This window comes from Desmodus rotundus, chromosome 8, assembly GCF_022682495.2.
Source record: "Desmodus rotundus isolate HL8 chromosome 8, HLdesRot8A.1, whole genome shotgun sequence".
Taxonomy (NCBI): Eukaryota; Metazoa; Chordata; class Mammalia; order Chiroptera; family Phyllostomidae; genus Desmodus; species Desmodus rotundus.
In genome coordinates, this window is record NC_071394.1 from 84,783,159 (window position 1) to 84,903,649 (window position 120,491).

At 50.5% G+C, this 120,491-nt stretch overlaps 2 protein-coding genes and 1 long non-coding RNA gene across 14 annotated transcripts; 2 read left to right on the forward strand and 1 right to left on the reverse strand.

Moving 5' to 3' along the window:
- The first annotated feature begins 5,413 nt into the window (after positions 1 to 5,413).
- On the forward strand, positions 5,414 to 42,261 carry FAM3D (FAM3 metabolism regulating signaling molecule D). 5 transcript variants are annotated; one of them, XM_045192281.3, is made up of 11 exons: positions 5,414 to 5,735; positions 6,556 to 6,771; positions 19,640 to 19,690; positions 21,465 to 21,572; positions 24,801 to 24,824; positions 28,380 to 28,497; positions 29,891 to 29,949; positions 31,675 to 31,725; positions 37,861 to 37,945; positions 39,014 to 39,140; positions 41,873 to 42,261. In XM_045192281.3, the coding sequence occupies exons 3-11, from the start codon at positions 19,678 to 19,680 to the stop codon at positions 41,960 to 41,962; spliced, it is 675 nt and encodes a 224-aa protein (XP_045048216.1). In that variant the 5' UTR covers positions 5,414 to 5,735; positions 6,556 to 6,771; positions 19,640 to 19,677; the 3' UTR covers positions 41,963 to 42,261. The 5 variants fall into 5 exon arrangements, with proteins under 5 accessions (XP_045048216.1, XP_045048217.1, XP_024412364.1 ...); XM_045192282.3 differs by lacking the exon at positions 6,556 to 6,771 and having other exon boundaries at positions 5,417 to 5,735; positions 24,804 to 24,824; XM_024556596.4 differs by lacking the exon at positions 6,556 to 6,771 and having other exon boundaries at positions 5,421 to 5,735.
- A 6,614-nt stretch (positions 42,262 to 48,875) lies between these two features.
- On the forward strand, positions 48,876 to 107,269 carry FAM107A (family with sequence similarity 107 member A). 8 transcript variants are annotated; one of them, XM_045192196.3, is made up of 5 exons: positions 48,876 to 49,485; positions 84,908 to 84,971; positions 102,343 to 102,517; positions 104,035 to 104,191; positions 104,686 to 107,269. In XM_045192196.3, exons 1-5 carry the CDS (start codon positions 49,462 to 49,464, stop codon positions 104,791 to 104,793), a joined length of 528 nt encoding a protein of 175 aa, XP_045048131.2. In that variant the 5' UTR covers positions 48,876 to 49,461; the 3' UTR covers positions 104,794 to 107,269. The 8 variants fall into 8 exon arrangements, with proteins under 8 accessions (XP_045048131.2, XP_024412342.1, XP_053785518.1 ...); XM_024556574.4 differs by lacking the exon at positions 84,908 to 84,971; XM_053929543.1 differs by lacking the exons at positions 48,876 to 49,485; positions 84,908 to 84,971 and adding an exon at positions 86,754 to 86,955.
- On the reverse strand, positions 57,657 to 59,135 carry LOC123479371 (uncharacterized). Its single transcript, XR_006654976.2, has 3 exons — positions 58,988 to 59,135; positions 58,284 to 58,397; positions 57,657 to 57,824 (listed from the first exon to the last, which is right to left on the reverse strand). It is a non-coding gene; the product is annotated as an uncharacterized lncRNA (long non-coding RNA).
- Positions 107,270 to 120,491: the final 13,222 nt, after the last annotated feature.

The following is a 120,491-nucleotide window of genomic DNA, read 5'->3' on the forward strand; positions in this document are numbered from 1 at the left end:
CTGCATAGGTTCTGGCCCAGTTTCTTCTCAAAGATTAAAACTAGAAAAATTGATGTGATAGACATTTATTTCATTAGTAAACCAACTCTTTTGTCCTTGGGCAGCCAGAAGGTCAGATACAGCCCATACAAACACACACATCTATGAACCCCTGGGCACACACACTCAGTACATGCCGTGGGATCCATGCTTAAACACGTACACATACACACACACCAACGCTGCTCTGCCATTTTGTCTCAGACATGCCAGGAGCGGGGAGGTGTGGTCTGGTCCTCTGGGTTTTTCCCTCTGAGTGAAGAATTCTAATTCAGAAACTACCCCAGCTCTGGGGAAATAATCTTTAGATTAGTTTGTCTACTGGCCAGGAACATGCTCAATTTTTTAAAAGCACCTTATTTCAAGAAATGCAGAGGACTCCTAGGTATCCTGAAGCCCCAGGGAAGTACTGCTGAGGGATTCCAGAGCTCTCCTTGCTGACGGCAGCTCTGAGTTGTGCGCACGCGTGTCCCTCTGCAGCTTCCTGCTTGTCATCATAGGAAAATCACTTAGCTTCTCTGTGCCTCAGCTTCCTCATTTGTAGGTAATAATTGTACTTCCCTTGGAGGGTTGTTGTTATGATGATGAATTCAAATTATGCATGTGCCTTGTTTACCAGAGCACCAGGCAAATACTAAATGCTCCATAAATGCTGCCTCTGCTATTATTCCAGGTCCTGCAGCCACCTAATCTCTCAACTATTTAGAAACACACACACAGCAAAATATGGGTACATATAAAGCGGCTCAAGGATTAGGAAAGGAGACTGAAAATGAGTGATCAGTAAGGTAGTTTTAAAAATCTAAGAGAAGATTTTATATTGGAAACAAGGGCAGATGTAGAATATATAAAATTTACCTATGTGCACTTTTTTGCCCAAATTTTTGAGGAAAAATAGTGTATGCATTATACATGGGTAGTACTAATTCTGTAGCTACATGAATGTTTTTAATTCTTTTATTTATGCTTATGCATTAAAAGTGTAACTTTAGAAAGCATAACAATATCCATATGCAAAATAATACCCTAGAACACAACAATCGGTTTTGTTTCTAAATATAAATAAACATTGAATTAAAAAGTTAAAACAAAAATTTTTTCCTAAAAGTCTGGGCCAAAAACATAGGTGCGCATTATACACAGTAAAATACGGTATTTGATCTCTATTACTGATTGAATCATGACTCCCCAAATTTCCTGTTGAGAAGCTAACCCTCAGTACCTCAGAATGTGACTTTACTTGAGAATAGGTTGTTATAGAAGTAATTAGTTAAGACAAGGTCGTATGAGTGGTGCCCCTACATAAAGAAAAAATACAGATGCAGTTCATCATGGGAACATGAGAAGAGATCAGAGTGATGTTATCTAAAACCCAAGGAACACCAACAATTGTCAGTAAGCATCAGAATCTGGGAGAGGCATGGAACAGATTTTCACTTACAAGCTTCAAAGGAACCAGCCTGCTGATTGCTTTGATATTAGGCTTCCAGCCTCCAAAAATGTGAGACAATAAATGTCTGTTGTTTAAGCCAAAAAAAAAGGAAAAGGAAATAAACATGCACACACACCCCGAAGAGGTGGTACCTGAAGAGGCAATGCTCAAAATCTGGCCTTCCGTCTGGACGGCTCTTTTCCCATGGTTTTGAAAGCACTTAGTATCCATTTATCACTTTTGCCTCGTAAAACCTTGTGGTGTAGGAAGGCTGGCATTATTGGCTCTATTTTTTTTTAAGGGAGGAAATAAAGGCACACAGAGATCACAAGATGTGCCTGCAAAAATTCACTGCAGCACTTTACACACACGCGCACACACGTGGGAATGGCCAGCAGCTCAGGAGGGTACATGAAGATGGAGCTTTGTATACGATCGTGTACAGTCATTAAAACATCACGCCTCCCACTTTTCCAGGATGTGGGGGTTGTGTCAGCTATGATGACACGTGAACAGAGAAGGGTGCAAGCTGGCTGCTCAGGAAGACTTCTGCTATACAACCCAAGAGAGAAATAGGCCAAAATATCAACCTCGTTCCCAATGGGAGGTTATGTTTGCCTGATTTGTTTTCCTTTATGCTGTCCAGTGTTTTCCAAAATTTTCACGATGGGACTGTATTGTTTTTATAATTAAATAAGAGAAATAAGCTACTGAGTCACAGCTACTCCCCTGAGTGCTTACAGCTCCTGGCGGCAGAGCCATGCCCTGAGTCTGTCAGCAATAGAAGGGAGGTGACCATTCCTGCCACCTCCTGGCCACTGGGCTAGCCTTTGGCCCCAACAATCCCCAAGGAAATGAATCAACTATCCAATACCAATAATTGCACTTTCAAAACATCCCACTAAACTAGACTTGATACTGACCCCCACTCTGTCAGTGCTATTGTCTCAGAGAGAGGAGAAAGCACACTGGCCCCTTTCAAAATCAGAGTCAAAAGCATAGTCAGAGTTTATTGAGCATCTACTGTGGTGCCCATATTCTCCACCTGCAGAGCGGGCTGGTGGTGGGGGATCTACTGGTACACACAGGATTCAGAACCCGTGCAGAGACCCAGCTGGTTCCCCTCTAAGTGAATACTGGGGAGAATGTCCACTCAGATGCCTGCTCAGGTCGTGTGCTTTGGTGAGGGCTTTGCCGTGGGAAGGAAAACTAAGGGATGATTTCACAGTGGTAATTAGCTTCTCTGAGACTGAAGCTCTGCCATGGGCCTTCCCTTCCTCCCAAAGCTGTTATAAGGATGCCTGAGACCCAGAGGGTCACACAGCTGCTCAGGGTAAAGTGGGGATCACAGCTCCTGGCTCTCAGACCAGTGCTGTCTGTATTGACCAATGCAGAAGTGAGCCGGCACTCATTCATTCATTCATTTATTCAGCAATCCATAACTGAGCATTTGCTGATTAAGTACCAGCCACTATTCTAGGGACCAGCACCAGCGAGGTCTCTGCCCTCAGAAGACCTACTTTCCAGTAGAGCAAGACAGGTGACAAATGAGCCAGTATTCAGGAAATGTCATTTCAGGCTGTTGAAAGTGCTGTAAAGAAAATAAAATAGGGTTGCATTCGTCATTAGCAGAATAATGGCCCTCAAAGATGCCCAAGTCCTAAAACACAGAGCCTGTGACTATGTAATATTAATTACACTGCCAAAGGGAATTAAAGTTGCAGGTGGAATTAAGTTTGCTAATATGCTCACTTTAAGCCAAGAAGAGTGTCTTGGAGCATCCAGGGGGCTCAATGTGTACACAGGGTCCTCAAGACCTGTGAAGAGTTGGAAGATGTCAGGACGGAAGGTCAGAAAGGTACAAGTCTGCTAGCTTTGAAGATGGAGGAGGGGCCATAAGCCAAAGAATGTGGAAGGCCTCGGGAAGCTGAAAACGGCAAGAAAACATTCTCCCTCAAGCCTCCAGAAGGAATGCAGTCCGGCCAACACCTGGGTCTCCTGTGAGACCTGTGTCAGACCTCTGCCCTACAGAACTGTAGGATGACACGCTTGCATTGTTTAAAGCCACTATCTGTTACAGCACAAACAGGAAACTAGCAGAGCCCCAAAACCCCCTCCTCAGAGAGGCTTCCCTGACTGCCTGCTGAATCAAGGGTGTCCAACATTTTGGCATCTCTGGGCCACACTGGAAGAAGAGTTGTCTTGGGCCACACATTAAATACATTGCGACATGTAATCACAAAAAAAAATGTCGTGTTTTAAGTAAATTTACGATTTTGTGTTGGGCCGCATTCATAGTTATCCTGAGCCGCTTGTGGCCTGCGTGCTGCAGGTTGGACACCCCTGCGTGACGGAAGTTCTGCTATCTGCTGCCACAGGTTTCTTCACAGAACTTATCGGGATATTAATTCAACGGTTCATTGTTATTGACTGTAAACAGTTAGAGTGTGTCATATCTAAATGATAAGAAGCACCACTCCTGAGCAGAACTGTCCAGGCTGGCAAGAGGAGAGGAAGAAGGGGAGAGGAGGTGGGGAGGGGAAGGAATGGGAGGAGAGGAGAGGCAGGAGCAGGCACAAAACCAGGGCTAAAACCAGTCAGGATAAAGGAAAGCATGGCCTGTCCCCAGAGGGCATGCACCTAGGGGCTTACTTTCCCACTCCAGGGATCAGCTGGGCAGACAGAACACAGGCTCGGAGGCATGTCAGTCCCCAGCAGGCTCATCCTCCCACTAGTTCCTGAATACTCAGCTTTTACTTCGTTTCTTTTCTTTTTTTTTTTTTTTTTTAATCCTTATCCAAGGATATTTTCATTGCTTTTAGAGGGAGAGGGAGAGGGGAAGAGGGGGAGGGAGAGACAGAGACATTAATCAGTTGCCTCCTGTACGTGCCGAGGATGGAACCTACAACCTAGGTTTGTGTGCTGACTGAGGATCGAACCCACCACCTATCGGTTTACAGGATGACGCTGCAACCAACTGAGCCACCAGCCAGGGCTCATCTTTATTTTCTGAGCAGCTATTTGACCTCATGTTCCTGAATATTCATTTCAAGCAGGCTGCACAGCATTTCTGGAAGCAGTCAGGGTAGAAATCACCAAGTGTAGAAGCATCCCCTGCCTTCAAACAAGTGAGAACGGCCCACAGGAGCCCATGAGGAACTTGGTGCCTCCTGGGAAAGAACTCATCCTAAAGAGAGAAAGGCCTCAGGAATAGGAACCATGAGTTGCAAGTGACAAGCCTGGAATGTTGGGGGGATGGTCAGCAGTGAGGGACACTGGGCCCCTTTAAATGCACCTGGAGTCCTAGGGAAAGAGAGGCACAAAACACTGCACTCACTGTTGCACTGACAGCCTACCACCCGTCGTCCCTTCTCTGTTCTTCCTCCCTCTCTCTCCAGCTGTAAATTCTAACTCCATGTGCCCCAAACCAAACGCAGACTCTTTTTCCCAGACCACTTTCTCTCCCTATTTTCCTCACTCCTGATCAAGGGTGCCCCCTTCCCTTATCCAGGCTCACTATCTGCAGTTGCCTTTCACCCCTCCTTTGCTGCCCCATTCCAACCCCCAGTCTGGGTCTCCGCCCCCAGGCTCACCTCCTCCCTACTTCCTCGGTCAGCCAGCGTCCTGACCTAGGGCCTCAGAGCAGGTGAAGGCACCTTCACTAACTCACTCTACCCCCCACTTTATCCCCAGGGCCTGGGGAGGTTGTCAGCATGGGACTCATTTGTTTGGGGAGCAGTGTTTTTCTGTTTTGATTTGTGTTCTCAGGCAGCGACTGTGGTCTATCATTCCTGACTGAGTTGCTCAAATTCCCATCCGAACTTCCTCTGCCAAGGCCAGGAGAACTCTGAGGAAGAGACACTCACAGCCTGTGCCCAAGCCAGGGCTCCAGGGGCAACTCAGCCACATAAGACTTTAGACTCATTTCCTGCCAATGAGACCTCAGAGTAACTTCCTCCTTCCTGGTGAGAATGTTTAACAGGGCAGGGAGAGTTTATGCCAGGTCTGTCTGTAGAAGGGCAGAGCCCGGGCAGGGCCAGGAGGACTTGGCCACCCGAGGTGAATCATGAGACACTTCGTCCTCCCTCCAGGCCCGCTGCATCTATAGGACTGCTGGGGAGGCCCCAGCCCCTCTGAGACCAGAAGGCCAGACTCTCCTAACAGGGTGGTGGTGGTCGGCTGGCTCAGGGATCCAAGACAACAGCTGGACCCTCTTGTCTTCTCCAGTGACGGAAGCAGGGAAGTAGGAGCCTTGATCCCTCAGGTATGTTTCTACCAGAATTCAAAGGGCAATACCTCTGGGTCTGCATTATTGAGAGAAAGGAAAATGAGAGTGGGGTGAATGGAAAATAAGGAGTGAAAGAGCCTGAGAGAGAAAGATGAAAGGAGAGGAAGAAAGAAACCACATAATGAAAGAGATTTCTGAGACAGGGCTATGAAAGGCAGCTTTTATCCAAAGAGCCAAATCTGATCAGTTAATGGTGGACTCTGATGAGGATTCTGAAGTGGGGTTCAGGCTCAGTGAAAAAGTAGCCATGATTGATTAATTATGTCTGCCATGAGCACAAGAATGAGATGGCGTATGCAAGCCAGGGATCTGATAGCCCACGTGGCAGCCTTTTTTCTTAACCACAGAGACCTCTTCATTCATTTGTTCATCTATTCATTCAAAAAACACATTGGACCATCAACCATGAGCCACACAAATATTTGAAGAATGAATGAAAAAAGAAGGAATGTTGTTCTTTGGCTCCAACTCTCATTTTTCTTAGAAAATAATGTTCTAAAAAGTTACAACAAAGGTTCATGGTCTTGAAAGGTTTTCTAGCTATGCAATGTCAGACTAACCCCTTCCTTTAATTAACACTAAATTTTCACATCTGTAAAATGGGAGTGATCATCTGGATACCCCCTATTAATCCCTGTAGTTCTCACTATCTAGCATCTATAATAATATCACTAAAACACATACAATAGCACCTACTTAGTGCCAGACTCTGTGCTAAGTACTCTCTGTATAAGTACACATTTAATCTTCCTATCATCTCTATGAGAAAGGCACAATTATCACTCCCATGTTGCAGGTGGGAAACCAAGGCATAGAGAGATTAAACCACTTGCCTGGGCAGTGTGGCTGAGTATTTGTACTCCCCACCACCATGCAGCACTGTCTCTGTGATGCAGCTGATTCTAAGTCCATGGCTAGAAGAGAGCTGGTGCAGCAGTACATTTCCAGGTGATTTCTTCAAGGAGCATTTGAACCTGCATGTCAGATAAAAAGAAGTCAATGACTAAGAGAGGTTAGTAAAGCAGAAACGGTCCTAGCCAGAAAGTAAGAGAACGACTTGCACAGATAGTCATTTCAAACAGTTTTGACATGTGCCATAAAGGAGATAGCCCAGGAATCAGGAGACTTCTCTGAGATTAAATTTGCAGAGGAATGCTAGCAGGGGTAGGAGGGCAGGGTGGGTAAGCATTTGGTGCACAGCAGAATCTAAGAGAAGGGGGAGAGGGAGGAGGGGCAAGAGGGACAGTTCTGTACAAAGAGGGCAGGAGCCGGTAGTGGGAGGTGAGATAGCAAGGTGGTCACTCCCAGGCCAAGCACAGCTGTGGGGAGGAGGTGGGCTTTGCCCAGTGTTTGCTCCAGTCTGTCCATCTGTCTGTCTGCTCTAGTACATCTGCCATCCCCCCCAGTCAGTCTGTCCACTGACCACCTAAAGCCAGGCCAGGCCAGCCAATAAGAGACTGGCTGGTCTCATTCAAAGAGGAGCAGCTGCCCCTTGGATTCTGTCTTGTGGTCATCCTTTACACATCTTTTTCTGAGCCCACCTCCATGTTTACACACAGGCCCAGCAACTCTGATCCAATAGGAATTTGGCAGCCTACTGAGCCAAGGGGCCCTTCCTGCGGTGGGGGACACTTGAAGCCATGGTTTGCCAACATGTTGGGCGGGGCAGCTCCTCCTCGGATAAGACCAACCCCTGACTAATGTTGGCAAGCCTAGCACAGCTCCCATTGGGCAGTGGCCAGCCTGTTTGAGGGGTGGCAGCCTGGCCTAGCCTGGAGTCTCACAGGACAGGCCCCCAGTCATTTGGCCTAGGACACAAGGCCATCCCTGGAGCCAGAAATGGGGCCAGCCCTACCCAACTGCATGATGGTATGAGGGCAATCATTAGAAGGGAGAATGGATGCTAGACAGATGACCAAAGCTATAGACGTCCACCTCACCCTGGCTCCAAGCATCCTATCTCACTTAACTTGTTGCTAAAGCAATGGATGGAAACACTGCTAAAGTCATTCTACTCGTGTGAGTCACTTTCTTTTTTTTTTTAATAGATTTATTGATTATGCTATTACAGTTGTCCCGTTTCTCCCCATTCACTCCACTCCATCCTGCTCACCCCCTCCCTCCCACATTCCCCCCCCTATAGTTCATGACCATGGGTCATACTTATAAGTTCTTTGGCTTCTCTATTTCCTATACTATTCTTACCCTCCCCCTGTCTATTTTCTACCTACCATTTATACTACTTATTCTCCGTACCTTTACCCCCTCCCACTCCCCTGTTGATAAACCTCCATGTGATCTCCATTTCTGTGGTTCTGTTCCTGTTCTAGTTGTTTGCTTAGTTTGCTTTTGTTTTTGTTTTAGGTGTGGTTGTTAATAACTATGAGTTTGCTGTCATTTTTACTGTTCATATTTTTTAATCTTCTTTTTTCTTAGGTAAATCCCTTTAACATTTCCTAGAATAAGGGTTTGGTGATGATGAACTCCTTGAACTTGAGCTTACCTGGGAAGCACTTTATCTGCCCTTCCATTCTAAATGATAGCTTTGCTGGATACAGTAATCTTGGATGTAGGTCCTTGCCTTTCATGACTTGGAATACTTCTTTCTAGCCCCCTCTTGCCTGTAAGGTCTCTTTGGAGAAATCAGCTGACAGTCTTATGGGAACTCCTTTGTAGGTAACTGTCTCCTTTTCTCTTGCTGCTTCTAAGATTCTCTCCTGCTTAATCTTGGCTAATGTAATTATGATGTGCCTTGGTGTGCTCCTCCTTGGGTCCAGATTCTTTGGGACTCTCTGAGCTTCCTGGACTTCCTGGAAGTCTATTTCCTTTGCCAGATTAGGGAAGTTCTCCTTCATTATTTGTTCAAGTAAGTTTTCAATTTTTTGTTCTTCCTCTTCTCCTTCTGGTGCCCCTATAATTCAGATGTTGGAATGTTTCAAGATGTTCTGGAGGTTCCTAAGCCTCTCCTCATTTTTTTGAATTCTTGTTTCTTCATTCTTTTCTGGTTGGATGTTTCTTTCTTCCTTCTGGTCCACACTGTTGATCTGAGTCCCAGTTTCCTTCGCATCACTATTGGTTCCCTGTACATTTTCCTTTGTTTTTCTTAGCATAGCCTTCATTTCTTCATCTAATTTGCGACCAAATTTAACCAATTCTGTGAGCATCCTGATTACCAGTGTTTTGAACTGTGCATCTGATAGGATGGCTATCTCTTCATTGCTTAGTTGTATTTTTTCTGGAGCTTTGATCTGTTCTTTCGTTTGGGCCATTTTTTTTTCTTTTTGTCTTGGCACACCTGTTACATAAAGGGGCAGACAGAGTCTTAGGTGTTCACTGGGGCAGGGTAATGCTGGTTGCTGCGCTGTGACGCTGTACGTGGAGGACGGGCTGAGAGGGAGCAATGGCGCTTGCTCCACTCTCTGCCAGTTTTCAGTCACTCCCTCCACTACCCACAATTAAATTGGGCCCCTCTGGTGCTGATTCCCGAGTGGGTGGGCTTGTGCATGCTCTAGGCCCCTGTGGGTCTCTCCAACAGGAATCATAATAATGATTCTAATAAATATTATTATTGTTAGCCTGCCCACTTTCGATCTTGTGTCCTTTCATTTAACCTTCCTAACAATCTTGTGAGGTAGATTCTTTTATTAACTGCATTTTAGCCATGAGGAAATTGGGGCTTGGAGAGATCAAGTGACTTGCCTAGTTAGAAAGTGACTCACATGAGGCTTCCTGCCAAGATGGAGGCGGGAGCCTGTGATGCTGGGAGTTTCTCCTGCTGCCGCCTCAACCCCCACAGGTGTTTTCAATCAGAGGTTTGAGGCTTAATTTCCCCACGCTGGAGCCCTGGGTTGCACGGTCTGTTTCACTCCCCCACTGTTCCTCCCAGTTTATCTATGCGTGAATGTGGGGCTGCAGAGTCTGCCAACCACCACCTTGTGGGGTCTGCTAGCTGAAGCCTGGCCTGCCCCATTCCACAATCCACCACCTCTCTGGATCCACCAGCCGCTGCCTTGCCACGAGTCCTCTCCGCCCTGGCTGCCTGTCTCCGTCCCTCCTACCGGTCTGGATGAATGTTTCTTTTTATCTCCTTGGTTGTCGGACTTCCATACAGTTCAATTTTCTGTCAGTTCTGGTTGTTTTTTGTCTTCAAATTGTTGTTGCCCTTCTTGTGGTTATGCAAGGAGGCACAGTGTGTCTACGCCTCCAACTTGGCCGGAAGCCTCATGTGAGTCACTTTCTACCTAGGCAAGTCACTTGATCTCTCCAAGCCCCAATTTCCTCATGGCTGAAATGCAGTTAATAAAAGAATCTACCTCACAAGGTTGTTAGGAAGGTTAAATGGAAGGACACAGGGTCCAAAGTGGGCAGGCTAACAATAATAATATTTATTAGAATCATTATTATGATTACTAGTAAGGTTCTTTCTCCTTCAGAGATCTCTGGATCCCACACCTCTCCAGAGAAGATTTATCTCCCAATGCCTTCCCAAGAGCCAGCTGACTTCATTGTGAAGGCCGCCACCTTGGTTAATCAAAGAGGCTAAGCCCCAGCTGCCTCTGTCAGAAAGGAATAGAATTACCCACTGGGTTGGAGATGAACTCCCTCATGCTTGACCTGCTAAAGTAATTCAGACTGGCCGACAGCAGGCCTGCCACGGTCAGGGGTGAACCCAGATGCCCCAGGCAGCCTCTCCCCGATCCAATTAGTCCCCTCTGGTGACCCATAGCCAGGTTCTCAACAAAGAGGTACAAATTGGCCTTTCGGGCTCATGTACCCAAAGATGCCCAGCAGCCTCAGATTATCCCACCTCCCTTGATGCTTGATGGGCTGCATGTTTGGCCTCATGGCCTCCCCCTTTCTCCTGCTGCTCTCTCACATCCTGGACGAGCTCACTGCCCCTCTGAGCACACTTTTCTCTCATCCCGGAGGGATTGCTGCCTCCTTGGGAGGGAGGGTGGAAGGAACATCTCCAAAGGAGAAAACAGGGGCCTGTTTGCTTAACAACTGTCAGGAGCACTTCCTGTGTCCCATCTTCCTTGGGTGCATTCTCTCATTAAATCTTCACCAAATGAAAGATTCTGATGGCCGTGCACAGACAAGGAAACTGAGGCTGAGAGAAGATTATGTCCACAGATCCATGGCAGAACCCAGACGGGGCTCCAAACCCCCACTCTTAACTGCTGCGTCACACAGACTTACAATTCCCAAGCGAGATGAGGCCTCTGCAGGCCTGAAGGTGCAAACACAGCCAGAGCTGCCCTTTACGGGGGGCCTCCTGGGTGCCAGGCACTGAGCAAAGCACCTTCCGGTGATAATCTAGTCAGGTTAACTGGGAGGAAAGTCCCCCCGAAAACCCACATGAGGACAGAGGGCCAGCAGCTGAGGCCGGCAAAACAAGCAGCGGGCTGGTGGACCCCCTCTGTGAGGAGGGCACTGCTGGCAGGGAGGGAGGAGGGACAGAATGTTAGGGACTCTCCCTAACCCCACATGGCATTCCCTCGACACCATCATGGCCTCCCACACCCAAGCAGGCTGAAGCCCAGCAAAGGGAACAGCTGGGCTCAAGTCCACCCTGCACTAACAAGGGCCACACCCAGAGCTAGGGTCCATAAACTATGGGCCACAGCCAAACCGGGCCACCACCTGTTTTGACAAAATGTTACTAGAACACAGCCACATTCATTCATTTGTGTACTGTCCACAGCTGCTTTCCTGCTACAATGGCACAGTCGAGTAGTCGCGACTGAGAGCATACTGCCCAAAAAGGCCAAAATACCTCCCCTCTGGTCCTTTATAAAAAACCGTTGAGCCCTGGTCTACAGACATGGAACAGAGTGGCTAAGAATGTGGGCCCCTGCCCTGGCCAGGTGGCTCAGTTGCTTGGAGTGTCATCCTGTACACCAAAAGTTTGTGGGTTCAATTCCCAGTTGGGACACATACCTAGGTTGCAGGTTCAATCCCCCAGTCAGGGTGCGTATGGGAGGCAACCAATCAATATTTCTCTCTCTTTCCCTTCCTCTCTCTCTAAAATCAGTAACATATCGTCAGGTGAGTGCCTGGGTTTGTCTCCGAGATCTTTCTTCCTCTGACTCCTACTACCTGTGAGACCTGACTTTTCTGTGTTTCTCCAAATCCTCACTGAGCTGTTGTAGGATTTAGTTAAAATAAGGCAGGGTCTCATGGCAGTGCCTGCCTGAGGTCTTATTCTGGGAAACATTTCAGGAACGTGAGGGTAAGAGCTCTGAGAACCCTGCTCCCCTTCCTGTCCTCCTTCATCTCCTGCTGTGCGGCCCTGCACGGCCAATAATTCTACCACTGGCTGGAGCTGGGGAAAACCATTAAAACCAATAAATAAAATTAAAACAGGGCATAATGGAAATAAGGGGCTTATTTCCTTCTGAAATAAATGTCACTAGGACAAATTGTTGGAACCACCAGCCTTATTGTTTATAGATTTATTCACTGTTTATCTCCCTCTGTATTGGTGACATGGTCAATAATTGCCTATAAATACCAGGACTTTACAAGGACCACTTAGAGAATGAAGGCACCCTCTGGTTACCTTGATTACCGCACAGAGGCCTGGGACGTGATGGTTAGAAACTCATGGCAAGAGAAAATTGGGCCTGGGCAGGGCTGTGCACATCCCCGGTTCCTGCCGGACTCAGCAACCACTCACTCGGCTGTGTGTGCACGTGTCTGTCATTTTCAGTCTCTTAGGGTCTCTTGTTCTTTTTTTTTCTGTTCCTGGCTCTCTACCTCAGGCTTAGTTCGTTCTTACTGAGTTGGTCTCCCTCAGGCCCTGGAGCTCCCTCTGTAGTTTGCATCCCCGACAAGACTTTCCATCCCCCACACGATTCCTCCCTTGCAATGACTCCCTGCCCATGCCTTGTGGAGCTAAAGGAAGCCAATGGAAAAACAGTTCCCCCTCCCCCACCTTTGGTGACAACACTTAAACCAGAGAATTTCCAGGGATGATGAGCACAATGACCCAAGGTTGAATTTCCAGAGAAGACTAGTTAGAGTCTGAAGTCTGAGCAGGGCCTCTGGACAGAGTTCGGCTTTAGAAAAACTGTGGGCCATGAGGTAAAAAAGAAATAGCCATTTAGATGGAGGGGGGCAGCTCTTATTTTGTCTCTTTTCCTTCCCTTATTTTCTTTTCCAAGCAGAAAGCCATTCAGATCCCTCTAACACTCACTGCACACCTACTATGTGCCGTGGTGCTAGCACAAGGGACAGGGGTGAAGGAGGCACTGAGAGCTGCTGCCTGCAGGGGAAGCCAGCCCTAAAATGAGGGCTGACCATGAAGCATGCCTACGCTCCTACACACAAGGATTCTCAGAGTGCCAGGAAAAGGCCAGGAGCCAGGGCTCAAGGAAAGCTTCTTGGAGGAAGTTCTGCCTCCTCCAAGCTGAGCTGAGCTTCCATTGCTGGCCCTCTTTAATTCTTCCTGTGCCTCTCACTATCCTCAGAACGAAACCCAGGGCCATTCCCCACCATCCTTAAGACCCTAGTAGTTCACTTTGGTCTCCACCATCAGAGCAGCACATTCCACCTCTCCTCGGAGCCCCCACACACTCTGTTTCCTCTTCCTGAAACACCTTCCAGGAGAACTTCATCAGCCTAGATGTCACTTCCTCCAGGAAGTCTTTTCAGACAGCCCCCCAGGCTAGGAGGTGCCCTGAAGGAACCCCCAGCAGAGCACCTATCCCACGCCACCACAGCCATTTGCGGACTTGTCCTTTCCCCTCTTCACTACGTGTTTCTAGTAGGAAAGAACCTGGTTGGTTCTCTGCTCTGTCCCCACCCCCCAGCATAGTGATTGCTTAGAGGAGATTCTCAGGAAATACTGTAGGATGAATAATTAAGTTGGGTTTTTTTTAAGATTTTATTTATTTATTTTTAGAGAGCGGAAGGGAGGGAAAAAGAGGGAGAGAAACATCTATGTGTAGTTGCCTCCTGTGCGCCTCCTACTGGGAACCTGGCCCACAACCCAGGCATGTGCCCTGACTGGGAATCAAACAGACAACCTTTTGGTTCACCAGCTGGCACTCAATCCAGAGCTACACCAGCTAAGGCTAAGTTGGATTTTTTAAAAAGATGTCACAGAGATCCCCAAATAACTCCTGACCAAACAGACTCAAAGGGCTCAGACCTGCTCAGTAGTGACTTTGTGAGGTCTCAGGCTCGTCTGCAAGAAGAGGGAGGTATCAGCCATATCTGCTGGGTTTCCTCTGGTTCAGGAAGGCCGACACTGTGGAGGAGACCAATCCCAACTCAACTGGTACTGCACCCACACAGAGAAGGCCCACTCCCGGGATGACAAACCTCTGCCTGCTTCACTGGGCCTGGCATGGGTGGGGTCGCAGGGTGATGGCACAGATGCTCATATCTGCCATCCCTGCCCCAAATGTTCAGTTGCTAAGTGAAGGAAAGCTCAAGCCCTCCATGCTATTTAATCATCATCCTTGAGGTCGGGATAGTTTCTTGGTGTAGGATCATCCTTTGAGCTCCAGTTAAAAGACCTACTTTTTCAAGAGTCAATCATGCCTTCCTTCTGGGCACACAGACCTCCCTCGAGCCCACTCCCTTCCTCAGTGGGACATGGTGAGTGAGGGTGAGCCTAGGGCCTGCTGGCTGCCCTGGCTGGTGTTTCCACACCCTGCGGTCTACACAGGATGGTGTGAACCCCAGCTCTGCTAGCACAGATGGGAGACCCGGCCATGTAACTTCCCCAGGTCAGGCCTCAGCCTCCTCCTCTAAGAAGTGAAGGCAATAGTGTATCCAACTCATGGGGATTTGATGAGATATATATGTCAGATTCTCAGCCTGATTCCAGGTGCACAGTAAGCCCTCCATAAATGGCAGCTATTTTTATTATTTTATTATCATTTATTATTTTTATTATCAGTTAAGCAAGTCTTGCTCAAGAGCTCATCAAGAAAAGTATGGTCCCTCTGTCCTGACAGAGGTGCAGGGAGGTTCCCAGGATCTGGGGTACAGGCAAGAAAAAAAGTCAGAAAAAAAGGCCCCCGGGAAGACATGGAGGGGTGGGGTGACAGGCTACGGCCCTGGGGCAGAAGTAATGGGGATAGTGAGGCGGCTTCTTGGCTGGGCCACAGAGGGGAGGAAGAGACCCTGCCAGGCCAGGCTAGTTCTCCAGGAGACCCTTGGTCTGAAGTGGGGAGAAGGGTGGTGTCTATGGGAAGATGGGGTCATGGACTGGGAAGCCCAAGGGGTGCAAAGGGATCGATTTTATGTTGTTTTAAGCTGGTTTCCTCAGAGGTAAACCCTAAGAAAAAGATACAAGGAAGTGACACCAGATGGCACTGGCAGGGGACAAGGGAAGTATGACAGGGAAGGGCAGGACACTATAAACAGGGTGATAGTCACCAGGTGACTGTGGGCAACTAAGGCTGGTTCCACTGCGCGACTCTGGGTGAGAGAGCAGACCACGCCTCAGATCTGCCCCTCTGTGCTAGCCTGCTAGGGCTTTCTAACCAGGTGCCGCAGACTGGATGGCCTGAAGCACAGAAACGTATTGTCTCACGGTTCTGGAGGCCAGAAGCCTGAGAGCAAGGTGTCCCAGAGCCCTGCTCCCTCTGAAGGTGCTGGGGAAGGAGGCTCTGGGTCCCATGGCCGGTGGCAGTAACTCCACTCTCCCCACGGTGTCTCCCATGTGTGTGTCTCTGCATCCAAACTTCCTCTTTCTCCAAGCTTCATATGTGGCCTCAAGTTCACACCTTCTTAGAAATAACCTGGTAAGCAGATAGCAGGTTGAACCTGTCGTTAATGCCCATGTCAGGAAAAGTGTAGAGCCTGCTCACAGAGCTCATCTCACCTGTGACTCAGGGCTGGTTCTGAAGCGACCATTGGCTGAACCTAGATCCTCACGATGAGCTAGGAAACAGCTTCAGAGTTTTGTCTTTCCCACGGCAAAGGCATGCTGGGTAAGGACCTAGGACAAGGAAGGGAGTCCAAGTGGAAAGAAGAGCATGTCCCAAGCTTGGGAGGGGCAGAGCCTCCCTCTGGCAGTGCTGGGTAGCTACAGCGACTGTGAAGTAGGGGCAGCACAGGATGAGGTTGGCAAGGTCACCCTCATGTCAGAATCAAATCTCGCAAGGCCTTATAAGCACATGAAATACTTTGGTCTTATCCTGAGAGCAATAGGAACCATAGACCACATTTAAGCAGGGAAATACTTATTTTTCCATCAAGGTGCTCTTCTGCCCTCCTAGCCTGGAGAAAGAGTAACCCTTTCCTCATCCATGTTGATTCTGGGATAGGCTGAAAGCCCCTATGTACAGAGGGCTCCAGGAAACAGTGAGAAGCTGATGTTCCAGCTCCTATAGGGTCATTAAGAAGCAATCAGGCAGAGAGATACCGTGACAGCATTTGGGTTCCACAGAAAGAACAAACATCCGCATGGGAACCCTGCCATGGAGGTGCACTAGCAGGAAGCAGCAGGTAATGCTGGCTGCCAACGGGGCAGGGAGACAGGATGGGTGCCAGCAGGCCAGCAAACCCCACCTAGACAAGTGGCCTCCTTGCCCCACGCCCCATTCAGGACAGGTAAACAGCATCACCCTCATTTTACAGAAGAGAAAGCCAAGGCCCAGAGAGGGGTGCCCCAAAACACACAGCTAGTAAGAGGCAAACTCAGGGTGGTCTGATGGCAATGTCCATCCTCTTTCTCAGCATCACAGGCCTCTTACTGCCTAATTCCCTCAGGACCAATACCACATGTGCTGCCCCCGCTGCTCAGCCCTTGCTTCTGCATTTTCTGGTGGGACTTGTCTGCAATCACAGGTGATGTGTTGTAATGGCTGAGAACGGTTCTCCAGCAGCCCCAGACTTACAGATGTCTAGCTTAGCATCATCAGGAGAAAAGAGCCTGTCTCCCCAGTTTCTGTAAATCCATCCAAGGAAAAACTCTGATTGGCCTTGCGTGGGTCATATGCTCCTTCCTGAACCAATCACAAGGAAATCACAATGCTTTGATTGGCCAGCCCCTTTCGACAGGGTGGGGGTACTAAGATTGAATTTCCCCCAATCCAGAAGCACAGGTAAGTGTTTAACCTCAATGTGAAGGGTCAGGGAAGCCTTCCCAGAGGAAGTGTCTTCTACACGGAGACCTGAAGGATGAGTAGGAGTGTCCCAAACAAACTGGCAGAAGAGCACTCTTCAGACAGAAGGGCCTAGCACTGCAGAGGCCCAGGATGCTCAAAGAATGTCTCACTCACGGCAGTATCTCCCAAGCTTAGTGCACAGCCTACCTTCCCACGAGTGCTCAGAGAATGCTTCGGGAATGCAATCCATAATTGCTGTGTGGCCTTAGACAAGTCACTTGCCCTCTCTGAACTTCCGCTTCCTCCTCTAGCTGGTGGCTGGCTTAATCATCTTAACCTTCCAGGACTATGCAAGAATCTAATTAATTCAGTCCCAAATACTCAAGTATTTCTCAGTGCTCAACTAACAGCAGGCCTGCAGGAGACAAGGCCTACCTGCATGGGACTAAAAAGGGCTTATGCATTTGGCCAGATTTGAGAAGGGGTCCAGGGAGGGGCAGGGTAAGGGGAGAGGTTCAAGGACAGTGAGGGCAGACAATGGGCTCTCTAGTCAGGGAGACTCCCCCACTCCCCAACCCCCAACCCCATCCCCTAGGTTACACCCTCCCACCCCATCTACCTGTGATCACCCACTACCCTGAAGCCACCATATCTGTACCTGAGCCCATCGAGCAGCCGTGCAGGGAGGGCATCAGGACATCCCTCCCTGTGCCCTTGCCCCAGAACTTCCTAACCTGAATAACAGGTTGTGACAATCTCAGCAAGAACAAGGAGGAAAGAAACTTTTGTGTTTGGGTGGCTGCAGAGGGAATTCTTGCCCCACCCTGTCTGGATACTTGTTCCAAGTACCTTTGTCCCTCCCTCCCCACACCCAGGAGGCCAGTCCTGGGCTCCAGCTCCAGAGCACCCATGGGCTGGCAGGATGACCCACCTGGGGACACAGGAGAGCAGAGAGCCCTGCAAGTGCTAAGTGGGTTGTCGGGGACTCAGCCAGGAGGGACATCGGGCTGGGAGAGCCCTCACCACCCTTGTGCCTCCCCTGCCTCCGCTCTGAAATCGGAGTCCCTGCTTGGCATGGGCATGACAGCAAGAGGCTAGCCTCCTGCCCAGGTATGTGCCCCACCTTCGATCTCTTCTCTCTCTCTAACATCAGCACCCCCCCACTCTCTCTGAATCTGGGTGTATACAATTCATATTTTTTCTTTATCTCTGTTGTCCTCCTTGTCCCAGTCTCTCGCTGTCTTGTTCTTTCTCTCCTTCTGTCTCTGTGTCTCTGCCATCTCCTGTTCCCTCTTGTCCTTGTCTTTGTCTCCCCAGTCTCTGTCTCTATGAATATCCACGTCTGTTCATTCATCTGTCTAACCCCTCCTCCCTTCTGTCTGACCCTGTTCCTGTCCTTCCACCCTGACCACCCCCAGCTATCCTACATCCTCCACATATGGAGCGCCCCACAGAAGGTCCTTCCAGCCTCATCCAGGGGCCTGGGCTCCTGGACTGTAGGTCAGGCCCAAGAACATTCAAGAGTGTAATATACTTTTATATCTGGAAGGAAAAAAAGTTGGTCATTTGAATTTCAGGAATTTGTACAAAATCTCTGTGAGTGGGCCAGGTGATAGCTACTCAGCTTTCTCACCTAGAAGGCCCTAGAGGAGTAGGGCCAGGCCAGGTGGGAGGATTTCTATAATTCTCAAGTGGAGATGTGGATTTGCATTTGCTGTTGCTGTCATTTCAATCACAGACCCAGCCCAACTGCCTGACTACCAGGTCCCCTAACTCATATCTGGATCCTTGGCGGTTGGGATTTGGACACCATGTCTGTTGAAATAGATTCTTAAGATAAAGAAGATTCTGGGGTGGGGAGGGGACAGGAAGAGTGGTGGGAGCAAGTCACTGCCATCAGAGACCTGTCAGAGGCCCATCAGAGACGCTCCAGCTGGCTTTGGAGGGTCCAAGACCTGGGACAGTTACCTCCAGACCCCACTCAACTCCCCTGCATCTCTAGAGTCCTGCTGGGGGATTTCAAAGCTGCCAAATCACTGGTAACTGCCCAGCCTCTGGGGGTTGGCACAGGGGAGAGGTGGGCCCAAGGATGACCCTACCTTTGCCCAGGACTCAACCAGGGAGGAAACTGATTTCAACTCTCCTCTGAGACAAAAAGCACAGGCAGAAGGAACCTGTGGGGATTGGGCAGCCAGAGACACGCCTCCAAATTCTGACTCTGACCTTGCAAGCTGAATAACCCTGAGCTTAACCATAGTGAGTCTTAGCTTACTCCCCGCTAGAATGCAGGGTTGTAAGGGTTAAAGCAGATAATGCATATGCAGCACCCAGCACAAACTCACCTGTAATACGCAGATCCTGATCGCTCTTCATTTTGCTACATCAGCAAAGATCTCTTGAGTTCTGCTCCATGATGGTTTCCATTCGGTTGGCTATCTCAGTATCTCTTGGCTGACTGAGTGGCTGAACGGGCAGATGAACAAATTGGATGGATGGGTGAATGGGTAGATGGGTGGATGGATGAATAAATCAATTCTCCAAGAGACAGTGACTGCAAACTGCACCTGCCTCTACGTCTTAATGTCTAGACATGAAAAACACATGTTGAATATAAAACCCCAGGGGCAAAAGTGAAGGAGAGGTGAAGGCAGAGAGGGAAGAAGAAAACTGCTCCCCTCCTCATGTGGCAGATGGTGAGGAGCCGAACTGAAGGGGTGGTGACCTCAGTTAGAGGTACCTGTCCCTAATCTTCAGTCTATTCACTTTCAGACCCAGATACTGGTTTCCAATTCAATGTTCTTCTCTCCACAGGCTAATACTGACCCCAAGCTGCTCCTCACCTGGACAGGATGAGAGTGTCAGGTAGGGCCAGGGCTGAGGATTATAAGGCCCATGGTTGAGGTTCGAAACTGGTTTTGGAATCATTTTCCTGTCAGCAGAGTCTGCCTGTCCTGGACTCAGAGGTCATTTGGCTGTGTCTTCCTCAAATGGTCAGGCCAGAATTCCAGGAGGAAATCAGTCTAGGGCAAGCCTGGAGGAGTGGAAGAGGTGACTTTCTGCCTCTAGGCTGAAGGGCTGGAAAACCTTTGGCACAGTGAACTCACTCGGCTGGGATCTTGGGGATTCCTTATCTTGGAAACACCTGACCCTGTGGAAATTAGGGGCAAAATAGTTGCTTCAAGGAAGGCTCTTGTAGAATCCTTGTACTATAGGGCTGGACATGAGGAGAAGCCTTTGCCTTCTAGTCTACACCTCCATGCTATACCTCCTTTGTACAGATAGAGAGACTGAGGCACCAAACAGGAAATGAACAGAGTTCATTGACTGACATTCCCAAACAGCTGTGAGGGAGTTAAGAGCACAAATTTCAAAGCAGCTTGCTGCCCTGAGTTCAAATCCCGCCTCTATCACTAGCCAAGTAACCATCTCTCTGAGCTTTAGCTTCCTCATCTATAAAGTGGAGCTAATCAGTAAGCTCCAGCACAGAGGGATGAACTGAGATAGTGTATATAAGAGCTGTTGGCACAGTGCCTGGTACAAAATGAGTGCTGTGTGATGTGGTCCCCAAGAGAAATTCTGGATGCCTATGCCACATGCTGTCCTAGAAGATGAGGGACCCCCACACACCCGAGTTCCAACCCACAGGATCCAGGGGTCTTTCTCGCCCATCCCAAGTAGCTTGAGGCCACAGAGCTGAATTCAGGGCTGAGGAGGGTGATGCCGGAGCGAGGTCAGGCGAGGGGCGGGAACTTGCCTGATGGTTGGATTGGATTCAGGAGGCAGCTGGAGCCACCAGAGTCCTTAGGCTGGCGGGCGGTGTATTGGAGCCCCTCCTCGCCCTCGTGGAAGAGTGAGGAACGTCCCGGGGAGTTCAGGGTGGTCCATCCCATGTGGGGTTGCTCCCTAATGGCAGCTGGGGGGCAGGGGCAGGCAGCAATCTGTCTGTGAGGCAGGGGAGGCCACCACCACAAGGCCAGCATGTATTCCTGTCGAGAACTTTGTGTGGTTATCTGTGGTGGTTCTCAGGGGGTGTCAATGGAAAATGTGGGGACCCACCCTACTCCCCAAGCCACCTGGGTGGCTGCCTACTGGTGACAATGATCACATTTCTCCCTGTAAGCCAAGGGCTCAGTGGCAAGGGTGTTACAATGTCCATCCCCTCTGCCTGGACTGAGGGAGTCCAACTCAGAGAGGCCAAGCTCCTGTCAGAGATCACACAGCAGTGGATGGCTGCCCTGAGCACTGGACACAGCCTTCCTGTCTTCTGTGGCTCACCTGCAGGGCAGTCTACAGCAAAGCCTGCCTCCTACCCCCTGCCTCAGGTTCCCAGGCCTCACCCCTAGAGATTCTCTCTCAGGGGACTCCAGGACAGTGCATTTCTAACTTTTTCTCCTGCTGGTGCCTCTTGGGAGAATGTGGCCGCATCATTTTACAGCATGCTCTCACCATTCTGTCATCACATGGGTCACACTGGCCTCACCTCATGGGCCCATGCACTGGTCCACAGTGTGCAGTGTGGGTGTGGTATGGACCTACAACATGGGGATCTGGCAAGGACCCGCATGTAGTCACACTACATGGCCTTGCGATGTGGCCTGGTGCTGTGGTCTCATGGCAGCGTCTCCTTGCTCTGCAGCACTGCTTCGCCTCCTGGCCCTCATTTTCGTGCTGATCACCTCGTGGGTTGTTGTCCGCAGCTATATCAGCTTCAGCCAGAAAACCATCCGTCTGCCCCGCTGGCTGGGTGAGTGCCACTCACTTCTGGGGACCGGGCCTGTGGACCAGGGCTAAGAGCCAAGGGCCCATTCTTCCCTCCATCTCCGGTGACCCCAGAGACATTGGCAGTGTGTGGGCTTGCTTTTGGGACCCCATCCATGGGGGGGTGGGAGGTGAGAGAGGACACCAGGCTGTCAAAACCCCAGAGCCCAAGGGGACAGAGAAGTGTCCCAAGGCCCTGGCCAAAACATATGCCTACATCAAGGGCTACTCTGGAAATGTGCCTCAAGAAGGAAGGACAGGAGGATGGAAGAAGGGAGGGAGAAGGGAAGGGAGAAAACTGTCTGTGCGTTAAGTCGCTTCCACCTGCACTTGCTGTTCCCTCTGCTGGGGACCTTCTTCACACTGACCTCCCTATTGCCAGCTCTGTCAGCCTTCAGTTGTCTACTCAAGTGTCACCGCCTCAGAGATGTCTTCCCTGGCCACCCCAGCTAAGGCTGCATCCCCTCCTCCTCCTACTTTAGCTTCCCTCATGTCAGCCCATTTCCTTTGGAGCATCATCATCAATGATGTTTACTTATTGGTTTACTGGGTCGTTTTCTATCTCCACCCTCTGGAATGTCAATTTCCTGAAGGCAAGGATTTTATCTTGTGTATGGCCATCTCTCTAGCACTCAGTGCAGAGCAGATCCTCAATAAACATTTGATAAGTGAAAGAAAAATGGATGATGGATGATGGAGGGATGACTAAATGATGAATGAATGGGTGAACAGATGGATGGGTGATGGATGGCAGCTGCTTTACATGCATAGTCCCATGTAATCTGTACAAATGCCCCATGGGGTGGTCCAGGGTGTGGTGTGTAACGGACTCACGTATAACCTCATGTTGTGGCTGTATGCGTGGTCTGAGAAAGAGAAGCTCAGGGATAGAAAGAAACTTACCCAAATTCCCCTTGTAGATGTCAGAATAGGAATGGGAACCCAGATCCAAATCCTATCAAAGAAAGAAGGGAAAGGAAAGGGATTTCTATCTCTGAATTTGTCCTCCTCAAAGACCAAGAACCACCTCCAGTGACACAGGCAAACGTAACAACCTGTGGTGACCAGGTCAGCTCAGAGCCTCACAGCAGTGAAAAGCCAGTCACCCTGTTTCAAACACAAACTCCCCACAGTGGAGTCTCACACACCCCTGACCTCACCCACTTGTCAACCAGGGCTCATACCCAGGGCAGGGTGATTTCATAGATGCGTGATGGCCACCATGGCCCCAGGCCCGGAGCATGGCTTTTGTGGACTAGAGATCAACTGGGCTGTGCCAATGGCCTTGAAGGAGATGGGCCAAGGTCGGTGATGGAGGCTTAGGGCAGGAGTGGAGATTGGGGTGCCCTCCAAAGGAGAGGGCCCCAGGTAGAGGTGGGAGAGGGGACAGTGTTTGAAAGGAGACCCCACAAGTTGTTTCCCTCTCAGAACTCAACTACCTGGGGTTTGACAAATCAGCACCTCCAACCAAAATCATTGAGCACCTACTCTGTGTTAGGTTCCAGACCCTGAAATAAGGAACACATGGCCCCAGCTGCTGGGGAAACAAACAGACTTAATTACAGAATATACAAAAACAAGTATGCATTAACATGATCCAGAGTCTTGAGAAATGCTAAGAGTGGCAGGAAGTGTTCCCAGTGGGAAACGTGACCGTCAAACCCCACTAGTGTCCAGGCACCACTTCAGAAGTTCCTAGCACAGACGCCCGCCTTGTAGTTAATACATTAATATAGAAGCACATACATTACTGTGGCACAAATTTATTTTTAATATTTTTATTACATATTGATATATAGTTGGTTTCCTTTCTAAACCAATCTGTTTTATTTTATGATATAATAACTTGCAGTCTGTTACTGCGGGAAGTACAAAGTGTCTCAAGAGATCAGGAATAAGTTTATTCACAGGATTCCCCAAGGGGAAATCCAGGATTCACAGGATTTATTCACAGGGGTCCGTAGCACGGGAATCAGAGATTGAGAACTCCTGATTTACCTGACCAATTCGGCAGGGTTCTTTCAGCTGGGGGTGATAAACCCAATTCTAACTGGTTTAAACTCAGTGGGGTGCCTTGTGCCCTGTAACTGGGAAGTCCGTGGATATGGGGCTCTGGGTGTGGATGGATCTAGTGGCCCCCACAAAGCCTCCAGAGTCGCTATGTCCCCGGGCTCTGCTTGTTGCTGCCTAACCTCATTCCACGGGCATCTTTCTCTCTAAGCAGGTGTGTGGCGACCGCCCCTCCAGATGCTCATCTTCCAGCGGGGCTGAAAGAGGCACCTCTCCCTCCCCCAGAGCTACTTTTCACCCCAGGAGAGGGCTGTCTCCACAGCAATGTATGTAGTATTAGGACTGGTCCTCCTGGGTCCCAGCCTACTCCTGGAGCCTTGGAGACAGGGGGTAGGGACCCTCCAGGATGAACAGCCCCCTGATGACCAAATGGAAAGTGTTTCACTGTAGGGGTCCCCCCAAAAAGGAGGGTTCTTGCCCTCAGAATTTCTGTGGCCACTGGGGGCCCTCTCCTCCAGGACTCGCTGTGTGGTAGGAGACCTAACACAGAACCACAGAAACAACCAGGATACAGTGTGAGTAAGATGTCAGGGGGCGACCACGGCCCTAAGGCCCAGTGCAGACACTCGGTGCTGGGGGACATCAGGAAGGTGACACTAACGTGGCTGATCAACCCTGAGGCCAGGGCACCCGCTGGATCCTGACAGCTTGGCCCTCCCTGGGCCTTCTGCACAGCCTGTGTAGCGGGCGTGACGGCCTCCACTGTCCAGGCAGGAGAACTCGTGCCCGGGCCCACAGCCAGGAGTAGGGCTCAGCCTCCAGGGGGTCTCACCACAGAGCCCTGCTTCTTTTTAACCATGACAGAGTCCTGTGTATCTGTGTGTTCATGTGTGCATGAGTGTGCACATGTGCATGCGTGTACACACATATCTGTGTGTGTGCATGAGCCTGTGTGCATGTGTGTGTGTGCATGTGTGTGTGTGCGTGTGTGTGTGTGAAGGGGTGTCAGTGGCAAGTGAGGAAGGACTCCCAGATGAGATGGGACTTTTAGCTCATTTCAACACCTGTCATGGGAGGGGGCTCTGCTCAGCCCAACCAACATCACTCACAATTCCCTTCTTCCCAGCCCCCATGCCTGGCCCCATCCTGCAGGAAGGGCCCAAAGCACTTTCTCTCTAACGAGATTCTTCTGTCTTCTCTCTAGCAGGATCCGTCGCCAAGGAGAGCCGTAAGTATCTCCCCAACACCCCCTGTGCCTTAGAGTGAAATAACTCAGGGTCTCTAGTCCCAGCCCTGCAGGTTCCAGAAAAGTCTCCTTTTCCAGAATCTGCCTGGCGCTCTTGTCCCATAGTCCAATGTGCCTTCCTAAGCCCCTGAGCCCTGTGGCAGAGAAGGCCCCTTCTCAGCCATTCAGACTGATAGGAACAGCTCAACTGTCCTCCTTCCCCAGTCCCCCCACCCTCTCTGACTCCCCCCACCTGGGCTGGGAGCCCTGAAGATGGAGGCTGTGCTTATTACCATCATTGCAATGACCCCAAGCTTGACTCAGGGTTCCTGCCTGCTTCAGAGTACCACACCAGCACCATGTCAACCACCCCCTCTGGGCAAACAGAAGGGGGTGCTGATTGTCTGTGGGGGTAGAAGTGCCAATTAAGCCAAGGGAGATGAGGCAAAGTGTTCTAGGCTCCAGGAGGGTGACCCCCTGCCAATGGGATGGGGTCAGGAAGGTAACAGGAAGGAGGTGACTCCTCAGCTGTGCCTTGTGGAGGCAGGAATGACCTGTGCAAAGGCCCAGAGGCAGGAATGCTGGGGCTGCATGGAGACCTTGGCTGCAGAGTCAGGGACGTGAGGAACGGAGAGTGGGGAGGGCACTGGGAGGGCAGAAATGTGGACACCTCGAATGCTGGACACTGCAGACATCTGAACAGCAAGGACCCCAGATCCCCAGGTGGGGGGAGGTGGAAGAGAGAGACAGGTATGACGCTGAAAATGGTAACGATGATTGAGTACCCAGTGGGTTCCAGACAATGTATCTGGAATTTTACAGACATCTCATGAAATCCTAACCACAGTCCTAGGTAGGTGGTGTCATTATCCCCATTTCATAATGAGGAAACTGAGGCTCAGAGAGGTGAACTCGCTTGGCCAAAGCAACGGAGCTGCAAGTGGTGGAGTGGAAGCCAACCTCCCCACCTAGTCCAAAGCCCACTCTCTCAACACCTCCTTACAAGAGGCAACACCACCAGGTCCCCTTCTGTCACCCCAACATGGTGATGACTAAGGAGGAATGCAGTTCCAGGAATGGGATTTACCTGATTGAGAGGCCTGGGAGGCCCAGTGCACTATGGGATTACAGAGAGCAAAGACTGTAAGACTGTACACAAGCCATACACCTTACGCCCCGACCCCACCTCCCTGAAGCCTCCTCAGTCATCTTCTGAAGTACAGAGAGTCTTGGCATCTTGGTGCTGAACACTCAGATGTCATCTGCTGGGAAGATGGCAAATGTGGCACACCTGCTGCCTCCCACCTTGCCCACTCCCACGGCAGACATCACCAATCAATCCCAGCTCTCTTTCCCTCCAAACCCACTGGATCTAATAGTAGATCCATTGCTGTTAAGAGGGAAACCTATTTGACAATTCTGGTCTAAATCAACTTCCTCATTTTACTGTTGGCAAAGGTAATGGGAGAGATTTCTGGCAAGTCACACAGCAGATTTCTGAAGAGCAACCCAAGCTTCCTGACGCACCCCCTCCAGCGCCCAGTGTCATGTCCTGAGCCGCAGCACCAGGGGCTCCCACAGAGGTCAGGCATCTGGAGGGGCGGCCCCTAAGCCCAAACCCAAAGAGCAAATCCCCTGCCTCCCAGTGACTGGGCCCCTGAGCATCATGTCCTTCATCTCTCAGCTTGACTGTGAAGGCTGGATGGTCAGAAAATCAATTCTGGAAAAGCCTGCTTAAGCCGACCTGTTGACATCGGGTTTACCAGACTTAACTGCAGTTGATCAGGGTCTGGGCAAACTCTCAGGTGGTTCCTGAGGCCTGAAACAACCCCACCAGCATAGGTGAGACCCTGTGGTCTCAAGAGTAATCACCCTCTCTGTGAGGGGGCAGGCGGTCAGAGGTGGGGCTGCAAGGCTCATAAAAGGACCCCCTCCGGAGCCTGATCCTCAGCCGGCCCCACGGGCAGGGGCTGGGCCCCTTTGTGGAGGGTCCTGGCCCCGTCTCCAGCCTTCTCTCTTCTGAGTTAGCACCCACTCTCTCCTGTCAGCCCCCCAGGGGTGTCTCCACTCCCAGCCCTCACTCTGGGGATCAGGTCCCGGTTGAGCTCTGGTTATGACCATCAGGTGGGTGTGCTGAAACTCAGGGTGAGGGGACAAACAGCCTAGGACAGGCATTCTGCTCAGGTCACCCAGTCTGCAAACTCAGCCAAGGGGACCAAAACCCAGCTGAGGGCAGCAGGGTGCCCTGGTGTGGGCTGCATTCACTCCTAGGAAGGGGCTCCTTTTCCTACTCAGAGGCGCCATGGGCTTGCCAAGCCTGGCACCAGTGGGCTGTGCCCACAGAGGGACGCTTTTTCCTGACTCACATAGAGACTTTCCATAAACTGGCAAAGGCGCTGGAGATGCTCCTCATCCTGACCACAGCATCCCTCCTGGCCTCAGGCCCAGCCCCGCCCAAAAACTCTGTGTGGTCATTCAATGAACACTTACTGAGTGCCTACTCTGTGCCAGGCACAGGAGCTATTGAAACGATTTCACAAGATAATAAATAGAAAGCACTTATCCCCATGCCTAGCACACAGCAAGCCCTGGGCGTGGGCCAGCTTCTCCAAGGAAGCCTATGGGTTTGCTCCCAGCTCACACGGGCACAGCTCAGCCAGACACCCGGCACAGGGGCCAGAGGGGAGAGAGGCTGCCCAGCCACTGCTCTCCCTTTGCAGGTGAATTTTCTCTAATTCCATGTTTACCAGTCCTCCCTAGTATTACCTTCACAACTGTCAAGTGGTGTTAAAAACACCCATTAGTATAAATTAGAACCTGACAGGCTGAGGGCGCAAGCTGACATCCCAGTTTGCAAAGAGCCTGCTGAGGGCTGAGTGGCTCAGCAGCTGTGTTTGGGGATCCCACCTACACGGGGCGCCTTTCACCAGCCTCCTGGGTCGGCCCTGTGAGAGCCACATAGTGAGGACACAGGTCTTAACACAGGGAACCCACATAGCCCTCCGTGGGTTCCAAGCACCATGCTAAACACTGAGAGGGAGGGCCAGCACTGCCTACCTGTTCCCTGTTGTCTCCCGGGGTCCAGCCCCTGGTAGGGGCTCAAGACATGAGTGGTGACTGGATGATGACAAGTCAATAGTAACCTCTGCTCACTTATTCCTCACAAGATCCCAGTGGGGGGCAGCCACCGCAGTTATCCCACCTCACAGACAAGGAGGTTGAGGTGCAAGGAGGTTGAAGACTCACCCAAGGGAACCCACTGGCAAGAGACCCTCCTACCCACCATGCAAGGGCCCCCAGGAGGTTGTTGGCAGGGGCCTCTCTGGAGGAGGGGAGCTCAAAAGGCTGCTGTGGCCCCAGAGACATGTTCTCAAGAGAATCTACCTCTTCCTCACGGTGACCCTGTTATCACCATCACTCGTTACTGCACCTGCACTTACCAGGGGCCTGCGCGGAGTCGGGCACTGTGCTGGGGCTGCAACGGGAAGCCCCAAAACGTATTCTGGGGTGGTCCGACATACCGCTGCTGCCACCAAGGCGGGTCTGTTCCCTCCCCAGGGGTCGTGAGGACCAAGTGTGACCTCAGCAAGCCCTGCCCAAACAACTTCTTTGCGTTTAAAATCCTCAGCGGGGCCGCCAACGTCGTGGGCCCCTCCATGTGCTTCGAAGACCACGTGTAAGTACCGGAGGGACTCCTGTGTTCCGCGTCTTTGGTTTCAGCCATTCATTCATTCATTAGCTAACTCAGAAGCTTCAGGAGCAGGCGCTAGACCAGCCCAGACGTTCCACATGCTTCCTTTAACTCTGGGTGGTTAAGTCACAAATAACAATAACCCCAACAGCTTCCATGTCTGCCAACACCTGGCTAACTGCCTACAGCATCATCTTATTCAATCCCCCAACACTCCCAGAGTGCGGCTATAATTATTCCCTTTGTAAAGATGAGGAGATTGAGGCTCAGGCAGGGTCACCCAGCTAACTGGTAGTAGAGCCAGGAGTTGAACTCAGGCCTGTATGGCAGCCAAGCTGCTGGGCTTCTTTTGAAGGCAGATGCCTATGCAAAGGGTTCAAGATCAAGATCTCGGCATCAAAGTCTGAACCCAGGAGGTGCCAGGACTTGCGAATGCAAGAGAAAGGGGGTAAAAGCCATAGGATAGCAAGTTCATCCTACCGAAGCAGCCAGAGATGGGAGTTTTAGTCAGGATTCTGAACCTAACTCCAACTCACTTAGGCAACGCAAGGAACTTAGTGGTTCACATACCTAAAAGGCCAGAGCAGGCGGCTTCGGGACCAGCTGCATCCAGGGGTTCAAGCCATGTCATCAGGGCTCCCTCTCACACCGTCCTCAGCTCTGCTCTCCTCTGTCATTACATTGTTTTCTTTACTGAAAATAGGCTTCGTCATGTGGGAAGGAGGGAGGCCACAGCAGGCTGACACCTTAGCCCAAGCTAGCACCCCACGGGAAAGAGAGCTTTCCCATCTGCATTGCCCCTGTAAAAGTCCCCAGACAGGGTCTCATTGGCTGGCTTGGGTCGAATGGCTGTGCCTGGGCTCAGTCACTGTGGCCAGAGGCACAGGATGCTCTGCTGTCCAAGCCTGGGGGAGAAGTCAGTCCTGAGAACCACATGGCCCGAGACGGAGAAAACAGTTTTCCCAAGGAACACCAGGAGACAGAGTAAGAATACTGGGCAGACAGGGACACAGTCAGGCTCCACGTGAGGAATCACAGACACCACCGAGGAGAGCAGCAACATTCTGGGGTCTGCCTTCCTCAAGGCCTGGGGAGGTGGGCTGGCCCTGCCTCCACCCCCTCAGAGCCCCAGGCAGGGATCTTTCCTCTTCTCAGAGCAGACTGGTCTGGCCCAAACAAGCCATGAATGACTCCTTGGAGAATCCAGCCCACCGACCATTTCCAGGAGAAAACAGATGGCCCAAATCATTGTGTGTGCTTCCCAACACCTCTGCATCGTGCCATGTGGGCTCTCTCGGAGTTCCAGAGCTGCGGAAGCAGAGGGTTGGCTCCACACTCGGGACTCACGGTCGTATTTTGTTTTTCTTTCCTTCTTCAGGATCATGAGCCCTGTGAAAGACAACGTGGGCAGGGGCCTGAACATCGCCCTGGTGAATGGTGAGTTGCTGATCCACCCCCCAGGCAGCCCCCACTGTGGTGGTGTGCATCTAGTCTCCCAGCACGGACTCCGCACCTTCCATTGCCCTGCCTGGGTCAGCAGTAGTGTCAGGACGGGGGCCTGGCTGGCCTGTGGGAACAGAAGGATGAAGGACCAGGTCACACCGCAGTCCAGCCAAGCCCCTGCCTGTGTGCCTGTACCAGAAGGACATGCTTCTCCTTGGGGTTTATACCAACACCCATGAGACCACAGGGACAGCATGAGGTCACAAAGCTGACTGCACATCTTCATCCATTTTTTCAACCAGTTTTGATGACAGCCTGCAGCTGGACTGGCTGCGACCTGCTATTTTTCTCTTTCCCCAAGTGCGCCCCTGACGGGGAAGCCCTCTGGGACAGTCTCTGATGAGATGCGCTCAGACTGGGGCCTCCTTCTTCAGCCCTCACAAAGCCCAAAGACAAAACAGCCACTAACAATACTAAAAGCTAACATTTTTTGACCATTTACTATGAGCTAGCTATTTCGTTGAATCCCACCATCACACTAGAATGGACCACGCTCAGAAACCCCACCGCATTCCAGGTAAGCAATGAAGCTCAGAGAGGTTAGGCAACTTGCCCACAGTTACACAGCCAACAGACTCACACAGATTTTAACCCGGATCTGGTTGGCTCCAGATCTTAATCATGCCACTGAACTACCTCCCTAGACTAGAAAAGTCTCCAAGGATGTATGCAGCGCCTACTGTATGCCAGCTGTGGGGAAGTCTGAGGAATCACTCAACAAAAGGATTGGTAAAGATTGGTGGCTTTTAACCTTTTAGAGGGCAGAAATTACTTTGAGAAACTATTCAAACTACATCTCCTTCTCTTAATTCCAGAAAAATCCACAAATACACATCTCAGTTTAACAGGTTCATATCCCCCCTTCCAAAATCCCCAGGTGATATGTCCCAGGGATTTGGGAATTAGTGACTGGAAGGACCCGGGAGGGGGATGCAATGTGAGCTTCCACCCCCATCCCCACCCCCCCATGCTCTTCAGGATTCCACAAACCACAGGAGAGGGAGGGAACCTTGGTGAGATGTAGAACTGCCATCCCCTCTGCAACACTGCCATCTAGTGGCATAAAGTGAGAACTGCAATTTTCCTCCAGAACACCTGGTTCCTTGTAGCTATCGGACCATTTGCAAAACCCACAAAGCTCAATTGAGATTACTGAACTAGGGGCATTGAGTACAGTTCAACCCACTGAAAATCTCTTTCCCTCCAGGAGTTACAGGACTCAAATTGTAGATTTACTACTTTGGTGGGAATAATGATGACAATTGTAGTTATTTTCATTATTATTTTGCTGCTAAATTGTGTCTTGTATGCTATTTTAAATACACCTTATTCAGTTCCCACAGCCCATTGTTCAGATGCAAAAATCAAGGTTAAAAATGATGAGTTGCCTATTGGGAACTGCTAAGGCAGCACATAGACCCAGACCAGTCGAATTCAATTCAATTCCAGGGACCCTCCTCCACCGTGTCCTTCTGCCTCTCAGATCAGCCCAGTAGTTATTGGGCGCCTGCTTAATCCTGCATGCTTTCTACGGGACCTGATATTACTCCATTATCATTCTACTTCTAGACCTCAGACTACAGAGTACTCATTTTCCACAAAATGACAGGCAGAATGACCCATTAAAGCAAATAATTGTTCTGTTTTCGCATCCCTTAGGATCCACGGGAACAGTGCTGAGACAGAGCTTTTTCGACATGTACTCTGGAGGTAGGCACCTCTGTTGGCCATGAGGACGTGTGCGGGCTGAGCTTCCTGTAGCATGGGGGCTATCGGGGTGCCAGAGGGCTTGGCTCTTGCTTCCACAGAAGACCACCAGAAAGAGGCATGGTGGGGGTTCACACAGTCCTGCTGCCTTTGAAACCCCTTTCTACTGGCTATTGGACTCTCCCGGAACAGATCCTGAGACAAGGATTCAAGTGCCATGTTTTATTTGGGAGGAGGTGATCTCAGGAAATATCAGTGGAGAAGTGAGACAGGGAGAGGAAAGCAGCTAGTACAGTGTGTTATCAAGTAGTTGAACACTGCAGGCAATGGGAACTCAGGAGCCAGCATAGAATACATGCCTCAGAAGTATACCGGAGGGACAAGGGCGCTGGGGACTCCCACCCGTAATTCTGTGGCACGTCCCACACTTGGCCTGTCCCAGGGTGCAAAAGTGGATGTGGAGGCCAAAGAAGATCTTCAGGCAAAGAAATGCTGGTGCTGGCAGTTGGAGGCCAGGCATGTGTGCCCCTGAGGTGCTAAGGACAAGTGTAAATGGCGCGGTTTGCTCTGCTAGATAAAGGGTGTTTTCAGGCCACAGGGGCATCCGAGGCCCAGAAAGAACAGCTGTGAGGCTCCAAGCTCTCTCTTTCTGCAGCTGTCTTTTCTTCCCTCTGCACAGACCTGCTTTCCGAGCTTCCCTGTGTATAGATTACCCCTCAGGAAGTCACAGTCCTCCCTGCCCTGAGCAAAGCCAAACACCAGGGCACTGACCTATCTGGGCTGGAAGTCCAAACATATAAGTTCCCTCCAGCAGCTGAGGTTGGGGCAGGACTCTGTCCCAAAACTCTGACATCTCCCAAACTGGTGGAATCAGCCCTGGGCCTCAGCAAGGAATCAAAAGTGGCAGGGTGGCCCTTTGCAGCCGGGCTAAAGTCTGGGCTTTGCAAGGACTGGTTTCCATGGGAAAAATGAATTCAGCTCAGCCCACTTCTTGGAGCCCAGCCCGACTCAGTTTCCCTCCATGTTCCTGCGATCACCGGGCCAGCTCTGGGCTCAGGCATCCCAGGGCACTGGGCATGTGACCATTCACCCCAGCTCCTCACACAGTGGAAGGGGCTCTGCTTTCACCAATCAGCTGACTTCCTTCTCCCCTGAATCCCCATCTTTGCCTCCACCTCCAAGGAAAACCTACCTTACTGCACCCACCTAAACACATGAGCTCAAGAGGGGAGAAAGCCACCAGGCAGCAAGCACAGAGCAGGAAGTCTCTGGGATTTGCGAACGGGGGAGGGGCTGAAAGTGGGAATGGGAGCCTGCTGCCCGGAAGTCACAGCTGGGGCCTGTGTGGAAGGTGCTGTACAGCAGCACCTTTCCAGACTGGCAGCTGGGACCCTGCCTGGGCCCAGAGCTTCATAGCACCCCACAATGGCCATCCTCCAGCTGCACCCCATTTGGAGCCTTCCCTAGGGCCCACGCAGATGTCTTCAGACCTGTTCCCCCAACTGCAAGCACACCCCCAGGACCTAAGGGGTGGCTGTTGCTGTGAAGGGAAGGGTGGCATGGATGGAGCTTACATAGGAAGACTGGGTGTCCACACACAGGCACTCAAGGCTCCTTCTGGTACAGGATGGAGCTGGAGACAGGCATGAGAAGAGACTGGGGCAGGCGATGGGCTGAGGGCCAGAGGTCTTCATTTGTTCTCTGTGGAGCACCTGAAGGTGTTCTGGGTGCCCTGGGGCCATTTTTATGGAAAAGGCCCCGTCTCTGGAGTCAGAGACTTCAGGCTGCATGACCTGAGGCAGGTGACACCTCTTGAACCTCAGTTTCATTACCTATAAAATAGAAGTAACTATGATGTCCACTTCATAAGGTTGATGTGAGGATTCAATCACCTGCAATAATTAGTGTACAGGACCAGCCTGGCTGGTGGAGGGGCCTGGGGAAGTTCATTCAGTCTTTTCCCTTGCATTCCCTCCTCCCTTACTCTGTCCGCCTGATTCAGAAGCAAGGAGGTCATCTGTCAGAATGAAAAGGGAAAAAACAATTTAAAAGATTAAACTAAGTTTTATAATGCCTTATTATGAACACGGATGTAACCATGGCTGGTGGGGAATGAGGAACCAAATCGTGGTGAGAACAAGTCAGCCCTTCCCACAGGAGACAGAAGTCAGACAGTGGCTTCTTTGGTGAGAACAGAAGGCACACTTCCTTTTCTCCAACATCCACTGTCCACCCCAGACAACAGCCAGATCTCGATACCGGCTGATGAACGCATGGTACTTTCAGAACTCATTCTCTTATCTCAGGAGTTCAAGGGCCATTTCACTAACAGAGCCACTGTGGATGTTGACTGGAGACTCTGTGTGACTGAACTGGTTGGCCGCCGGTCCTGCTCAGGGGCCTTGACTCTTCCTCTGGGTCCTTGACATCCCCACAGAATACTAAGCATCAGGGGGCTTTGTGGGTGAGTGGCCTATGGGTAGCCACTCACACAGGCCCTGAACTTAAAGGAAATGTATACTGGGTTGGATGTTCTGCCATCACAGTCCTGAAACTCTTAATAACTTTTTTAACAAAAGACCCCACTTTCTCATTTTGCACTGGATCCCTAAAACTATGTTGCCCATCCTGCTAATAATTGTACATAATTCCACTATAGTGTACTGACTATATGACGAGAGTCATTGTCACATTTGATCTTTACAAAAATGCTATGAGCGAAGCAATTAATCCTCCTCAGTTTGCAGATGTAGCCCCTGTTTTACTCACTAGGCCAGTGTTGCCCACACGTCAACCGTTCAAGAGTTCCCTGCACAAGTTATACTGTGTCCAGAGAACCGTCTGCATTATTAGTATTTTCCTTTAAATCAGCTCACTTTTTTAACCTAAATAAGTATATCTTTAAAGGGAATTACATCATCACCCTATACTTAGCCATTACTGCTTTTTTGGTCATAAAAAATAAGCTCAACAGAAAAAAATCAGTGTCCTAGAAGGGAGAGGGGAGCTGATGTCCCTCCCCCTCACAACTAGGCCTGCTCTCTGTCAGATGCAGACTTTTTGCAGTGCAGATGGTGTTAAAGATGCAATAGAGCTTTAAACTCCGTGATGTAAGTTGGAGAGTTGTAGGAGCCTAATATTCTCTCTCAGTGACCCCAGTTGCCTACAGCCCAGTGGGCATGCCCTCCAAAGGAATCCAAAAAGACATATGCACCCTTATGTTCATTGCATCGTTGTTCACAGTAGCCAAGATATAGAAGCAACCTAGGTGTCCATCACTAGATGAACAGCTAAAGCAGATGTGGTATATATATGTGGTGGAATATTACACAGCTATAAAAAAGAATAAAATCTTTTTTCTTTTATTTAAGTATATTTTACTTATTATGCTATTACAGTTGTCCCATTTTTTTTCTTCCTTTTATCCCCCTCCACCCTGCATCCCCCTCCCACCAGCATTCCCCCCTTTAGTTCATGTCCATGGGTCGTACATATAAGTTCTTTGGCTTCTCCATCTCCTATACTATTCTTAACCTTCCCCTGTCTATTTTGTGCTTACCAATTATGCTTCTTATTCCCTGTACCTTTTCCTCCATTCTCCCTCCTCCCCCTCCCCACTGATAACCCTCCATGTGATCTCTATTTCTGTGATTCTGTTCCTGTTCTACTTGTTTGCTTAGTTTGTTTTTGTTTCTGTTTTTGGTTGGGGGGGCGGTTAGGCTCAATTGTTGATAGTTGTCAGTTTGTTGTCATTTTACTATTCATAGTTTCTATCTTCTTCTTTTTCTTAGATAAGTCCCTTTAACATTTCATAAATAAGGGCTTGGTGATGGTGAACTCCTTGAACTTGAGCTTACCTGGGAAGCACTTTATCTGCCCTTCCATTCTAAATGATAGCTTTGCTGGATTGAGTAATCTTGGATGTAGGTCCTTGCTTTGCATGACTTTGAGTATTTCTTTCCAGCCCCTTCTTGCCCGCAAGCTTTCTTTTGAGAAATTAGCTGACAGTCTTATGGGCACTCCTTTGTAAGTAACTGTCTCCTTTTCTCTTGCTGCTTCTAAGATTCTCTCCTTATGTTTCATCTTGGGTAATGTAATCATGATGTGTCTTGGTGTGTTCCTCCTTGGGCCCAACTTCTTTGGGACTCTCTGAGCTTCCAGGACTTGGATGTCTGTTTCCTTCACCAGATTGGGGAAGTTTACCTTCATTATATTTTCAAATAAGTTTTCAATTTCTTGGTCTTTCTCTTCTCCTTCTTGCACTCCTATGATTCAGATGTTGGGACATTAAAATTGTCCCAGAGGTTCCTAAGCCTTTCTTCATTTTTTGAATTCTTGTCTCTTAATTCTGTTCCCATTGGATGTTTATTTCTTCCTTCCGTCCAAATCATTGATTCGAGTCCCAGTTTCCTTCCCGTCACTGTTGGTTCCCTGTGTTTTTTTTCTTTATTTCACATTGCATAGCCTTCACTTCTTCCTCCATTTTGTGTCCGTACTCAATCATGTCTGTGAGCATCCTGATTACCAGTGTTTTGAACTCTGCATCTGATAGGTTGGCTATATCCTTGTCACTTAGGACTTTTTCTGGAGCTTTGATCTGTTCTTTCATTTGGGCCCAGTTTCTTTGTCTTGGCATGCCTGTCACATTGTAAGGGGTGGAGCCTTAGATATTCACCAGGGTGGGCCAAACTACTTTGCTGTGTTGTGGGGCTCTATATGGGGGAGGGGTGAGAGAGGGAACAATGCCCCTTGCTCAGCTCTTGGCCTTCTTTCAGTCACTTCCCTTGCTTCCCACAAGCAGATTGTGCCCTTTCTGGTGCTGATTACTGGGTGGGTAGATTTGTGTACATTCTAGGACCCCATGGGTCTCTCCAACAGACTCTCCTGTGATACTGGGAATTTCTACTCCCACCTCAACGCCCACAGGTTTTTACAGCCAGAGGTTTTGAGGCTTTAGTTTCCTGTACTGGAACCCTAGGTTGCACAGTCTGTCTTGCTTCCCAGTTCCTCCCAGTTTATCCACACACAAGTGTGAGATATCCTGGCCCACCAGCCACTGCCTTGTCACATGTCCTTTCCACCCTGGCTGCCCTTCCCCACTCCTCCTACCAGTCTAGATGAATGTTTCTTTAACTTCTTGGTTGTCAGACTTCCATACAGTTCGATTCACTGGCAGTTCTGGTTGTTTTTTGTTTTTAAATTGGTTATTATGCTTCTTTTGGTTGTGTGAGGAAGCAAAGCTATCTACCTATGCCCCCCTCTTGGCTGGAAGCACCCAAAAAGAATAAAATCTTACTATTTGTGACAACATTGATGGGCCTACAGGATACTATACTAAATGAAATAAGTCTGACAGAGAAGAACAAATACAATATGATTTCACTTATATCTGTAATGTAAAAAAAACCAAAAAACAAAACAGAAACAGACTCCCAGACACAGAGAACACACTTATGGCTGCCAGTTTGGGGGGGGGGGGGGGTGCGGAGGATGAGTGAAGAAGGTGCAGGGGAATAAGAGGTACAAACTCCCAGTTATAATACACAGAAGTCACGGGCATGTAATGTGCAGCACAGGGAGGAGAATCAATAGCATGACGATAACTTTGCATGGTGACCCGGTCACGACTTCTCGTGGTGATCACCCTGAAAGGTATATAAACGTCAAATCACTATGTTGTGCATGTGAAACTAATATAACATTACATGTTAACTATACTTTAATTTAAAAAATGAATAAGTCAGTACAGACAAACTAGGCTCCTAACCAGTATAGAAGGAGGTAGCTGGGGTATGCAAAGAGCCCGGAGCTCCTGACAGATGACTGAGCTCTGTCCCGTGGGAGAAAGTCCCTAACAGCCCTTAGACCAGTAGTTCTCACCCCCAGCTGCATGTCAGAGTCACCTGAAGGACTTCCAAATCCAAGCACCACCCCCAGACCACCTGAGTGAGGACGCCCGCACACCTCAGCTGGGAGCTCCACCCCACATGCTGCCTCCCACTGGGCCCTGAGTGGCAGATGGAGCTTGGTGTAAGCCTTCTTGGCCACTCCTGGATCAGGAGGGTGGTAGGAGAGAATGAGAATGGCCAGCGGTCTCTCCCCTCAGTGACCAGCACCTTGCTTTCCTTCCTCTGCCAGATCCTATGCTCCTGGTGAAATTCCTTAAAGAAATCACAGAGGACATGCTGGTGCTAGTGGCCTCCTATGACGACCCGGGGACCAAGTAAGTGGGGACCTCCCTCTGCCAGGCCAAGGAGAGAAGAGACCAAATGCTTCTGAGCCCTCCATCCCTTTCTAGTTCCCCACTAGCCCTGTGTTCTGGAAAATTCTCCTAAGGAAATAATCAGACAGTGCATAAAGAGATGTCCTAGGAGGTTCATTCCAGCCTTGGCTACCATGGTGGAAACTGGCCACACTCCCCGTCCAACTGGACGGGCCAGTCACAGCAGTCACAACGGGCGGTGATGCGGGGCAGACTTTCATACGTGCCTAAGGAGACCGGCTGCCTCAAAAGTGGTGATGTGGAACATATTTAGGGACAGGGAAGAATATTATCCTTCAGTGTTTATTTATTTTTTTATTACAGTTTTCATTCAACACTTTTTTTATATTCATTTCAGGTGTTCATCCTATAGTATTAAGTGAAAAAAGAGCAGGTGGCCCTGGCCGGGTGGCTTGGTTGGTCAGAGCGTCACCCTCTGCACCAAAAGGTTACAGGTTGGATCTCCGATCAGGACACATACCTAGGTTTCAGGTCCAATCCCAGGCCAGGGCACGTACAGGAAACAATTAATTGATGTTTCTCTCTCACACCAATATTTCTCTCTCTTTCTGTCTCTTCTTCCTTCTCTCCCTCTTTTCCTCCTTCCCTCCCTCCCTTCATCTCTCTCTAAAGTCAGTGAATATATCTTCAGGTGAGGATTTTTTTAAAAAGCAGGCTATGAAAGAGTTGGTATGATCCCAGAACACTGGGGGAAAAGACATGAAGGAAATATATTAAAATTTTACAATGATTATGTCAAAGGAATGAGACTATAATTTGTAGTTACTTGGTGATGTTCATTATTTTCAAATGAGCATGTATTACATCTGTAAACAGAAGCAAAACTGTCCTAACACCTCTCCAGCTCCCTCCGCATGGCCTTCGGAGAGGAGTCTTGGTCCCCCCGACCCTGTTCCTCCTGAGGTGACTCCACAGGCTTCGTCGCACATGGCCAAGAGGCATCCAGCGCTTCAGCAGCTTGCCCTTCTCCCATCCCACTGCCTGACCATCCTCTCCTGCCCTCTGCAGAATGAACGATGAACTCCGGGCACTCTTCTCCAACTTGGGCAGCTCCTACGCCAAACAACTGGGCTTCCGGGACAGCTGGGTCTTCTTAGGGGCAAGAGACATCAAGAGTAACAGCCCCTTTGAGCAGGTGGGTTCTGGTGGCCTCCCCCCTCCCCAGTGAGGGTGGCAGTGTCAAGGATGGATGGACAATGACTAGGGTGGCTTGGGAAGGACATACGCAGTGGTGTGGGGAGGGCCACTTGGCTGTCATCCAGCCCAGAGGTCAGGGTGGCCCGACTAGCTAATCCCCCAGCAGGAAGTAGCCTTGACCCTTTTACAAAAATATATATAAACGCATAGATCCATAAGTGCCAAAAAGGAGGAAAAGGAGAGAAGAAGGGTACAAGGAAAGTGAGGCATGGAAGAAAGAGAAAGGAATGTGGAGAGGAAGCCTGTGCAGTGGGAAGGGGAGCCCAGAGCAGGGGTCACAATGCCTGGCTTCTAGCCCCACTTAGCCAATCCTCGCTGCCCCCCAGGCCCAGGTCTCCCCAGCTGTAAAGTGGAGAGGGGCTGGGCGAGGGGAGCCTGAGGCCCCTTCTAAGTTCCCTGTGGAGAGGGTGAACTTGCCCCAAGAAGGGGACGGAGGAGAGCCCACCTTCAGTGGAAGGAGTCAGGAGGGGTCCACAATGTGCGGCTCACAGCTACTATCCAGGGCGGCCCAAGGAGAGGGGGTCAGGGACGCACCCAGGAGTGGAGTTTGAGGAGTGCTCACAGGAGGAAGCGGGAGTCGACAGAGGGTTGATGGCCCCAAGGAAACACTTCATCTTCTCCACTTCACCAAGGCAGACCCCATTTGTGCATTCCAAGCTCAGAGCAATTCTGAAACCCAAGAGAACTGGCCAGGCCTTCCCCTGCATGGTGAGGAGAAGGTTCAGCTCTGCCCAGATCCAAGATGGGGAGCTAAGGGTCAATGATTCAGACATGCAGGACCACTGAGGGGCCTGGGCTCTGTCCTGAAGGCTGTGGGGAGCCATGGGAAGCTTGAGAGAAAGAGAGTGACAAGAGCAGATAGATAATAAGAGAGCCTAGTACTCAGCAAGTGCTTGCTCTGTGCAGGCACCAGAGCAAGTTCCCCAAAGGGTCTTACATTAACACCCACCATGAAGTAGGTACAATTATGATCCCATCTCACAGAGGAGGATCCCGAGCCCTGGAGGGGTTTTAACCAGCTTGCTCGGGTCTCAGTGATGAGGATGGATTTCTCATTCAGGTCTGCTGCCTCCACAAACAAGTGTTTTCTGTCCTGACCACTTTTAGAACGGCCGCCCTGGCTGAGCATGGAGAGCACTGTGGAAAGGGAACCTTGCAGAGGCAGGGAGGAGGGCTGCAATGATCAGACACCTGACCAGCAGCCTGCCCCGGGCTGTGGAGGCAAAGCAGGGGCAGAGTCAAGAGGCCTCATGCTGAAGTCAGGGAGGGGGACCACAGTGGGGCTGCAGGGGCTTTTACCTTGTCTGGAAAACGTGGGCCTGGTTTGTACGCACATGTTTCTACGAGAATGCATTCAGGTAACTAGAAATTACTTAAATTACTTTTTTTTAAAGATTGTATTTATTTATTTTTAGGCAGAGGGGAAAAGAGGGAGAAAGAGAGGGAGAGAAACATTCAATGTGTGGTTACCTCTGGCCCACAACCCAGGCATGTGCCCTGAGTGGGAATCGAACTGGCAACCCTTTTGTTTGCAGGCAGGCGCTCAATCTACTGAGCTACGACCAGCTAGGGCTAGAAATTACTTTTTAAAAAGCAAGAAATAATACAAAGTAGGTTGTGCTGGAGGTGTAAGGAAAAGGACACACTGGGTGAAGAACACAGGAGGCAGGGCCAGGATCTCCAGAAGGTCCCTGTGGGAAGCCCTCAGGGGAAGGGGCAGGGACAGGACTTTCCAGGAAGATGTAGGGCAGGCACTGTTCCTCCTTAAAGCACAGCTTCCGGACCCATCAAAACTGGACCAAGACAGCAAAGGGGAAGCACACAAGTAGAAGAAGGTCAGCATCATCCTTTACCTGAAATTCAGGATCAGCTTTCTGGAACCCATCACCCAGAAATGAACCAAAGACGGTGTTGTCATAAAGCCATCGTGTCGTCGTTCCCACATGAGGGAAACTGGGCTCTGCAGAAGCAGCATCTGGAATCTGCTCTGTCTTCCCAAGGGTTAGCCACAGGGACTCCCACTGCGGGTTTTGCCATTTATGCTTTTCTTTCATAAACTAAGCCTGGGCATTGTAAAGACAATCTTAACTTATTTTATTTCCTTTATATATTATATATGTAATTAATATTAAACAATATTGGACAGTGGTTCCACTGTGTATGTACCAGATGGGTGGCCATAAGCAGGCCTCCTTTGCCTCGGTTTCCCCATCTGTGTAATGGGATGATAATAGTATGCTTTTCTTAGGGCTACTGTGAGGATTCAATACATAAGGCACCCTGTGCCTGGCATAGCACAAGCATTCAGTAATTGCTACGATGCTTTTTAAATTGTTGTTATTATTTTGGATATCCTAGAGGGGCAGATGTAGAATTTGGCAGAGGGGCTAAACTCTGCCGCCCCACCCCTACCTATCCTCAGCGCCCCACCCCCCATGACAGTGACTAGGCTCTGATCCCATCTCTGAAACCTTGGGCAAGTTCCAGCCCCTCTGAACCTCAATGTGCCAATCTGTGAAGAGGACTGGTAACATCTAACACTGCCCCCCATGGGGCAATGGTGAAGATGAAGTAAGGGAAATCATTTAGGTTTAAAGCACAATGCAAATGCAGGTGTGAGTCCTGAACAGCCTCCCCCACTGTGTTTCTCCCTCTTCTCTCACTCCCTAGTTCTTAGAGAACAACCCCGACACCAACAAATACGAAGGCTGGCCAGAGATGCTAGAGATGGAGGGCTGTGTGCCCAGGAAGGTGTTCTAGGGCTGCTGCAGCTGCTCCCGGGTTGCACGAGCTGGACTGGCTGGAGCTGAAGGACGGCGGGACAAGAGACTGAGAGACCAGTCGCAGCAGCGTTGAGCGCTGAGGGCCCTTGCACTCTCTGTGCACTTCCCCTTTTCAGGGACAAAACCTACCTGGAGGTCGCCAGCCTCAAAGGGTCCTCCTGGGGGCCACTGCCTGTGGAGAGAACAGGAGGGCTTTCCCTCAGGGTCTCTGACTGTTGCCCCTGAGAAAGGACGGGCTGCCCACACCAAAGCAGAATTAAACTTTATTTTTGCTGATATTGAATGAACTTTCTGAAAACTCGGTGTACAGTGTTCCTCCCTTCGATCAGAAAGGTCTAGATTGGGATAACTTGAGCTACAATTTCAAACAGGTTGGGGACAGCTTCTGGCACCAAGTTTGCAGCTGGAGAGGAGACTGACTTCATAGGGATTTCTGTTCGGGCGTGAAAAATTCCGCGGTTCCCAGCTCAGGGTGTAAGACCCACATGCACAGAGCCGAGGGCCGGACGCTGGCACCTGCTGTTTGAGTGAGAGCTGGAGGGGACAGGGAAGTGGGGGCTTCTGGCAGAGGCAGGAAAGAGTAGCCGGGCTGAAAGGCAGGCTTAGGGAGAACATTCTAGCTGTCTTCGCGAAGTTCTCCAGGAGCAGCCCCCGAGACTTATTTGAGAAGTGTCTAGAAAACACCAATAGGATCATGCGGAAGTAAGACAGGGAAGAGAAGGAGCCAATAAAGGATGCACTGTGAGTGAGCAGAGCCAACCCACGGGCACCCCTAGGAATCAGTGTAGAGCACACACCCTTGAGATCTCTTAGGGTCAGGGAGCTGGGATCCTTATGCCCCACCTCCCATCAGTCATTGTTGGAGGGCTGCTAGTGTGGGGGTCCCTGTGAATTCTCGGGCCCTTCTCGTCTGCCCTACATAGAGAAGAGTAGTCACCTTAGGACAGAGAATCCTTAGCCAAAAGGTGTTGATACCAGCCACCAGAGACCACTGAAATGATGAGGCCCAAGGGATATGGTGCTAAGACCCCACCTAGGGTCTCTGAAAAGCACCAGGGGGCCCTAGACCAAATCCTGGGAGCAGAAAGAACTGGCACTCAGGCTCCTGGAGTGTGTACTGGGCCCCAAGGCTCAAGGAGAAGATGCCCACACCCCAGTGCAAATGCCCCGAGCAGTGGAACAGCAGAAGCTGAAGTCCTGTGCACTCCATTGGTGAGGGCTCCCAGTTCCCAGCCCTGGGGACAGGCAGGGCTTCAAATGTGCTGAGGGGACCTGGAGTATAGACAGAGCGTGGGAGCTTTGACAGGAGCCATGATGGGTCGGGAACGTGGGCTGCCGTGGTGGGATCAAGATCAGTGGGAAAAGCCTGACGGGACACATCGAGCAGGCCTGGCTGACGAAGGAGCCCAGCCAGCCGCCTGACCAGTCAGCCCCACATCCCCCTCCTCCCCCAACCATTTGTAAGTCACACTCAAGGGTTAAAAGTGGGGGTTGCTGGCAGTCCCAACTAACCACTTACACAGACACACACGACAATATAATGCCTGGCAGGTTTGCATAGGCAAACAAATCTGCTCCATTCCTCCCATTTTGTTCCAAGTGACCAGGCCCTCAGCCCACACCAGACAATGGGTGTGAGCAAAGGGCCTCCACTGAACCCCAGTGCCTTCCTTCCCCACCCCAGAACTAATTCAGTACAGCGGCGTGGGGGGCTTCCACAGGCTGAGGACCCTGACCGAGCCATCCTTTTCTCGCAGCTGACTCACTGCTGGTCTGACCGGTAGTTACCCACCCCGGGCAGTATGGTGAACAGAAGGGCCGGCCGGGCGCTGGCTCTGCCGCTTGCTAGCAGGGTGAGCACGTCAGGCCACCTCTAAGCCACAGCTCCCCCTTGGTAGAAGGGAGCGTACGTCAGTTTCTCAGGGGCTCGTGGGCATTAAGTATGACAAAATAGCCATATCACCAAAAGTTGTCAAAAAAAGAAATAAATAAGTAAATAAATAACATCTGACCAGATACCCGCTCTGGAATGAAGGGAACAGGAAGTTTCCCTTTTAGCCGTGAACTATGTGAATTCTTTCCTTAACAAGCAAGAACGCCTTATGAAATTAGAAGAGAATTATAAGGATTACCAACAAGAGTTCATGGCCAGGAGCTAATCAAAGCTCTTGGTAGCAGTCTTCCTGGGACCCCAATATTTTTTCTGAGTCCACCTGCCTATGCGCACTGGCCCAAAGAAATGCACACAGTATAGAAAGAAAAAATAGTTTAATATTGAGTTGGCCAATACGGAGACAGGGAGCTCATGCTCTGAAGACGGGGCTCCCAGATGGCATGTAGGTTACAGGTTATGCAGGACAAAATCACAAGACACCATGGGTTAGGGGGTTTGGGGCCATGCTGGGAGCTGATTGGCTAGAGGTGAGGTGAGGGTGATGAATCTTTTCTTCAGGTTTTGAGGACAGTTCTTAGTCTGTCTGATCCCATGGGGGTAGCCAGGGGGTCATTCCACCTTAGGGCTCAGGAGCTGAAACATAACTTAGGTCAAGATGTTATCTTTAGCTTACTTTAGGTCCAGACCCTGTGACCGTTAGTCGGGGCTGGGCTCCTGTCTTCTGCTGCCTCGGGGGTTGCTGACTACCTGGGGGACAGGCCAGGTCTCTGAAAGATACAGATAGGTAGGTAGGTAGATAGACAGACGTATAGATATGTGATAGATGATAACGATGATAGATAGATGATAAATAGATAGATAGATAGATGATTTCTAGAGCTAGGATTTAAAACTAAATTTAATCGAAGTCACAGAGACCCTCAGTTTCGGTGGCCACTATTTTAAAAGGACATGGGTGGCCACCTGGTTGGAAGAGAAGACACACGGTACTTTTCCAGAAGCTGCATTGCACAACACTTTACAGAAAACTGAGAAAATGTCAATGGGATAAGGCAGTGGGCACGGCCCCTGGATGGGATTGAGCGCGGGTCTGGACTAGGAGACAAGACCGTTGGTCTATAGGAATTGTTGTCATTAAAAGGTCAGTCTCGATGAGGAAAAGCTCAGAGTGAGGATGCTGCACTTGCCACAGAGCCTGTGGGAGAGGCCACTTGCTGCCACTCGCTGGGGAACACGAGGCTGAGACTGCGGGCCATGGGCCGCCCACCCGACCCCACCCCCTCACCCCCACACCAGGGTGAGGCTCAACGGATCAGCCTCCAGATACGGTTATGGAAAAACCCAACAGACAATCAGCTGTACCATCAAAAGTCACCAAGGAGACAACATTCTAGAGGCAGCCACCCTGGGCCCCCTGGGATGGGCGTTGCAGAGTGGCCAACATCTGTCAGACTCAACATCTTTTCCAGGGCACCACAGGGCCCCCAGCTCAGCTCAGGATGGAGCAGGTCAGAGTCCACAAAAAGGCTGTAGATGGTAGAGAGGTCTGTATCACTGAGTCTATTCCCCGGTAAGAGCCAGTTTCCTCACTCGACAGTTGTTACTCCCCTGCTACATGTCAGCACCTAGGCAGGCACTGGAAGCACTGCGGTGAAGAAAACCAGGCACAGTCCCGGCTCACAGTCTGGGGGGCGGGGGCGGGGTGCAGATCAAGAGACAATGTGGCTTGGTAAGCGTTTGTTGGGGGAAGGACTGCAGAATCCAGAAGGGCATCCTGGAGGAAGCTTTGGGAATCCCTAGGAGTTCGCCAGGCAAGGACGGGAAGGAGGAGTGTGCCAGGCAAGGGCACAGGATGAACAGGCCTGGAAGGGCAGAGGGCAGCGGCATGATCAGATTTGCAGTTTAAAAACATTCCTCTTGGCTGCTGAGTGAAGAAATCAACAGAGGCAGGGAGGCGAGTGAGGAGGCTGGCCTCATCAGGGAGAGAGGGTGGTGGCAGGGACCAGGGGGTGGCATGGGGCTGGAAAAAGGTGGGGCCAGTCCTAGGGACATTCAGGAAGTAAAATCAACAAGACTTGGGGACGGACTTTCTCATCACCGGGGTGGACAAGACTTCAGGAATCTCTACAAGCTACTCATGGCCTCAGAATTTGGGGCCTGTATTTCCCTACCCTCTTCTGGTCAACAAGTCTTTCTTTCCTCTCTCCCCAGCAGGGAGAATGGGCGATGAGGGGAGTGTACCCATCTGTTCCCTCAGTCAAGGCAAACTCTTTGCAGCGGCTGTAACTCTAGTCCTTGCCAGTAGGTGGCAGCCCAAGATAGAATGGCAAGTGTGCCCAGGCTTCTGGAGCCCACCCAGTCTTGGGAAAGGTGTTGTGCTTAACTGATCGGTTACCTTGGACAAGCCAATAGGCAGCAGATTTACCATCACTGTTATTAACAGCATTGTAACAGCAGCACCTAACTTCTATGGAGAACTGCTGTTGTCCAACCATGCTCAGTGCCGAGTTTTACATAAAGTACATTTTATCCTCCCAGCCCCGTGGGGTAGGCAACCGTTTTTATTCCCTTTCACACGGGAGGAAAATGAAGCTCAGAGAGGTCAAGTGATTTGTCCAAAGTCACAGAGCTAAGAAGCCTCAAAATAAGGATTGGAATCCCAGTGAATCTCCATCGCTACAGACTTTCCAGAAACACTTGCCCTAGAACTATTCTTCTCCTCCCTCTCCTCCCCTTCCTGCTCCCTCTCCCTCCCCTCCACTTCCTCCTCTTCCTCCTGAAGGCCTCTGAAGACATTTGAAAATTGCTCAGAACCTCTGAATCAGCGTTCTCCATATCCACCACCATTGCTTTAGGAGAGGTGGAGAGGGAGTGAGTTTAAGAGATTTGGAAATCCTCTTCAAAACCCTCCCATGTTTTCCAGGCTTGCTTCCTTCTACGAGGCTGTGGGTCAAGAAGGAGCAGGTGTTTATTTACCCCCCGTTATGGAGAAAGTGGAGCTAAGGGCTGTGCCTAGGTCACGCAGTGAGACAGGGCAAAGCGGGACCCAGAATGCCTACTGGTCCTTGACCCTTCACCACCACCTGTCATTTCATACATCATTGTGTCTGTGCTCCAAGCACCTCCTCTGTGCCAGGCCCCAGGCTAGGCTCCCAGACCACCACCCCCATCTTTCCTGCCCAGGGCACGGGGTTCAAATGTTGCATTTTGAATCTATATCCTGCCAAGAACCTGGTTTCAGACTTTCAGCTGAACGAGGACCCTGGTCAACCAGGCTCTCAGTGCAGCTCCTAAATCATACTTCAGCAGGACTCCAAGCAGATGGGGGAAAATTAATAAACGTGTAAAATTCCTTTTACCTCCTCCCGTCCCACCAAGAGCCAAGCTGGTGGACACTGTTGGGATGGCTGCCAAAGGAGCTTGATCTTCGGGGTTTTCACTGCTCCGGCTGACTGCCCGTTTAGTCGTTGCCCTTTACAATTTGGGGGAAATCAGAAGCCATGCCCCAGCCATGTCTGGGATAGAAGGGAAAGGAACAGGAAACAGCAGCAGCAGGGGCTGGACCCAGGAGGCGCAGAAGGAAGAAGCCACATTTTTGCTTGGCTGCAGGGGGCACGGGTGGTGGGGGAAATTCGGCAACAACAGTAACGAAAGGATGAATAACTGCGCTGCGGGGCGCTGGGGATGAGTCAGGGCCGTGTTAAGCACTCTGCACACTTGAACAGTCTGAAGACAGGCTGTTCATTTAAACCCTGTCATCTTCTCATCCATTCGGCAACATTTACGGAGTGGTCGCACTGTGCCGTGACGGGACAGACCAGGTCTCAGTCTTTGTGGGGTTGCCATTACAGGTGGGAAGACAATGAGCACAGAAAAGGTACGATTTCAGTTGCTAATAAATGCCACCAAAAATAATAAACAGAAAGCCCAGGATGCTGCTTGGCATAGGGGGTCTGGGGAAGCTTCTATGAGGAAGTGATCATTGAGCCTGAAGGATAGAAAGATTATGCAATTTTCAAAAAATGGAGTCAAGGGAGAGAGATGGGAAACGTCCCAGGCAGAAAGCAAGAACAGCAAGTACAAAGGTCCTGAGGTGAGGGGAAAGGCGGTAAGATCCAGGACCTGTCAGGGGATCAGGTAAGAGGGAAGGGAGGTCGGAGGGGAAAGCAAGACTTGATAGATTATGGGTGAACAAGATCATCTTGGGTGAAGTCGGACCTAGGACGCCTAACCCTTGAGTCTTTGCCACACTGCCATTTCATAAATCGTCACGACACCCTCGGGCCAGGCACTGTGCCAGAAGACAGGGAAGGGTAACGAGTTTCTCCTGCCCAGCCAGTTCTTGGGAAAGGTGCTGTGCTTAACGGATTGGTTACCTGGGACTTGCCAATAGCAGAGGATTTATCAACAGTATTGTAAACAGCATCGTAACAGCAGTGCCCAACTTCTATTGGGTAGGTGCAGAGATACTAGGTGCAGAGTTTCATGTGAATTGCCTCATTTTTTCCTCCCAGCCCCGTGGGGTGGGGCCGTTGTTGTCCCTCTTTGGGCAAGAGGAAGATTACAGAACAGGGAATGACATGACCTGATATACGCTGTACAAAACAATGGACTCAGCTCCACACCCTCCCCTCCAGCCCTCAGAGCAACCCCGTGCGGGATGATTGTCTGACCCCCACACAGATGAAGACACTGAGGCTCACAGAGGTTAAATCATGTGCCCTGGGTCACACAACTGTAAGAAACAGAGCTGCGGCCAATGAGATTCCAGCCTTAATCTTGCCCCATGTTGGCAACAAAGAGAAGGAAAGGGCTGGCTCAAGTGAGGAGGAGGGGACTACCAGGGGGTACTTTGAGAACTTGGCCCCTGGCCTGGAATCTGGCCTCCAGATATTTTCCTGGCCTGAGCTCAGAGCCGCCCGCCCTCCAGCCCTCCCTCCTGGCCCACTGCCCCTTGAATGGAGTATTCTGCTGTCAGAGTCTGCTCTGGGAGATCCCGGGCCACAGGCCATGAATGTCTTCAAAGACCTCTTATTAATGGCCCTCTCCAACCTGAGGTTTCCATCCCCACGCACCCCCAGACAGCCCCGTGTCCCGGCCGACCCACGCAGCCTCCACTCTCTGGGCCCCATCTGCTGAGCGATGCCCAGCCTGGCAAGAAAGCCAAGTCCTTCCCTGCTGGGTCTGCCAGATGTCACCGCTGCGCCTGAGCTGCCTGCTGACTGCACAGTGAGAGGACTGCTTTGCTTCTTCCCAATCCCAGCTGCCTCGGTTTCCCTTCTGGAGAGAGAGGCAGAGGTCTAGGAGGTGACAAGACACAGAAACTCCCGGAGGGTGTGTGGGCCACCTGGGGACATCAGGCCCTGCTGTCAAGACCAATCACCCTAAGCCTGTCTGAGGAGCTCCCGACTTGGGAGCAGCTGTGAAAGCCGCCTTTGTGCCTGAGGAGAATGAACTACGAGAGGACAGGGGGCCCTGGCCCAGGGAACCTCTCTGGGCCCACCTCCTGAGGCCAACATCAGCTGGGACGACCCCCAGCCTGGCCTCCGAGGCCCACCCAGGCCTGGTGCCCACTCTGTGCCATGGGAGCCACCCAGGGGAAGAAGGTAGGAGCCCAGAGGGTCCTGTTGGGGCCCTGGACATGGAAAGGGAGACTCGCTCTGCTGGGTGGGAGCCCTCACACACACACCCGCCAGCTCCTGGGAGCCTCAGCCAGGCACTGCCCTCCAGTCTTCCTCCCTGCACTCACAGCCAAGATGTACATCTAGAAACTTGGCTGGGGCTCCGGGCAAAGCCAGTGACTGATCTTTCCGTCTCTGGGACAGACCTGGGAGCTGCCTGACCTCTCAGCAGCCCAACCTTACATCCGCGACTCCGTTTCCCTACACGCAGGCTCCCTGGCCACCTCTCCATGTGCAGGGAGTGTCGGCGCAGGTGGACGCGGGAGCAAGATGAAAAATAAGGGTCATTACAATTAAGTTGGCTAACCGGTTGTTACCAGATATCGGGCTGTGAGCACATCGTTGAAGCTTTCCGTAACTCATTTCCTCATCTGTAAAATGGGGACGACAGTAGTCACTGTCTCAGAGGCTCATAGTGAGAATTAAATGAATTAAAACATGTAAATTATCTAAAACAGTGGCTGGCACATACTGGGCTAAGTGTAAACTATACTCTGTTATTATTAGAATGCTCTTAATATTATTATCCAGAACTTTCTAAATCTGGGCTCTTGGTTGGGGGTTTGTAGACAGCACAGCCCGAGCCGTGTTTCTGAGAATGAGGTCTGTAGGCGCCCTGTGCCGGCGTTGGAGACGGTGTGTGGGAGGGGCTGCTTGAAAGGTCACCTTCTCTCCCTGGCGGAGGGGCTCGGTGGTTGGAGCCCCTCGTCTTGTACACCCAAAACCTTGTGGGTTTGATCCTCGGTCAAGGCGCATAAGAGAGGCAACTGATCGATGTTTCTCTCTCACATCCAGGTTTCTGTTTCTCTCTCACATCAATACCTCTCTCTCTCTCTCTCTCTCTCTCTCTCTCTCTCTCTCTCTCTCCCCCCCCACCATCCCCATCCCCTTTATCTCTCTCTCAAATCAATATATATGTCCTCAAATGAGGATTTTTTAAAAATAGGTCACATTTTCAAGGCCCATCCAGACCTCCTGGATCAGATCCCCTGGGAATCCGAACTTATCCACCAGCTCTCCAGGGATTCTCATACATGCTCACAGCCCACATGGGCTCAGGGAAGTGACCCCCACAGTGCGGGCAGGCTGCCCGCAACCCCTCTGGATCTCAGCTCTGGGTCTGTAAAGTGGGGTGGTACCCAGAGGCCCCAATAAACAGGGGCTCTAATCTCCAAACAATCCATGATGACCTAGTACATTAAAGCTAGGGGGTGGCTCGTGGGCAGGAGGAGAAGGGCCAGCTTTTGGCCCCGTTCTTCTTGAATCCAAACTTTCTGCCAACCCAGCACATCCCACATTTTTTAAACTTAAAGTAAAACACATCTTGAACCCCATGAAGGAAGTTCTCTGGACCTCAGTTTCCTCTTTTGCAAAATGAGGGTGGTCAGCCAGATAACCCCCAGGGCTTCCTAGTGCTGGTGTCGGCTCCTGCCCCCTCAGTGGCCCCCAACTTCATTTTCCTAAACGCTTTCCATCCTGGAACTGTCGCCACCCGGTCACAATACTCATTCCTGGCTACAGGGGACGGGGTGGGTCCCCTGCAGTTGGGGCAGGCAGAGTATCTGACCCAGCCCCAGGGGACTCCCAGAGCTGCCTTCCCAGCCCTGGCCCCAACCAGTCCACCCTTCCTGCTCCGCCCTCTCCCAGGGGAGAATGAGCTCAGTCTCTAGATCTTGTCTGCTGCATGTAAATGCGGGGAGCCACCTCCGAGATCGGCGTCCTAGGCCTCGAAGAGACCCTAACAAGGTCTAACCCAGGAATAGCAAAATGTGTCTCCTGTCCTGCCTCTCCCACTTCCCTCACCCGTGACAGATGTCACAAATCAACCCCTGCACCCTTTCCCACAAATCCAGACAGCCTCGGAATCCTTCTCAACACAGTATCTCAAGTCTCCCCACACCGGTCCGTCAGAACCAGCCCCCCATTTGAAAGCCATGCCTATCCTGGGCCCAGTCCCTTCCCCTGACTTCAGGGAAAAGCCCTCCAGGGAGAAGGCAGCAGGGCACCATGACCGAGGACACGGGCTTGGAGGCAGACTGACCCCGAATCAGTTCCTCCACATCCTCCTCAACCCTGGGCAAGTAGCTGAGCTCAGATTCTGCCTCAATAAGCTGAAGATCCTTACCAGAGTGTTATAAGGCCTACATGACATCATGCCTGGGACAAAACGGAGCTCAGTCAATGTTGTCTTTCCCTGAATTTGATCCTCTCACACCTGCACCCTCTTCCAAGCTCACAACTGTTCCTTTGAGCCACGAGGGCGTTGACATCACCCCCGATGGCAGGTGAAAAAGCCGAGGCCCAGCAAACGTGGCTTCCCCCAGCTGGTCGGTGGTGGAGCCAGCCTGGAGAAGGGCCCTGAGCATGTCCAGGCTGGGCCCGCTCACCATCCCTGACCCGTGAGCCCACCCCACCCCCTACAGTCCCATCTCTCTCTCTCAATTTCTGGAGGCAACAGCCCCGCTGGCCTCTGAGTGACGTCTGTGATGGGCCTGGCCACATGGAATGGGATGCCCAGCATCCAATCATTCATTCTCCCACTAGCTTGTCCCATTAGGCTCACTGTACTGTCCTCAGATCCATTCCCACAGTCATACCATAATCATAGTCATAAAATAAAAGCTCTGGAAAATCCTTGGTGATATGGTCCAATCCCCTCCCATTATACAGCTGGGAAGACTGAGGCCCAGGGAGGGGAAGGAGCTGCCCAGGGCCATGCAACCAGGGCCAGGGCATTTCCATAATGCCTGGCATCTCCAAGCCAAAGTGCAGAACCCACAGGAAGGCAGTGGTTCCCCTTCCCCGGCAGCTTACAGGGCAGGACCGAGCTGACCCTTGGAGGCGACTCCCACCCACTAAGGCACTCCCCTGGTACATTACCGTCCACAGCATCCTCATCTGCTCCCTCACCAGCCTCCCACAGAAAACGTTCACTGGGTACGTGCTACCCTGTGCTGGGAGCTGGGCCAAGGATGGAAGGGCGTGATCCCTGCCCTCACAGCCTTCCCTGTTGGTTGGAGCGACTGAATGCAAACAAATAATGATAGTGACAGTGGAGACGGGCATCACTGCTCAGATGTTAGGGTCATCTCTAGCTGCAAGGTAGGGACTAGGTGTGAGGACTCCAGGAAGTAGACAGCTGAGGAAATCCCATAACTCAGACATCTCATTCAGGATGTTGTCCGCTACAAAGAATGGAAACCCCAGGTCCAGCTAGTTTAAACAATAAGGAAATGTATTGGGTTCTCTAAATGGAAGTTCAATGGCTCAATAATGTCTCCAGGACTTTTCCCAGAAGCCCCCAGCTAAGGTTCTCTTGAATTTCATTGGCTCAAATTAGGTCATGCTGTCGTTCCCGACTTGTCCCCTGCGACACTGCTTTTGCCTGGAATCCTGAACCTTTCTTTCGCTGGCAAGGGGTGGGAGTGGGACTGTGTGACCAGAGCCCCCCGTGAAGCTGGAGATGAGTTTCCCAGTGGCAGGGCTAGTGTGCAATGGGAGGGGTAGGGTGGATGCTGGGCGTTTAATCATAATGCCCCACCCCGAGGGAGAGGGGACAGCGTCTCTGACTGCAGGGTGAACAGAGAGAATGGAAAGGAGGTGGAAGTTCCTGGGTGTGGCACAAAGTGCAGAAGTCAGAACACAGACACGCGCACATTGCCGCTTATACTCGTCCTCATGAACTTCCCTTGGACTTGGTGCTTTTTAATCTGCAAAGTTGTTACCCTGGCCACTATCAGAAATTTTATAAGAATCAAATGAAGATATTCTCACTACATGGAAACGATGTCTCCGTTTGGAATATTCTAGGAGCTGCAAACATTGGCCAGTGGCCCTATGTTGATACTAGAGCGGTGAATGCAGGCAACGTGTCCTGTTTCCAGCCCTTGCATTACACAGCGAGGCCACAGCTCCTTGGGCAGCAATGCGTCTAGAAAAGGCAACTCCTGTGGGCCGCAGACACCAGCTGCACACTCACAGAGACCACAGGCTCTGGGCACTCCGTCCCCAGCCCCCACTCAGCAGCCAATGTCTCTCCCCCAAGGAGCGGACGGGCCCAGGAGCTTTCGCAGGCTATTCCTGCACAAGGTCAGCACCCCAGGCCACAATCTTCATTCCATCCTTACAGAGGCTGATATTAAAAAAAGATAAAATGATACCCTGATACTAAAATATATGTATTGCTGGTAACAGCTCACATGCATTGCAGCTTTTGCACTAATTCTCTGACTGAATCTTCCAACAGCTCTTGGAGGTGTTATTACCCAAACAATCTGAGGCATGGAAAGATTAATCAAGACTCTCAGGGTCACTCAGCTACAAAGTGGTGGGGTCAAGTTTTGAAGCATGCAGTTGAAGGAGCCTGACCTCTTAGCCAACAGACTTCAGTGTGGGTCTCACAAAAGTGGGTTCTTGAGCAGGCAGAACAGTGTTCAAATTCCACCTGGGTCCCCTATTGGGGCAACTTGCTTAACCTCTCTGAGCCTTAGTCTTCTCATCTGTCAAATGGGATAATGATTTCACCTTCCACAATGGGATGAGGTGAGAGGCCCAGCAAACAGCAGGTGCTCGGGGAACGGTGGGTGAAATTGTTATCGTTGCTCTAGAAGCTGCAGGCGGCACTCCAGCAGAGAGGAGCCGGCTGTGCCCTCAGATCCACAGTGTAACCCTTGAAGGCTTGGGCACTTGGCATTCTCTAAAACATTTCACCAAATTCAACACCATCCAGGTTTTTTACTTCCCTGAACAAATCCTGTGTCCTGACTGTTGACGTTTGGGAAGATGTTCATCAGTTTGCATTCAACTTCATTAAAGAAAGTCTCTTTGGATGAAACAAATGGGGAAAAACGTGGGTGATACAGCCAAATTGGGCAAATGGCCTGGAAGGATGTGTTTGTTCCTTACAGGGCCCAGAAGGCACACATGCGCCTGGGCCCCGCCGGCCCCCCAGACAGTGACCCCGGCAGTTGAGGGATGGTTCCTAGGGCTGGCACCCAGCTCCGGGGGGCATGAGGACCTCGTTAGGAGGCTCTCCCTGTCCTTGCCACACCATGGCCTCCACTCTGCCCACTGCTTCAAACTGCTTCTCTGAGGGGAGCTGGAGCCAAGCACCCCCTCCTCAGCACCATGGGGAGTCCACAGCTGGGTTCCCAGAGGGCCTGGAATGGGAGGCTTGGGGACAAGAGGAGAATGCTGTCGGGAGCCCATGGGGAGCAAGGGACGGTACACCCTCTCCTCACCCCCAACAAAAGCAGAGCTCAGGCTCCTCGCTGAGCCCTGTCTCCCGCATCACTCCCGCCTCCCAGCCTGTACTCACACCAGGCACCCTCCAGCTGTCCTCCAAACTCCTACCCCAATCCAGCCGGTCTTTGAGTTTCAGGCCCAGCACCAACCCACCTTCTCTTGTAAGTGTTCTTGAACCAGGTGTGTATTGAGTTCTGACCGCACACCTGACAGCTATTCCATTACCAGATGTGAGGGGGGAAGAGGAAGAGGGATATCAGCTACTGAGCAGCCCCCTTTGACAGCCGCGGTACTCAGGGCCTTCAGGTGCCATCCCTCCCGCCAGCTCCAGCAGTGTAGCAGCTGCCACGCCCACATCCACGGGCTGGTAGACAACACTCATGGGTAGGCTCCTCTGCCCTCATGCCTGCTCTGGGCCTCCACACAGGTCCTGAGGCCTGTGCCCTGCCTGACACTGAGTGGGACATTCCACCTGCTTCTCTCATATTATCCTCACAAATGCCCCATGAGGAGGCTACTGTTCTTATCCCCATTTTATCAACCAGGACCCTGAGGCTCAGTGCTCACCAGCAAGGAAGTGGCAGGGCTGAGGACGCACTGACATCTGCCCAGCCAGGTGGCCCTCACTCTGGCCAGGCATACTGCCTCCTTCCCTCAAATCCTCCCTCCACCCATGACACAGAGGAGGAAACCAAGACCCATGTGTCAGGCTCAGAGTTGTTTGGAAAGCACACAGGCGGGGGAAGACAAGGCCTGGCTTCAAGGTGAGGCTCCGGCATTCACTGACTGACTGGGTGATGGCCAAGCCTCACTTTCCCATCCGTAACGCAGAGGTGAGCAGAGCACTGACGCTGGCATTACGGCGTGAGGTTAGGTGAGGCAGGGCCTGGAGCACCTTCAGCACATTCCTTTCTCTCTGGGTCTCCGTTTCCCCATATGGGAACTAAGGGGTGGAATTAAATGATTCTCACTGCCCCTCCCAACCACAGCAAACATGACAAACTCCAGTTAATTTGGGGGAGGGGGTGGGCACCTTTCCAGACCTTAGCTGGAGCCTGGAGGTGGAGTTCAGGGCACTGACCTCATCACTTTGTTCTTGGCAGGACCCAGTGTGAAATGAAAATGTGAGCCCCTTATTCAAAAATTATTATGACTCATAAGGCCCTGAAAACAGAGGATCAGTCCAAGCACAGGATCTTTCTGAGCGCATTCGCAACTACACAGGTCACGTGCCCAGAAAGCCAGCCCTGGTGTTAGTGCCACCAGAGGACATCGTGTGTGGAGGGCCACGTTCCTGGGGATCTGGAATTGGGCACGAGCACACCGCTGGCACTCTGAGCATGGCGTTCCAACCCAGGAACTGTCACCCGGTCTCAGGCTGTCCTTTTACTCCATCTGTTCACCCGTGGATTTGAAAGCCCCTGAAGGTTTTCCTCCCCAGCCTGAGCAAATTAGTAAGCGAACTCTCTCTCCCCTCACTGTGAACTGTCCTCCCCACCTCACTCACCCCACCCTCAGAATGGCCTGGCCAGAAACCGGAAAAAGTTGGAGTTGACATCTCTTCCCTGGGGAAGCCCAGGGACAGAGGGTTGGTGTTGGAGAGTTGCAGGGCGGGTACTGGTTACAGCTGAAAGGGACATTTGAAGACAGGCAGAGTGGCCTTTGGAATCAGGAAAAGGGCAGTTTTCCTGTCTCCCAAGGCCACCCAGTGGGGCTTCCCTTCTCCTCTGGCCCTGGCTTCCCCAAGCTTGGTTCAGGAGTTGAATGCCCATGGCTGCCTCGAACAGATGGACCGGCCGGGCACTGCACAAAGGCGATGAGCGGACGGGTGAGCAGGGGAGGAAATCCAGGGCACCCTCCCCAAGCGGAGCCTTGTGTCCAGTGCTGGCTGGCTCTGCCAACACGAAGGGACAGCACTTTTTAAGGATGCAGTTGCATTACTGCCAGCCCTGCAATCCTCTCTTCCAAGGTTCACACTTTTCCTCTCCATTCTCATGGCTGGAAGCCCTGCTTGGGAGGGAAATAATCAAAGGAAGAAAAGGGAGACAGAGGCCAGCTCAGCGGACTCTTCTAGGAAGACTTCCCTGAGTGGATCTCAAATATCTGTGCGGGCTGAGGGGCTTAGGTAAGAGGAGAGGGCCAAGCTTGTCTCAGAGCTGCATTTGCATAACCAGCCCTCAGCTTTTACTAAACCTAGAGGCTTATCAGGGGTAGCAGGGAAGGAAGGGGCCAGGGAGGTTAGATGGTAGAGATTAGAGATTAGAAGGCTCCCTGAGGGACCCCATGGCACCAGCCCTCACCATGAGTTCCCCAAGAGAGGGAAAATCTCACTATAATCTCAAATGTCTCCACCACTCTGACCACAGTTGTAATTTCATGTTTAATTTTGTGATTTATCCATGAGAAAAGAGACACTGCATTTGATTTCTAGCTCACCATTGTGTCCCTGGTACTTATCACATAATAGGTGCTCAATAAATTCAGGAAGGAAAAGAGAGAGGGAGGCTGCATCTCCTGGAAGTAACTCAAGGGCGGGGTTGAAGACCAAGCTCATGAAAGGATCCACAGAACCTCAGGCTGGGGGGAAGGATGTCCTTTCTCCCACATGTCCCCTCCTTGCCTTCCAATAGCCTTAAGGCTTTGACCCAAATTCCCACACTTCCCACTCCGCCTCTGGGGCCGACCACACACACACACACACACACACACACACACACACACACACGTCACCTGCACAACCTCCTGGCCAAATGCAAAATCCTCGTTGACTGTTCATCACTCATTCCACAAGTGCAGACTGGGCACCTACTGGGTCCCAGGGTCCCATCACTGGGACCAACCAGTAACAGCACCCAGGTCCTGTCCTTGGGGTGCATGACCAGCAGTGGAGAAAGCAGTCACCGCGATGACAGGGCAGGTGCCAGGTGCTCTGATGAAGGAAACACAGAGACCCCAGGGCCGGACCAGACCTTGCGGGGGGAGGAGCTATCGGGGAAGCTCCCAGAAGTGCACACTGTGATCTGAAGAATGAAGAAGGGTGAACAGATCAGCAGGCAGGACCAGCTTGGGGGCATAACAGCATCTCAGAGGTCCGAGGGTCACATCTGGGGAACTGAGAGAGCCTCGTGGTTTGCCCACTCCCCTGCCCAAGCCACACGGAGCCCCCTGATGCCTGGTTCAGAGTAGGTCTGCCATAGGGCAGGTTCAAGTGTAGCCTCAACTCCCCACTCCCCCATCGACCCCTCCCCTCTCCCTGCCACAGCTCCCGTCCTCCCAAAAACCCAGCTATGCATCTGCCTCAGACTCTTTGATCAAGAAGAACTTTTTCTTCTCTACTTTCTTTTGCTCAATTATTCAAAATAGGGGTGAGAGAAAAAGAGAGACAGACCAAGAAAGAAAGGCACATAGAGAAGGTCTCCTGAGAGCAGACTGAGGAAACCCCAAGCCTGTCCTCCCCACCTTCACCTTAGGGTGCCCACCTGGCTTCTTTTTCACTCCCAGATGTTTCCATGCCTCCAGGCAGGAAAAGGGGAGAAGGAGCCAAGATGGCTGCCTGCACCCCCTCCTCTGGCCCCAGGGGCAAACCTCCTTTCCTGGATGGTAGAGAGAGGACATTTTTTTTCATTCTTTTACCTTACCTCATGCACCGCTTCTTAGTCCAGTCTTCTCTGCTGACTAACATGAAAAAGTCTTTGCCTCAGAGGTCCTGAGTGACCCTGGGCAAGACCACCTCCCTCCCGAGGCTCCAGGTCTCCACCCCCGTCAGGTTTGGTAGCTGTGCCACCCACTAGTTTAGGGGTAAATGAATTGGGGGAAAAGGATGTAGGGCCAGGACCCCAAGCACGCAATGTCATTATCCCCTCTCAGTGGCCTGGCCTGGGTTATTTTCCTCATTTCACGGCCATCACGGGGTCGGATTAGATCACTGAGTTCAGATTCCCCACCCAGGCCTTGCAGAGACCCCGCACGGGGCGGCCCAGCCTTGGCCTACACACACAAGGGGGACTGAAACCACCCAAATGGTTTGGACGCCCAAGCAGTCACAACTCCTCTCAGGCCTCCCACCTTCTCATCTGGAAAATGGGTGCCTCCAAAGGTAAAAACAAGAGCGCTTTCCAATAACTGAACTCCCACAGAAACCTCCTCACAGACCCAGCCACAAAGGTACGACTTCCCCACCCACAGATGCAAAAAGCCAGACTCAGGCTGAGTTCACCGCTCAAGATCACAGTCAGCAAGTACCAAGCGGGGACTTGAACCCACGTACATCTGGCTCCACAGCCCACATTGTCACTGACTTGTTTTTCAAATGTCAGGATGAACTGTGCATCTCAAGCCAGAATAAATCTCCACCTTGCTGGGTAGAGTTACTAGCCCGCGGCAGCTTCAGTCCCACTGGGAGCAGCAGGAGCAGCGCTGAAGAAGGGCCCTAAAGTTCAGAAGAATTTAATTTCCAACGTAAAAGGGCTTGGAGGTGGGGCAGGAGGGGCCAAATCAAAAGCCGGCTTTTGAGAAGGCAGAAACCCCCCCAAAAAACACTCCCTCACTGGGCCCCAGGGATCTGCTTTCAGAACATTGTGTCTCCCAGCTGACATGAACGAGAGGCTTTGTTTAAGTGAGAGATCAGATCTCAAGGCCTGAGGCGGAGAGAAAGGGCGAGGAGCTGGGACTTTTCTTTTGTGATCTAAAAATCTAAGAGGAGGCCAAAAACAATCAGCAAGGCCTCTCCAGGGAAGCTGGGAGAGCCTGGCTTGGTCTTGGTGACATCTTGGTCCCAAGGAAACACAGGATGAGGCCTGGGATGTCCCACAAGGGACGTCACACCCAGAACTCAGCCAGAAACTGGGCGGTGATGCCGTTTTGAGGGCCCACCCAGGGTTTTTCCCTTATGCACCTACGCTCTTGGGAACACTTTGGGGTCATTTGGGGTATACAATGCAGCAGATGTTTGTGGCAAATGTTCGATGTAGCAAAAGTCCACCTGGTGGACTGTCCCTTGTCTATTCCCAGGACTGGCTCCTTCAGGTCTCAGCTCAGAGAGCGGCCTTCGTGAGCCCTCCAGCTAAAGTAACCCCATCTTGGTCCTAGATCCAGGAGGTGCTTCTCAGAACTTAACCACCATCTGCAATTGCCTCCTTTGGTTATTTCCTTAACTGTTTCATACCTGGCTTTCCCAACCAGCATTCAGCTCCGCAAGGACAGGGCCCTTGCCTGTCACTCCTCTGGAGGCTCGGCACCTAGCACAGGTCTGACATATGGCGGGCATGAGTGAGCCCAGAGCTACCATTCAGAGGCCTCACTGCTTCATTGCACAAATATTTCCTGAACACCCACTTCTCAGCCAGAGACTGCCCCAGGCCTGTGGCACAGAGGACAGCCCAGCGCCAGGAACACTCGTCACTCTGCTGGGGGGGCGGGGACAGACAGCACAGGCCACAGTGAGTGACTGACTCAAGGGAACTAGGAAAAAGGTGCCCTTCCTCATAGACTTTCACCATCAGCTCCCAGAAAACTGTAAAATCAAAATGTATTATCTACCATAACTACGGTTGGACGCCACCAGGGAGATGTCCCCCAGGACCAGCTGCCCCCTTTGCTGCCTTAATACCCTTCTCCCCATGCACCTTCTACCTTCAGCAGCCCCAAGCAGAGGAAGAAAAAGCAAGATCTCAAACGATGGAGATGTAGTTTCTGCCTGCCAGCCCACTGAGGAAATACTCTGTCGCTTGGCATCCCTGAGCAGAGTGAGTCTGCCCCGCGGCTGGCCCATCGCAACCCCGTTGGGGTAGGCCTGCCCCTACCTGCTCAGGCCCAGCCTAGGTCGCCTCCGATGTGGGAAAGCACAGGCGGTAAACCCCAGCGTCCCAAGGTTCTTTCAGGCTGGCCTTCCTGGGCACCTCCAGCTTCAGCCCTGCCCTGGGGAGGCCCCAGGCAAAGTCACACCTGAGGTTAGTTTTTTTCTTTCTTCCAAAATCCCCACTTGGGTCCTTTTCCATAACTGGACTCAGGTTTTCCAGGGGGAAGACTGCAGAATGAACTGGTCCTTGCTTATATGTTGCATAAGATGATCTTTGGATAGGTAAACAAATTATGTATTACAATTATTAAATTTTAAAAATTATTTTAACTCAATATTAGTTACAAAAGACTACTTGGAAAACATGCATATATAAGGTATAATGAAGCATGGCCAACAAACACCCAATATCTGACCACTTAGCTAAAGGCAAAAGCACCTGACATCACGTGGGAGGACACCGGGCCCTGTCCAAGGTTCCCCTTTCCTCCCTCTCAGAGGCCACCTTCCCTCCAAGGCCTGGTCTCGGAACCCCTCAGTTCTAGATTGTTGAGATTCCAGCTTTGCATAAACAGGGTTGGGGTGTGCTGTCTGCGATTTGCTTTTTCCATTTCCTGTGTGTCCCCGAGGTACTTGCCCATCGTAGTGTGTGTCCGAAAGGCCGGGGCAGGGCCACACAGCGTTGCGTCGCGCAGATGTGCTGCCGCTCCTCTCTCCACTCTGCTGCTGGTGGGCACTCGGGCCATTCCCAGAACCTCACCCTCCAGGGAGTGTTGCTGTGGGCTTTAAGTGCATGTCCCGGAGAGTCCGTGTGTCTCTCACACGTGGGTCCAGAAGCAGGACTGCTGAGTCTGAGCACACGTACATTCTCACCTGTCAGGGATGCCAAGCTTTACTCCACCCTCAGCGTCTCCACTGGGCCTGGGGTTACATTGACCCCAGACATGCTCACAGGAGAAAAGCTCACAGATTTCTGCCTGTGCACGGGCCCCACATTAGGCCCCATAGGAGGATGAACACCCCACTAGTGGATAGGCCCCAGCAGCTTACATACTGGTTTGAACGAAGAATAGCAACTGAGGAGAAGTAACTGAAATATATGGAGAAACTAAAGGAAGATAAGAGTTATTTTAACGAGGTCTGTTGACACAGATTTCTCTCGGCCTCAAGTCCCTGTGTCTGGTGACAAGAATGTGTCTTTCCTCCTGGCATAAGGGGGGTGTCTTTTACAGGGGAGTTCAGGGCCCCTTCTGAAAAGGGAAGGTCAGAGCATCCTTCTTCTACCTACTCTTTTCCAAGGGTCTTCAGCCCAAAATAATGTTTCTGCCAAAGTAGCATATTTTAAGGTGGCATTTTCTACCATCCTTCACTTCTCTGCTAGATAAAGCTGAACTGGCAGTAACAAGCCACCCTCCCAGCAGCGGTGCGTGCAACTGGCCCACCTTCTCACCAACGTCTCCTATTTGTCAAACGTCTTCACTTTTGTGAAGCTCGTAGATGCATACTGATATCTCTTTATGGTTTTGCTTTCTTTTTAAAAAAAACAGCAGACTTGATTTAAAAGATGTACTTGGAAGCCTTTAAATTATTTTCAAGTACTCATGGAGTGTTTACAAATGCTTCACATTCTAGGTTACAAAATGCATCTAGGTAGCAAAGAATCAGTATCAGACACATCACAGTGTGTCCACAGCGTGATTAAAGGAAAATCCCAGACAAATAAAAAAAAAACTGAAATGTGTTTGGAAGACACAAGCCACTTGAAAATTGACCAAAGAGGATATCAGGAAAAATGCTATATATCAAACTGTGTGGGATGCAGCTAAAATGATATTTAAGGAAAAGTTTATACCCTTAAATGCAAAAAGAAAAAAAATGGCTGAGATTTAATGAGCTAAATGGCAAAGTTAAGAAGTTGGTAAAATAACAACAGAATCAATCTAAAAAACATAAAATAAGGAAAAAATAAAAAATAAAAGCAGAAACTGAAGAAGCAGAAAACAGATGTATAATAATGAAAATCAATATGGCCAAAAGTTGGCTCTTTTACAAAGATTGTAGAGAATCATATGTCTGACTTTATGCCTATAAAATTTTAAACTTTCTAGAAACATCTAGAAAATACTGTTGAACAAAATTGGCTTAAGGAGAAATAGAAAACCTGAATAGTTCATAACATTTAAAGAAATTCAGTCATGAGTTCATCTTTCCACAAAGAAACCCTTAGACCATCAGTTTTACAGGTGAATTCTATTAAACTTTAAAAGAATTCATTAACTTGGTTTTATAAAAAGTCTCCTAGATAATAGAAAATGAGAGCACACTTCCCACCTCATTTTATAATAAAATAACTTTGACATCAAAATTAAACAAGGACAGTGAAGGGAAAGTAAATTACAGGCCAACCCACCCATGAACATTGACGCAAAAAAGTCCCAGGGAGGTCTCCAGAGTCCCACCCAGGACCTGGTGGCCCTGGGACCATTTTTAGCCCATGTACTCCTGACACCTCCACTCTGTGAGTCTAGTCTGGGCCAAGCGGCTCAGGGGCTCTGGGCTGACAGGGCCACAGGCTCCCTCTCCTCGGAATCCTGCCATTCCAGGGACAGGCCAGAGTCCGTCGAAAGTTCAAGTGGCAGTTTTTCCAGGGATGTCTCAGCCAGGCTCAGCCAGGTGAACACTGGAGAAAGGAATTAACGCCCCGGGTGACTTTGCTGGCTCCGTCCGCAGGACTCCTCTGGCCCTGGCCTGCTCTGCCCACAGCCAGGAGCCTCTGGGCTGCAGAGCCCTGGCCTACCTCCCTGGGAGCCTCGGGCTGAGGGAATTCCACGGGCTGAGGGAGTTACGGTGTTTGTAGGAGCTGAGCCAAAAGGTTGTCTGGGCACATGTGACCTGAAGACCTCAGACTGGCAATAAGGACTGAAGCTTCCTGCCTTCTGCCCTCTGCCCTCTGCCCAGCAAAGACTCCATCATCCCAGGGCAAGGACTTGGCAGCCATGAAAGGCTGAGCATCTTAGGAGGGATGGGGAGGGACAGAGAGCAGGGCCTCCTCCAAGTCCACCCTACACGGGGTGGTAATGGCCCTAGGATACCCAACCCTAGGGAGAGGGCACCAAGGAAATGCTTCCCAGAGAAGGTGCTCTCTAAGCAGAGCCCTGGAGGAGGGAGCCAGGCCAAGAGGAGGGCGATGGCTCTCCAGCTGGAGGGGAGAGAGGCCTTGCCACCACTCGGGGGACTGCAAGCAACTCAAAGCAGGAGGCAGAGGCTAGACAGGGCCAGGGCAGGGGTGAGTGCTATAGGATTGAGGAGAGCAGGGGCCAGAGGTTGATGGGGCCTGCGGAGCCAGGCTAGAGAGCTTGGCATGGGAAGCCCACAGTTGGCAGCTGCAGTCAGTTCTAGCACAGCATTAGAGGCTTGGGCTGTGAAGTCAGGAGAACTGTGGTTTGACTCCTGGCTTCCCTACTTGCTAGCTTTGTGACCTTGGCCACTTCCTTGACCTCTGTTGGCCTCAGCTTCCTCACCTGTGAAATGGGTTAAAAACAGAACCTATTGGAGAGAACCAAGATGGCGGCGTAGGTAGACACACTGCGCCTCCTCGCACAACCAGAACTGACAGAAAATCGAACGGCAAGGAAGTCCAACACCAAGTAGATAAAAAAGAAACATTCATCCAGACCAGTAGGAGGGGCGGAGACAGAAGCTGGGGCGGAGAGGACTCGCGTGGCCATAGCGGGACCAAGACTGGCGGAGTGTGGGATGAAAGGGGCAGGCAGTCTGACCACTAGCAGACCCTGCGCCCCCACATTCACGCAGATAAACCGAGAGGGCCGGACTCAGAGTGGCGGGTAGCACCCCGTGGCCCCACATTCGCGCACAGATAAACCGGGACGAATGGCAGGGAGCGAAGCAGACCACGCAGCCCAGGGCTCCAGCGCGGGGAAATAAAGCCTCAAACCTCTGAGTGAAAACACCCATGGGGGTTGGGGCGGCGGCAGCAGAAACTCCCAGCCTCACAGGAGAGGTCGTTGGAGAGACCCACAGGGGCCTAGAGTGTGCACAAGCCCACCCACTCGGGAACCAGCACCAGAGGGGCCCAATATGATTGTGGGTAGCGGAGGGAGTGACTAAAATCCGGTGGAGAGTGGAGCGGGTGCCATTGTTCCCTCTCAGCCCCTCCCCCACGTACAGCGTCACAGCTCAGCATCACAGCACAGCGACCAGCGTTACCCTGCCCCACCCCGGGGAACACCTAAGGCTCTGCCCCTTTAAGTAACAGACACGCCAAGACAAAAAAAAAAAAAAAAAAAAAAAAAGGCCCAAATGACAGAACACTTCAAAGCTCCAGCAAAAAATACAACTAAATGAGGAAGAGATAGCCAACCTATCAGATGCACAGTTCAAAACACTGATTATTAAGACGCTCACAGAATTGGTTGAATTTGGTCGGAAAACTAGATGAAAAAATGAAGCCTATGCTAAGAGAAACAAAGGAAAATGTACAGGGAACCAATAGTGATGCGAAGGAAACTGGGACTCATATCAACAGTGTGGACCAGAAGGAAGAAAGAAACATCCAACCAGAAAAGAATGAAGAAACAAAAATTCAGAAAAATGAGGAGAGGCTTAGGAACCTCCAGGACATCTTGAAACGTTCCAACATCCAAATTATAGGGGTGACAGAAGGAGAAGAGGAAGAACAAAAAATTGAAAACTTATTTGAACAAATAATGAAGGAGAACTTCCCCAGTCTGGCAAAAGAAATAGACTTCCAGGAAGTCCAGGAAGCTCAGAGAGTCCCAAAGAAGCTGGACCCAAGGAGGAACACACCAAGGCACATCATAATTACATTACCCAAGATTAAGCAGAAGGAGAGAATCTTAGAAGCAGCAAGAGAAAAGGAGACAGTTACCTACAAAGGAGTTCCCATAAGACTGTCAGCTGATTTCTCCAAAGAGACCTTACAGGCAAGAAGGGGCTGGCAAGAAGTATTCCAAGTCATGAAAGGCAAGGACCTACATCCCAGATTACTGTATCCAGCAAAGCTAACATTTAGAATGGAAGGGAAGATAAAGTGCTTCTCAGATAAGGTCAAGTTAAAGAAGTTCATCATCACCAAGCCCCTTATTATATGAAATGTTAAAGGGAGTTACCTAAGAAAAAGAAAATAAAAAATATGACAGCACAAATGACAGCAAACTCACAGTCATTAACAACCACACCTAAAACAAAAACAAAAGCAAACTAAGCAAACAACTAGAACAGGAACAGAACCACAGAAATGGAGATCACATGAAGGGTTATCAATAGGGGAGTGGGAGGGGGAGAGAGGGGGGAAAGGTACAGAGAATAAACAGCATAAATGATAGGTGGAAAATAGACAGGGGGAGGGTAAGAATAGTGTAGGAAATGTAGAAGCCAAAGAACATATAAGTATGGCCCATGGACACGAACTATAGGGGGGGAATGTGGGAGGGAGGGGGTTCAGCAGGATGGAGTTGAGTGAAGGGGGGGAAATGGGACAACTGTAATAGCATAATCAATAAATATATTTTTAAAATTAAAAAAAGAAATGGACAGTTTTTAAAACAAAGAAATTCATAATTAAATAAACCAAATATAGGATCACAAAAAAATTTTTTTTTTAAACAGAACCTATTAAACACAATAGTTGGCACACAGTAAGAGCTCAACAAATGGCTACTATTTCTGTTGTTATTTTATCCGGCCAAAGAATCAGTCGCTTCCTTGGGCTGGAGTTCAGGGACAGTCATGGCTGGTGTGATTCAGAGCTGCCAGCCAGAAGAGACTATGTGTCCTTCCAAAGGGACCACACGGAAACCCAGGAGTGGAGGGGTGATAAGGGGGTGGGGGAGAGTGATAGAAACAGATCCCTGAACTCCACCCATTGCCAAAACTGCCAGAGTGAGGGGCACTCAGATTCGCTGCCTCTGAGAGAGCAGACTCCCCCTGGCTGCTAATCAAGGAAAGCAAACCTGACTCCAAACAATGCGTTAGGGTGGGTGATGACAGCCCTGAGGTGAAGGAATTACAGCTATTTTGGTTTTTTCCTCTATATTTTCCACATTTTACACAATACTCCATTTTTATCATTTAAAAAAGCAAACTTTGCTCCTGTCATTTTTTAAATTTTATTCATTACTCAAATAATACATTTGTGTAGAAAAATCAGAAAATACTGATCAGAAGAGAAATAAAATCACCCATCAGCCTTCTGCCCAGTATGACCTCACCCAACACGTGGTGTGAACCCCGTCAGACCCCCGCCAGCCCACCTCCCTGCTGAACCGTGAGGCCCCTGTAAGGACTTCCTCTCCACACTCCGCGACAGCGCATGCGCACGCTTTCGCGTCGGTGCCTTTTTCAGGGATGCATAGTGTTCCCCTACTCTGGACAGGTCACAATTTACTTGCCCAGTCCCGGATTTGGGGGCATTTAGGTTGTTTTCTTGTTCTTTCACATCCTGGTAGACATATCTTGGTGCATGTCCTTTGTCCTTTCTTTGGGATAAAGTACGTGTTCAGGCTCTCGGATGGGTTTCTGCGGAGGTGGGGACAAAACGCTGTGTGCGCCTGAGGCCCTGCAGACTTCCCAGAGGAGAAAGCACGGCCGTGTCAGATCCTTAAGGAGCTTGTTTTCCAAATCAGGAACCTCCGCTGCAGAAAACAATCTGCAGAATGTGACTTGTCTCTTCTGTCCTCATTCTCGTCCAGAGCGCTTTGGCAACTCCGACCACAAGGCTTCAAACAACTTTATTTCAAGGAAATAATAATTTCCTACTTGACTAATAATTATTTTGTGCCCGGCACCATCGGAGTACTTTACATGCACCATCTCACAACTCCAGGAAGTCGGTGCCACGCCCATCCCTGTTTCACAGAGGGAAAACAGCTCACAGAGCTTAGGTGCCTTGTCCAAGGTTACACAGCAGCAGGTCAGTGGTGAACCCAGGAATCAGAGCCCGCCAGCAGGGTGGTGTGTGGGGATCCCAGAGGCCGGGAAGCAAGCCCTGACGCAGCACTGCTCCTGCTGCTCCCCATCAGGTAACCAAGGCCCTGGGCTGAGTTTGCATCAGGGGCCTGCCCATATACAAGTGCTGCCTGATTGAAGGAGCCATCCAGGGTGGGCAAACGTCACATTGGCCTGGCTGGTCCTGCTGATGCTCCACTAAATACACCTCCTGAGAACAGCACCATCCCTGCAAGTACAAGGTCAGCTGTCAGAACTCTGCTGGTCCCAGACCGGGAGGGGGAAATACAGTGGATGGAGCCGATGTTGGGGTCTTTGGGGCAGGATCCCCCTGTCCTGCTGCCTCCTTTCACAGCGGGGCCCATGTCTGCAGCAGCCCAGGCCAAGGGCAGCGTTATCTGGCTCGAAGCAGCCAAGTCCAAGTATTAGGGGAAGCCAGAGTTTCCCTGAGATAAACATGCGCCACCTCTGCCCATCACTCAGGTGGAAAGGAAGGTGGCCCTTGGAAATTCAGTACATCCTCTGGGAATATTAGTGGTAAAGTTATTAACAGCTGGATTTATTAAGCACTTCCTATGTCCCATACCTACACTAGAAGCCTTACATTACCTAATTTCACCCTCTCAGCAACACTTTTATCATCCCCGTTCTCCGGAGGGGAAACTGAGGCTTGGAAAAGTTCAGCGGTGACAGAGCTGGGAGGTATCAGAGTACAGGTCAAGGCAGTCTGACCCCAGAATCCACAGCCTTCTCCCTCTACCACTCAGCAACACCAGGGAACTTGGGGAAAGTTCCAAACTTTGGCCTCTGACACCAGTGGGCTCCCCAGGGGCAGGGACCAGGCCCTCCTCATCCCGACAGGCTGAGCCTGTGGGTGAGAGATCCTGCATGGGACAGACCTGGAATAAACTCCCTGTTTGCCACCTGCCAGCTGAGTGGTCTTGGGAGATTTGTTTAACATCTCTGAGCCTCAGTTTCCTCATCTGTGAATGGAAACCAATGAGACCCATTTAGCTTGGCGGCTGTAAGCAGCGAGATGATTCAGCACAGCAACTGGCCACGGTATTGTTCCTGGTAAAGGGAAGTGGCTGGCTGCCATTAGCAATGTTATTTCCATCCTGCAAGTGATTCCCTGCTGTCTCTTCAAGTTCATTGCAAATCAGCATCTCCAAAAGGAAACGGCCTCAGGCTGTCCAGCTTCCAGCTCGGAATAATAATGATGGAATAGTCGATCTGCAGCTGAGATGTAGTGACTGCACAATATGCCAGGCCCCAGATCTAAGCACTTTCCTAGTCTTGGCATTGACTAGTCAAGGGACAGGTGACAGATGTCCCCACCATGAGACTCCAGGCCCCAGCTTCGGCTCCACATCCACGTCTGGGACCTAGAAGATGACTTTCCCTCCTCACAACCCCTCGGGTGGCTCTGAGTGGGAACTTAGGGTTGTGATTTGTCACCAGAAGGCTGGAGAAACAGGAGGAGGATGTGGGGTGTTGGGGCCCAGGGCCTGGGGCCCAGGGCCTAGGGCCTAGGGCAGTGCTCAGTAAAGGTTTGTTGACCGACTCGGAGTGAGGGTTCTGTTTTTAGAGCACAGTGGCTCAGGTGTTGGGCTCTACCAGCCATCTATGATAATATTGTGCCCCAAAGAATATAAACTCTCCTGTGAGTTTGAGACTCACCTCATTTTACAGTGAAGGCCCAGAGGGGTTAAGCCATTTGCCCAAGGTCACATGACAAGAAGGGGGTGGCTGGGACAGACCAAGTCTTCCATCCCATCCCCTGTCTCCCTGCGAACTCAGGCCTCAGGACTGGGACCAAACCCAGCTCCTGCATGATGGGGCCTTATTTACGGCCTTGTTTCTCCTTTCCCACCACCACGCCCTGAGAATGCCCCCACCCCAGCCCTGCCAGCTCCCCCATTCCTGACCCAGTCCCCTGAGAGAGTGATCCCTACAGATCCCAGGAAAGTGTCCAGTGGAAAGAAATACATGTGACCCCCCCACTCCAGCTCCACAGACTCGCTGCTTATTCATAAATAAAAGAATGCCCAGGCTATTTTGGGCACCTGTAATTTTCTACTTGAATAACTAGGGAAGTGGCTGCCTGCCCGCTTCTCTGCCCTGCTCTCGGCGCCAGAACCGGGGAAATGCGATCTCCCCTGGCGTAATGGGATCTAGGGCCAGGCCTCGCTGCTGATTTCCTTGCTTTTTCCCCGTTCCAGAAAACCCAGGTGTCCCCCATGCCACCTCTTTGGGGGGCTGGGGAGGGAGAATCCGGGCCAGGTTTGAATGCCATGGACTAGGTGGCTCCTTCCAGGTGCAGGAGGCAAATCCCAGTTCTGCCACATGTCCAATATGGGACTTTGGGCAACAGACTCAAACTCTCTGAGCCCCAGTTTCTTCATCTGTAAAATGGGGATAATTATACCACCTTGCAGATTTGGTGCAGGTGAGGGGCCTGGATCTTAGGGTTGTTGCTGCTGCTGCTGCTGCTGCTGCTGCTTCAAGTATGAGGGAGGGGCTGTTCTGGGAAGAGCCCCGCACAGGATTCTCAGGCTGCCCTCTGGTTCTACTGCTGACTAGCTCTGGGCTCTTAGATAAGCCAAATCTCCCCTTAATAATGTTACACAAAATTATTTTTTCTATTTATCAAAGTAGTCCATGACCGGTTTTTAAAATTTAGAAACATGAAGAAATTTAAAATCATGATAACTCTGAACCGCTACGAGTTAGTGAGCACCTGCTCTGTTGCAGGCCACACGCTAGGTGCTCTCCATTCCTGGCTCTGATTCTCTCATGTCTGCACCTGACTGTGGATGAGAAAACGGAGCTCAGAGAGGTGCTGTGACTCACATAAGGTCACACTGCTGGTAAGCAAGTCAGTAATCAGACCCGGGTCCCTCCCTCTCCACAGCCCTGGTTTTCCATTGCACAGTTTTTCTACTGTAGTATAACAATTATCCCGATGATGCCCTGACTGGTGTGGCTCAGTGGCTTGGGCGTTGTCCCACAAAGCCAAAGGTCACCGGCTGGACCTGGTCAGGGCACATGCCTGGGGTACAGGCTGGTCCCAGTCGGGATTCACATGAGAGGCAACCAATCGATGTTTCTCTCCCTCTTTTTCCCCCTTCCTTTCCCTCTCTCTACAAATAAATAAAATCTTTTTTGAAAAATTGCCACAGTATCAACAACTTCAGGCAACACACTTTGATCACAATTCCCACAGGCTGCAGTAGCTATGGCCCATCTGTGGCCTCGGCTCCATCTCGCAAAGGGCTGGTCAGGCTGTGTTTTCATCTGGAGGCTCAGCTGGGGAAGAACCTGCTTCTGAGCTCCTTCAGGTTGTCTGTGGAATTTGTTTCCTGTGGTTGCAGGACAGAAGGTCCAAGACGTTTGCTAGGTGTTGGGTGGAGGCCACCCTCAGGTCCTAGAGGCCACCCGCAGTTCTAGAAGCTGCCAGTAGTTCCAGCCGTGTGGACTTCTCAGCAAGGCTGCTCACGTCATCAAGTCAACAAGAATCTCACACACACACACACACACACACACACACACACACACACACAGAAAGAAACATATACTACCAGAATTATGAGAGTGACAAGCCATCACCTTTGCCATGGTCTATTGTTAGAATCAAGTCACAGATCCCACCGACACTCCAAGGGAGGGGGTCCCACCCAGGGGAGGTAGGGGTTTTTCAGGGCATTGCATGCTCCTCTCACCAAAGCCAGCTTCTCATTTTCCACCAGCTTCCTCACCCCCACCCCACAGGAGAAAACACAGAGCTGGCAAGTGCAAATTTACTTTCACCTTGCAAACATCCGGCCACATCCTGGGCCAGGGGGAGGAGAAATGGACAGGACAGAGATCTCAATCTCAGAAAACTTACCAGAAGGTTGGGAAGATGTACCAGCCAAGTGTTCTTTTGGTACCAGAGCCCTGAATTAAGGGGGAAGAAAAGATAATATATCAGCTCTTATAGCTTAAAGTCTAGGAATGATGGCTTCAGGCAAGGCTAGATCCAGGGTCTTAAATGAATTCTTCAAGACTTAGTCCCTCTCTTCCTCAGGCTCCACTTTCCTCTGGTTGAGCCCACTCCTGGGCCAGTCCCCTCATGAGAACTCCCATCACTTACAGGCTTTTACAATTCCTACAGCTAGAAGATGTGAATGTTGGAGAGAGAGACTGGAGTGAGGGAAGGGTGGCTTATGACAAGAAATCATGGGAAATGAATTGAGAGTAGGTTGAAATGTAGAAGGACTGCAGTACAGATAGAAAAGACTAGTCTTTACTGTATGGTCCAATGTTTTCCAGCATGTTCCACAAGATTGTCATAGGTGTTAGGTGAGCCAAATATTTCAAGGCCAACAGACTAGCTTAAGCCCAGTTAACCAGGTTTCCTTCCTGCAGTCTCTGCATGTTCACACTTCCAGCTGTGAACCTCCAGAAGGAAAGCTGAGGGCTACAATATTCCCTAAGGTGAAATTCTCAATTCTGCATTTTGGGGAATGCCGCTGTGGCTCATAGGGAGCCACTGAAGGCAGGGGAGCAAGACAGCAAGACAGCAGAAGTCTTCTGGGAAGAATACGATGGAAGCCTCACAGGAGATGACTATAATCACATGAAGGGTAATGGCCACCCAGACTGGGATAAGGTGCACAGTGAGAGATGGGATATGGGAAAATATGCAAATTAGCTCTCAAAATACAGCTATTTTCATGATGGTGACAGTGAAATTCAGTCTGGATTTTAGCTCTTCCACTGAAGGTAAGGGCAATACAGGGCAAACAGGGGCTCCAAGGTCCAGCAAACCAGTTTTTAACTCTGTCACTTTGTCACTTGGGCAAGCTCCCTCTAAACCTCGGTTTCCTCACTTGTTCAATGAGGATGTTAAGCTTTAATTTGCAGGGTCCTTGCAAGCATTCCAAGATATATATATATATCCATGATGGTGCTAGACCAGCCCTCCCACCAGAAGTAACCGAACACTTGACAAAACAAGAGGCAGGTGCTGTCAGGCAGTGGCGAGCAGGACGTGAGTAATAGGTGCTGCGAGCCTGAGGGAAGGGAAACTCACAGGTGAGCCCCCTCCTCACCTGGGCTCTCTTTCTGGGACAATATCACAAGCATGTCACAGGGCAACAGAGCCCAAACGTAGCATGACAGTCTGTCTGAGCTCAGAAGGCAGAGATCAGAGTTTGGGTCACTAGGGCAACAAAAGCAGAAGGAATCTGCAGGAAGAAGGGGAGCTACATAGAAAATGGGACCCCAGAAGTCTGTGTGGGGTTCCGCCAGGACCCACAAGTCCTTGTCCAAAGCCTGGGCTACGTGTGCCTAGGGTGAGGCCATCCAAGGTTTACCAGAGAGCATTTGTTAGGAGCTTGAGAGTGAACTCACTACAGGTCCAGCAGTGCGGGGGGCCATTGGAGAGACCTTCATCCCAGGCATCAAGCGGAAACACCAGAAAGGCCGGGCCTTAGGAGTGAGGGTCATGCTCTAGTGTAAGGGCTGCTCTAGATCTGCTCTAACGAAGCCCAAAGCCAAATCCTTTAAGATCCTTAGAGGACAAGGTCTGGAGTCCTGCCAAGTTGGGAAGGCTTGGGAAATAGTTTGAACTTTGCATGAATCCTCCCTAACAAAGTGTAAAACTAAGCCCATGGGATTTCAAAGGGATACGCCAGTAATTGCACTGCCTGCTAAAACAAAAATTTAACACTCTTCGGAAGAAGAAAACAGAATCCAGAGTCTCTCCAACACACACACCACATCCAGTATATGATCAAAAGTTTCTAGATCTGCAAAGAAACAAGAGACTGTGATCTTTAGTCAAGATAAAAAAGGCAGTAGAAACTGATCCCAAGATAGTCCAGAGGTCAGACTTAGCAGATGAAGATACTGAAGCACCTAATCCATGGTTTGGCACATAGTAGATGCCCAGTAAATGCCAGCTGCTGACCTCCATTTGAGCAAATTAATCATTTGTTTCCCAAAAGGATTTGAAACCCAAAGATGAATACAGGGAAATACACCCTGTCCTCATACACTGAATTCCTGCGGTCTGGGAGGAATTCTCCTCCAATTCTTCTCCATACAGGACTTGGAGGTGGGGTGGGGGCAGGGGGGTGGGGGCTGCCTTATGCAGTAATGAAAGAGACAAATCATGACCCCTCCACTCACTCACTGTGTGAATCTCTCAACTTCTTGTGCCCCAGTTTTTCCATTTATTTGATGGGGAGGATGGGCAGGTCATCTCAAATGGCACTTTGTCCCCAGGATTCTGAGTTTGTCTAGCACAGAAATGGTTTTCAGCCAGGATATGCTCCAAGCTCGGGCCTAAAAGAAGCAGTTGGAAAAGGAATTGGATCTACTTCTAATACCTGGGGGAAACACATGCTGTGGATGTCTCTCTCCCAGGTACAATACATGGGGCTAGGGGCAGAGCCTGAGCTCATTTTCCAAAGGAACCTTTCTTGAGAAATGTCTCCTAGCAACCAGTTCCACCAACAGACACCCTTCAGGGATCTCTGCAGAAACACAAAGGCCTTTTGTGGCTCCTTTCTTCAAAACCCCAAGATGGAACTGCTTACCAGCCACGATGTTAATGTCAAACACAGAGAGTAGATGGAGGGGCACTTGGTGGGGCAGAGGATATTGGGAGGATATCCACCCACAGCCTCAATATCCTTTCCCTCTGTAAAATTCCCAGCAGTCTAGTTTCAGGGCTCAGAGCAAGGGCTAAGACCTGAGTTCAAAGTCCAGCTCTATCTCTTAATAGCTGGGTACCTTGGACAACTTATTGAACCTCTCTGCACCAGTTTCCCCATCTGTAAAATGGGGCTAATAATATGTAGGAGGTTGGTGCTGCCCCCAGATCCCCTTTACTGGTCCAGCACACCCATCCCCCCCAGTAGCTGTAAGTGTTGGCTGCTAATAGCTGCACTCTTCTCTCAACAATTGTCCTTATCTGATGGGGGGCTGCCTCACCCAGAGATACCTGGGAGGTTGACCCCATCTTCCTGGTTACCCCTTTCCACTGTCCTACAGCTAATAACCAACCGGTATGGAGGGAGAAAAGCTCAGCCTCCTTGCGCCAAAGTGCTATGGTGTCACATGCAGCCCAGCACTCCCCATGGCATCGGCGGAGACTGGACTTCAGCTGAACCCCATCTTTGCTTAACTTCTTCTCCTGCTGCACCCTGCTTCCCTCCCTGACTCCTTTACAGATTTCCCATGACAGCTCTCCCTCAATCCGTCACTGGCACAGAGGCCCCACTACAGGCTCTCCTAGAAAATCCAAAGACATGAGAGCACCCGCATCTCAGGCCACTGGGAGGATCCAGAGAAAGAATGCGCGTGAAGCACCAGCCAACGCCTGGCACACAGTGTGTGCTAAACACACAGACATCGTTATCCTCCTCCCCTCCACCGTTATTATTGTCATCAAAGGCCGTCCTGGGATCAGAGGGGCTTCTAACACGGGCAAGAGCTGGGGCAGTTGGTGTGGAGGGATAATTGCATTTAAAGTGACTAATATAGTTGAAACACAGTTCTCAGCTTTCCAAATTAACACACTATGTTTCCTATTATAAAAACAATACAAGTTCATTGCCAGAAAGAAAACCCTCGGGAAATTTAAAGAATTACCAAAAGGAATTAATAACTAAATGAATGAATGAAACTCCTCACCCCTTGAATATAATCACTGTGGACATTTTCATTCCTATCCTTCCAAACATTTTCCATATAAATTCACATAATAAATGTATAATATATTCACATAACAGAGACACACATATACATATCTCTACATACAACATTATTTATATATGTAACACTATGTATATATGTATATTCATATGTGTAGATATGTAACACTAAATCTAGAGCAAAACACTGCATATGGCTGGTGTGGCTCATTTGGTGGAGTGTCATCCCACACACCAAAAGGTTGTGGGTTCAATACCTGGTCAAGGCACATAGAGGAGGCAACCAATCGATGTTTCTCTCTCTCTCTGTCCCTACCCCGCTCTAAAATTCAATAAACACGTAATTTTTTAAAAAACACTACATGTGCAATAATATATATAATCAATTTTGTTTTCCAAAAAATAGAACCACAGGTACTATTCTATAACCTGTTTTATTCTAGCTGATTTTCGTATACAGCTGGTTGGCATCTCCCATGTTAGCAAACACAGATCTACAGCACCAGTTTTAGCCACAGATCGCTATATTTTACGGCGATAACACAGCTTACTTAACCAATTCCCTATCTCTGGACGTTTATCTTATTGCCAGTGTTTTTATTATTATGAACAATGCCGGTTAATGCACACCTTTGACCACATGTCTCTGTGCATGTGTTCGGTTATTTCCCTTAAACACATTTCTAGGGGTGGAACAGCCCAGAGAGCAGAACGCCCACGTTTCCCGCAGGCTGACGGCACTACCGGCACTCCCTCCACCAGCGCACCTGTGTGCCCGTTTCCCCACACTAGATATCCAACACTCTCCAACACCAGGTATCATTTTGTTTTAATTTTTGCCAATCTGATAGGTGAAAACAATACTGCGTTGTTGCTTGAGTGTGCATTTCGTTGGTTTCTGGGGAGGCCAGGCATCTTTTCTTACGTTTGTGGGCCGTCTGAATTTCACCTGCGGGAACTGCCATTGTCAGTCTTTGGTGAGGCCCTTCGGGGCGCCTCCTCCCTCCCCGGTGGCTCTGCTGGGGTGTTGTTTCGTAAGCAGCGAAGCCCCGCTTCCTGCAGGATTGGCCTCCCAGGAAGGAGACTTTTGGCCTTCAGACCCCAGCAGGCAGCCAGAGCTGGGATTAGTAGGGATCCAGTTCCTTTACCTCCAGGTGCCCACCGGCCAGGCCCCCTCCCCTGGCCCTGTCCACATCCCTGCAGCACAGAGGCTAGAGAAACCAGATCTGCCTATAGAAAAAATTTGTTTTCTCCAAAATTCCAAACCCACCCTGCAAAAACATTCCAGGAGGGATTACTAGCATGACTTAAGGAGTCTTTTCAGAAGAACATACTAGAATATTCCTTTAAAGTCCAGTGCTCCTGAGAGATTTAAAATGACATTGTACATATGCAAAGATTTATCACAGTTGCAAATACCCCAACAACTGACCCGGGGGCTCTACTGGTAAGAATTTCCCCTCTGGGCGGGTGCTCTTTCCCATGTATAGGACAACGTGTTTAAAGTGCTCATTAAAACATCACTCGCAACGGCCAAATACATGGTTATCAACCTACATGTTCATCAGTAAGGAACTGCAAAATTAGTCCTGTATGACCTTTACCAGGAAACATTGTGCAAACAGGAAAATAACGTGGTTCATCTGAACATGCACAGGTGGGAAGATGCCCTTGAGGTATCTTAAAATGGCAGAAGGAAGTTACAGAATAATGCACTAAGTAGGGTCCCTTTTGTGCTTTTCAGAGAGATAGACTGGAATTGTTCTCTGTCTTTATGGAAATGGAGACACAGCCTGGGTGGGGGCACAGGAAACTACTTACAACGCTTCATCTGGGGGGACGGTTGGGGGTAAAGTATTTGGAGTTTTTAAGCCACACTCTATACATATCTGCATTGTTTAAATTATTGCCATAAATATGCTTTACCATTATGTAATGAAAAAACTTAAAAGTTTAAAACTGGGCCCAAAATCCATAGTTATAGTTGTGATAATAGTATGACTGCTAAATAGCTCATTGAATGCCACTTTTGTGCCAGGCCCTGTGCATGCTCTCATTTCTTCCTAAAACCATCTCATGCATTGATACCCATTTTCTACATGAAGAAACTGAGTCTTAGGTTAAGAGACTTGTTATAGTCACATCTGATTAAAAAGCCCTGGCTCTTTCCGCAGGGCGTGGTTCTGGTGCCCAAGATGAGACCTGGCTGTGAGTGGGCTCTTTCGGAACCCCTGCCCATGCGTCCCCACCCCCCGCCATGGGCTGGCTGGTTTCCACAGGGCAGCTGCTCTGCCATCTGTGCTCCGCAGCCTTCCTCCTCCTGACTCGACTCCTTAGAGTTGCCCTGTCCATACAAGCTACTTGAATTAATTAAAACTAACTAAGACTAAAATTTTGGTTCCACAGTAGCACTAGCCACACTTCAAGTGCAAAACATTCTCATGCGGCTAATGGCTACCACAGTGTCAGCACAGACATGGAACATTTCCCTTACTCAGGACATTCTGTTGGATAGCACTGCCTTTCTGCAGCTCCAGAGCCAGGCAGACGGCCCCACCCTGGCTCTTCCACTCACGCGCTGAGCTGAGCAAGGTGTGTAACCTTGCTGGGCCTCGGTGTTCTCGTCTGTAAAATGGGATGGCAGCACAGCTACCTCACTGGGCTGTTGCAGGGATTAATTAAGATCGTACCTTTCGCATAGTTAGCCCAATGCCTGTCACATGAGCCACTGAAAGGGTAGCGAGGAGGGTAGGACTCCACAGTCAGACAAATTCATAACCTTGGGCAGGTCCCCTCACTACTCTGAGCCCTGCCTCCCTGTCTAGAATATGGGGTAAATGGCGCCTACCCTGAAAGGCTGCTGTGAGCAGAAGAGCATACAGTCGGTACTCAGAGAGGGTCGAGTCCCTTTTCCCCTTCCTGAAAGGAGGTTTCCTCTACTAAGTAAAGTGCCCTCGTGAGACCCAGAAGTAAAATATTCCTGAAGAAAGAATCCAGAAGGCCAGCGTGACAACAAATGTAGACTCAGCCTCCAAAATAAAATGATCGTGGGATACTGTTTTGTTGCCCATCAGACTGGGGCAGGAGGAAAATAGTTTGAACTTTTTATTGAAGAATAACATGCATTAAAAAAGTGCCCCTATCATAAGTACACACTCAATGAATTTTGAGAAACTGAAAATATCTGGGTAGCCACCGCTCCGGCAGAGACGCAGAACAGCAGCCCCACTCCAACGCCCCGAGCCCTTCCCATCCACTGTCACCCCACCCCCGGCCCCCGCCACGAGTGAACCGCTCTCCTGATCTCTAACACCGTAGACTAGTTTTTAGTAGACAAACTTAAAGATTCATAACACCCAGAAACCAGATCATAGATACATAGAAAAGGCTGGCAGCTGCCAGAGGGGAGGGGTTGGGGGGTCTGGGTGGAAAAGATGAAGGGATTAATTTTTTTAAAAAAGTAACTCACAGACACAGACAACAGTATGGTGACGGCCAGAGGAAAAGGGGGGCGTGGGCAGGTGGAAGGGGGCAAAGGGGGGGAAATGGAGGCGGAAAGAGGCTTGACTCTGGGTGGTGAGCGCACGATGCGGTGTGCTGATGACGTGCTATAGACTTGAAGCCTGTATGGTTTCATTAACCAATGTCGCCGCAATAAGTTCAATTACAAAAGGATTAAGAACACGCAGAGGTAAGGAGATGCACACAAGCCAGGAGTCTCAGGTGCGGATGATGGGTGTGTGAGGCGACACAGCCATTCGGGAGGGAAATTTGGTTGCATCTACTAACACTTAAAATAAACAGAGGTGGGCAAAGGTAGGTTTACAGTTGTGAGTATACAAAGCAGAGTTCACTCTTGTATTATCATTTATTAATTATCGTATTATTTATTTGTATTATAACTGCAAACCTCCTTTTGCCCCACCCCCCCGGGTATATCCCCTCGGCCCTGCATTCCCACCTCGCAGCACCGGCCCTAGAGAAACACTCACATCCACACAGACACACAAGCGCAGGGATGCTTGGAGCAGGATGACTTGTGATTGTGACAGATTGGAAACCACCCGAAAGCACAACTGCAGGCATCACGCTATGTCATACGCTGCTGATCAAAATCGCGAGGCGGATCTCCAGGGACTGACGCAGAAATATCCACAGGACGCGGGGCAGAGTTTAAAAAGCAAGCTGCAGGGAAGTGACCAAACACGCACTCAGGGCCAAAACCAGCGGTGACTCTGAGGAAGGGGGGACCTGGGAGTTGAGGGGGCACAGTGAGAAGAAATGTCACTTTTAAATTTACGTGCACTTGGGTTGTTCCAAATGTTTAAAGTAGCAATGTATTTTTACAGGGTCCGGCACAAATAACACCCCTTTTTTATTACAAAATCTTTTATTATGAAATCATAAACATGTAATTCTATAACATAATAATATTACACTCAAGCACACCATATGACATTTTAGGTGAAATGTTCAAATTAAAACTATAAATTATTACACCCATACTATTACCCTACCAACCACACTGAAGCAGGCATTATTTCTACCAGACACTGTATACTACTTGTGTGAACTATTTTGCAAGCTTTTCAGGAGAATTAAACAGCCCACCCACCAAGTCCAGGCGAGGGGAGGAAGGCACCCCTCTGTTTCTGGGGCAGCTCCTTGCCCAGTGCCTCGGCGTGGGTCCCAGGAGGCAGTTTTCTGGGCCTCTGAGGCCTGAGCACTGGAATGAATGGGCATGAGAGGGCCTTGAGGCCGGGGTCAGAAAGACAGTGCCCTCATTACCGCCCTCGCCCAGAACCCAGCAGCAGTGTGAGGTACGTGGACCCACGGAGAGGAATGAGTCTCAAGGTTTGGTGCCTCTCCAAAGAGTGGCCCATGCTTTAAAGGAAGGATTGCAAGGTTTGAGCCTCTCTGTCCCTGGGGATGAAAGAGAGGGAGGCAGCAGGTGTCACCTCACACAACACAGCGGCTTTATGAGAATCAGGAGCTGATGCAGAGGCCCAAGGTGAGTTCTGTGACACCTGTGGGCTTAGGAATTGGGAACAGGAGGAGGTGGGAAGCAGCCAACAGTCCACATGAAAAACATTCTACCTTTAAGAATTAGCTTGGCAGGGAGGCTGGCCCAGCTAACTCCATAGAGAGGAGTTCCTTAACCTCTCTGAGCCTCAGTTTCCTTTTCTGTAAAAGGGGGTGCAGTCTCTTGCTGCTCCACACACACACCTCCATACACACGCATGCACGGCACATACCCACACCCCACTTGTGAAGGTGGCTAAGACCACAGGCTGGGAGTCAAACTGTCTCCAATCTGATTGCAATGCTGCCGCTGGCGAGCTGTGCGTCTTAACCCGTCCAAGGCCTCAGCTTCCTTTCTCGCCCGTAAAACAGGAACCCCCCTCTTCGCTGACTCAAAGGACTGTTAGGAAGCTTACGTGAGACCATTAGGGTACAGTCTCACCACGGTGCCCAGCTGCAGCACATGCTCAATAGCGTTTGCTGCAGGCTGGTTGGTTTCCCTTTACTAAGCACCTGTGTGCTGAGATCTATGCTCTTCATAAAGAAATCTCTGACTATGTCACAGTGCCTGTTTGCACAGTGTTTACAGTGTAATGGGCGGGGGGCAAGAAAAAAGACACCCAGAGACACACTTCCCTTTGATTCCCCCCAAGTTACAAGGGCAAATACTCTAAGATCCTCCCTCAACTCTTCCAAAGTCAGAATTGAGGCCCATCTGTGTTCATCTAAGCTGTAATTTTGCTAATACCCCCTGCACCTCCAACACCAGTCCAAAGCATTGTGCCCAGAAGTGACTTTAGTGTGTCAAAAAAAATCTATGTTGTGAAGATGTCAAAACACAACACATAAATTGATACAATCACTGCTGAGAGTACCTACTATAGCTGGCCCACAGCTGGTACCGGCCCAACGGAAACTGCACAGTGTTACCAAAAAATTCAGGGAAAGGTCCATAGCAGCTTCATTAGTCATAGCCTGAACTGGAAACCACCCAAACGTCCGTCCACAGGAGGACACACAGCCACCTTGTGATTTGGCCGTGAGATGGAATCCTACTGAGCAGTAAAAGAGGATGATCTGCTGATACGAGCAACAACACTGATGAATCTCAAGCGTACACTGAGTGGAAGAGGCCAGACCCCAAAGAGCACATTTTATGATTCCATTTATATAAAGTCCTAGAACAAGAGACAAATCTGTGATGATAAGAGTCAGAATATTGCTTACTCTGGGGAGAAAGTGCACAGTGGCTGGGAAGGAGCACAAGGGAGCCTTCTGGAGACAGGAAGGTTTTATATATTGATCTTGGAGGTGGTTGTGCAGGTGAGCACACACGTGAAACTTCACAGAGCTGTGCACTTGAGGTGTGTGCTAGTTCTACTGTTTAAAACCTTTACAAACAAACACAGCAAGGCCCCATAAGTGTTACTCTGTGTGCGCATCTTGTGGGGAAGACTAAGGAGGATGTGTGATGGGTCCACGGTCTTCTTGACACTTCTCAAATGGAGGCATCAGCCTGCAGGAGAAGCAGTGGAGCAAAGTGAAGAAGAGCAGACTTTGGGGTTAGAACCATGGAAGGTCACCAAGGGCCAACTCCAAGAAAATTTTCTCAGCAATCAGGGCATGAAAAAAAAGCAGGTGGTGGCCACAGAAAGGACCGGAGAAATGCAAATGTCTTTGGCTTCAGCCACCACTGAGAAGTGTTCAGCCACGGTTAGGTATATTATGCAATATACAATAGTACCACCTCTGGTATTATATTTGTGTGCCAGCTCTCACTAACCAAAATTTTAACTCAGCCAGCACCTTCCAGTCCCTAAATGCTGTGACCAAATAAGGACTGGCTGTGTTTCACAGCACAGTCCTTAGAAAAGACCATCAATTACCTGTAATATGTCAGCGAAGATCCAGGCGACTTTTCAAATGAGCTTTGCCTTCACAAGGGGTTGCATGCCAGTCAGCATTTTTCTCGCTCACCGAACTCCAGTCATTAAAAGGCGAGGGGACTATGCCTTGGTCACTGAGGTTTTACTGGACATAGGTTGGCCTGATTTCCCCACAATTCAGTCATGCAAGGCAGGTCCGGGAAAGCAAGGGACAATTCTTTGAACTCCTGCTCTGGAAGCTGCTCCTTATGCAACTCTGGCTTTGTAATGCTAATGCTGCCCTGGGGACCCAGCCCCACTTCCCTGGTCTGCGTGGGGAGATGTGAGAAGAAGCTTGGAGCCCCTTAGAGCCCTCTGAAACAGGTCCTTTTTCTATGTCCTGGAATTTTCTTTCACAGATGAGGTTACTGGTCCTCTCAATCCCTTTGTTAAAAACTGCAAAAGCAGCTTGGCCAAATCCCAAACGCCCTCCCTCTTCTTCTCCTGTGGCCTCCTTGGTGGCGGGGCTCAAATGGGAACACCCCAGGGAAATGCCAGGACCTCAGGCCCTTCTGTCCACCCTGAATAATCCCTGGGGAAGCAGCAGGAGGCCTCCCTCCATTCTTACTCTCTGTGGAATTAGCCAGTTTCCCTATATAGCCCAGAGCTCCAGTGTGGGTGCATTCATTCATTCACTCACTCCGTTCATTCTTCCAGTAAATTGGTACTGTGCATCCAATCCAAGCCCAGCTCTGAACTAGGCCCCGGGGAGACAGCTACAGACAGGCAAGTACAGTCTAGTGGAGGAGAAGGGGCTCACAACAATCATAACTCGTGGTGAATATTAATATAAAGGAAGTCTGGGATGCTGCAGGACCACGTGATCAAGGGGACCTCCTTGAGGAAGTGGTATTTCAGCCTAGACTACAGGACAGAAAGGAGTAGCCAGGAAGAGCTGGAGAGTGCTTCCTGGGTAAGGGAAACAGCTTGTGCATAAGCAGGAATTGAGGGACAGCGTGGCTTCCAGGGAACCTGGTAGTTCTAGTGACTGGAGTATGGGAGATGAGGGAAAGGAGCCCCCATTTCCTCACTGACCTTCCCGGTGTCCCCTCCACACCAGCCCCCTTGGCCCCCTTGCTGTTCCCTGAACATTCTGGCACACTCCAGCCTCAGGACCCTCACTCTGGCTGTTCCCTCTGTCTGTGACACTCTTCCCCAAGTTAATCTGTTTGGCTAACACCCCACTTCCTTCAAGGTGTGTGCTCACATCTCCCCTTCCCAATGGGATCCTCTGAGCACCCATTTCTTGCCACATACTACCCATACCCACTACTAACTCTGCCCTAATTTTCCTTTGCTCCACAGTCTCTATCACCTTCTAACCTACTATCTACTTCACTTATTCGTTACTGTCCATCTACCTTACTAGAATGTCAGCTCCACAAGGTCAAGGACCTTTGTTTTCTTCACGGAGGTATCCCAAGCCCTTGAACATTTGAAGGAACAAATAGATGAGATTTGAGAGGTTGGCAGGGAGGGTACAGGTTGCAGAGGTCTTGAAGGCCAAAGCAAGGCACGTGAGTTTGATTGCAAGTGCAAAGGGAAGGCACCCACAGGTTTTTAGTAGGGCAGGATCAGAGTCTGAGCTACATTTCAAAAGCTTGCTCTGGAGTCTGTGGACTACGGCTGGAAGGAGGACAAACTACTGCAAGCCTCCAGATGAGCGGGAGTGGGGGCTGGGCTCAGGCGGAAGCATCAGAGAGAAAGATGGATTGAAGAGATACAAAGAGGCAATCCCACCATGCCTCAGTGACCTGAGGACTATGCAGTTTCAGAAAGACAGGGCGTGGCAGAACCCCAGTTCCTGTCTGGGTGACAGAGCCAGGGGCCAGCTGCCAAGGTAGAGGTACAGGGGAGGAGCAGGTTAGGGGCCGGAGTGGTCAAAGGTTCTGCTTGGGCCACTGTGAGTTTTGCCTATTAGACTTTCAAGTGGAGATGTCAAGTAGCATGTTGGACAACATTTAAGCTCCTGGTGAAAGTCTGGATTGGAAATACACATTTGAATATCATTGGCTTTGAATTATTTTTAAAGTCATGTAGAGGGAGAAAAGAAGATATCTAAGAACTGACCTTGAGACCCAAACCCTGAAGCCTTCTGAATTGTCCCTTGAGGGATGAGGCATTTGCCAGGGAGGTGGGGAGAAGGCAGGCCAAGGAGAAGAAACCGTGTGGATAAGACCCCAACATAAAAAAAAGACATGAATCTCAGTCCTCTTCAAAATTGCCAAGGTCGTCAAAAGCAAAGAGTCTGAGAAACTGTCAGAGCCCAGAGGAGCCCAGGGAGACATGGCTTTAGTTGATAATAGTGTATCAAAATTATTTCATTAATTATAACAAATGAGCCATACTACATACATGTAAAATGTTAATAATAGAGAAACTGGGTGCAAGGTGTAAGAAACTCTCTGTACTATGTTCTCAATTTTTCTGTAAATATAAAAGTGTTCTAAAAAATAAGCAATTTTTAAAAAAATCCGTGAATCTCATAAATGGTGGCCCACACAAACATACTCCAATGACAGTAATTTGTTTCTCTAGAGAGGATTTTGACCCAACCAGTCCCTTCTGTAATCAAAAGACTCAGGGACACGATGAATATCTCCTCACTCCTCCCCTACCAAGGAACAAAGGGGCCTGACCTCCACCCACTTTCTTTCTGTTCACAGAAAGAATATTCACCTCAGGTCATATTTCATAATGAAAAGGAGAAGCAGAGACTAAATGGTTCAGGTAAGTCGGACCCACCTAGAAGTCCTGAGGAGGTGCAACCTGAGTCAGTCCTTCTGGAATGCTCTGTAAATGCACATTCCTAGTCACAATTTTCCTGATCTCCCACCTTGTTCAATAGCTGACTTGGTTTTCCGCCTGCAGCAAAAGCTTTGGTGCGTCTGGGTTCAAATTCCAGCTCCACAATTAACTTGGGCAACTCACTTGAGCCTTATTTTCCTCATTTCTAAGAGGGGCATAACCATACTTGATCAAAGAGTGGACTGAGATGAATCCTCTGAAACATAGATATGAGACAGTGAATGCCAACTGGCTGGCATTGTTCCCGATGCTCATGGTAGCTGGTTGTTGATGAGAGATATGATCAGTCTGGCCAATCAGTGAGGTCCCTGAAGATCAGAGTGTGTCACTTGGGTCCTTGGGACCTTGGGTGGTGACTGAGGATCAGAGAAATACAAGGACCTCTGAATCAAAGCAGAAACTGGGACTGAGCAGTGGCCAAGGGCCAGCCAGAGAGGACTTGGCTGGCAGGTGGCTTAGGAGACACCAAGCTGGAGAGGACACAGAGGCAGATGGAGGTGATACTCTGTGGCCAAGGTCCCAACAGCTGACTCAAGATTCCCTGGCCCACACAGATACCGCCTTAACAGATGCCATCCAGGACCCTGGACAGCTCCCGGGGGGCGTCTGTAGATTCCAGGAGCACTACTTTTGTGTGTGAAGACTGGATTGGGTCTTGGCTCCTCCAACTAGCTGTGTGGGCATGAGCCAAGTCACTTCACCTCCCTGAGTCTGGATTATTTCGTCTCTGAACTGGAGATAATACTCCGCCTGCAGCGCTTCTGTGAAGAGTCAATGAGATAAGAGAGACCCATGTCTGAAGTCAGACCCTCTGATTTGTATCCCAGCTCCACACTGTGTGATCTCAAATTGCTTCACCTCTATGAGCCTCAGTTTGCTTATCTGTAAAATTGGAAGACTAACAGACACCAATTCACAGGGCTGTGAAGATGAAATGAAATAGGACACAAAGCACACAGTACACATTAGGGATTTTTGTTCGTTTGTTTTAGATGAGACTTAACACAGACTAGACAAACAGTCGATAATCAAAATGGTCAGTTTCTTACGTCTTCCAAGTCCGCCTGGCTGACTTTGCCCCACCACCTTTAGACCCTTTTGGTCGTCCCCCCATCTCCGCTGTTAAAGAGATTCCACAAAGCCAGAGAAATCAATCTCGTGGAGTCCACAGGCTTCCCACCCAACCGTCTTCCCTCAGTGAGGTCCCCTGCTTCTCATTGCCACCCACCCCCAGGATGCCTTGGGACGCTTTTTGAAAAACACCAGTACACTGTGTTCATTCTGTGCGAGCCACTGTTCTAAGAGTTATCAGTGACGCTTACAACCCTGTGAGACAAGAACCCATTTTACAGATGAGAAAACTGAGACTCTGAGAGGTTAGGGAATTAGATCGTAGGGTCCACGGCTGTTAATTGGTGGCGCTGGGATCCGATCCAAGGATAGCACTTCAGGCCTCCACACCTGCCTGCGGCACTCGACCAGGCCGGCGGCCGGGGAAATGAGGAGTAGGTCGGCCACCAAAGCCGGAACTCAGGGCACCCGGTTCTAGCCTGGACCTGGAACCGGGGGGCCTGGAGCCCGCACGCCAGACGCTTACCTGCGCCCTGCCCGCTGCCTGGGCGGGGATACCTACCCTTGCTCTCACCCCCTGTCCCTCCCCCAGCGGCGCCTCTGCGCCCGGCGTCCGGATCCCCGGGGTAACCTGATCCGCCGCGGGGTTTTGGCCTCGGAGCCGCGTCACCGCCGCCGAGACTCTTCGGCTCGCACTGCGCTCCGCTGTGCGCTCCCGGCCCGCAGCGCCCGCTCCGCAGTCAGGAGCGCGGGAGCATGGCGCAGAGGCTGGGCGAGCGGGCCCGGGGGCCCGCCGAGGCCACGGGACTCTACCGGGCAGTGCTGCTCAGGTCGGGTAAGTAGGGGCGGGGCCCCCAGGCCTCCGACTCGGGGGAGCTCGAAGAGGGCACGGTGGGCGCTCCGAGTTCGGCCCCCGGCCAGCCCGTCGCCCCGCGCTGTGGTCTTTCATCGCTCTGCTTCACGCCTTTCCTTTCCCCCGCCTTTCTTTCATTCTTCTTAACGGCCTTTTTCTTTCTTCTTCTCTGTCTTTCATTCCTTTTTTTCTTACTTTCGGGGATCTTCTGTCTCTCTCTCTTCTGACGACAAGAGTCCTGCGAGGTTCCACGCCCCCGGCCGGTCTCTTAAGCGGAGACTCACACAAGGGCGCAGACTGGGGCGCGCGGAGAATGGGTAGGAGCCGGGACGCACTCGGCGGGGCGCAGAGGAGCGCAGGACGGGCCTATCCTACGGTAGCCGGGGGAAGGGGGGAGAGCAAGTTACTGGAAAACGAGCGACCTTTTTTCTGTATGTGTCATTTAAGGAGGAAAAGATTTGCAAGGAAACACAACAGCGGTCGTTTTTAGGGTGGGAGTTGGATGCCAAGTTTTCTCCTATTTGTCTTTTTGTTTGTTTGAAGTAAACATATTACTTTTACACTCCGGCAATAAGAGTTTTTTTTATTTAGGAAAATGAAACAAAACGAAACATATGGTCAGTGTACAAATAATTTGGAAAACACAGGAGCGTAGAAAGAAGAAAAAGAATGCCCGCAGTGAGCGTTTGGGGCGTTTTCTGCTCCACTTGGCGCTTGGGAGAGACTTTTAGGGAAGGTGAAGAGCAGTCTCCTGTGGGTGCCTGCCGCTGAGGGGTGCGTGATTAGAAAGCGTCGAGGGACAAGGGCTCACGCGGCCGTGACCTTCTGTGGTGGGCAAGGGCGCCCCCACACAGGAGTCCAGCTCACAGACCCTGGAGCCGAAAGCGAGAGGCGCGTCGGCAGCGGTCGCGCAGGCCCGGCGAGCCGTCCGCTGTGGGACCAGTTGCCTTTCGCACTTACACTGGCTTTGCCCGGGGAGACCCCACCGCGGAGCTCCTGCTCCGGACAACGGAACCACGGGTCTCAAGTCCGAAAACTGGAGCTGGCCAAGACTGCCGCGCTGGCGGCGCCATCCCGGGGGAGGGTCTTAAATCTGGCAGAGCAGGCCGGCAAACAGGGAGGAGTTGTCTGACTCCGATTTCAAATCCCAGCTCCGGCGACCTCCCCACCAAGCACTCTTCCAGGTGTCCCCACCCAGTTCCCACCTTCTCACAAAGACGGGAGAGTGTCTCTAATCTGAAACGCTGTTTCCTCTAACTTGGAGCGGCAGCTGTGAGCCCCACTCGAAAGGCAGCATTTTTCGCTGGCAACCGGATCCAACTAGCAGACTCGTTAGAGTCGTCCAGGGGCCACAAGGTTGCCTAGTAATTGTACTGCACTCAGCGACACAGCGACACAGCGACGCAGCCGGGAGGGGAGCAGAGGCCTGCGACTGGGGCCACTTACTCTGTGCTAGGTACTGTGCCTTTGGCTAATTCTGTCTTCACAGCCCTACAAGGTCACTGCTAATTGCCATCCCCATTTAATGGATAAGCAGGCTGAGGCTCAGAGAACTTAAGCAGCTTGCCCATGGCCCTGCTAGGGGACACTTTCCATCCCACTACAGGGTAGAAAACACAGTCAAACTTGGATCCATCTATGCGGAAGTCTGCACGCCTTCTGAGAACAGTAGTAACAATGGCAAATGATTGTTGGTCGCTTGTTACTGCTGCGCTCTCTGCAAATGCTGGGCATCTCATGAACTTCATTCATCTAACCTTCCAACCAATATTCATTGACCTCTGTTATGCACTAGGCCCCGTGCAAGGCACAGGCATGTACCAATAAATAAAACAGACACGCCCGCTTCTCAGGGAGGTAAGTAGTATTAACCCCTATTTTAAACACGGGGGGACTGAGCCTCAGAAGGCGACAGGACTTGCCTAAGGTCATGCAGCCAGTCAGGGATAGGCTGTGTGCCCTGGCTGTCTCACACAAGGAAGAGCGGGAAGAAAGGGGACAGTGAGGAGCCCACTGGGCCGTTCAGTGAAGAGGCAAGAGCCGCCCCACCCCACCTGCAGAAGCCTCCAAAGACAGGGTTGTAGAATCAAACCCCGGACGGCAGCCATTGTCATGCGGTAACCTCAAGTCAGGCTCCCAAAGTAATGTAACACTTTTGAGGAAAAGTCATCCCGAATTACTTTACAATAATTTAATATTAAAGTATTACCATGACTACCTTAACCGCTTACCATGAATAATCTGGGAAATCGAGAATGAAGAAAGGGAAGCCTTCCCCAGATTCCTGCTAACCATCAGCAGCCACTGGTAACAATAGGGGTGCCTCCTTCCCTTTGCTGTGCATAGTGTATGCGGGGGTAGTGTGTTTGTTTCACATTGCTGAGATTCTACTGACTCTAGTCTTTGATCCCCCTTTTTTCACTTGGGTGAAAATCTTTAATGCTTTTACATGAGTTATTGAAATAACAGCTACCTCTTTGGAGCCCAGAGTCTGGGGCAGGCACTGTGTAAAGGGCTTCCCATGCTGTAACTCCCGTATTTCTCAGAAGAGTGTCTGCCCCGTTTTAGAGATGAGGACATGGGGAGTTGAAGTTCACCTAGCTGTCTGGCCATGGAGCCAGCAGTAGTGTCTGCGTTGACACCAGAGCCCAGACTGTGAGCCACTGAGCTGGAAGGGTCACCTCTGGGGAATCCCTCGTGCTTGGCTGTGCTTGGTGGGCTTAGTGAAGGTCCCCCGGTGGTTCGTTACCAGTATCCTCTCTGGAGCTCAGGCCAGGCTCCTGGCAGGGAGGGAAGCATGTCTCTGCTGCACAGAGAGACCCCTCCCCAGGTGCCTGTGGGCATCAGCGACTGTACTTCCCCTCTGCAGCCAGAGGGGCAGCCAAAGCCTCCATCCCGGCCTGCCAAGCAGGGTTGCCAGGTACAGAGTACCCACTTAAATTTTAATTTCAGATACACAATGAATAATAATTTAGAGTCTAAGAAATTACGCATTGCTTATCTGAAGTTCTCATTTAAATAAGCATGCTGTATTTTTTGTTTTTAATCCTTACCTGAGGATATTTTCATTGACTTGAGAGAGAGAGAAACATCAATGTATGAGAGAAACAGGGATCTCACCTGCAACCTAGGTATGTGCTCTGACCCTGAATCTGCAACCTTGTGATGTACTGGATGAAGCTCCAACTGACTGAGCCAACCGGCCAGGGCTGGGCATGCTGCATTTTCACTTGCTTTGTCTGACACCCCCGCTGCCAGGAATCGTGGAACTTTGCTTGGCTTGACAATCTATGGTCTGCCCAGGTTCTCCTGTACACACACACCCTCACCCTCACACACACCCCCTCTCCATCCCTAGCCCCACTGTCCATCTCTTGTCTGACTACAAGTGGGTTAAACTGTGCAGGGATGGGGGCATCCCAGGGCCCTCCTGCGGCTAAACCACCGGATTAACTGTGCCTAATTGCAGCCGGGGTCACAGCCAGCTTTCTGAAACAAGACTCAGTTCTTCCTCACTCCTTCGTGCTTTCCTGTTTTCACACTTGAAATCCCTCCACTGGGTAAATTCTTCCTAGTTTAAACTTGTTGTAAGGGCGACTCTCATTACTTTCATACTCTCCCCGTGGATCCCGTGACAAGTTTTTCTGCCAACGCAGCTTCTCCCCCCATGTCCTTTCAGCCCAACACATAGCGGGTGTTTGTGGAGCGGTAGGGAGGCTGGATCCTAGGGTTGTTGTGTGGGTGGCTCTCCAAACCCTCACTGAGGCTTTGAAAAGTGGCCTTGGAGAATTACAATGAATACAGGGCTGGGAAGGAAGTTTTGAGTTGCCATGGAAACTTCTTGTCTGATGTTTGTGGGCCCCCATAAGCTGCTCCAGGCGCCTGTCGGCTTGGAGAAAAAGGGCAGAAATGAAAGGAAAGATGTTTTTGGAGTTTTGTAATGCAAGCTGCAGCCACAGCCCAGTGCAGATGCAGGAAGATTGCCCAGCTCCCACTCACGAAGGCTTGCCGAGGTCTTCACTGCCTTTTCCTTTTGCTCCTCTTGTTCTCCAAAACACAAACCTCAGCGGGGCAGGAAGGCAGTGTGAGAGGGATGTGCACAGCACCTGGATCCCCCTTCAGCCCTGTGAGGATTGACTGTGTTACCCAGGCCCTTAGTGTACCGGCGTCCTTCCCTTCAGGAGGAAGGAAGGGCCTCCGGGGAAAGCCACCCAGACCAGGGCGGGAGGCGGCAACTGTGGTTGGATCCCGCGCTGCAGGAGGTAAACTGCTGAAAGGCTCGCCTTCCCGGGAGGCCTCTACTTCCCAGCATTCGCAGTGAACGCGACTGCATCGGATGTGCACCATCACTTTTCCACCATAGTCAGTTGGAAAAGGTTGCGCTTTTTCATATAGTTAATCTTTATGGCTTTTTTCTTTCTGATAGCAAAAGAAATCTATGCTTGTGTCTTTTTTAAGCCACAACCATTACAAAAATATAGTGACAAAGGAGAAAGGCCTGTAATTTTATACCATGGAAGAGTGGTCCTCAAAGTCCCCAATATAAACACATCCCCAGCGGCATATGTTAAAAATCCAGATTCCTAGCCCCCCCCTCACAGGTTCTGATGCAGCAGTCCGGGAGCATGGCCCGGCAGTCCCACCTCGACACTCATCCTAACGAGGCCAGTGATGACGTTTGCGGAAGGGTGACCTAGCACTGACCTCTGTTAACAGTTGAGCGTCTGTGCCTCCCGGCCGGCTCTCTGGGGGCGCACAGTTGACCCTTGAACAACATGGGTGTGGTCGGCACAGGTCCACTATAGGTGAATTTGCTTCAATAAATACTGTAAATGTATTTTTCTCATTTGTGATTTTATTAATAACACTCTCTTTTCTCTAGCTTACTTTCTTGTAAGAATATAATATATAATATGCATAGCACAAAAACTATGTTTTAATCAACTGTTTATGTTATCAGGAAGGTCTCTGGCCAACAGCAGGCTATTAGTTTCGGGGGAGTCAAAAGTCAGAAGTGGACTTTCGACTGCACAGGGCATTGGTGCCCCTGACCCCCTCCTTGTTCAAGGGTCAACTGTACCCTTCTATCTTGGAAAAAAGGGGGAGTTATAACACATGTGGTCTTGCAGCTTGATTTCTCACTGAGTGGACATCTCTTTGGGTCAGTAGACATGCTGGGCTGCATCGCATGCAGTTGACTGCATCGTATTATGGGGTGTAGCAAAATCCCTTACTGATGGGGTGTGGCTGAGGAAACGGTGGCTGTTGATCGTTGACCTCACATACAGTTACACTCACGTGTGTGCGCACACACACGAACACACACAGCAAGATGGTGCTATAACAAGCTCAAGGATGCCAATGCTCTCGGTGTCTGCAAGTCAACAGTTGGGACTAAGCGCCTTGGTACTGGGACAGGAATACTAAGAAGGATAAGCGGGGGCCCCGGCCCTCAGGCTGGCAGTCTGGCGGGTGAGCCTGATGGTTTGTACACGAGTTGAACCGCGAGAAGAGTTTTAGTGGAAGAAGCACAGCGAGTCCCAACCGCCTGGGGAAAATGGCTCCCAACTTCAGACTCCTGCACGGCTCTCCGTGGCCCTCCGTGGCTCTGGGGCTACCATCGGAGTCTTCCAATACAGGAAACACAAAGTAGGCTTGGAGGTCATGCCGGTCCCGTGCTGACATGGGGCCCGACGGGGTCTGGCCCTCTGCAGGGGCTGGACTGTGGGGTCCGTCTTCTCTAGGTGGTGAGCAGAGCCGTCAGCAGCTCCCCTGCCCAGGAGTCCTGGTGTCCCTCCAGCGGTCAGCAGGCTCTGGGATGGTTCAGAAAAGTCACTGTGGGCCCCGGGAAATGCCCACAGAGCCATTTGCAGAGCAGGACAGTATGGGGTGGGGCCAGAGGCGAGAAATGTGGTTTGACAATAATTTAGTTGTTCTCCATGTCAGAATTCAGTGAAATTAAGCCACAGCAGGATGGAAGGCTGGGGGAGGCTACCATTCAAAGTACCTCAAGAGAAGCGGAATTTAGGAAGGAGAAACAAAAAGGAACACTCATGGTTTCCAACAAATTACTTTCTACCCAAGCACTCGTGATCTCTAAGTGTCACCGGAAGGGCCAGCTTGGCCAAGGCTCCCAGGACATGCCCGACCTGCCCCCAGCCCCCTGGTCAGCCCTGTCTCCCACTCCTCCTCGGGCCCAACCCTCCAGCCCCACTGGCTTTCCTCCATCATACCAAGCTCGTTCCCACACTGGGAGCTTTCCACAAGCTCGCCTTACTCCCTACAATGCTCTCCTATGTGAACAGTCTTCACCTGCGACTGCTCACCATTCAGGCCTCCATAAAATGTCACCTCCTCAGTGTCCACTCTCTCTAAGCTCCAGACCCTCCCTTCACCTCACCCAGTCTTACTCTCATCACAGCACTCATCGAAGCTCAGTATTTTCTTGTCTTCTTATTTGTCTGGTCCCAGGCCCTGCGTGTAGGTCATTTGAGCACAGAGACACCACCTGTCCCATTCACACTGTAGCTCCAGCACTTGGAACAGTGCCAGAAATAGTAGGTGCTCAATAAATGTTGACTAAATGAATCATAGAGACAAAAATTGCATTTTTAATGCCCCTGTTCATAGCTTGTATAAGTCCTGAGCCTCATCGCCTTCCAGACAAAAAGACTCTTCATGAGAAAATAAAGACGGGAAGAAGGCCAAGTTTAACTGGTAGATGCCAGCTTTCTCACTGGGGGACTAAGGATAATGATAAACAGCTAGAAAACACTTCCAAATTTTCCAGAGAACACTGATTCTGAAATTAGGAGAACGCCTCCACTATCTGTAAGCACTTGGGTCAGCCTCTGGCATCTACACGCATTCTTCCTTTTTGCTTCCACACTTTCACTCACTGAGCCAGGACTTACGACATGCATGTCCCTCCGGGCCCACTGCTACATGCTGGGGCCTTGCCCTCAGGTCACATCCAGTCCAGTTCTCTCTGCAGGAAAAGCCCTATTTGCTGAGCATTGACTAATCGCTTTCACTAATATCATCTCATCTCTGTTTTCTCCCAACCACCCTGTTATTCTCCCCATTTGACAAACACAGAAACCAAGGCTCCAGGGCACTGAGGGGCTGCCAAAGGGGCTGGTGCCCAAGCCAGGGCTGACCCAGGTGCCTGGAGCTTCCCTTTCCCCACATGTTCCCCTGGGCATGTTGGCGCCTCTGAAGTTCAGATGAAGTTCAGGGTATCCAATAAATAATGTGTATGCAGCTTTGGACCCATCAGCAGGTGGCCGAGAGCTGACCCATGTTTCCCCCTCCCTTTTACACCGCAGAAGCTCCAGGCCCGCAGCAGGAAGTCTGGCTTCCTTTGCATCAGGGATGTGCTGGGCTGCACTCTTGCCGACCCTTGCATTAGAAACAAGGGAAATGCCTCTAGAGAGCTGCCTGATCAGAACAAAGCTTGGCATGTTTCTCATTCTGCAACAACCTAACAGAATAGGTGTTTATTTGTGTCTCAAACGTGTGGCTTGGACACCGTGTTCTGCATTGTGGAAGTGGCTGAGCACCAAGTGAAATACTCGTTACTATAGTAACAGTTCCTTTTTATTGATACCAGAATAAACAGGAACGCAAAGAGACCTCACTGGCTGGCACATTTCAGCCTCCTGCGTTCCCCAGGGGTTTAAGAACCGCCTTCTGGAGGCGGCTCTCTGTGCTAGTCTGGGACTTCTCCCCGAGGAGTGAGGAGCCCAGCAACACCATCCTGAGTTCCCTTCTCGCCGACACGGAGAAGTAAGAAGTAAGAAGTAAGACCGTTTCTCTTCTGTTTCACCTGCTGGGGAGCTGGGTGCTCTGCCAGGAGGAGGTGCGAGGTTAGGAGGTCAGTGCTGGAGCACTGGGGTGGGCTGTGAGGGGAGTGGAGCTATTTGAGCTTCGTCACCCCAGCTGTCCCCCATCTGTGAAATGAGTGGGGAGGTAGCTCCTGGTTGTCTGCGCTGGAGAAACGACAGGCGACAAAGTGGAGGGAGCACTCAGATACGACCCTCCATTCTCGTTTATCTCTGTCTTCTAAGTCCTCAGATGAGCTGAGCTTATGCATGATCTGACTCACCCACATCCATTACACACAGTATGGCAGTTTGGTTCTCTTCACCCCTGGTGGACAAAAGGCTTCGAGAACACACGTTCTGGCACCCAATAGAGCCCAGCTCAGGTTCTAGCACCTTCTTTTTGCTGGTTGTGTGATCTAGGGAAATTACATGGCCCCTCAGAGCCTCGGTTTCTTCATCTGTAAAAAAGGGTAACAACAGTACCCATCTCCTCTGTCTGTTGTAAGAATTTCATGAAATGTGTCTGTGGGGTACATCTTTAGCATAGTACGTGCCCATTGCAACATTAGCATGCCAACCGCCTGCCTCTCTGGTGAATTTGGCTTTTGCATTTTGTGGTACAAGGCCAGAAGTCTGGGACTGGTTCAGAAATCAGGGATTTTAGGATTGCGCGTGTCACTTTTGGAAAATGCTTCCAAACCCAGGTAGTTTCTCAGCTGTGAGGCACCCAGCACCTGTGTTTCTGAATGACTTGGATGTTGAGTGGCTTTTAGCTCTGTTGATGGTAAGTACCAGCCGGCATCTTTCCCCTGAGGTATCTGCCAAGTGGAGTGGCTGGCATCATGCCACTGGTGGGCTAGCAGGAACACCTGGTCAGCTGACGCTTGTTCCTTCATCCGCTGCACAACACTGTCCACCAACCTTGCTAAGGACCTTCCATGTCCAGCCCTGGGACTGGGAGGGTCCCGTGGCCCCAAGTAAAATGTTCAGGAAGTTTGTCTTGAGTCAGTTTCTCATGGGGCGGGGAGGCTGCGTCCTGGCCACGGGCTGCCGGAAGATGTGGAGGTGGCTTCCAGAATCACAAGTCTTTGCTCACTGGCCAGTGAGATACAAACAGGCACTTTCCCCACATGGAGGGAAAAGCCAGAAGCGTTGGGAAATCCGGTAGCCCCACTTGTCACTTTTACTGAATGCCTCTTTCTCCTTTGCCAGTGGTTATTTTAACAGCCTCTCCTCTCCTCTCCTCTGCCCTCCACCTCATGAAATGGTGAAGTAAGAAAGTCCAGGTGTGTTCTGAGCCCAGCAGCTTGAACAGCAATAAGGAGCAAGGGCAGGGGGAGGGAGGGCAGAGGAGTGAACACTGGCCAACACCCCAGGGAGGGAAGGCCACCAGCTGCTTCCCTCCCAAGCAAAGACCAGCCGTGGGCAGACAGGCCTGTGGAATCTGGCTTAGGCCCAAGCTTCTGGGGCTGGGCTCCCCAGTGAGAGCTGGTTTTTCATATGAGCTGGGTGTCCTCCAGTGACCGGGCCTCCATTCCCTCATCTATAAAATGGGCTCACACTGCCTCTTCATTGGCGTTTCTTGAGTATCCACAGAGAGAAAAGAGACATAAACCTGCTTTGTTGACTGAAAATCACTTTGCGCCAGGAGCATACGGGAGTGGTAGAAAGAGCACTAAATTAATTTGGAGTCTGGAGGCCCCAGGTTTGCCATTTATTCTGTGCATCCTGGGACAAGTAGCTTGACCTTCCTGTGCCTCAATGTTCTCATCCACAGAATGGGAATGATGAAATGTTACTGCTGGCTGCCTCCCAGGGTGAGCATGAGGTCCAGATGGAAGTGGGTGCACTGTCAAACTCGAGTGTTCCTGTTCGCCACAGGCCCCCTTAGGACGGGAGTTTGCCTTCGGTGAGCGCTGCTCGGCCAGGCAGTGGGCTCACCACATCTCGCACATTGTATCGTTTTCCCTTCCAAACAGCCCTGTGAGTAGGTGTTGCTGTCATCCCCACTGCACTGGGGCTCAGAGAGGTGAAGCTATTTGCCTAAAGTAACACAGTTAGGAAGGGGTGTAGCCATGATTCAAACTCAGTCTGTCTCCTGCAAAACGTCGGCCTTAACCATGTTGCTTTACTGGTTCATGTGACATTTGTTATCATTGATGTCGTCAAAGACAGAGCCAGAATCACCAGCAGAGGGAAGGCGGATGAAGGGGACCTTAAAGCCTTAGACAGCCTTAGGGTCCTGCAGCTATTTTCAGGATGAACTGTGACCTGAGTCTCCATCAGTGCCACCTTCCTTCCGTCCCTGTCATTGCTCTCCTTGGGGGGGTCGGGGGAGAACTGCTGCCGACCTAGCATTAGCCGTGCCCGCCCCCGTAGCCTGGTGAGCTCACCCTGGGAGCAGTGAGTGATCCCAGCAGAGCCTTGTCTGGAGTGGGGCTGGCATCCTACAGAGCTTTTGGGGATGAGCTGTGGGACCTTCTGTGTTGTCAGCAGAACCAAGGAATAACCAAGTGAGAAGCTCCCAATCTCCCCCTCCCGCCCCCCCACACACACAAAATATGAGGTCAGTCCAACAGTCTGCAAGTTAAGGGTGAATGATTTGCCCATCTTGTAGTCATGCAAAACACTCACTTTAGCGGTCACCTATGGGCTGCCTCTACCCCTGCCCTGAACCTTAGCTCATCTGGTCTTCATGGCATCTTGATTTTACAGAAGAGGAGGGTTCCATCCAAGGTCAAAGAGCTGCTGAGAGCTCAGACTTTAATCGGACTCACCACGATAACCAGGCCAACAAGTCAGCTGAAATCACGCAGGCCAAAGCAAAGAAGCTTGCTTTTTTTTAAAACTCCATGCTTTACAAATCTGGCTGACTATTGGAATCACTTGGGAGTGTTTTAAAATCCCAGAGGCCAGGCAGGGTGTCCCAAGCCAATTTAATCAGAAGCCCTGGGGTGGGGCTCAGGCACTGGTATTTTTCAAACTTCCTCTGGTGATGCCAATATTCAACCAGAGTTCAAATCCCTGGTATAACCAATGCAGATTTTTTAAAAATACTCCCCTGAAGGCATTCTTACTGATTTTAGAGAGAGGGGAAGGGAGGAAGAGAGAGAGGGAGAGAAACATTGATCAATTGCCTCGCAAATGTACTCCAACCGGGACCGAACCCGCTACCTAGGTGTGTGCCCTGACCTGACCGGGAATCAAACCTTTCCATTTATAGGACGATGTTCCAGCCAACTGAGCCACACAGGCCAGGGCTAACCAGTGCTGTTTTTAAGGAAGATGAGAAAAATGCAATCTAAAACTACGAATGGGATTGATTAATGTTAATTGTTAATAACAGCTCATGGAGCGGCCACACTGTGCAATCCCAAGCGCCCCCTCTCATAGTTTATAACCTACAGGAGTGAAGCCCTGGGTTGTGCAGTGTGCAACCTGCCTGGCTGTGCGTGGCTGCCCTGGTAGCCAGCACTTAGAGTCCTCGACGCTGTGCTAGGCACCTGCCAAGCACCTTGCAAATATCACCTCATTCATTCTGCAGCAACCTCACGAAGGGTGCTGATCACACGCAGCTTGCATACCTGCTCAACTCTACTGTTCTGGTGGAAAGCGGCCATAGGCAGTAAGTACTGAGTGGGCATGGCTGTGTGTTCCAAAGGGTGGGATTTGGTCCAGAGGCCAGTTTGCTGATTCCTGCTGCAGAGGGTAGGTGAACCTGCACAAAGCTAGGCAGGGGCAGAGCCAGATTCAATCCAGGCTCGAATGGCTCCAACATCCATGCAACTTAGCTTCATTTTGCATTTCTTTGACAACCAGGGAAGGATATTCACTAGTCACTTTCTCCTCCACTGCCTCTTCCTCTCCCCTGCCAGATCTTCTTTGGACACCCATCTTTTTTCTTTTTGGAGGGGATCTAATGCTCGCCTCACCTCACCTCATCTCTTTGCCCATCATGGCCATTCCCTCAGAGTCTCGATTTCTCAGACACCCCAGCAGCCCAAGAGACCTCGCCAGAACAGCCCTGGGATGCCGCCCCACCCCCCACCCCTGCTGCTCAGAAGGCCCAGCTGACCCCAGGACAGCCCAGATTTTCTTGGCTTGCACTTGCACTTCTTAGAGCGGCCTCTTTTGTTCCAGCACCCTGGTGACGCTCTTCACCACAGAGGTCTCTTTTGATTAACAAAAGGCAGGAAGGCTGGCCTAGTAGCCCTCTAAGCCCTGCCCCTGCCCAGCCCCCACGTCCACGGATCTCACACGTGTTGTCTGCTAGAGTTCAGAACCCTAAAGGCAGTGGTTTTCCCAGCCTGCAGCCCTGGGCTGAAGAACCAAACACATCCTTTAGGATCCCTGTTCCAGCCACCATGCAACCCTGGCCTCCGAAAAACACCATCCCCTACAGCTCACCGCTGATACATTTTATTCTAAAAGGCCTGGAGCAGATCTCTGAGCCAGAGCTGCCCACTGACCGGACCTGGGCTGCAGGACTGGCTACATAATTTGCAGGGCCCCGTGCAAAATGAAAATGAGAGACCCTCTTCTCCACAGAGGCTGAGTGACGGCCTCACCCGCACGGTGGGGCCTGGCCCCGGGGCAGCAAACCCATTGGATAGCTGGTGACCTATGGGGTGCAGATTCTCGGCCTGGCCAATGAGATGTTTTTCCTCTGGCGTTTAATGGGACAGACAGAGGCTGCCCAAGAGCCATGAAAGAAACCAAAGTCGGATTTTTAAAAATTCTCCAAACCTGCTGACAGTTTTTCCCCCCCACACAGCAGCGAGAATGGCCTTTTTAAAATCAAATCAGATGCGATCTTTCCCAGACTTGAACCCACCCGTCCACCCTCACGCCACTCTCCTGGTCGCTCGCTCACGCCACCCCAGGCACACTGGGGCTTTTTGTTCCCTGAACAGACCAAGCTTGTTCAAGGTACATGAGTCACACATGCTGTTCCCTCTGCCCCACACAGCCTCCCTCCTCCTTCCAACCGTCAGATCTTAAATGTCGCCTCCTCAGAGAGGCCCTCCCCCTGCACCTGGCTGAAAGTGTGTCCTGCCAGTCGGTCTCTATCCCAGCCCTCTGCTTCCGTCAACCGGCTCCGGGTGCAAGTTGTGATCATTTATTTCTGTAGTTCTGTGTACATGGTACCATATGCTTTCCTGGGAGACTGTCAGCCCCGTGGGAGCGGGAACCTTTCTTGCTTGGTGCGCCTCTGTGTGCCCACTGTCCACCACCATACCTAGAACGTTACAGGAAACCAAACATACCGTAGAATGAGCGTTTATTATCCTATACGTTCTCAGTGGTCATTACTGCTGTGCGGGAGCTCTGGTTTTGTGTACTTACTTTGTATCTCGCCATATTAAACTCATCAACCCACATGCTTTTCTGTTAATACATTTGGGAATTCTGGTGGGTACATAGTACTATCTCATTTAAATATTAATTCTGCCCTCTCCTTTCCTAAAGTTATACAACTTATTTTTGTTTCCTGCCTTGTTGCTTTAGCTACATACAGTTAGTTATTTTGAAGATGGTGTGACTAGTGAAAATTATGACACACTGGAAGGTTTGAGGCACAAAGGGACTAAGGGACAAACAGTCAAGAAGCTGCAGTAGTGACATGTGGTGTGACAACAGCCTGGATGGAGTATAGCTGAGACTTACTCAGCTAAACGACTGGTGGGACGTGGCAATGGGAATAGGCATCATGGAGGGGGGGGCAGGTAATTCCCAAAGCTAAAATCTGAAGTAGGGTATTCTGGCCCATTGACTCCCAGACAATTTAACCCCAAAGGCTAAGAAAACATTCACATTTCTAAACAGGGAGGATATTGCTATAGTCAACTGTTTATTTTGTCAAATGCCCACTTTTAACTGCTAAATACTACCACAATCATTTTTAAGGACCAAAAATTAGGAAAGATATAACCTGAAAAGAAACAGCCTTATGAAAAAGGGAAGAAAGGAAATTCACTAGAATTCTCATTTTACAAACAGTTCTGAGAATGTGAATTCAAGAAAAAAATTAGCAGGTATGTCTCTTTGCTTTGACACTTAATCTGGCTGCGTTCAAAATATTTTATAATAATTAACACTTCTTCCAGTTTACACAGCACTTTCACGCATGTGGTCCCTCTGTAACCCTCCTAAACGCGGGTGATGATAGAAATGCCCAATGTGTATCTGGAGTGCCACCCTTTGCCAAGCACAGTATTCCCTTTGACCCTACATGCCCTGGAAGGTCACCTTGCAATTCACAGGCCACCCAACTCTCCGCTATTCCCAGCCCCACTGCACTGTTACCCACTTCCAGTTTTTGCGCAGACCCTCCATCCCTGCCTGGTTTACCCTTACAACCCCAGTCGGGCAGGGAATGGTTTTCATTCTCTTCCCAGTTTGGGGTGGGGAGAGAAGTGAGGGTCTGTTCAAAGGCAACATGGTGGTCCTCAAGAGCGGGGACTGACCCTGGTGGGTGAAGTGGGGACACACCCCCTCAGCTGCCTCATGGAAACCAAATACCTTATGGCACTGGTTCCCCAAAACCACCCTCTGTGAGCCTTGGTGTCTTCATCTGTACAACCTCAAAGCTTCTGCTATCAATTACCGACAAACACGAATTGAGTGTCCACCACACAGCAGACCAGACACCCAGCATACAACAGCAGAGGCTCAGCCTCAGAAAAGCAGGACTCGTGAAGGGGGCAGAGTCAGTCCCCAAATTTTCGCTCTATTTACTCTAAGCAGCTAATGTCCAGGCTGTGTCACCTCCCTGACACCTTTTTTTAAAAAAATCTCTCTTTCTGTGCACTTAAAGTTTTGCATACTTAAAGGATATGTGGCCAGCTTGTAGAGGAGGGAGCCCTTCTGCCTGAATTTCAATTAATTGACAAATTTCAAGCTGCTATGGTGGAAGGGAGGCCATCGAGAAGCCGGACATCTGCACTAAAGACGGCAGCCACCGCTTTGTAAGAGGCACGCGGTTTCGGGATTTCGTACTCTCCTCCTCGATCTGCAGAAAGAGAAACGCGGGACATTTCCACGGAGGAACTTGGAATTATGGATAGGGAAGTTGAGCAATAAGGAGTGATATTTTCTTTTAGTTATAGCATTTAGTCCAAACTATCTTTAACAAGTACATATTGTTCCTCTTAAATATCTATTCCTTTCTGAGCATATTGGGAAACAGAAATGCAAGTGCAGTCCCTGTCAGGGGAGGGCAGCTGTTTTTTTCAAAGTCAGGCCGAAAACATTTGCACACGTCACCCGTTGTTTGCAACCCAGCAGCACTTCACCTCCAATCCCCACTTTACACACTCATCCCCAGCCCTCACAATGACCTGTGCACAGGTTCAGGCATCTTCCTCCCGCAGTCGAGGAAACTAAGGCTCAGAGAGTCGGCTAGCCTGCCCGGGGCCACACAGCAGTGGGTGGCAGGTGGCCAAGCTTCATCTAACACCAAAACCCTTGCCCTTCTACTATGTCTGCAGGGACTGGTGAGACTGTGACCAGCTCTGGCCAACCCCTCTGCTTATCTCTACAGCCTCCATGTACTCAGAGATCCAGAGGGAGCGGGCAGACATTGGCGGCCTGATGGCCCGGCCTGAGTACAGAGAGTGGAACCCAGAGCTCATCAAGCCCAAGAAGCTGCTGAACCCCGTGAAGGCCTCCCGGAGCCACCAGGAGCTGCACCGGGAGCTGCTCATGAACCACAGAAGGTGGGAGCGGAGCTAGGCAGCCACAGCCTGGCAAGCGCCTCCTCGGGCCTGCTGTGGTTTGAGGAGGTGCCCCTCAAGGAAAGCAGACCTGGTGGCAATCCTGGGGCTCCTTGGAGCTTGAGGAGGGCTGTGGGTACCCCACATGGTCACCAGCAGAAAATGTGAAGGTCCAAAAGCTACCCACTTTGGCCCTGGCCTCCACATACATTTACTGAGCACCTACTATGTGCCAGATCCTGGAGGTACAGAAGGAATGTTCCTGCCCTAACAGAGGGGATGACAGATGCATAACCAGGTGGTATGGTGGGTGCGTTGATGGGGTGCATTCCCAGCAGACAGCTGAGCGTGTGCAAATGGACAGGAAGCACCAGTTGCTCAGTGCGGCTGGAACAAGGATTGTGAGGTAGGCCAGAGGAACCGTGTGGTCCTGGGAAGGGTGTCAAGGAGGTGTGTCACAATCCTGGAGGGAGCATGAGTGGAGCAGGGAGACCAGGCGGGGCAGGGGGGCGGGGGGGTGGGTGGCGATCAGTGAAAGAGAGGCCCGGGATGGCAGAGCTAGAACTCAGAAATTAAGGGAATGTGGACTAGTGGAGAGGGAAGCTGAGCCTCTGCCCACTCCAGGGCCTGGAAAATAGTCCCAGCTCACCAGTGCCTGAAGGGAAGTGGTGGCGCCTTCACAGCTCCCTCTCCTGGCCGCTTCCAGTATTGGCGCGGGCCGGCTGTGATTGTCATTCTTGTTTTCAGCTGTGTACACAGGACCTTCCAGCAGATAACATTTTGTATCACTGATGTTGTTTGTTTGCCTCTTAGTATGTCATGAATATTTCTCTGGGTGCCTTTTAGAATCATCACCACAATTTTTTAAAAGCCTAAAGACACGTCAGGGGAAATATTTGCAATATAAGTAACAGACAAAAATTAATATATACCTACCTCATAAATCCATAAGGAAAAATGAACAGAAGATGGGAAGAGTTAGTTCACAAAAGGGGAAATGCAAACAGCTGGTAAACATGTCAAAGACTATTTAATGTGACTAATAATCAAAGAAACAAATGAAAACCAGATATTGTTTCTTCCCTACCAGATTCTCAAATTCAAGAAGACTGGGGGGCGACGGTGGGAGAAAGAGATGCCCCTGTACACTGTTGACAGAAGTACAAACTGGGTGACCTCTTCCGTGGGGCAGGTGGAAATGCACCCAAAATCTTTTAGAGTCTGGCCCAACAGTCCCACCTGTAGAAACACCCGAGAAAATAACCTGAAATAACACGAAGCTGGTCTCTGCAGTGAGACAGGCCTGGAGGCAAATCCTCATTCAGCCCCTTTGTAGCTGTGACTCGGACCAGTGTCTTACACCCTAGGAGCCTCCCTTGCCTTCTCTGCCTATGGGGCAGTAAAGGTCCTGCCCCCGGGCTGCCAGGAGGATTGACAGTGTAGGTTGGTGTCACTACAGGGTGCAGCCCTGAGACTGGGATGGGGGTGTCGGGGTCTCCTGACAGCTCTCCCCACCCCAGGGGCCTGGGCGTGGACAGCAAGCCGGAGCTGCAGCGCGTCCTAGAACACCGCAGGCGGAACCAGCTCATCAAGAAGAAGAAGGAGGAGCTGGAGGCCAAGCGGCTGCAGTGCCCTTTTGAGCAGGAGCTGCTGAGACGGCAGCAGAGGCTGAACCAGGTGAGGGAGGGGCACCCAGCCCAGCCCATAACTCCAAGAATATCAGTTGGCCCGAGGAAGAGCTCTGCATGTGGGCGCAGTGGCTAGTTGAGCAACATGAGGACTGGACCATGAGTCTACCACTGGCCTGAGTCCTCATTCTGCTACTCGCTTTGCTGTGTGACTTTGGGCCAGCGGCTTCCCCTCTCCAACCTGCAGTTTCCTCGTCGGCCCAGTCTGTTATATGTTGATTCTGATTCATTCTCATAGCTGCCCTGTGAAAGAGATGGCATTCCCATTTTAGAGATGAGGAACCCGAGGCCCAGAAGAAGGAAGCAATTTGAGCTAGGCTTCACAGGCAGAACTTAGTCTCAGGCTCTGTCCCCCCAGCTACCAGGCTGGTGGCAAAACTGATTCTGTTTCTCCAGAGAGGACCCTTGGTCCAAACCCAGTGGCTTTTGAAACTCAGAATTCCCCTAGTCCCACCCACGTGACACCTCTCCTCTCTCCTTCAGCTGGAAAAACCACCGGAAAAGGAAGAAGACCATGCACCCGAATTTATTAAAGTCAGGGAAAACCTGCGGAGAATTGCCACGCTGACGAGTGAAGAGAGAGTGCTGTAGAGCTGGCTGGCGGTGCCTCTGCATCCCCACAGCCCACCCCTGGCCCCCGCCCTTCCTCAGCCCTTCTGTATCTGGCATCCCTGGACCCCCAGGCCTTGGAACATCTGTGATGTTCACGCTTGCTCCTGTAAAAATGCATTGTCCCAGAGGGCATGCCTGTCCCCTCCTCCCCCCTGCACGCCCCACCCCTGCCAAACCCCCAGGATTTTCCTTCTGAGTGCCCACCCCTCCTGCTCCAAGAGGAAGCCACTACTGGGACAAGTTTGACAAGGCGCCTCTCCCTCAAGGGGCTTCTGAGTCCTGCTGAGATTTTCCTGGCGGGGTGGGGAAGGAAGGACGGGGCCTCCCTGGCCTGACAAGCCCTCCATGCTGCCCAGGCCCCGATGGCACCCTGCTTCTCTGGGCAGCCCGACTCACATGTCTCAGAGAACTTCCCTACTCATGATTTTACCTGCAGCCAGGTGTGAAGCAAGTAATGGAGAATTCAGGACACCGGCCTTGAAAGCCAACCAAGGGGGAGACAGGTCACAGTTCTCGGTGAGGAAGGGCAGAGCAGCGCAGCCCGCAGGTGGCCCTGGCTCACTTCGTGGCAAGTGGGAAAGGTACTAACAAAGACAGCTTCTTAGCATTTGCCAGCCTTTCCCCCACGCCCTCTCCTCTCCGCAGCCCTCCCTGTCTGGGCCTTGTAACCACACCTAGCCAGGGCTGCAGCCTTCCCGCTCCCAGACTTCTAGAACAGCGCTTCCCAAACTTCATCATGCCTACAAACCCCTGGGGATCTTGTTAAAATGCGGCTTCTGATTCAATAGATCTGGGGTGGAGGCTGAGCTTCTGCATTTCTAACAAGCTTCTAGGACCACACTAAGCAGCAAAGCTGGAGCACCCAGGGGTGCTAAATATTGCAAACATCACCCCTGAAGCCATCTCTGCCCCCCAACTCCCATGGAGCTGTGCCCTGGGGGTTCCCGCCCACCTCTGCAGCCCTCGGGGGTCTTTATTATCCAGCCCACCCCAGGGACCCCAGGCCTGAGAAGACTTTTAAAGTCTAGCAAATTGTGTCAGGAATATGATTGTGGTTTTCACTAGAGATGTATAAAATTGCCAATCTGCATTTCCTACCATACTGTTATGGTACAATTCCAGCCAAAAAAACAATTTGCTACCTTTACCTAAAACCTATGGAGAGCAAATATACAGTGGTTTCCCACAGGTTTCTGGGATAGAAACAGCGGATTGACGAGCCCACTGCCACCCTCAGAGCCTGGCCCCGTGGAGTCAGCCTCTGAACCCGAGACCACCCGCACTTGGTTTTTATCACCTGGGCCAGCTCCAGTGGCTTCCAAAAACCCCTCCCATGTGAGACCAAATGTTTTCACCTTTTGCTCCCATTTTTAAAGATTGAAAGAATAAATTAGGTCTGTTTCTTTCTGCCCTGAAGAATAAACCCTGCCTCTGGCTTTGTAAACCCACCATTGAAGGTGACTGAGCAGGGCTAGAAAAGTGTTTCTTTTCGCCCCCAAAACTGCTGGAAAGAGCTGCCACTGGGGTGCTGTTTGATTCTGACCAGCGGTGGGACCACCCAAGGAAAGGGACCGTCCTGGTCTCCCTCCTGACTGCGTGGTCAGAGACGTCCTTTTCCCGTGTGCGGCGCCCTCATGGGGACGTGAATAGAGACGTGCTGCTTGTGTGTGTGTGTGTGTGTGTGTGCGCGTGAGAGAGAGAGAGAGAGAGAGAGAGAGAGAGAGAGCGAGCACTGAGCTCCAAAAGGCTCTCAAAGATGAGAGTGTGGTACTGCTGTTTTAAATGTCTGCTAGATGAGGTGATGCTCGGATGTATCATCCTTCATAAAGACCACCGCTTCCCCAAAGAAGCCCCCTCAAAGGTCAATGTGTTGTTCAGACATGTGAAGAGAAGCATGAGAGTGTCTAAGCTGGAGTAAGCCCCTTAGCATTTCGCTCAGGGGTCACCAGGGGTGCTTCATGGAGGTGGGAAGTCACGGAGACAAGGCCCGAGAATAGAATGGACCTCAAGTACCATTCATACCCTGGACCATGGCAGACACCCCCATTTACTCCCCAGTGGTCAGACCCAACTCCTCTCCAGCAACCTCCCACTGTAGAGGTTATAAATCCAGATTCTCACTGTTCCAGCCTCCTTTGCAGCTTGGGGTAAGCATGTGACCAGGTATGGGCAGTGAAATTTAACAGGAAGGCTACAGAGACTTCTGTGAATGCTTATGCTCTTCTGATGAGAGAAGCAGACAATAGAGAAGCAGACACTTCCCTGCCCCTCCCTTCTTCCTGCCTTGATTGAGGATGTGATGCCTGGAGCCACAGCAGCCCTCTTGCTACAAGGAGAAAAAGTCAAGAAGATGTCAAAGACCTTGACCCTATCATCATTTGATCAAGCCAATGGCAGCAGCCATCCTCGTCCAGGATTATTGTAAATAAAAATAAAGCTTTCTTTGTTTAAGCTATTCTTGGTCAGTCTCTCTTACTTGCAGACAAAAATGTTTCTGACACAGAAAGCCATCCCTGTCCAGAATTATTTCAGACCATATGGAAAATCCAGATTCCCCTCTCCCATCAGAAACCTATTGGGTCAAGATCCCCAGCAGCAATACCTGGGACCCGTATTTCCATACCTTCTCCATATAGTCTACGTGGCACCCATCTGAAAACTAGTATTTGGACATCAATAACTCCCACATCATTCAGTTAATATCTGTTGGGTGCCTGCTCTGTGCTAGGAAGCATGCTATGTTCTGGGGGCACAGTGGAAAACAATACATCGGGAATATTGGAGTGGCTTCCTCTGAACTGGTCTCCTTGCTTCTGCCACTGCCCCACCCGGCCTGTTCTCAACAGAGCAGCCAAATGATCCTGTTAAATCTAAGGCAGATCTCGCCATTCCTCTGCACAGAGCCCTCCACGGCTCCCAGGGCTCCCAGTAGAATCCTTCCTGCAACCTAGAAGGTCCTATAGTCTAGCTCGCTCTTCACCTCCAACCTACATCCCACTGCCCTCCCCCCACCCCCGCTCACACAGCCTCGGCCATCCCAGCTCCTCATACCCACCCAGCACGCCCCACCTCAGTGCCTTGTCCCACTGCTGTTCCATGGCCAGGGGTGTTCTTCCCTCAGAGACCACACAGCCTTTCCCTTGCTTTCTCCAGGTCTTTCTCATGCTCTGGCTAAACAAGGCCCCCTCAGGCACCTCACCTACAGTCTCAACATCTGCATACTTCCTGTGTCCTCCTTCCCTGCCTTACTTTCCCTCCTTACCAGTTATCACCATCTGACATATATTTTACTTGCTGATCATGTGTCTCTGCTAACAATAGTGTCAGCTGCATGAGGGCAGAGATTTTGGTCTGTCTTGTTCACTCCCGATTCCCAATGGTCTTTCTTCCTCCTCCTTCCCTGACAGCAATTGGCTCAGCTCACATAAATCTGGCAAAGTGGGCCTCTGGGACCAGACTCACCTGGCCATCCCACTCCTAGCTTTGAGAAAAGGTAATAGCTGAATAGGGCATAGGGCATAGTAGGTGCTCAATAGATGTTTGAATGAATGAAAAACCCTTTCTTCCCCTTCTCCAGCTTCCTCCCAGGTCCAGCCCCACCCATCCCCATCACCCACCTGCCTCCACCCTCCGCAGTTTTGACCCTGGCCCAGAGATGTCGGTTTGGTCCAGAAGCTTTCCTTTGGCTGCATGGGCTTCTGTCAGTACACCTGGGCCCCGCTGGTATTTGTGCCTGCAGGACCCACCTTGGAGCTGCGCGGCCGTCACCTGGTCCTGGAGACTGTGGAGAAGGAAGGGGCTGCTGCAGCTCCGACGTCAGACCTGCTGAAATGGAGACGAAAGAGCTGCAAACCCTGTTCTCACGGAGGCCACATTCTGTCGCACCCACGACACCACAAGTCCTGGTGTGGGTCTGGAGAGCACCCTCCTCAGTGGCACCCCAGCACTGAATGCAAAGCCCAGGAGAAAGAGGGGAGACCTTAGGAGGTGAAGGCACCTCCCCCCTGCTCTGCGGTGTGTGCTCCTGGGGAGCCCTCAGACCCCAGGACCTATTACTGCAGGGCAGCCTCGCCACACTTTCTAATCGTACCGTTCCCGGCCACGAGGCAGGGCCCTGTCTGATCCTGCTCACCCGTACCAGGCCTGGCCCAGGACGCTGCAGATAGCAGCTGTTCAAAACGGTTGTCAGTGGGCATCAGCAAAAATCACTGCATTTATGGAAGGTCAGCGATGTCACCACCCACGACAAGTCAGTACCATCATCCCCATTTTGCAGGTGAAGAAACCAAGCTCAGGTACATTTAAATTAAGGGACTTGATAAGTCACAGAACAACACCTGGGGGGAGCTGGGGCTCACAGAGCCATCTGTCTGCAGTCTGCTGGGACTGGCTCTTATAAAAGGCTCATAGGAGGCCCTTGTGCCTCCCTGACCTTTTGCCATGAGATTTAGGAACTTATTTCACTTTCCATTTGTCATTTGTCCACTGAATTTGCAGAATTTGACCTCCACCTATGAAAATAGACTCAGGCCAACACAGATCAAAGTGAGTCCCGGGGTGAGGACACTCTGAACACTGCCATGGCCGCAGCCCCGACGTCACACCCCACCCCCAAAGCCACCAGTCTCTGGGTCTAGCCAATGGGTTAGAATCTCCCATTGTGGTGGCGTTTCTGTCCCCTTGCAGGACTGGACTTATGGCTGAGCAGTAGCCTAAATGATTTGATGTTCCAGTGCTCCCAGAGAGTCACCAACCCCACCGCCACCTCGCTCCCACCAGGGCCTTTCCCGATGGCGCGCCTTCTGCTGGGCTTCACAGGAACAGAGCCTTCATCCTCCTGATGGCTCATTGCCCTCGTTTCAGCCTGTCGCAATTTTGTGAGCTGGGGACTGCTGGCACTCATTCAGAGAGGACATGAGGCTGGGCTTGTTTTCCGAAACTGGCCCACCCAGTCAGGGACCCCGGCAACCCTCCTGGGCACCAGCTGACAGCCAGGATTCCCCTGTCCAAGGAAGGGCTTCCCATGGGACTGGGCACCCAAGCTCACCCTTTTGGGTGCTGGACCTAAAATGCACGATCCCCCTGCAAGGTCACTGTAAAGAGGGTTACAGTGCCCTATAAAGAGGGTTAATTCTGTGTGCGGGCCTGGATTCAAGCCCCAGCCGTACCAGTCAGCATTTGTCACAAGCCTGGGAAGGTGCCGGACCACCTTTTCCAGATCTCTGACACACGGAACAATATCTGTATTTGTACCAGGGCCTGGGTGAAATATATGGATTCTCTCATCTACTCCCTCAGGACTGTCACTGCCTCCATTTTTCAGGTGAAGAATCCAAAGCTTAGAGAGGCAAAGCCCCTGCATGCAGTCAGCAGGTGGCAGAAGAGAGAGGTGAACCCATGTCTGCCTGCCTGGCACCCACACATTTATCCTGGCAGCCCGGCTGGTGGAGGCTGCAGGGGGATGTTTTGCAAAGCACCCACACGTAAGCTTTTCCATCTGTCCCCAGAAACATTCTGCAAGTACGCTCAGGCCCAACAGCCTTCCTCCTTCCTCTGCCAGCCAGCAGGCAGTCTGGCAGAGTGGGCCCCAGGGACAAGAGCCCCAACCCCATCCCACTCACAGCTCTGAGAAAAGACAGTAGCCGAATGGGACACAGGGGCCCACATGCCTGCCCTTTGCCTGGGGAGTTCAGAAGGAGCATCTTCTATGTGTCTGGCAGGTCCTGAAACAGGAGAAAATAGAGTGCCCAGGGCCTGGCACATTTCAAGGGATGAAAGTTTCTTCTCCCTCTTCCTGTCTCCACTTTAAGGACATTTTGACAGGTGGCACAGCATGGCTGTTAAGAGCCCCAGCTACAAAGTCAGACAGACATCAGACTTGGGGGTAGGTGGAAGGTCCAGCTCTGCCACTCGCAAGATGGGTGACCTTGGACAAGTTACCTAACATCTCTGCGTTGCCTCTTTGTTAAATGAGGGTTCCGATAGCACCAGCACCACCGGTTGTTGAGAGGACTGAGTTAACAAACAGAAAATGTTTGGCAAGTACCAGGCGCATGGCCAGCACTCAATAAAAGTTAATTATCGTCTTCCCTTTCCTCAGTACTTTCACTGTCATATCTGTCACTGACCTGCCCGCCGAGTCCCATTTCTGCTTGGTTATTTCTCTGAGTCCCTAAGCTTGTCTGACGTCCATCCCTTTCTCATAGCTGGTCACCCCAAGACCGTCTGCCCTTCTCTCAGTCCCCATTTTTGGGGGAGGTGTCACCCCATACTTTCTCATGCCCCATACCTTCTCCATCCCCGTATTATCTATTCCTTTTACTGCCACTTTAAAACAACTCCTGAGCCCTGGCTGGTGTAGTTCAGTGTACTGGGTGTGGGCTGTGAACCAAAGGGTCGCTGGTTCGATTCCCAGTAGGGGCACATGCCTGGGTTGTGGGCCAGGTCCCCACTTGGCAGCATGTGAGATGCAACCACACATTAATATTTCTTTCCTTCTCTCCTTCTCTTCCCCTCTCTCTAAAAATAAATGGATAAAATCTAAAAATAAAATAAAACAACTCCTGAGAATTTCTCTTCTGCTTTAATCCACTAAGGACCTCTCCAAGCCCAAGGAGGCCAAGAGCACGTACATGGCTGGATCACCACGGCTTCCTGCAAGCTGTCACCCCTCTGCTCCCCAGGGTGTGGGAAGGCTTTGCTTCCCAGCCCCCTCACCCTTCAGCAGGGCCCCGTGACGAGTTTTGGTTGATGAAATGAGAACAGAAGTATGAAGGGGGTCACTTCTGGGATGAAGCGGTGAGAAGCTACAGGGGGACCCTCCGTCTCTCTCCTCCCCTCGGCAGCAAGTGTAGAAGCTCTCAGATAAGATGGAGGAGCCACAAAATCAAAAGCAGCCTGGCTCACTAAGTCTCCACGCAAAGGCCAGCTGTCCTGGACTGTTGCCACACCGGCAGCAGACGAGGCATGAGAAAGAAGTAAACCTGTGTTCAGCCACCCAGGTCTGGGGCTGCCGGATGACTGCAGCAGAGGCTGAGCCCTGCTGCCTGACAGTGAGACAAGCCGCAGCCACAGAAGTCTGCGTTCCCATCTCGGTGTGCGCCGCTAGGAACAAGGATGATGTTCAAAACAATGTTTTAAACAAGTGAGTAAATGACATGGGTGCTAGTTTCACTCAAAATGTAATTTATTCCAAAAAATTATTAAAACACTAATAGGAATACAAGACACTGCAGGGAAAAATTGACACAGATGTGGTCCTGTGAGTTGGGAAGATGGACTGATGTGTGAAGTCTGGATATTAATCTAGGGAAGTTGTCGTCTTTACCAGGTTTTAAGTCCCCAGGAGATACTGAGACTTTGACAAATAGTGAAACTGTATTGAGGGGGGTGGGTACCGAGGCTGCAGCGGGGTTCTCCCGACGCTGGCCCCGTCCGCCCCTTCTCCTGCCCGGATGGCTCGGTCCCCTGGGTCGAGAGGGGACTGGTTAAACTGTCCCCCAGCCTGTGAGCTCCAGGAGCCTGGCCCGCCTACCCGCCAGAGTTTGTCCCCGTCCCGGCAACGAACAGATGCCGGACTACGTGCCACGAATGAAGGATACAGGGACACGCAGGGCATGGTGACCGAGGGGTGATGGCGGGAACCAGCACAGTGAGGACCAATCCAACAGTGGGTATCAGTGGGTATGGCCACGTGTCTGACAATACAAGTGTGAGAAGGTGGTTGGGTGTGACAGCCTCTGTGTGACCAAGGATGTCACGGGGAGAGGATGTAATCGTGATGCTGTGTGATAGTGTAAGAGGTGGGGAAACTCACTAGGCAGGTGGCACACGTGACTGCCCCGTGCCAGGCTCCCTGGGTCTTCTGCAGCCACCAGAGAGGGAGCCTAGAGACACAGGCGTCTCACTGGCCACCCACAGGCGGCGCGAAGCGGTGGCCGCTCACTCCTGCGCAGTGCGCCCGGCTGCCCTTCCGACCCTGAGCCAGTTCTGCCCCTGCTCCAGGGGCTGAGTGAGCTTGGGAAGGGCAGGATTAAAGACTTGAACCTCTGGGCCCACAGGAGGCCAGCTGGGAGGGTGGGGGGGAGGGGGTCCATCCCAACCCTCCTGGGGTTTAAGTGTGGGCTGCTGACCCACATACCCAGGGGCAAGCAGGCTTGGTGGTTCACTAGCAATGCATGTTCATTGTTAAACCTCCACCCGGACCTCTACACACCCTGCTCCCTTTGGCCACAGACCCTGCGTTTCTGATGAACTCAGCTTACTGCCAGGCCCTGGACGGCCCACCGATCCCAGGGGTCATGCAGCAGGAGGAGCACCACCCCTCCCCCCGCACTGTTGGCGGAGGGCTCCACAAACCCAGACGCATCCAGTCCTAAAGCCGCCTTCTGAGCTAGGTGTTACTATTGATGGGGAAACTTCAGAGTTAAAGATTTTAGCCTTAGCTCTAGTTGATAGGCTTAAGTGATTAATGCATGTGGAAAGCTGTATCACAGAAACTGGAATGACTCCAAGCATTTCAGGAGGGAATTGTCGATCAGCAGATAGAGAAGTCCTAGGAAAATCGCTGCAAAAAAAAAAAAAAAAAAAAAGTGAAACTGTATTAATCAAGACTCTTTTGGTGGCAAATAAAAGAAATCCAACTCAAGCTGAATTTAAGAAGAAAAGGAAGCCCTGGCAAGGGGGGGGGGGGGGCGGCTCGGTTGGTCGGAGCACGGTCCTGCGCACTGAAAGGCTGCGGGTCAGACGCCAGGTCAGGGAGCCTGCGGGAGGAATCCTACCAGTCTACGTTTCTCTCTTCCCCTGCCCCCGCCCACGTCCTCTCTCTCTAAAATCAATAAATATATCCTGGGGTGAGGATTTTTTAAAATACGTAAAAAGAAGAAAAGGAATATTTATACTTCAAAAGTATAAAGTCAAGTCCGAGGTATGGCTGGATCCAGCGACTCAAGGTATCAGCTCTCATTTTCACTCTTTTTTTTTAAAGACTTTATTTATTTGTATTTAGAGAGAAGGGAAGGGAGGGAGAAAGAGCGGGAGAGAAACGATCCATATGTGAGAGAGACGATGGGCTGCCTCTGGTGTGCTCCCAACCTGGCCCAGGCATCTGCCCTGATGGGGAGTTGAACTGGTGACTTTTTGGTTTGCTGGATGATGCCCAACCCACTGAGACACACCAGTCATGTCTCTCTCTATATATATCTCTCCCGCCCTCTCTCTCTCTCTCTCTCCCCACCTCCCCCTCAGGGGGAGGGGGGCTGAGATGACTCCAATAGCCCCTGACCTCCTCCAACGAAGCAAGCGCTGCACAGAGTGTCTGCCCCAACTCAGAGCCACTTGGGGGAGCAGGGTGGTCAGAGAGGGGGGTTTCTGGTGGGCCCAGTGTGGATTATGTGCTCATTCCTGAACCAATCGCTTTTGACCAGGGAGATAAGATACTATGATTGATCGAGAAGGGGCCGTATGCCCACCCATTGTCCCCAGGGAGGCAGAAACAACCCCACCCAAAGCATATGTGTTCTTCACAGGAAAGAAGTGTTTTCTTACCAAAACAAGGGAAGGGTTGCTGAGCAGGCAAAGCAATATATGTTCGCTACAGAAATTCAACTCAAAAAATAAGCAAACAGGAATGCCAAAGAGGGGAAATTGAAAAAATTACACACACACACACACAGATGGGCTCAACTCTACCAAATTTTTAAATTTCAAAGCATAACAAAAGGGTAATTATAACACCACATGATATCAAGTTAAAGCAGAAATAACCAACCACTGACACAAAACGGATATTTCCAAAATAGGATCAAGCAAACACAAGAAGTTAATATATAAGGAACACAATATTCCTCAATATTTATTTATTCATTTGTCAAGTGAATTTGTTCTACAAAAATAATAGCAAATGTCTCTGTGAGAGAATAACAATATCAAAGCAAGAATATAGACCCACACCTTCTACACGCACAGAACACATTGCGAATGAAGTTAAATACTTTTAAACTATAAAAATAAAAACACAGAATTTAACCCTACCTATGATGAACTAAACTTCTGTCAGCAAAACTGAATGCATCTGAATAACCAAAAATAAAAGTGTTGTGTACATGAGGTATGAGAAAGCAAATTAAAAATCATCAAGAGCTTGACCTCAAAACAAATTCAAATCAAAGCACATTCTAGAAAAACACCTGACCAGTACTCTTCAAAGTATCAAGGTTATAACAGACAAGGACTGAGGAACCGTGCCAACTGGGTGAGACAGGACACTTACATGCAGTGTGGGATACTGGTTGGGAAAAAGACGTTATTGGGAAAACTGGAAAGCCCGTTGTTCAGTAGTTCCTGGATAACTCAGCAGGACTTCAAACCCTACTCATTCCAAAGAAAAGACTGGCCCTTGCCCTGGCTGGTGTGGCTCAGTGGATTGAGCGCCAGTCTGTGAACCAAAGGCTTGCTGGTTCGATTCCCAGTCAGGGCATATGCCTGGGTTGCAGGCCAGGTCCCCAGCAGGGGGTGCATGACAGGCAACCACACATTGATGTTTCTGTCCTCTCTTTCTCCTTCCCTTCCCCTCTGTCTAAATAAATAAGTAAAATATTTTTTTAAAAAAAGAAAGAAAGACTGGCCCTTGACAGCTCCTGGGAGGTAACCTCTCAGCTCTCGGAATATCCTATCAGTTTGACCTCTGCAGGGGCTGGAGATGAGTAACTAAGCTCAGTCAGTCACACCAGCATGCCCGGCCTCTGTGACTGATGCCTGATAGCTCTGGACACCAAGCCTGGGAGAGCTTCCCTGGTTACTGGTGCCTCATGGGTGTAGTCACACAGGGAGCATTAAATGCTGTCCGCACAGCTCCACGGGGAGAGGACGACTGGAAGCTCATGCCTGGTGTCTCCAGGACTCCACCCTACATGCCTTTTTCCTTTAAACCATTACCATGAGGATAACTTTTCCGAGTTCTACAAGTCTTTAGCAAACCCTTGAAACTGAGATTGATCCTGGGAACCTTGCAACACATGCAAATAAGTTTCGAAGATTAGTTAATAGTACTGATGGTATCAGTGTTCGTTTCTGGGGTTCAGTAACTGCATCATGGTTACGTAAGATGGTAACGTTGGAGGGAGCTGAGTGAAAGGTATACAGAAACAGGTATACTGTACTATTTTTTGCAACTTTCTGAAAGTCTCAAGATATTTCAAAAAACACATTAAAACAAAGAATATAAGATGATACATGTGAAAGCTGGGTGTTAGGTACATGTGGTCTGATTATATTGTTCTCTCGCTTTTTGTACCGGTTTGAAACTTTGTATTAATAAAACTTTTTAACTAGAGAATTCAATAGGCTGGTGCAACAAATTGAAATTGATTGCATCCAAAACATAAAAATCAGGGTCAGCTCAAAAGTTGATGAAAAAACTATTTAAACATGGAATTTACCAAGTATTAAAAGACCATCAATATTTTTCAAAATAATTTTTCATTTTTTAATTAGAGTAGACATCCAATATCACATTAGTTTCAGGTGCATTACCCAGTGATTGGACATTTATGTAACTCACGTGGTGATCGCCCCGGTAAAACCAGCACCCGTCTGACACCACGCAGCGCTATTAGAGCGCTACCGACTGTAAGCCCCGCGCTGTACTTGACACCCGTGACTGGTCTGTAACTACCAATGTGTGTGTACTCCTTAATCCCTCGACTTTTTTCACCCATCTCCCCAACTCCCCTCCAATCTGGCATCAAAATGTTTTCTGTATCTAAGAGTCTGTTTCTATTCTGCTTGTTTGTTTATTCTGTTATTTAGATTTCACATATAAGTGAAATCATCTGGCATTTGTCTTTCTCTGTCTGACTCATTTCACGCAGTGCAACACCCTCCGCACCCACCCGTGCTGTTGCAGAGGGCAAGACTTGATTCTGTTTTAAGGCTGAGTTATACCCCATTGTACATATGCACTTCTTTCTACAGCCGTCTGTTGATGGACACAGGTGGCTTCCATACCTTGGCTGTTGTAAATAATGCTGCAATGAACATATATGGCTGTACATGTCTTTTCAATTTAGTGTTTTGGGTTTCTTCAAACAAATACTCAAAAGTGGAATTGCTGGGTCCTTCTTTTCTCTTGTTATAGCCATTGTTTTAAAGTCTGTTTTGCCTGATGTAAGTATTGCTACCTCAGTTTTGTTTTGTTTTGTTTCCATTTTCATGAAATATCATTTCCGTCCCTTTGTTTTCAGTCTGTATGTGTCTTTTAATCTGAAGTAAGTCCCTTACAGACAGCATATATAAGGGTCTTTTCTTATTCATTTGGAGCATTTAATCATCTGCATTTAAATTAACTTTTGTTGATAGATATGTATTTAGTGCCATTTTATTATGCCTATTTTTTTCTTCTTCTTCTTAATGAAGACCCTTTAACATTTCCTGTAATACTGGTTTGGTGTGATGAACTTCTTGTGTGGGAGGCTCTTCATCTGTCCTCTGATGCTAAATGATAACTTTGCTATGTAGAATAACCTTGACTGCAGGTCCTTGCTTTTCAGCACCTTGAATATTTCATGCCAACCCCTTCTAGCCTGCTAAGTTTCTGTTGAGAAATTGGTCTTATGGGAGCTCCTTTGTAGGTACCTAACTGCTTTTCTCTTGGTGCTTTTAAGATGTTCTCTTTGCCTTTACCCTTTGCCATTTTAATTACAATGTGTCTTGGTGTGGGTAAAAGGCCATCAAGATCTTAATCTCAAGACAACCAAGATGTGAAAACTATGGCAGAGAGAAGCTGAGCAATTGCCCACAGGCAGTGATAGCTCAAGTGAGGGGGAGCTTTGCCCACAGAGCACCCCGTTCGCTGCGGATGAGAATAAGTCTACGAAGACATGATCTGCTTGGGGAGGAAAGGTGGCTGATCTCTCAAAGGAGAAGGGCCTAGATCCTGTTCCTCAGTGGGCTTTTAGTGGGTTTAATTTGCATAGGAATACAGGGTATATATGTAAAGCTCATCAATCATTGTCAGGCAGAAATGATCAAATAATAGATAACATTCAAAGAACTCTGAGGGCTTATTCTGAGTCAGGGTCAGATAGTTAAAGGGCCATAAAACTTTGGGGAACAAACTCATTTCATTCCTGGACCCTTATCATTTAAATTGGGGGTATTAGCAAAGTAGGTTTCATAGGATTTTATGCATTCTTTCTTAGGCCTGACCGTCCCAGGGAACCCGCCCTTTCCAATGCAGGTCCGCACCCACCTTGGACATTGTTTCAGGCTTAAGTCAGGCAGGGGAAGTTAGGCAGCCAAGAGATTAGGAGACTTCTTGCAGACAGAATGAGGACTCAGGCTATGTCAAAGCCGAGGGACGAGGGTCCATCACCCCCTTTTTCTATGCCCCCCAAGTCCTTCCCTGAGGGCCCCTTTGTGACTCTGGCTGTCTTAGGTCATCCCTCCCTTGAGGAATCTTATCCGTCATTGGCTAACCAGTCATGCACTGGGGACCAAGCAGGGTGAAGTAAAAGGGGGCAGAGGCAGCACCCCTGCCAGGGAGATAAGCTTTGTCTCCTAAGTGGCTTATGGTTCCAAGGTTTTTTTACTTAGCTTTAGCCATTGGGGGGTTACAGCTTCTGAAACCAGGCAGGGCAGTTCCCAACATCAAGTCCTTGGCAGAGGCCAGGTTGAAACCCAGAACTTCCCCCTCCAAACAGTAGGGTCAAGGGGTCAAGGCCACCTTCCCTGAACACCGTTCACCACCTTGTGTACAGCCACTGCCAACAGCAACAGGGGATCGAGGGGCCCAGGTCCCCAGTCCCAACAGGGCCTGCTGAGTGATGTCTCGAAACTTGAGTTCTGCTTCTTCCTCAAAACACAAGCTAGACACACCTTGGGGACATTGTGGGGAGCTGTCAAACCTTGTACTGAGTGAACACTCCAAACCACAGATGGTGAGGCCGAGACCCAGGAGAGGAGGGCACCTGCCTGAGTCACCACATCTTAGAAGTGCTGCCAGGACAGCAGCTCCGGGCCCCCTGACTTCTTTCTCAACCTTGCACAAATGAATGAAATGTCAGTCTGTGTCGTCAGGAGGCCGGGCTCAAATGGCAGCTCTGTAATCTATCTACTGTGTAAACCCAGGCAAGTAACATGCCTCTCCAAGTCTGTTCCCCCTGATGCAAAACCGGAAGATGCAGCCTACTTTCCAGGGTTGTCGTGCAGTGGCGGTGAGGAACCGATAAACATCCCGCCCCACTCCCCGAAATCTGGCTCCCCTCTGGGTCCCACCCCAAGCAGTGCTCGATGCTCTTGCAGGTGCTCTAGAAACATTTGCCCAGGGAATGGTGGGTAGGGCCGTATGAATAGTAACGCTAAGCATGAGACAAGCCAAATTTTAGAGCAGAAACATGGGGAGAGAGGACACTCATTCACCTAACAGAGCAATCCTTTCACAGAAGAACCACCTAAAAGAAGCCTTTTAAACTCCTGGGGCGTTAGCTTGAATTCCTGAAGGGCTCAGCACGGCATGCGTCACCAGGAAAGATCAGGAAAGGCAGCAGAAAGAGCAGGATTACTTTGGAAACACAGCTGGGGACGCAACTTTTTGGTACAAGTAGTCCTAAATGAATCCCAGCTTTGAGACTGGAGGGCTGGGTCTCATGTTGGGGTATGAAAACTTGTACAAATAGGGTATGTGCGCGTGCGCACACACACACACACACACACACTCCTTTAAAAGAGTGCCAAAGCTCCAGATCTGCCCTCGAGGTTCAGAACCCTGATTGCTCCTGCCAATTGGCCGTTCATTCATCCCCCAAGGATTTGCTGCGTACCTTCTCTGGGCCGGGCCCTGGGCTGGGGCTGGGACTGCGACTGCATTGGTGACCGAGAGCAACACAGTCCTCGCTTTCATTTGTGATTTAGACAAAAACCAATAGTCATAAAGTAGCCACCAATGTAGTGGGTGGTCCAAGGTCATGGTGTCTCTTTCTAGGACCACTTATCACACCAAATTTGTGGTTTTCCACACCAACAACAAATTCTCCAATTCTCCAACACCAGCTTGGTGTCGGACAACTCAATTCAACTTGGTTCAATGCTAACACTAACGCTTGGGGTTAATGCAGACCCTGTAGGTTTAGGGCGAGAAGGCTTTCAGGTCAAAAGGTTATGAATTCATTATAAGTGGTTGTGAGTACCCTGCCTAGGTTTTCCTGCTCATTCCCATTGCCATATCTGTCTCCCCAGCAGACCCCAATCCCAGCCCAGAAGCTTCCCAAGGAACAGTTGAGTTTAGTGTAGTGTAGTTTTGCTTCCTGCTGTGTGTACCCCGTGCATAGGTCATTATGGACTCAAACTGTGTATTGATAAGTAAACAAATCAATGCACCCTGCACCACCTAAGGACTCGCACCCCAGCCCATAAACATCTCACCAGCAGACTGCCCCAGAATCAGAAATGCCACCATTAAACATCACCGCTGGGAATTAAGAATTCTCCTATGGGTGACAAAGAAAGCTGTAATAGTTTCAAATTACAAATGCTTGGGGCTTTACAGTTTACCAAGAGCTTTCCTTCATAACCTGTGAGTTATAGATAAGCGGAGGGAAGCTTGGAGAGTAGGGGAAGTAACCCAGTCACACCTCCAGAATTTGAGCCCAGGTCTCTGGACTCTGGGTGGGGGCTGTGGG

What these genes read in the sequence shown, in the direction of transcription:
- FAM3D (XM_045192281.3), top strand. An exon ending in ATGTGCTTCGAAGACCACGT is followed by an intron (nt 28,498 to 29,890) that starts GTAAGTACCGGA and finishes TTCCTTCTTCAG; the next exon opens with GATCATGAGCCCTGTGAAAG. An exon ending in TTTCGACATGTACTCTGGAG is followed by an intron (nt 31,726 to 37,860) that starts GTAGGCACCTCT and finishes TTCCTCTGCCAG; the next exon opens with ATCCTATGCTCCTGGTGAAA.
- FAM107A (XM_045192196.3), top strand. Translation starts at nt 49,462, where the DNA reads ATGGGAGCCACCCAGGGGAAGAAG. An exon ending in GAGCCACCCAGGGGAAGAAG is followed by an intron (nt 49,486 to 84,907) that starts GTAGGAGCCCAG and finishes TTCTGTTCACAG; the next exon opens with AAAGAATATTCACCTCAGGT. An exon ending in GCAGAGACTAAATGGTTCAG is followed by an intron (nt 84,972 to 102,342) that starts GTAAGTCGGACC and finishes TTATCTCTACAG; the next exon opens with CCTCCATGTACTCAGAGATC.